The sequence below is a fragment of the Lampris incognitus genome, chromosome 19 (genome assembly GCF_029633865.1).
Source record: "Lampris incognitus isolate fLamInc1 chromosome 19, fLamInc1.hap2, whole genome shotgun sequence".
NCBI lineage: Eukaryota > Metazoa > Chordata > Actinopteri > Lampriformes > Lampridae > Lampris > Lampris incognitus.
The window spans coordinates 24,026,444-24,170,622 of NC_079229.1; the positions used below are offsets into that span (position 1 = coordinate 24,026,444).

The following is a 144,179-nucleotide window of genomic DNA, read 5'->3' on the forward strand; positions in this document are numbered from 1 at the left end:
GTGTGTGTGTGTGCGTGTGCGTGTGTGTGTGAAAACATAGAAATGCACACACAGAACAGGTACGTGTCGAGGCTCACACAGCCTGAGTAGAAGTATTTGCATCGTGCCTATGATGAAGCCTCATCCGGCCACAGGAGGACCGGCTGGCTAGTTTGCAAGGCTCTTTAGAAGGCCGGCGCCACGCGCGGCGCCACGCGAGCTGCTCATCACACACGCCCGCGCCGAGCGCCACACCGCTTTGTCTCCACCGGGCCTTTCAAGTACAAAGCCTGGCCGAGAAGAGACGCTCAAACAGAAACCCTCTCTTCCTCTTTCTCTCCTCGTCCTTCTCCGCCCCATCTGCCTCCTTGAGTTCTCTAAATGCAAATGCAAAGAAAGCTCCTCCTCCTTCTTTTTTTCCCATTTTTTTAAGATGGGGTGGGGGGGCGGGGGTTGTTTTTGTGGCGAAAACATCCCGTACACAGCCTGTTATCAATACAGCTCCTGCTCATTTATTTAAAACAAACAAACCAACAAAAGCTATCTGGTCTCACCTTGATAAGATAATTAAACACCGAAATGCCAGGTTTAGTATTTAGCAGGATTGAAATAAGTCCCTGCAGTCTGTCTTTCGAGGGACTAGATGTCCATTTTATTTTCAGCAAAAAGGATAAAAACATTTGTCGCACAATTGTTGCCTCATCAAAATAAATAGGAATACATATTTTTGATTTACATGTTGACATCTAATTGTAACAGAATTTCTTTGCTCTGAGAAGAAAAGGAGGAAGAAGACGAAAAGAAAAAAAAAAGGAAAAGAGAAAATTTGCACAATATCATTACCATACACTGTGTCCTTCACCACCAGTAAACATAACGGAAGGCGTTGTTGATTCAGCTCTGCCATTTCAATATGCTGGACTCTGCAAACTACAGAAGCAAAATTCATTTACTTACATAACGCCACCGGCTAATGACCGCCACCCCAGTAAATGAAACAAACTCTTTTCTAGAGTCTACACGGCACGAGTCGCGCAATCGAGCGCAACAAGCACTGATGGCTGGGCGAAGCTTCCTCTAAGAGTCGATGTTTCCGGCCGCTTTCATTAGACGGCGGGAATGTCACCGTCTCCGGCAAGGCCGAACGTTACACATCATACAAAATCATACAGTGGACTTGGCAACGGAAAAGCCGAAGGAAAACAGACCGAGACAAACACCACACCGTAACATCTGCAAAATGTATTGTTAGGAGAATAGAAGAAACCGTTCCTGTATCATCCAGAGGAGACATCAAACTATCAAGTGTAATTTTTTCAACATTTTGTTTTTTTGTTTGTTTTTTTTGTTTTTGTTTGCCGCACCTCATATCTATAAACCAGTGATTTACTGTACCACTTGCAGCAACTACATCTCTTGTCCGTACTCGTGTGTGCAGCTGCACTTGCCATCAGTTGTTAAGAGGTACAGCGGAGTCCATGAATACATGTGCGGCTTTAATAAATGTCTGTGGAAAAAACAAAAAAACACCCCAGTGCCGCCTCCACCCTACCGAATCCCGCCGGAAAACATAGAAACGCTTGTCAGTTTTCAAATGAATAGTCGCTCGACCGCTGATTAACCGCCGGGGATAGAGCACTTCAGGAGAAACTCGTGTGTCGTGTTTTTGTTTTGTTCTTTTGAGCACAGAGATAGCAAAGGAATGCATCAAAGCGAGAGTGCTGGGTTGGCGCCCGTTGCTGGAATGAGAGAACAGGTGCCCCCCCCCTCCCCACCCCCGCCTCCCCTCCATACAAACAGCCCAACATGTATGCAATCTTCAGTCAATGGCTGGAACTGAGCCCAAATCTGAAACCTTTAATGTCTTTTCGCGCCCAAGGTTTCCTCCTCAGTCTAGCCACTTTTGAAGTCTCTGTCAAAACCCACCGTGTCACGCTTCTGAAAATCCATACAAGGGAGTAAACAAACCAAAACCTTTTGAAGTCAAAGTGTTTCCCCCCCCCCCCGACCCCCAAAAATCTCGCTTCTGTTGTCATTGAATCTTGCTGCCACCTTGCTGCAACAGAAAAGCTCGTCTTCTCGGTTTCGCAATAATTTACTGTCGTCGATTGTTTACCGAAGTCCGAGAACTGCGTGAGAGACATTCACGGGCTATGAGAAGACACTGGTCCCCTCGGTGTTCCCGTACAGGTCGGCCAGCTTTTTGAAGCGTGGTCCCCAATTGCTGAGATAGTCGTAGTTCTGCTCGGAGTCTGTACTTAGCGACTCCAGCGAGCTTAGTGACTCTGCTACCGAGCCGCTCCCTTCAAATGCGTACGTCTGCAACGAGTCATACGGGGGCGCTGACGGGTCAATGTCAGCGTCCTTCAGCCGGTCCCAGATAAACTCTCTGAACACCACGTTGTCTGGGAGGGACTTGTAGGCCGGGCGTGAGGACGACGGGTAGTGAAAGAAGGTGGGCGTGTCTGGGGTGACGTCTCGCCGGACCTTGGGGTCTCTGATGACGTTGAGGTTGCGGAGGGTCACCATGTCGAAGGCCTCCGTGTCCTCCTCTCCTCCGCCCTCGTCGTCGTAGCGGACAATGTTCTCCCTGATGTCCCTCTCCTCCTCGAGGATCAGAGGCTCCTTCTTCCTCCGTCGCATTGTCACAATTAGCAGCACCATCACTGCAGAAAAGCAGAGAGATGTATGGGTCAGTATGGCAACTCAGATATTACCCCCCGCCCCCCCCCCCCCCCGTCACTTTGATCCCTTCAAAAAGATGGCAGGGAATTGAAAAAGGCACAGAGCCCTGAGAATACATATAACAGATAACCCAAATATGACTTCTTCAATGTTGGCGCTTGGCAAATTGTATTAAACAAACCGTATAGCTTGACTGTAATATGATATCGTCCTTCACGGTTTCTGCCGCCGCCATTTTGCATATCACTTCGGCAAACATAGAAAACTTCACCAGACTGGAATCTGTGGCCCTTCAAAGAACTTACTAGAACCCCTTCCTCCAATCCCTGTTTCGTCCCCCATACATTACTGCTGAAAATAACTCTCCGCCCAAGCAAACTGGCAAATGTCTAATGATCCTCTATCCATCAATGTCACGCCGGTGCCAATGAAATATTGTTCCGTAGGCTCATATTTCTTTTCCCTCGCAACATCTAGCCACTGCAGGCTAGATAGAAAGAGGCCCAGGAACCGAAGGCAAATACCACTTCACACCCCATAATAAGGGAGCAAATGGAGGAGGTGGAAGGGAGGCAGTGTCATATGAGAGGCTGCAGGACACACTGATGAATGGGTACCCCTGTGTCAGGTATCTGCTGCTACTCTGCTGCAGTGACACTCGGGGTATTACCGGTAAACAGTTATTCTGTAAAATGCTAGGTTGCTCATTCCATTCTAATAGCAACGGCTGCTATTTAGGAAATAACCAATTTCTGTTGATTTGGTTTGGTTTTTTGGCTTTTGTCACTTTGAGATGGGATGCTGAAAATTGTCATGCAAGACCTTCTGACCAGACAAGCTCGAGTCGCTTTTCAATTCAGTGGGGCATCTTCAATGTGAAGATACAAAGTGGCACATTGAAATTTAATATTCCAGCGAGGCCATTTAGGATTTAATGCCCGGACAGCAGGCATGATGCATCACATGCTGCACGCTGGCCAGTGGCCAAGCACACTCTATGGGCTGCACATGGCTGGCCAGCCCGCTTGCGTCATGTACCAATTCACTGGTATGAAATAATCTCTACCTGGGACAGTTAAGCAAATACATAAATAAGATACAGGGCTAAACAAATTGCTGCAACTGCAGAAATGTAAACAGAAGAAAGGAGATCAACTCAGCATTATAATGCCATTTTAGTTGTAATTAGCTTGGTGTAACTTAAATAGTTTAGAAGAGCCGTGAAGCATAGGCAAAGGTGAATGCGGGCTGCCCTTTCTTTGCTGGTGTGCATTGATGTGATGCACTCCCTCATTAGAGTAATCTCTCTCTGGTTCTTCGGGTTTTGACAAACTGCTAATTCAGAGCCATTTTATCATTTGTAACACCCCCGGTGTCCCTGTGCACCGGGGCAATGACAGAAAAGTTGTCAAAAACCCACACTTTGATTGAAATATTACACCTTTCTCTCCAAACCTTGCCAAAAAGATGTGGCTAGAGAGGACATTTGCGGGGCGGGGTGGGTATGATACAGATGAAATGAAACAAGTGGACAGAGACAAACTGACGAGTAGATCTTTCCACACAATGGTGCATGCAGGGGTACAAATTGGGAGACAGACTGGAAAACAAACAGAGAGATGAATGAACAGAAAGTCATATAGAATGAGTCTGGAAAGCAGCAGCAGTTGGACAAATAACCGTCTGGAGCTTTGGAAATCTCCACTATGTCCTAATTGGCCCTCTGGAGGAATAAGCCATACCTGACCTGTACTAGCAAATAAAGGACACTGAATCTTAACTGAATAATGGTGTGTCTCCGTAGTTTCAATATATCACTGAAACAACTGAATCCATCTTTTAAGGTATGGATGATATTCACAAGAAAAAAAATATAAATAGTCTAAACTGATATACAATTTGTTGTATCGTAATACATATACTGCACAGTTACAGGTGGGTGACTAACTGTGCTGTCTTGCAGTCACTGAACTGTATGGTATGCACATTAGCAGTTGCTCTATGCATTACTATATATTTACTCTTATCTATCTATCTATCTATCTATCTATCTATCCATCCATCCATCCATCCATCTATCTAGTCACACAGTTGGGGAGTAGGTGGCAGAGCAGGCAGTTGGAGAAGTGATCATGAGTTGTAGCTTGCATAATTTAAGATCTGAGTCCATGAGAACAACAGATGAATAACAAGACATGGCAGAGGAGTGGTACTCTGAAGAGCTCCATATATGAAACATGTCCAGTGATGCTGTTATACTCAGTGATGACAACTGATGATTAATGTACAATGATTTATGCTGGGGAAAATGTTTGCCTTACCCTTATGAGAGAAAGAGAGAGGGGGGGGGGGGAAAGAGAGAGCGAGAGAGAGATGGGAAAACAGAGACATGCTTGACAGATCTAAATCTGGAGGAGACGTCGGTGCTGACAGCACGTGCAGATGACAGCAGTTGGAAGCAACACAACTAGTCTTTTTCTGGCCCTACTCACACCCAGAACGACACAATCAAACCCAATCACAGCCTGAAATGCCACTCCACAAATTGAGCAGAGGCGAAGAGGTCTTGATGGAGGCACAGAAGATCAGAAGAATAAAGGACTGAGTGAAATGGTTGCACATGGCTGTGAATGTGGGGATGGAGGGAGGGGCTCCTTGAGAGGACGAGGGAATTTACAGACAGACACAATAAAAGGAGGCAGAAAGGGAAGAAAGGAAAGGGGCTGGGCCAGTTGAACTAAACAGACCGAAGGGGACAAGTAAGGACACGTGCACACGTGTGCTCGCACGCACACAAGGAGAGGTGGAGGTATATTAAACTGGAGGCCATTAGTGGCGAGCCTGTGGCCTGAGGCCATGCCGTGTAGAATAGAGCCAGCTTTCATTGGCAGTGCCGGGTTCACACCTGCACAGCCACTTTTCCCCCCTGTTGCACTTCTGAAGTTTTCATTCATCACAAGAAAGTATTCTCTATTACAAAAAGAGGGAGCCAAACTTCAAGGGGACTCGGCAGATTTGACCCCATCAGAAACTCATTTTGGGTATCGTGTAAACTATTTAGGTTTCTTCTCAGTTCACCAAAGCGTGAAACAATTGATGCCATAATGCTTTGTCTGTTGGAGCAATAGATCACACTGCCCGTTGTGGTGGAGGACTGCATCTTCATCAGGCTATGTTAATGCAGTCTCATTTGGCATGCCCACACCTAGAAAAGGGAAATAATTGGGAGAACTACAGCAATTTTGGCTTTTGTCATGCTACGACCTTCACATAATTCACTCTGATGTAATTAATTCCACTGAATACATTTGGTATCAAGGGGGAGGCTATTAAAGATATACCCTTTAGAAGGAAAAATGATCTATATCTAAGACCTCATCATGTGTAGGCTGGATATCGTCTCAAACAGCCCCAAGGTGTTGTTTGCTTTCCACAATATAACACTGATGTTGTTAGTGCCGTGTGCTTCAATTAAGGGCCAGCTGTCCATAAGAGAAAAAAACCACAACTCCAGATACCCATAAACAAAGATGTAACACATAAACAGGATGGTGGGCGGGCCTACATGGTTGAACTTCTATCCCCGAAGGGGGGCACCATTCTCTTCTCCTTTTTTTTTTTGGGATTTTTTTCCTGCCACTTTTTTCATCCCAATTGTGCCCAACCAATTACCCCATTCTTCCGAGCCGTCCTGGTCGCTGCTGCACCCCCTCTACTGATCCGGGGAGGGCTGCAGACTACCACATGCCTCCTCCTATACATGTGGAGTTGCCAGCCGCTTCTTTTCACCTGACAGTGAGGAGTTTCACCTGACAGTGAGGAGTTTCACCAGGGGGATGTAGCATGTGGGAGGATCACGCTATTCCCCCCAGTTCTCCCTCCCCACCAAACAGGCACCCCGACCAACCAGAGGAGGCACTAGTGCAGCGACCAGGACACATACCCACATCCGGCTTCCCACCCGCAGACACAGCCAATTGTGTCTGTAGGGACGCCCGACCAAGCCGGAGGAAACACGGGGATTCGAACTGGGATCCCCGTGTTGGTAGGCAACGGAATAGACCGCTACGCCACCCGGACGCCCTCATCCTCTTCTTCTACCACCACATCAAAGGCTCCTGTAAGAGCTCACAGACCACTGACACTGAGGTCATCACGGAGCTTACCGAGGAGGGTGAGGATGCAGCCCAGAATGGCCAGCAGGGCGCCGGTGCTCAGTCCAGTCGCTGTGTACGCCACCGCGCCGCACGACAGTGCCACGCCGTCCGAGTCACAGTCACAGACGCGCACCGACAGCGTGTTCGTGCTGCTGAGGGCCGGACTCCCGCTGTCCACGATCAACACGGGGAGTCGATATACGGGCTGCTCCCGCCGCTGGAAACCGCCCCGTTTTGTCAATATGGACGCCGTGTTGTCTGGAAAAGTGATGATGGTGGGAACGCAGATAAGACACGGGGAGCAAGAGGCTCTGCAGTCGTCCCCACAGAGCTGTTAAATGGTTTACTAGAGCACCGAGCTGACTGACATCAAATAAACAACAACAGGCATTGCATGAACATCAGTTTCAGGTGGATTGCGTCTGTTCGGTGAGGATGTGTGTACTTTGTTTGTGCAAATGAAAGATCATTTGCGGTAGTAAAAAAAGCTGAGAACGTCAACAGATGGTATAATTAACACAATTCAATATATCACACACAGTGGTATTGCTGTCTGTTCAAGACCACCTGTTGAATAATAACATCTTTGTTTTGGTGTTAAAAAATAATATGAATTGTCACCAGAGTCAGACAAGAAGAGAAAGTGAGTGAAATAGAAATAGAAGAAGGTTTTGTGAGACCGTTCAAAAATCAACATTTTGCGACAAATTTATCAGTGAATCCAACGGTTCTTTCAAACTCAGCAATCACATGTACTCCTTGCCTTGTAGGAGAAGCCACACCTTTTTTTCCCCGCCCCCCCTTTTTTTGTTGTTGTTGGATTTTCTCCCTTTTTATCCCCAATTGTATCCAGCCAATTACCCCACTCTTCCGAGCTGTCCTGGTCGCTGCTCCACCCCCTCTGCCGAACCGGGGAGGGCTGCAGACTACCACATGCCTCCTACGATACATGTGGAGTCATGGGAGGATCACGCTATTCCCCCCCGAACAGGCGCCCCGACCGACCAGAGGAGGCGCTAGTACAGCGACCAGGACACATACTCATACCCGTCTTCCCATCCGCATACATGGCCAATTGTGTCTGTAGGGATGCCCAACCAAGCCGGAGGCAACACAGGGATTTGAACCGGTGATCCCCGTGCTAGCAGGCAACGGAATAGACCGCCACGCCACCCGGACGCCCTACTTTGTTCTGCCCTTTTGCGAGGGAAATTGCAGGTTTTATAAATTTTAGGCCAATAAAATGTCCTCCGTGAAGAAATTTAGCGTTGTCAGTAATATGGTGAGTCATATTATGACGTTGCGAGTCAAGTTCACAAACTTCAGCTGTCCCACACAGGACGCTTGGAAGCAGAAAGGCAAAATGACCAGATGAAAGTGAAAGATGTTAAAGAAAATGACAGAAAGATGATGCAAGACATTTTAACCAAACTGATGATTATGCATCAAATGAATTATGCAGGGTGCAGAGGATGACCGGTAAAAGGGGTCACAGGGTGGAGAGTTTGTCTTTTTCCCACCGGGTGGATCTGCAGCACATGAAATAAATGAAAACCTCAGTCTGGTTAACGTGACATCAGCGACTGAATGTTTTGCATGCTCCAATCTCCCAACTATTTATAATAAAAAGGGTTATTGCGAGAGCAGAGGTTAACCAGGTTCCCATAGAAGGAACGGCCTAAATATTGTGTTTAAACACCGTGCTGAAGCAAAATCATCAAGTACGACAAAATTCTACATTCACGAGCATCTTTGCATTTGAAACACGCCATCATCTAAGAAGGTAATTTCAGAGTCCAGACGTTATCAGTTCTGCTTTAACTGGCACAAAACAACGAAGTCCCTCTTTCCCATTCTCTTTCATAGCCACACAGAACGTCTGAGCTGCTTTGCAGGACAAACTGTTTTCTCCGGTCGCCCCGCACTGCGTTCAGGTGTGCAAATCATCAAGGTGAAAAGTCAATTTTTGGCTTGTGTTTTGAGATCAAATCTACTGAGTAAACTTCAATAAAATCTTGCGAACCCACCTCCATGCTAACCAGAAGTAGACTAAAATTCATTGTTTGATTCTGGCATGCTACCAATTATACAAGATGAGCTCAATTTGCAAGAGGAAAGCCAGAGGGTTGTTTTTTTTTGTGTGTGTCTATAACAGTGATGGACAATCACAAATTAGTGTTATACAATTATGTGCCGTGTCAACTAACCACGCGCTAGACTTCAGTGTCATAAACTGCAAAAAAGGTAAACCCTGCATTGTCATCATGGATTTGTAGAGTCCTTCAGCTTGGCTGGGCTAAATGGGGTGGGATGTGTGAGGTGGGGGGGCATATATCCAGTGTTTTCTGAGTCAGGTTGATGTGCAGGTTGTCTCAAGATACAGGGCAGATGGAGCGAGTCAGAACGAGCACTGGGGAGGTAAAAATGTCCATTACGTTGCCGCTGGGTTCAAATCAGTCGGGGGCTCGTGCGTGGCATACTGACGGGTTGCTTTGTGCTTTGCAAATCAAAGCTAAAAACAAACTTAAAGAGAAAGATAAATTTGTGCTTATTTTGCCTAAGCTACTCGACATGGTGTAGTGGTCACACATAATAAAACGCAGCCTCAGATGCCAGGTACGTTCAGATGCTCAACACTTTGCGTGCTATTCAAAATACGCCTCAGGTCCGACCCAATCCTGAATAAATTTCACACAGATCAAAAAAATATGTTCAGCTACGTGTGAATACGAAGAATGCAAGGATAAGCTTTTTTTTTTTAACTCCAATTTGGGCCTCTTTCAAGTGTGTTCTGAGATCAGATACAGATTACAGGTGGCCATTTGGCTCGGGCCCGAGCGGTAGAGTCTGAATTCAAGTGCATCACGTGTCAGTCTGCGTGACACAGATTGGTGGGCTCGGCTGGCTGGTATCGACAGTACAACTGCATCTTTCACTGACCAGTCACTGGTACTGCCACGGCAAAACTATGGTCGAATGAGATTAGGGAAAATGCCCGTGACACACGCTGGGTACTAATGAGGTTGTGGTTTTGTTTTGTTTTTTTTTGGGGGGGGGGGTGACACTAGAAGTCAGTGGAAAGAAAGCAGTCACTGACTTAAGATCAATTTGGGGTGCTGTTCCTCTTCAATCTCAACTCAAGGGCATAGTGTTTGAAAAAATTGCATGTGAAAAGGCTGAGCATGGGGCATCTGGGTAGCGTAGCGGTCTATTCCATTGCCTACCAACATGGGGATCACCAGTTCGAATCCCCGTGTTGCCTCCGGCTTGGTCCGACGTCCCTACAGAGACAATTGGCCGTGTCTGCGGGTGGGGAGCCGGATGTGGGTATGTGTCCTGGTTGCTGCAGTAGCGCCTCCTCTGGTCAGTCAGGGCGTCTGTTCAGGGGGAAGGGGGAACTGAGGGGAATAGCATGATTCTCCCACGCGCTACGTCCCCCTGGTGAAACTCCTCACTGTCAGGTGAAAAGAAGCAGCTGGCGACTCCACATGTATCGGAGGAGGCATGTGGTAGTCTGCAGCCCTCCCCGGATCGGCAGAGGGGGTGGAGCAGTGACCGGGACGGCTCGGAAGAGTGGGGTAATTGGCCAAGTACAATTGGGGAGAAAAGGGGGGGGGGGCGCTGAGCGTAAACAAGGTCAATTGTTGTTCATTTACATGTGAGTCATATAAGGATGTACGTTCATTTGCAGTGATCTTAATGAAAAACAAAATAAAAACAAACAAATGATCTCGGCAAAAAATTGGAATTGAGCATTAAGGCCTGCAGTGTGAATATAAGCCCATGTTAATTAGGTGACAAACAGGAGCAGTTTAGACCACGTCAGAGTTACTACCAGCACCGCTAAGCTTCTTAAACCAACCAACAGGGTTTAAAGAAATCCTAAATTTTTAAGAGCTGCTGAAATCAACCAGCTTGACCCAACACGAAGCGCTGAGTCGCCTGCTGACATTTAGATCCATAATGAAGTAGCAGATGATTGACTGATGGGCCTCGCCTGCTGTGGGAACCTCCCTGAAAATACCACCGAATGGATTTTGCCTGTTGAATAAAATCAATAAATTGGCCGTGACCTTGACATGACCTTGACAAATGAACGGCTGATTGTCTGAATGAATGTGGATGAGAAAATAATGGAGCATCTTTCGGTAACTTTACTTATTAAAATCTAAAGCCACACCAATGGCAGAAAACCTTTTTTTTTTTTCCCCTCCCCAATTGTACCCGGCCAATTAACCCACTCTTCCGAGCCGTCCCGGTTGCTGCTCCACCCCCTCTGCTGATCCGGGGAGGGAAGCAGACTACCACATGCCTCCTCCGGTGCACATGGAGTCACCAGCCGCTTCTTTTCATCTGACAGTGAGGAGTTTCGCCAGGGGGACGTAGCACGTGGGAGGATCACGCCATTCCCCCCAGTTCCCCTTCCCCCCCAAACAGGCGCCCTGACCGACCAGAGGAGGTGCTAGTGCAGAGACCAGGACACATACCCACATCCGGCTTCCCACCCACAGACACAGCTAATCTAATTGTGTCTGTAGGGACTCCTGGCCAAGCCGGAGGTAACACAGGGATTCGAACTGGCGATCCCCATGTTGGTAGGCAACGGAATAGACTGCCACGCCACCTGGACGCCCTCCGAAAAATTATTGATAATCTTCACAGAGCAGACGAAATAAGACAACACGGACAAATTACTGTAAACTGGTAGTTATCCTACGACTGGTGAACAAAATTCAGCCGTAGAAGAAGAGCTTCGCACCCTTGTTATCCCGTAACGTGAAGTTGAGGTTTCCAGCAGCGGGCGCGGCCAGGGCGAAATTGAAGCGATGGCCGCTTGGAGGCTCGTCCCTGTCCACTGCACTGATGGTCTGGATAACCTGCAGACAATGACACACACAAAACAAAATAAAAGGTTAGTTGTGTGTTTTGTTTTTTTCTTTCCCAGTTTTGTTGGTTGAGTGAGGGATGCGTTGCATGTTCATTTTTCCATTGTTCATAAATATAAATAGTACTTTGTTTCATGGTGTTTCCACTTGAAGCAACTTACAGATTAAAACACCCAACGTAAAAAATAGAGAAGATATCAGTCTCGAGCTAAAGGGGGATTTGTTTTCATGGTAGAACAAATCTCACGTTACACTAGACCGGCTTTATTCAGCGAGTCAAATTGAGAGAAACAAATTGAGTCTGATTCATGGGGAAAAATAAGTTTAATAATGTTGGCTATGATTTTACATCAAGTATCGTATCACTTGAAGTAAGTGCTTACTTGGCAAGAGTATAGCGGCATTTCAGGGATGAGATTTTGGTTCAAATATTTAGTACTTAAGAAGGTACAAAGCTGTGCTTTTCACCGCAAAGGACAATATTGTCTTCTCTACCAAGGCAAGGGCACACTCAGGTACAGCCGGTAATACAGTAATAATCCTTATACACAATAAATAGCTCTTAATATACTTCTGTAACAACATTTGATACAGCTACCTGCAAGGACCACCATGTTGCAGACAAATCAATAGACCAAGTGAGGTCCTGGATGAAATATATTGTTACGTCAATGCTTTTTCCAAATCAATGCATGAGCTATACATTCAGCAATTACTATTTCATCATTCAAAGTATGAAACCGAGTCAAGTAAGAATTGCTCAGAGCTCGCTACAGGCAGTGTTCATATTTGTGTTTCCTTTCAACCCGAAGGGGAAAAAAAAACAACCCAAAAAACTTTCTCAATTGTTGACAAGAGTGAGAAAATACAGTAACTCACATTAACAAATTCATTTATCCACGCCTACCAGCTTATGTGTTTTTCTATTCAATTAATATGGGTGCGGGCGGCACAGTGGTGCAGTGGTTAGCGCAGTCGCCTCACAGCAAGAAGGTCCTTGGTTCGAGCCCTGGGGTAATCCAACCTTGGGGGGTCATTCTCTGTGTGGAGTTTGCATGTTCTCCCCGTGTCTGCGTGGGTTTTCTCCAGGTGCTCCGGTTTCCTCCCACAGTCCAAAGACACGTAGGTCAGGTGAATCGGCCATACTAAATTGTCCCTAGGTGTGAATGTATGGGTGTGTGTGGGGGCCCTGTGATAGACTGGCGGCCTGTCCAGGGTGTCTCCCCACCTGCCGACCAATGACTGCCTAGATAGGCTCCAGCATCCCCGCGACCCTGAGTAAGGATAAGCGGTCTGGATAATGGATGGATGAGTAATATGGGTGCGAACATGTGCACATAGAATCTGAGACCACAAACGTGTCTTGTTTGGGTGATACACAAAACAGTATTCAATTTCAGTAGCCTCTGTGCTGCAGAGCCTTAGCTGCAGCAAGCAGGGGGGGGGGGATCAAACTAAAATACACCACGTCTCAATCAGGATTCACTGTACAGAACATGCATATCGCACAACCACATGCCACATGGGTGAGAAAAGATAGCCCCACAATGAGAGCCATCAAAGTGGCTGCTACTGCAGCATTGTCCTTACAAATTTAAATCATGGGCTCTGGATCCTTTGCAAGCAATCTAAAAAAACAAAAACAAACACAAACAGAAAAAAAGCAAACCCACTAAGACTCACACCCATGGATTGGATCCAAGATATTCTTAAAAGCACTTCACACTGAATTATCACACATCCAAACCCCAGCCGGCTCTTCATCTTAGATTGTGATATAAACAAAGTACAAAAAAACCAAACATACGCACATACGCACACACACACACACACACACACACACACACACAAACACACACACACACAAGCATGCACATGCACACACACAAGCATGCACATGCACACACACACAGTGAAAAAGGCAATGATCCATCATTGCTGAGACATGGATTATCATTTGTCAACCATGATTAAATGCTGCTGGTTACAAGCTGTCAGGTATTAGAGTTGGTGTAGGTGGTAAACAACGCCCTGCCAATTATTAAACCTGGCAGAATGAGTGAAAATTCATGAATATGTACTCTGTTTCTCACGAAAATGGAAATAATTGTACTTTCGTCAGCAAAATCAATCATAATGCACGCTTTTTATCTTTTATCTCGGACTGTTTGGTATTCAAAAGTGCTGAGGGATTGGGGTGAGGAGGAGGGATCGGGGTGAGGTGGAGGGATCGGGGTGAGGCTGAGGGATCGGGGTGAGGCGGAGGGATCGGAGTGAGGCGGAGGGATCGGGGTGAGGTGGAGGGATCGGGGTGAGGCTGAGGGATCGGGGTGAGGCGGAGGGATCGGAGTGAGGTGGAGGGATCGGGGTGAGGCTGAGGGATCGGGGTGAGGCGGAGGGATCGGGGTGAGGCGGAGGGGTCAGGGTGAGGCGGAGGGATCGTGGAATCATGCCATGTAAAGGCCATCAGTCTCGGCTCCAGAGTACGTGTTCAGGATATCCACTCTTTACTCAGACCAGAAGTTATGCTTCACACACAACCAGCGCGCTAACCGCTACGGCAACAACGGCGCAGCTCAACACAGACGCCGGCTCCCTCGGCAGAATATGAAAGACGCCGTTAATTCCCTGATCATAATAGCTCGTCTTATCCTTACATGCCTTCCACGCCGGGATGTGAATTTCAGATCTAATGGAGACGTTTCTCCGTGGCTCCTGTGCCGATGATGAATCCGGCGCATTATAGGAGCCCCTTTGATGTCCTGTGAATATGGCGGCTCGGTTCTGTGCTTATCTCGCAGAAGCTTCCCATTCCTAGGTGCTGCAGGAAAGGACTGTAAATCATCCTTAAATCAAACACGCTGTAATGTATAATGCCTTTCATTAGTGCGGCTCTGATGCGTACAGTCCCAGAGAGTCTTCGGCTGGGAATCCTCTAATGGGCTGAGTAGGGGACGGGGTTAGGAAGACAGCGGCGTAGACATAAATTCTCGCCAAAAGACATTAACGACAGCGGCAGAATGATACCTGTCAGGGGCGAGACCGAGGAATCGAATAAATCCCGGGATTGAGGAGTTTTTCAGTTTACTCATGCCTGTGTCAGGTCAAGCAGATGCAAAGAGAGGGATGCGGCCTCATCTGAGGCTTCTGAGATGCGGCGAACCGTGACACACAAGCAGCAATGCAAGTCCATACATGTGTGCACAAACATACATGCGTGCTACACACGGTGTTATTATAATTATGAGGACATTTACTTTTGGGCATCCGGGTAGCGTAGTGGTCTTTTCCGTTGCCTACCAACACGGGGATCGCCAGTTTGAATCACCGTGTTACCTCCGGCTTGGTCAGGCCGCCCTACAGATACAATTGGTCGTGTCTGCATGTGGGAAGCCGAATGTGGATGTCTCGGGTGGACGGGTACAATTGGGGAGAAAAAGGGGGTTAAAAAAAAGGAAGCCAGATGTGGGTATGCGTCAAGTAGACGGGTACAATTGGGGAGAAAATAGGTGGGGGGGGGGGAGACATTTACTTTTATAGTCATTCCTCATTGTTAGCATAGCCATAGCTGACATAGTTGGCATTTACCAGTTCATAACACACTGTGTTTACATTTACATCAGAAGTATGATGAAGATGTGGGTATGTGTCCTGGTCGCTGCAATAGCGCCTCCTCTGGTCAAACGGGGCGCCTGTTAGGGGGCAGGGGGAACTGGGAGGGGGGGACTAGCGTGATCCTCCCATGCGCTACGTCCCTCCGGCGAAACTCCTCACTGTCAGGTGAAAAGAAGCAGCTGGCGACTCCATATGTATCAAGAGGAGGCATGTGATAGTCTGCAGCCCCCCCCTTCCCCGGATCAGCAGAGGGGTTGGAGCAGCGACCGGGACGGCTCGGAAGAGCGGGGCAATTGGACGGGTACAACGGGGAAGAAAAAGGGGGGAAAATCCCCCCACCCAAAAAAAAAAGGCAGCTACACAGGTGAGCCATATGAAGTTGAACATCCATTAGCAGTATATATCGGCTTTCAAAGAGGTCATCGGAAAATCAGCAATTTGACGCGTGAATTTTCCAAGTAAAACAAAGGAAAAGAACAGTTGTAAAGAGGCCAAAAAGTCGGTGTCTGAACTGAAGGTGCTTCGGCCATAGAAACAGTTCTGAAAATCACGGCAACACATGCCAAACGTGGACCAGCTGCATCAGCAAAGATGAAGAGTGGTTGTAAGTTGATGCTCACCAGCAGGATGGTTACTACACACCAGGAAACTGAAGCCTTAAAATGACCACAGAGTTTAATAAGCATCTCTGTGACCACGTCTCAACAAAAACTATGTTCTCCAAGCAACATGAGGCCATATTTGATAACCAGGTGCAGCCTATGGTGTAAACGCCGTTTTCTCGTGATGTTCCCATATTTAAGATGATAATGCTAAAGAAATCCAAGAGGGGCTTCCTGAACACCACAGTGAGGTCAAATGTGTTTAATGGCCTCAGTGACCAAATCTAAACATCACTGAAGCTTTATGGGAGCTTCTGGAGCTCAGAGTAGATTTCCAACTCCTTCACCTTCTTAACGAACCGGAGGCTTCCCCTCTTGCAGAATGGCCCAGTATCCCACCACACACCGAAAAAACTTTTCTGCAGGTAAAGGGTGGCGCTATTCCTTATGCTACTTGACGCTGATTGAGATACTTAACATTATTGTCAGTTGTTAGTTACATAAAACTGTATAATGCTGTGTTGTGTCTTCCTGTCAGCAACACCACCGAGGCAAATTCCAATTTTCTTGTATGTGCACAGTAATAAAATGAAACCGTTTCTGTTTTTTGTTTTATTCTGAGTTTCAAATTCCTCCATTCGCAGTTACTTGCGTCATAAGTCTGAACACGTACTCATGAAAACAATGGGAAATGATGCCCTTGGAAAACTGTCTGTTTGTGCCCCGCTCTCTCTTTTTTTTCTGTATGGCGTGAAATGCAAATTACAAGAGTCTTGGCATGTTTAATACTGTTTAACACCGAAAGAGTTGACAGGACGGACGACCACTCGTCCCACGAGGGCGTTCATGTGGCATGCGGCTCTCTGGCAGTGACGTTAATCTCCGAACACGAGGAAGTAAATCTAGCAGCAGATATGGGATTTTAAATCTGTTAGCAGATCAGTCACATAATAAGATAGTCAGCACTTGAAAGTTTTAACAAGATTATAAATAATCTTTGCACCAAATAAGTGGCACCTCCCGTTTCTATGGTGATATGACAAGTCACTAGGGCTTGTGTTGACAAGGGAAGGTGCAGGATGCGAGTTTTTTTTACACCTCTGCGAACAGCAACGCACATCCATGCTTGTGTGCACAAACACACATGCACACACACACGCACACACACACACACACACACACACACAGTGGTATTTTTTCTTCTTCCCCCTTTTTCTCCCCAATTGTACTTGGCCAATTACCCCACTCTTCTGAGCCGTCCCAGTCGCTGCTCCACCCCCCTCTGCCGATCCGGGGAGGGCTGCAGGCTACCACATGCCTCCTCCCATACATGTGGAGTCGCCAGCTGCTTCTTTTCACCTGACAGTGAGGAGTTTCACCAGGGGGACGTAGCACGTGGGAGGATCATGCTATTCCCCGCAGCTCACCCCTCCCCTCCGGAACAGGTGCCCCGACCGACCAGAGGAGGCGCTAGTGCAGCGACCAGGACACATACCCACATCTGGCTTCCCACCCACAGACACAGCCACTTGTGTTTGCAGAGATGCCCGACCAAGCCATGGGGATTTGAACCGCCAATCCCCCTGTTGGTAGGCACCAGAACAGATCGCCACAATACCCAGATGCCCCACATGTTGGTATTATTATAATTATGATGAGATTCTTTTATAGTCATTCCTCGTTGTTAGTAAAGCCGTAGTTGCCACATTTAACATTTACTGGTTTAAATGACCCTGTGTTTTCACATCTAACCAGTGCTCAATTTGTAAACCCGGAGGTCCCAGAACTCAGAGGGTACTGTTCTAGCGGGTCAGGAGAAGAGAAAAGGTCATGGAACCACAGGACGCGTCACAAAATCTACAGCCTGGAGCGCACCGGACAACACGCTACCTGTTAAAACTAAACAAAACTATCATCACAAACAAAGCACTATTTATTTACATTTATTAATCAGCATTCACAATAATCACTCAACATTTGCGGGGGGGGGTAGAAACAGCTGTTTATGGTTTGCAGCTCTCTCTATCTATCTCTCGTTGACGGTCCCTTCAATTCTCTGTCATTACCGTCTGTCTGTGGATTGCTACAGTGGGGGGGATTCAGGCCCAAAATTCTGTTTACGACCAAGAAAAGCAAGCATGCTAAGAATGCTAAGAAACTGAAATACGTGAAGTGTTCTGCCTAGCTGTCTGTCGATCCCTGCTCCGTTTCAACACTGTCGACAGCACCACTGTCACAGCACTTGTTGATCCTCCAGAACAATGCTGGGCTGTCGGGTCTGAACCTCGTGGTTTGAAGAAATTCAACACATTGATTGTCCTTTTGAAATTTGACCAGTTTCCTCCTAGTTGCTGAGGGTATACCAGTTCAAATCGCAGTAACATTAGTTCACGTGATGTGCACAAAATTCACACTTCAGGCACATAGGTGGATTACGAGACCATAGGCCCCTGGGCACGGACGCACAAAAGGCCCCCCTCCCGGCAGGGCAGGTACACTGACTTACAGCCAACAGCACAATAACTAAATTCACCTGTACCTCAACATGATTCACAGCGCACATACACACAGTTTACGCCAACAACCTTGTCTAGTGTTGCTGGTCTGAGAGTCACCAAATGTAATTTCACTGTGTGCGCACAATGACAATAAAGTATCTTATTTTAGCAACATATTAACTAAGGCAGGGCAAGACAAATGTATTTGTATAGCACGTTTTGGCAACAAGGCAATAAAAAGTGCTTTACATAAAACATAAAAGGCATTAAGACAAATTGTAAACGCAACATAAGGCAATAAAGACATTTAAAAGCAAATAAAAAGATAAAAGTTACAGTGCAGTGTAAGATGATAATCAAAAGCTTCAAATTTTATTTAAGAAAAGGCAGCGACAAACAGGAAAGTCTTCAGCCTTGATTTAAAAGAACCGAGAGTCGCAGCAGAACTGCAGTTTTCTGGGAGTTTGCTCCAGATACATGTGCTGCATAAGAACTGGAAACTGCTTCTCCATGCTTAGTTTTGACCTTGGGGGGGGGGGGGGGGCATCCGGGTAGTGTAGCGGTCTATTCTGTTGCCAGGCGCAGATCTACAGGGTGGCAAGGTGTGGCAGCTGCCACCTCTGGGACAGTCTTGCCACCCCTGTTGCCACCCCATTTATAAATCAGATAATATGTTTTTAAAGTATATTTTATGTACATGCATGGTGAAGGTCAATGAGACCCGCACCAAACTCATCTCAAACAGAAGTCGCCGATTTAGAACCCCCCTCCCCCTCACAGGCGCGGATCTACAGGGTGGCAAGGGGTGGCAGCTGCCACCTCTGGGACACAGTCTTGCCACGCCTTTGCCACCCCAGGAAAAAATCTCTAGATCCACCACTGTCTGTTGCCTACCAACACGGGGATCGCTGGTTCGAATCCCTGTGTTACCTCCGGCTTAGTCGGGCGTCTCTACAGTCACAATTGGCCATGTCTGTGGATGGGAAACCGGATGTGCGTATGTGTCCTGGTCGCTACACTAGCGCCCCCTCTGGTCGGTTGTGGTGCCGGCTCGGGGGGGAGGGGGAACTGTGGGGAATAGCATGATCCTCCCACACGCTATGTCCCCCTGTTGAAACTCCTCACTGTCAGGTGAAAAGAAGCGGCTGGTGACTCCACATGTATTGGAGGAGGCATGTGGTAGTCTGCAGCTCTCCCCGGATCGGCAGAGAGGGTGGAGCAGAGATTAGGATGACTCGGAAGAGTGGGGTAAATGGACGGGTACAATTGGGGAGAAAAAGGGGGAAAAATCCCCCCCCCCCAAAAAAGTTCTGACTTTGGGGACGGAAAGCAGACCTGTCCCAGACGACCTGAGAGGTCTGGATGGTTCATAGTGTAGCAGAAGATCAGAAATGTATTTTAGCCCTAAACCATTCAGTGCTTTATAAACAGAGAGCAGAGATGTTAAATTAATTCACTGATGGACAAGAAGCCAGTGTGAAGACCTCAGAACTGGAGTGATGTGATCCACTTTTTTGGTCTTATTGAGGACTCAGCAGCGTTCCGAATCAGCTGCAGCTGTTTGGTCGATTATTTTTAGAGAGACCAGTAAAGATGCTGCTAAAGTACGCCAGCTGACTGAAGATAAATGCATGGACAAGTTTTTCCAAATCCTGCTGAGACATAAACCCTTTAATTCTTGATATATTCTTCAGGTGATGGTAGGCTGACTTTGTAATTATCTTAATACGGCTGTATAAATTCAGGTCTGAGTCCGTGACTACAAGATTTCAGGCTTGGTTTGTTGTTTTTAAACACTACCGGTTTGTAGCTGAGTGCTGACTTTTAATTGTTCTTCCTTGGTTCCAAAGACAATTACTTCAACTTTATCTTTGTAAAGAAAATTCGGAGACGTCTTTCTTCAACTTGTTTCTGTCCAGTTGTAAAGTTGTTTCTTGAAATTCAACTAACAGTATTAATTATTTCATTTGTCAATGGGTCGTCACCCCTAAGTGAATGTCCCTACCTTCAGACATCTTTCAGTCAGACGTCTTTTGAAGCCTCAGTCTCGTTATTATATTCCAGTCCCTCAAACTTTGATTCATCCACACTAATTACTCACATTCCACGACCGAAAGTGAACACAAAGAAAATCCAGTGTCGTTCCCGAGGGCAGCGGGACTCATTCTGTTTCAGCATCAGAGCCATGGACAGACACGTTCTCTTCTCCTTTTCAAAGTGATGAAATCTGAAAACTGTGAAAACAGTGGTCACTTTTACAAATAATCTAGTTGTCAGAGTTTAGTACTGCTGGGGCATCCGGGTGGCGTGGCAGTCTATTCCGTTGCCTACCGACACGGGGATGGCCAGTTCGAATCCCCGTGTTACCTCTAGCTTGGTCGGGAGTCCCTACAGACACAATTGGCCGTGTCTGTGGGCGGGAAGTCGGATGTGGGTATGTGTTCTGGTCACTGCACTAGCGCCTCCTCTGGTCAGTCGAGGCGCCTGTTCAGGGGGGAGGGGGAACTGGGGGGAATAGCGTGATCCTCCCACGTGCTATGTCCCCCTGGCGAAACTCCTCATTGTCAGGTGAAAAGAAGCGGCTGGTGACTCCACATGTATTGGAGGACGCATGTGGTAGTCTGCAGGGGGTGGAGTAGCGACCGGCACGGCTCGGAAGATAGGGGTAATCGGCGCGGTACAATTGGGTAGAAAATGGGGCGGGGGGGGGGGGGGGTTGAGTACTGCTTGTGCAGAAGTAGCAAAAGTAACAAAAAAAGTAGGAAAACTTGGAAAGTTAAAGAGGAAAGCAGAGAGCAAGAGCAAAAGCGCCTGCATTGTAGCGTGGGCGGGAGCAAAACCAACCAAGACATCCATTCACCTGCAATTTCCTTCAGTTTCTCAGCAGCACTTTGTTGTTGCCATGAATGACTAAGCCCTTTGACTATGCAACAAGAAATGCAAAGTTAATAACAGCAACTTCATCTAGAGACTCTGGCTTAGGCGCCTCCTGAGCCCTTGGGACCCTGCACCTGGGCCCAGTAGGCCCGTTCAGTAATCCACCCATGTTCAGATGTCACATCTCTCTCCCTCGCATTGAAATCCGATTTAAAATGCATCCAAAATGGGCAAAGAAGCGACTTACGGGTAACTTCAATGGGAAATAAAAGAATGACAGAACAGATCATGTTAAATATTACATAAAATTTGTTTACAGACAGCAATAAAGGAGGTGCTGGACCCAATTAAATAGATGTCGATCCCAATCTGGGAGGTCCTGGACCCTGTTCCAGCAGGATCCAGCACAAATCCCACATCTAACTCAGGAGTATGATCCCAGATTGGTGCATAGCAGCCTATCATTCCTTTTTATATTTATATAGTAAGTAAGTAAGTAAGTAAGTGAGTAAGTAAGTAAGTAAGTGTTTATTTATATACAACACCTTTTTAAAACAAAAGTGCTGCACAAGTTACAGATAGAGAAAAAAAAAAAACAAACAACATCTACAAAAGTAAAAATTACAGCCCCATTACAGAGAAGGCAAGTCGGTAGAGATGGGTTTTGAGAAGTTTTTTTTTAAAGCTGTTTACAGACTCAGCTGATCTATAACGTGGAAGGGGGACTGTTCCAGAGGGATGGGGTCCTTACGGCAAAAGCACAGTCACCCTTGGATTTGCAGAGGGAGCAGGGTATAGTGCCTTGCAAAAGTATTCAACCCCCTTGACAGTCATAAGATACTCACAAGTCTGTTCCTGAACAATATTATTTTTGTGAACCTATAAGCTCTAACAGCATGGTCCCTAAAGCCAAAATAAGTTGTGTTTCGCTGAATTTTTCAAAATAAATCAAAAACTAAAATATAGCGCTTGCATAAGTATTCAACCCCCACATACCATTACTTTGTAGAGTACCCTTTTGCTGCAATAACAGCCATGATTCTCTTAGGGTAAGTATGTGCAAGCTTTGCACATTCTTCTGGAGTAATCTTTACCCATTCTTCTTCGCAGAATTTGTACAGGTCTTGCAGGTTGGTGGGATGGTGCCTCTATTTTCCTTCTGGGCCACAGATTTTCAAGGGGGTTTAGGTCTGGACTTTGACTTGGCCACTACAAAACATTCACATTTTTGTTGCTGAGCCATGCCATTGTTGCTTTAGCCTTGTGCTCAGGATCTTTGTCCTGTTGGAAGGTGACCTTCTCCCAAGCTTCAGTTTTATGGCAGACTGCAACAGGTGTTTTTTTTCCAATATTTTCCTGTATTTAGCTCCATCTATTCTTCCCTCAATTTGAACAAGGTTCCCAGTGCCTGCAGATGAAAAGCAACCCCATAGCATTATGCTGCCGCCGCCATGCTTCACTGTAGGGAGGGTATTTTTTAAGGGCATGAACAGTGTTAGGTTTACACCACTCATAACACTGAGTTTTGGCCAAAAAGCTCGATTTTCGTCTCACCCGACCACAAAACCTTTACCCACTTCCTAACTGGGTCTCTCTCATGTCTGGTAGCAAACTCCAAGCGTGCTTTTATATGCATAGTTTTGAGCAACAGCTTCTTTCTTGCTGCCCTCCCATATGGGCCAGATTCATGGAGAGCCCATGATATGGCTGACTCATGCACATTTAGTCCAGTTTCAGCCACTGACCTCTGGAGCTCCTTCAAAGTGATTGAAGGATCATCTGTGGCTTTCCCCACCAGCCCACGTCTTGCTCGGACACTTAGCTTTGAGGGACGGCCTGTCCTACAAAGCGTCTGGGTGGTGTGATACAGCTTCCACTTTCTGACAATGGATCCAACAGTGTTCCGGGGACATCCAAACACTTGGATATTGTTTTATATTCCTTTCATGCCTTCTGCATTTTAATCACTTTGTCTCTTACTTCAGTATTATGCTCCTTTGTCTTCATTTTCTGATGGAGTTCACACCCGGCTAATTAACTTTACACAGAGTGCTTTTTTTAATACCCATAAATGAGACTGTTACTTCAATATCTTACAGGTGCACACTAATTATGTCCAATGGTGTTAACCTGAGTTTGTGTTAGGAATAATTTGTCATTTGTGTAAACTTGGAGCTTTCAGAGCGCAAGGGGTTGAATACTTATGAAGGCACTATATTTTAGTTTTTAATTTATTAATAAAAAGTCAGCAAAACATAACTTATTTTGACTTTGGGACCACGCTGTTAGAGCTTATGGGTTCACAAAAATATTATTGTTCAGGAACAGATGTGTGAGTATTTTTCATAATTCAGAAATGAGTGATGACTGTCAAGGAGGTTGAATACTTTTGCAAGGCACCAGTCGGAAGACCTGAGTGGCCTAGAGGTGGCGTAAGGATGCACAAGTTCGGAAATCTGTAAAGGGGCAAGGCCATGTTGGGCCTTATATGTTTATGAAATCTTATATGTTTATGAAATCTTATACGTTTATGAAACCTTATATGTTTATAAAATCTTATACGTTTATGAAACCTTATATGTTTATAAAATCTTATATGTTTATGAAATCTTATATGTTTATGAACGCTGTGAAACAGACACGGGTCTCTCCCAATACAAGGGGTGGGCAAAGTAATGGAAACACCACATGAAAAAGGACTTTGACTTTGAAGTAACTAAACCACAGTTAGAAAAGCAGGTGAGTCATATGAAGCTGAACATCCATTAGCTGTATGTATCAGCTTTCAAAGAGGCCTGAAAATCAACAATTTGTCGTGTGAATTTTCAAAGTAAAACCAAGTTTGCTGGCATGTTTCTGTTGATGTACCTGGTGTTGCTGAGACTAAAGCAAGTTCCTGCTGGGAACAGAGATTAATTTTGATCCACGAGCCATTTTGTTTTTTTATATGGTGGCAAACTCTCCCACAGTCATCAGTGGTTGGAGGCTGATGGGCTCGACCTGTTCAAAATGTGTTCCCCGGTCCATCGAAGAAGCAAACGAAGACGACGACTATGGAAGCCGAGGACAGCCGTGCTTGCAATTATGTTTTTAAATGTCGTTATCTCACGATCATGAGTAAATATCTTGTCCTCCCGAGATAACAAAGCTCGTTTTCTCAAGATAATGAGATAATTTATCACAAAAAAACAAGTTTTCTCATGATAAATAAAGATCACAGGATAATTATGAAGAACTTGAAAATGAGCGTCTGGTTCAGTTGATCACGGCGGTCACGCCATCGCCACTTAAAAATGGATTGTGCATCTACAATGCTTTGTACGGTATCCCATTCAGTTCTACATAGAAATATTTAAAAAAAAATCAAATCAAATAGTTTTCACATGTCCCGAAGTGCCAATGTGCTGATTTTCATGATGTTTTACTCTTGCTTTACAGCAGCATTTTTTTGTTGTTGGATAATTTGATGCTAAAATCATAACAATATCCCATTCAGTCTCTCTCTCTCGCTCTTCAACAATTTTTGCTTTTCACTCACTTGCTGTCCTTGTTTTCCTCTGTGTGTGTGTGTGTGTGTGTGTGTGTGTGTGTGTGTGTGTGTGTGTGTGTGTGTGTCCAGATCCCATATAATACATCCAGCCCTCCCTGCACCAGCCCAAATCACCTGGTCTCTGTTTTCGGCACACCACATGCCCAGACTCAACTCCACCTTCTCTGCAATTCTCATCAGTCTATCACCCGCCTGCCCGCCAGGCTCGCCCCCAACCAAGTTGATATTTTATATACCTGTATGTTATCAGTCAAGTGTTTGCCAGTTCATCTCAGTGGTTTACGTGTGATTGATTATCTGTTAGTCTGTACCTTTTTCTCACACTTGCCTGCCCCGTTTTGTTTTGGGGTTTTTTGTTTTTGTGTCTTTTTTTGTAATGGAATTTTCAAAATATGCCTACATAGCAATGCATGTATATTGCGTATGACTTTTAACATCTAATTATCAAAAAAAATGCTGCAGTAAAACAACTTAAAAATACTCGCAGATGTACTCGGGGACCTATTTTACAAGATTATGATTGAGTTAGCTGATAATAATTTGATGTAATTTTTTTTATGGAATTTTCGAAATCTGCCCATGTAGAACTGAAAGGGATATTATAATTTTAGCATCCAATTAAAAATAATTCTGCAGGAAAACAAATTATCACAGAGGTACCAGGGGACATGTTGTACAAGAATATTGTGGCGTTTGCTGAAAACAATTTGATCTGATTTTTTATTTTTTTAAATCTACCTTTGTAGAACTGAAGGGGATACCATACAAAGGGATGTGGATGCGTAATTGACTTTTAAGTGGAGATGGCGCAATCGCGCCTCTCCGAAATGTAGATTGCATGACTGCAGTGATCAAACGAACCAGACACTAATTTTTGAGTTCTCCATAATTATCCTATGATGTTGAGAAAACAAGTAATTTTCTCGTGATGAATTATCTCGTTATCTTGAGAAAAACTAGGCTTTATTATCTTGAGATAACGAGGAAAATGCAGAGGACAGGAAGAAATGGAAACGGATGATCCGCTGTGGCAACCCCTAACGGGAGCAGCCGAAAGTAGTAGTAGTAGTAGTAGTAGTAGTATCTTGAGATAATGAGATAATTTACTCATGATCTCGAGATAACGACATTAAAAAAAAAAATGCAAGCACTGCCATAGACTGGGCTCTACTATTAAAAAAAACGTCGGCACATATTATCATCAGATCCAGCAATTTCCATGACTTTGAGAGAACCATCATTAACAAGACATAGTCTCAGAGATAGCCTTGTACATGCTAATGTAAAATTAGTGGAAAAGAGTACACAGGCCTTATTAAAACTACTTCCAAATGGGTGTTACAAATGCAGAGGATGTGCTCCGTGTAATAATATGGTCATATGTAAATACTTTACTCATCCTCGCACTGGAAAAAATTATTTTGTCAGTGATATCATAAAATAGGTTAATAGTTTGCACTCTTGTCAAACAGTCCAAAAAGACTAGGCCTTTAATCTGAATGCATGTGAGATGAGCTACAGAACGATGCTCAGGAAAATCCCTTCAGTCTGCCATCAGACAGACCAAACACGGTATTTCACCACAACTTCTCTCTTTCTTTCCTTTTCTCACGCCACACCTTTTTGGATGGTACTTGTGTTTGTACAGCGCTACCGACCATTAAATACTTGAAGATTTTTGCATCCTTAAACCCTCAGTGTGGACATTCCTTTTACCTGTTATTAGTGTGCGAGCATTTGTCTACATCTCATCAGTGACATCATCACATGCTCCACTTCTCATGTAACTTATCAGGAATCGGGAACATCTGTTCGTTACTTCATTCTGTGCGCCTGCGCACATGAAATGAAACGAAATGTGGTTTCCCTCAGCCCACAGCAGTGCAACACAAAGACAAAAACACATCCGAAATACAAGAACACATATATCCAAACCACAAAAAAACTGCAAAAACTACAAAAAAACACATATCCAATATATATAAAATAAATAAATAAAAATTCACTGTCCAAGCGAGCGAACGCCAGGATGACAGTCGGAACTGCCGGTCTGCATGGGCTAGCAGTTAGCTTAGCCTGCCCCGCTTCTGCGTCCTGTCAGACCGGTTTCCTCCTCAGGCACAGCTCCAGCAGGGCCATGGTCCCTGTGCACACCAGAGGCAGCTGACCAGGCTCCCACAGCCAATCCAACACCAGCTCTCCCAGCCAGACACCTTCGACACACCTCTTCAAACTCCACACAACACCAAAAAAAACACAGTCAATGCTGGCGAGGGTGCCGCCAGACCACCCTCGTTGTTATCAGAACTGCCGGTCTGCATGGGCTAGCAGTTAGCTTAGCCTGCCCTGCTTCCACGTCCTGTCAGACCACCCTCGGTGTTTCCTCCTTGGGCGCAGCTCCAGCAGGGCCGTGGTCCCTGGGCCCACAGGACGCAGCAGACTCAGCTCTCCCAGCCGATCCAGTGCCAGCTCTCCCAGCCATCAAACGAATCCACAAACTTAGACGCAGACGTGGACAAAGACACTGCATGGATGGTACTGGGCGAGGCTGCCGCAAACGCAAGTGCGCACTGCCATCTTCCCACACCGGTACTTGGTGAGGCTGCTGCAAACATCAATTTGTGCAGCCGTCTTCCCACACCGGCAGCAGAAATAATTTATGTGATCAAATGTCCTTGTGGGCTAGCCTATGTTGGTAAGACCTTACGCTCAATAAAACGGAGACTAGGTGAAGATAAGAGTTCCATAAAGAGTAATGATAGAGATTACCCAATAGCAGTGCATTTCAACATCCCATCATTCAGGTTCCAGGGCTTCGAAAAGGTGACTCTAGCACAGAGAGGTAGCAACATTGATGAAATTCTTAATAGAAGAGAAGTGCACTGGCTATTTAATTTACAGACTTTATCCCCCCAAAGTATTGAATGATGAGATTCCATGGCATGTCATGCTCTAAGGAGCTTTGGGGGTAAAATAGACCTCGGAACTCCCTACCTGAGGAAATGAGGCTAGCAAACTCGCTGCCTTCTTTTAAATCACTTCTTAAAACTTACTTTTACAGGAAGGCGTTTTGATAGTAAATCCATTGTTGCCCAATTTTTATTTTTTTATATAGTTTATATATCATACTTTCATAATTTTACATTTCTAAGTCTTTATTTTTTTACACTTTTCTTTCATCACCTTATTTTAATTGTTTTCATCATAATAATTGTTTCATCATAATCATAGACTCAATATCATGGCCCACTGGCATGTGGACATGCCCTGACAACGAGTCAAGGTTACCCCAGTTATGGGTTGGATAACAAAGCTACGGGGATGCAGCGTAGTGAATGTCAGCGGACGAGCCAATCAATGACCAACGGTGAAACTCACAAGATGCTGAGCGGCAGAACCTTTTTGTCATCAACGGTCAAGGTCACCAACTCAGTCCAATCTGATACTGCTCACGTCCATAGTTGTAGCAAAACATGGACGTGTTTTAGTAAGACTCGTCTTACTAAACAAGCTATCAAAAAATGACATCCGAGGATACTCGACCTGAGGATGATGATGATAATCCTTGTTTTATCAGCTCTAATGCACTTCGTTTTAATTATGCTCTTGTGACTTTATCCCAATTGTGTTTTACCTTGTTCTGCTGAACTGGCATTACGTCCTATATTTATATTGTATTTGTTGTTTTATCTTGCCTCTGTGCATTATTTTATCCTGTTGTGTGAGGCACCTTATTACGTTGTTCAGAAAGGTGCGATATAAATAAATTGTATTATTATTATTTATAGTCCACTCAAGATACAAGTCTTTCTTATGATTGTACAACTTTGAAAGGCTCATGAAACCTGCAAGGCCAATGTTTTCATTCATTAGATATGCAATTTTTTTTAAATAGTCTTGTAAATAGACAGAAGTATGAGTCATTTCTCAATTGTTCCTGTTTTTTTCTTTTCATTTTTTGTTTTTATATGTGGACTACAGTGTGAGATTGTACACGTCACTGTCAATTATTGAGGCACTCCCACAGAAGATTAATTATACCACACCTGTGCACACAGAATGGGTAGAGCATGATCTATTTAAGATCACTGTTGTAAGAATTGTTTACAATACTCTTGACGAAGGTCCAGAGGGACCGAAACGTTAGCACGATCAATAAATAGTGACGCTGAGCAAGAGAAATGTGCGGGATCTTCCTTTCTCAATAATTAGATGCTAAAATCATAACAATATTCCCTTCAGTTCTACGTGGGCAGATTTTAAAAATTCCATTAAAAAGGAAAATCAAATTAATTCCAGCAAACTCCACCCACCATATTCTTGTTCAACATGTCCCCAAGTACATACCTCTGTGATGATTTTCAAGTTTTTTTTAACCGCAGCATTTCTACATAGGCAGATTTTAAAAATTATATAAAAAGAATCTAACTAAATAGTTAACACCAAACTCCAAGTACAGTCAATCAGGCTGGAGTCTGGTGAGATCCCTTCCTCTCTCTCTCTCTCTGCAGAATTTGGTTTCATTCATGTTGAACAAGAATATGGTGGCGTTTGCTGATAACAGTTTGATTTGATTCTTCTTCTTTCAGCTTGTTCCCTGTTTCTCAGGGGTCGCCACAGTGGATTGTACATTTTTCATGTACCCTGTGAGGGTACAGCATCAATGGCGGATGTTGTTAACCCGGGTCTCAGCCAATCCTGTATGAAGCCTCGACTGATCCGGTATGGTCTTGTCAATCTGCATACTGATTTTGCAAAATTTTAAGTTGGATACCCTTCCTGACACACCCACTAACCTTACGGACAGGGGCACAGGTAAAGCGCTGGGCCATCCCAGTATTCATGGACTTGCGCCCATGCCTGTCGCTAAAACAACAATTTCATTTGATTATGTTATGACATTTTGAAGACTGGAATCTATAGCACTGAATGGGCAAATGGCTTTGCTTTGCTATGTGTTTATTAAAAAAAATTGTGAAAGAACAAGAAAGTAATGACAGATGTATGTATTTTAATGAAGGAAAATGAAAAAATAGAAACGTTCCCATTTTAAACAACCTTCATGGCCATCCGAGTATAGAGTTCTGAGTTTACGGGGTGCACCTGAATGCACTATGAGGTCCCAGTAGTGCAGCCGCACCTCTCTGAAATGTAGATGGTGTGACCCCGGTGATCAACCGAACCAGACACTCATTTTCGAGTTCTCCATAATTATCTCGTTATCTCGAGAAAACGAGCTTTGTTATCTCGAAATAACGATATCCTGATCTCGCGATAACGGCATTTAAAAGAAAAAAAAGAAAAAAAGAAGAAAATTGCAAGCATGGCTGGTCTAAGCTTCCGTCTTCCGTAGAAGACAGTTTTAACGAAAGGTAGGCAGCTCTGAAATTGGCCACTAGGGGCGCTCAAAGCAAATAAGTGTAAATCGATGGGAACCAATGGGCGAATTTCACAAAAATCACAAACAATTGTAATTTTAGGGAATTATCTTTCTATATTGGCTCATTTCTATAATGTCTGAGTCCATAATAGATGAAAATACATCAAATGCGATTGATGAATGACTTATTTTCAGAAAATGAGGTTTATTCTCTTATTCTAAGAGCGACGTCATCATGTCACACACGTACGTGTTGAATTGTTGATTTTGATTGCATTCTCTTTAACCAACATGGTCAATAAGCATATTCAGGCTTATGGTAGCTGGTTTCTGAAACAAACACACAAACAAACAAACAAACAAACAAACCAACACACACACACACCTCCCAGACCCTGAGAAAAAGAAGATTCACAGTTGTAGTCACAGGAAGTACGTTTTCAGCCATGCCGCCACCTCTCAGCCCTATCTTGCCCATTCATGTTAGATGCAACTTACACGTACTAGTGGTAAAGGGCACTCGCAAATGCAAGAACAATGGAAGAGATTGTGAGTGTCTTATCTTATTCAGCTAAACCATCTTTGCCAAAAGCAAACTTTGTCACATAGCAACTGTACCAAAAATGGATATTTGGAGGTTGTGAGCCTTCTAGGGATACTGGGTGAGGGAAGGGAGGTTCAGGGTGGCATATTGAGGGCAGCAGAATGCCAAGAAAGACCACTCATGTATGTAATAGTTACACTGAATTAATTGTTCAGTGTGACCCCCCCCCCAAGAACCTACCCACCTATACCCCCTCCACCCCATCATAATATCAATTAATATTATGGCAGAAGACAGACGCACCGATGATCCGTAACAAGTGGCGTCTCTGGAGAGAGCCAGTGCCACGAGACGGCCTTAATTAGGCCTGAAAAATGGCAGGTTATTCCAACCCTGTGCTCCCTGTTAATCTATGCAAGAGAGGCCCAGAGTAAACCCTGGCCCCAACTAGCAAATGTTATTATTTTATCTTTGTCGCAGCTGCGAACAAGCCAATGGGTGAAACAACCAGAGGGTGGCAGATTTTAACAAAGCTCACAGGGAAGAGGTTGCTGGAGCAGAAGCGGTTAGTGGAGCTGGTTGTGCGGTGGTGCTCCTCCGGGTGGACACATATATACACAGGAACATTTTAATTAGGTGGAGGGGAGGTGGTGAGCGGTACAGCTGACAGGTTACAACTCCACCCAGTTTGACTGCTAACGGACAGCTGACAGCTAGTTTTAATTCTATCGGTGTTTTCAAATTCAAATGTCAACCTTTCTCCTTTTGCTTTTTCTGCCCTGTATGTGTTTTGTGGTATAAATTTCATCATGAAATTTTCGCTTTGCCTGACTTCATTATTCAGTCTGAAAATTGCAATCCCTGTACTTGTCTTCGGTGATGCCTTAACACAAGGCTACGTCCCATAGAAAACAGAATTAACAAAACATACAAACAGAATGAGCTGCAAAGTACTTTATCTCTAGCAGTCTTCCCCATCAACAATAAGGCAAAGAAGGTGACATTATGTGAAAGCAAATCACTTTCACCATGTCACAAAAAAACCCAAACAGACAAACATTGAATTGGCTACTGTACATGCCTGCACACATCTCTTACATTTGAGGAGACACAATATTGCTCCTTCCTCACAAAGAGATGTTTTCCAAAATGATTTATAAAGAACATTTAATTATGGCAGAATAAAAACGATGTAGTGAAAACATTTACTCCCCCAACTCTCTCTCTCTTTCTCTCTCTCTCTCTCTCTCTCTCTCTCTCTCTCTCTCTCTCTCTCTCTCTCTCTCTCTCTCTCTCACACACACACGCGCGTGAGCACGCCATCTTAAAATGTTGAGCATGTCTTGGATAATAACCAGCAAACATTAGCTCCTAGCTATGCGTTTTATGGTTTCACCTCCCAACGGGCTACGGTTGGAATCTGAATACAATATGCCCGCTCGCTGGGTGGATAGACTGGCAGGCCGAGACAACAGAGGCCACTGTCACCAGCAGCTCTTTACATTATGGCAGAGTAGCTCCCAGCTACACCTCAGGGAGGCTAACAGCCCCGCTATCACTTGCATTGAGTAAGCAATCTGTCTGGCTCGGCTGGGTAATTACAGATTTGCGGTACCTTTTCCTGCTGATAATGCTGTCATGCACTATGGCTGTTGCTTTGGCCTGCAGGCTAGCTGGATGGTAGGGGACGGCTTTGTTTCAGCAACGCCATCATCTCTGTGCCACAACTTATCATGCACAATATGGAGGAAATGTACAAATTATCGGTTGAATTTCACATTCAGGTGATGCTGATGGATGGTAGGCTAGATGCTGAATTCAGTATCACCACATTTCTACACTCAACTTGGGGTTGCTGGTTGTAACCAGTGTCCAAGGTGAAAGGCATTCACTGCATCAGGCAGTATCCAATTCATAAAGGCTGCCCTTAACGGTGAGATTTCTATTAAATCTATAAAACATCTATTCATTCCAGCATGTGATTTATAGAGAGAAGTTTAATTCTTGAGTTTGACTAAAAATTCTTTGCCTTGGTATTTCAGAGTGGCTTTCACGACAATCTCTGCATAGAATTTACATTGGATTTATTCAAACTTTGAAACAAAGGAATATTTGACTTAAGATAAATGAAATGAATCATATGACATTTTATTAAAAAGAAAAAAAAGGTGAAGCAGCAAAGACAGAGCCGACTGAGCCCTGGTTACCATATTGAAAGAATATCTACACTGCGGTTGTGCCTAATGCGGAACAGAGAAAAATGTACATATGAAATATATTCTCTCATTAAAGAAAAATTAATTATTAGCTTTTCCTGCACACTCTCCTGTGAGCACACTGACAAACAAGTGAGAAATATGATTGCAAATAACATATTTAAGAGGGCCTAATAGCCATTTCCAATACAATACATCATTCTGATCAATTGTACTTATTCGTTTCTGCACGCCTGCTTTACGCTTCGCCTCTGATTGTATTTTCCAAATGCCAGGAGTAGACAAATCACCACTGCAGACTCACAAGTCATTTAGGAACAATGAGGCCAAATGCTGAACATGGGGAGAAAGCAATGCACAGCCACAGCCTCTGGCATGACTTTGACCGAAATCAAAATTCCAAGCTCTGAAATCTCTCCTGTTCAGTTTGTGTGATGCATTTTCTGCAACGGTGCCGTGCACAGTGATCGTCTAATTATACAAAGCCTCACAATAAAGAAAGAGACTTAGGCAGACAAGCTCTCCACCTCAGCATGAAATATCATATTAGCCCGTGATATTATTGCAGAGTAAGACCACAGGCAGAGTCAAGCACTGTCATTAATTTAGTTGGCATTGACAGAAATGAATGAGGGTAAAATCTCTAATGAATGGTAACACCTACAATACCACCCATTAAATCTTAAGGATGATACTCATACTAATGAGGCTATCTTCCTGGAATGACGTCAAGCTCTATAGGTACACAGTTAAATTGTTTTGAAGTACAAGAAAGACTTTTTTAATGACTTTGAGAGACAGTGGGTTGCCTCTGCGAGTCAAACTTAGACTGAATACAGAAAGAAAAAAGGAGGGGGAGGGTTTGGACCAACTGAGGAGCAATTTCCAGATCTTACCTGTCCTGGCATGGCATTTTCACAGAGGAGGGTCTCGTAGTCTATAGCAAAGACCGGGGCATTATCATTTATGTCCAGCACAGTGATCACAGTGTTGCCTTTTCCAATTTGGGTAGGGTCACCTGAAAGACAGAGAGAGAGAGAGAGAGAGAGAGAGAGAGAGAGAATGAAAGGGTTCCATGTTGATGTCAAAGCATTCACCAGACTTTCTTTGAAACACTTTCATTATGCCTTAACCTTGCATTTATTCACTCAGCCAATTTATAGAATATTGATCTCTTTCAAGTGTTCTCAATTAATCATGAAGATAGAGCAAAATGCAGTAACCAAGGCCAAAAAAAAACAACCCCACATCGTTAATGAAATATGTAATGCTTTCCTATCAGCTGGCCTCCTTAGCAGTTCTGGTGGGAATATGCCAAAGTGATCAGGCAGCTAATTACACATGGTGTTGGGTTGATGTGGGGGAAGACAATGTGTAGGGGCAGGTCAGCCTGTGCAGTGGGCTCCTCACCTCCATCTGCCTGACATACACTGATGCCTAAACGGCCGCGTCTGAGCGGAGGATGATGATTTAGGCTGGCGTCGCTGCCAAGCTGACGAGAGATGACGTGCTGACATTCAGGGCGGCCAATATGACAGAGATAAAAAGGACACGTGCCGCCTTAGGCCACAGACTTGTTGGCATCAGCGTGGTCTGAGCAGAGCGGATGCAATGTGAATGCAACCCCAATGCACAGCATCCCTCAACCAAAGAGACTCTGCAACCTCTTTAGTCGCAGACTATAAATACTATCATAAGGCATTCGGGGCAGTGAATTCTGTAGCCAGTCTGAGGACGCCAAGGTTTTTTTCGGCCGGAAAAAAAAAAGAGCCCGAGTGACACTTTGCATCAGCAGCCGGTCTCGTGCATGAGGGTCTGTTATGACATTTCGCATGGTTATTATTACGCGTGTTGCCTTCCTTTTGTTGCTCCAGTATAGCAAGTACACACTCTGGAAGCAACAAAATAGTGCGCTGGCATGCTGCTATGTGCAAATAGAAACATTTCTTCAGAAGTGAAAGTGATAAAAAGATTAAAAAAAGAAAAGAAAAAGAAAAGCCCACAATGCACCTATACACACTGGGCTCTTTCTTATGATGTGATAGCAGAGGAACTGCCAGGGTGACATGTAGTCCTTTTGAACTTCCGCTGATGCGATGCGGCTGTCTAGTGAGCGCTCGGCAGGTCCTATGCCAGTGATTGCTGTGCATGTTTGTGTATGGCGGTAGAATGATAAGAAGAAGAAGAGAAAAAGCCCCATTGTCCTTGGAGCTGTTGGGAGATGAACAAAGGCGTGCAGCATCTCTCCGTGTCACATTAGCATAGTTCAGCCGTAGGTGAGAGCGCCTACCCTTAGTCAGCACCTTGCCCCCCCCCGCCCCGCACATGCCACGGCTCAAGGAGACCTGGAGGTCAGTGTGACCGCCCTGCATGTGAATTAACATTCCCCGACAGCCCCGCAGCAACTCCACTGTATTGGAGGCACGATGCAGGCGGCTATGTGGAGGGAGTGGTTGTGCGGTGGTGGTGTTGGATGCTGAAGGTGGTATAATTCATCTAGATGACAGGACAGAGAGGACCACTAAGCTTTACACACGGGTTTCTCCTGACAGTGACACTGATAAGCTCTAACGGATCCGAGCGGGTGCTGTTCCGTACTTACGGTTCTCGATGGCGTAGATAGTGAGGTTGTGGACAGAATTTGCCTCTCTGTCCAGAAGCTTGGCGGTGCTGATGATGCCGCTGAGAGCATCCACGTTAAAGTAGCGCTCCAGGTCTGTGTTTCTGTCTATGGAATACCTGAACACAAGCAACAAACTTTCAAAAACAGGGTTCAACATTGATTTTAACTTTTCTTTCCAGCGCACTTATGCAAAAAGAAAACTGTTTTTCAAACTTAAAACTAGTCACATTATTTTGACTTAATTAGAGATTTAATCAGCCACCGCCATTGGAGATTATTACTGTGTTTATGGTTTCTTAAAATAATTTTCTTGGACGTGTCTAAAAAAGCACTTGTATAATTAACACTATCAAGATCTTTTTTTTGTGTCAGATATGCAGTAAAATTGTGCAACTTCACAGTCTGGTGGAAATAGATCCCTATCAAAATGAGAATACAGGCTGTCCAGCTTTCTCTCAGCACACGACACAGATCAGGCCTTTTTTAATACAGAAAGCAACTCACATTTCTGGAGAAACATTACAAGTTCAATTAGCCTCTCTCCAAAGGGTATTATTGCAACATAATTTGATTCTTGTGGTTGCATTCGTTTCACAATAATTTTAATTCAACAGATGTAGTACAATATATTGCATAGGGCGATAACAGTCACAGAAGCAAAAAAAGGCAATTTACGACCACAATACTGCAATAATTTGATTTTCTGATTAGGCTTACCGACAATCCATACACACCACGTATGAATAAACACAATATTCATCTAATTAATGCATAATGGGTGGGAATCTCAGAGGTGACACCACACAGATTGGCTTCCTGAGTGCTCGTTTCAAGTCATGAATGCCATGGCACCGCTATCGAGCCTTGACCCTCCTGCGGGAGTGCCCTTCTCTTGTTCAAGATGGCATTTCACTTTTGCAAATGTTGCACAACGTAGTACTTCCACCATCTGCCATTGTCCATGCCACAAGCACACGGGGATTGGACATTTCAGTAGTAGTCAACAAATTCTGGGTGTTTGTAGATAACGAGGAGTATTCGAATGTATGAGCCTACTGATAAACAGCTCTTCTGCAAGGTGTTTGGAGTATTTGCCTGTGCTCTTTGCGGGTCTCACTGTACATCTGTGGTGTAATGGTGTCACCGTGTAACAGCCGGTGAGGCATACCTGATGGCACTGTTGGAGTAGTCCGGGTCATGAGCAGAGACTCTCCCGATGGAGGTGCCCACTTTGGCATCCTCAAACACCACCATCTTGCTGAGTGGAGTGGAAAAGATGGGCGGCTCATTCACATCTTCCACTGTCACCTTGACCGACGTGGTGTCGCTAAATGGGCCCATGCCTAAGAAGTTGGAGTCAATATTCCTGTTGGTGGCTTCGATTCTCAGGGAAAAGCTGCTCTGAGTCTCAAAGTCTAAAGGCTATTAGAGGCAGACAGGGAAAAAAAAAAACAACATAATTCTTGTTATTTATTTTGTAGCAATAGTGGTCACGAGAAGGGAGGTAGGTCTTCAGAGGTTGTTCAACATTCAGGAATCTGAGCTTCCTTCTTGACCACCCACAATTAAGATTGCACCTCAGTGGCACTTCTGAACTTGCAGGGCATTGTGAAGGCAAGGCAATGACATTAATATATATATATATATATATATATATATATATATATATATATATATATATATATATATATATATATATATATATATATATATATAAAATATACTACCACTCAAAAGTTTGGACTCACTTGTCATTTAAGTAGTTATCTATATTTTATTCAATAATGTTCTTAAATTATATGAAACAAAAACCAAAATGTATTTATAAGATGTTTTGTTTAGTATATTTCATGTATACGTAGGTGCATAATGCTAACAAAGTAGAATCATTCTGTGTGTACACACACACACACACACACACACACACACACAGGTGCTCAAATTTGTTGGTGCCCCTCCACAAAAAAAAAAAAAAAGGCACGCACAATTTTCCCTGAAATAACTTGAAACTTACAAAAGTAATTGGCATCCACTATAAATCAGAATTTGATTTTGATTTTTTTTATTCAACATAATATTATAAATCATAAAACAAATGAAAATGACGGGACCCTTAATCTAATATTTTGTTGCACAACCCTTAGAGGGAATCACTGCAATCAAACGCTTTCTGTAGATCTCAAAGAGACGTTTGCACCTGTTAGCAGGTATTTTGGCCCACTTTTCCTGAGCAAACTGCTGCAGCAGTCTCAGGTTTGATGCGTGCTTTCTCCAGACTGCAAGTTTCCACTCTTTCCATAGCTGTACAATAGGATTCAGATCAGGACTCATAGAAGGCCACTTCAGAATAGCCCAGTGCTTTGTTCTTACTGGGTGCTTTGCGCTGTGTGTTTTGGGTCATTATCCTGTTGGAGGACCCATGACCTGCAACTGACAACAGATTTCAGATGCTGGGCAGTACGTCTCGCTCCAGAATGCCTTGATTGGGCCCTGCACAGATTCAAGCCACCCTGTGCCAGGCTCAGCAAAGCAGCCCCAAACCATAACCGAGCCTCCTCCATGGTTTCACTGTAGGTATGGGGTTCTTTTCTTTGAAAGCTTCGTTTTTTCATCTGTGAACCTAGAGCTGATGTAACTTGCCAAAAAAGCTCCAGTTTTGACTCATCTGTCCAAAGGAAATTCTCCCAGAAGGATGTGGCTTGTCAAAATGCATTTCAGCAAATTACAGTCTGGCTTTTTTTTAATGTTTTTCTTTCAAAAATGGAGTCCTCCTGGGTCTTCTTCCATGGAGCCCACTTTCACTCAAAAAGTGACAGATGGTGCAATCAGAAACTGACGTACCTTCACGTTGGAATTCAGCTTGTATCTCTTTGGCAGTTATACTTAGTTCTCTTTCTACCATTCGCACCATTCTTCTGTTCAATCTGGGGTCGACTTTCCTCTTGCGGCCGCGCCCAGGGAGATTGGCTACAGTTCCATGGACCTTAAACATCTTAATAACATTTGCAACTGTTGTCACAGGAACATCAAGCTGCTTGGAGATGGTCTTGTAGCCTTCACCTTTCTCATACTTGTCTTATTATTTTCTTTCTGATCCCCTCGGACACCGCTCTCCTTTGTTTTCCCTGGCCCATGTTCAGTGTGGCACACACAATGATGCCAAACAGCACAGTGACGTTTCTCCATTTAAATAGGCTGAATGACTGATTGCTAGATTGGAGACATGTGTGATTTCATTGAAGAAAGAAATTAGTTTGAAATGCTATAATTCAATTATTTATTATCTTTTCTAAGTGGTACCAACAAATGTGTCTGGGCCATTTTAGAATATCTTTGTAGAGTAAGCAATAGTTCATCTCTTTTATCAGGTTCTTTGCTTAATGGTGTTACATACCAAAGGCAAGCAAGAATACATGACATAATAGCTTCTAATTTCATCACTTTTCAGGGGGGATGAAGCGTTATTTGAATGAGCTGTAAGGTACCAACAAATTTGAGCATGTCTGTAAATGAAACATAACTAGTTTTACATCAGAAGCAGAATCATGTTTATTGGCCATGTAGGTTTGCACATACATGGAATTTAACTCCGGTTTGGTGGCTGTCTCAGTGTACTTAACACAGAATAACAACACTACAATCTTCAGATATATACACAAGGATGGACTATGTACAGGAGATATAAGAGGTGATAAACTACAATGGTACAGAGAATATATGTATATAGCGCTGCCAATGCTTTATATATATATATATATATATATATATATATACACACACACACACACACACATACAAATATACACATACATATATATACATACACACATATATATATATATACATACACACACACACACAAATATATATATATATATAAAGCATTGGCAGTGTGATGCACGAAACAAGCTTGTACTGTAATGCATTAAAGTTTTTCCCCCCTACATCTATCTTAATATTGCACTCCTCATTTGTTGAGCATTATTATCAACACTATTGATGGTTTCTGGGGAAATATAGTGAGGGCAAGGCAATGAGATTATATGTATGTATGTATATGTATATCATTATATATACATATACATATACATACACACACACACACACACACACACACACACACACATACATACATACATACATACATACATACATACATACATACATACATACATACATACATACATATATATTAGGGCTGGGACTTTAACGCGTTAATTCGATAATTAATTATAGGAAAAATAACGGCGTCAAAAAAAAAAATTAACGCATTTTATTTTTACACTCCAGTCAACACGGAACGCTTCTCAGTGCACTCGTTTCTGGCACACGGATTATTCCGATGCACCGAGTGACGTCAGTCAAGCGGAAGGCGGAGTAGGTCAGGCTAACATGTTAGTATGCTAACAACAAATGTGATAGACGACAAGGATGACACCGCGTTGCTTAGCTCTGTGGATGGGAAATTTACGTTTAAAAACCGGTCAGATGGAAGCCTAAATAAAAGCACTGTTGTGTGCAGACTCTGCAACAAAGAGTTTGCATTCCACCGCAGTTATTCAAGCCTCCGGTACCACCTAAATGCGAAACACGTTGCAGCTAGTACGAACACCGGAGCTAACGCTAACGCTAGTGCTCCTAGTACAACCAAGCAGAGTCGCCAACCGACTCTCCACCAGATGACGGGTTTCAAAGCCAAGATGAGTAAGTCCACGTCTGATAAATTAACAAACTCACTGGCGAAATGGATTGCTGTGGACTGTAGACCACTTTCAGTGGTAGAAGATCAGGGGTTACAAAAAGTACTGTGTTTACAAAACAAACTTGTTTTGAGCAAAATAAACAGGATTTTGTTGTTTAAACGTATGTATGTGTCTATTCATTGATTTAGTCATCTACCAAGACTTGTTTGAATTGAAAAATGTTGCTTCTGGTGTCAAATATCGATATGCGATTAAAATGTGATTAATTATGATTAATTAATTACAAAGCCCATAATTAATCTTTTTAATCAAGTCCCACCACTAATATATATATATACACACACTCACCGGCCACTTTATTAGGCACACCTGTCCAACTGCTCGTTAACGCAAATTTCTAATCAGCCAATCACATGGCAGCAACTCAATGCATTTAGGCATGTAGACATGGTCAAGACGATCTGCTGCAGTTCAAACCGAGCATCAGAATGGGGAAGAAAGGTGATTTAAGGGACTTTGAACGTGGCATGGTTGTTGGTGCCAGACGGGCTGGTCTTGAGTAGTTCAGAAACTGCTGATCTACTGGGATTTTCACGCACAACCATCTCTAGGGTTTACAGAGAATGGTCCGAAAAAGAGAAAATATCCAGTGAGCGGCAGTTCTGTGGGCGAAAATGCCTTGTTGATGCCAGAGGTCAGAGGAGAATGGCCAGACTGGTTCGAGCTGACAGAAAGGCAACAGTAACTCAAATAACCACTCATTACAACTGAGGTATGCAGAAGAACGCACAGCACGTCGAACCTTGAGGCAGATGGGCTACAGCAGCAGAAGACCACACCGGGTGCCACTCCTGTCAGCTAAGAACAGGAAACTGAGGCTACAATTCGCACAGGCTCACCAAAATTGGACAATAGAAGAATGGAAAAACGTTGCCTGGTCTGATGAGTCTCGATTTCTGCTGCGACATTCGGATGGTAGGGTCAGAATTTGGCGTCAACAACATGAAAGCATGGATCCATCCTGCCTTGTATCAACGGTTCAGGCTGGTGGTGGTGGTGTAATGGTGTGGGGGATATTTTCTTGGCACACTTTGGGCCCCTTAGTACCAATTGAGCATCGTGTCAACGCCACAGCCTACCTGAGTATTGTTGCTGACCATGTCCATCCCTTTATGACCACAGTGTTCCCATCTTCTGATGGCTACTTCCAGCAGGATAACGCGCCATGTCATAAAGCTCGAATCATCTCAGACTGGTTTCTTGAACATGACAATGAGTCCACTGTACTCAAATGGCCTCCACAGTCACCAGATCTCAATCCAATAGAGCACCTTTGGGATGTGGTGAACCGGGAGATTCGCATCATGGATGTGCAGCCGACAAAAATGCAGCAACTGCGTGATGCTATCATGTCAATATGGACCAAACTCTCTGAGGAATGTTTCCAGTACCTTGTTGAATCTATGCCACGAAGGATTAAGGCAGTTCTGAAGGCAAAAGGGGGTCCAACCCGGTACTAGCAAGGTGTACCTAATAAAGTGGCCAGTGAGTGTATATATATATATATATACACACACACACATACATATATGTGTGTGTGTGTGTGTCTGCATGTGATGTGTGATTAATTATAGCCTTTTACAAGGTTAAGAAATTGAAAGCATAGAAACGTGAATTGTAATACAATCTTGACACTGTCTAGCTTAATACGAGGTCTGACTTTAACAAATGTATTTGTAGACAGCTTTTATATTGACTCTGAGCTCTGAAAGCAATGATATTGATTTGAATGAAGACACCCAACACGGTAAAAGGCTTTCTGACATGAATGCTTTGCAAACATGTTGTCATTTCATCTGACTTATGGCATTCCCCATTGTGACCTGCAATATACTGCAGGAGAACACCGATGTGACATTTTTATTGTGGGTGACTCTTCTCCTCTATGTGGTGGTTTTCCGAGTTTGTCGCGAAACAAATAAAAGATCAAATTCCCCTATCAGACATGTATGGTTTGTGCCCAACAATGGCTCTCGTTCCTACAAAAGAACTCCAGGAATGAGCTGTCACATCTCTTTGGCCTTGAGGAGACCATTTCAAACTCTCTAAAAAAAAAGTCTGAAATGTGCAGTGATTGTCCTTAGCCTTGCTGTGTCCACAATCAGAAAATATATACTTTTACAAGAGGGGATTTTTTATAGCAGCCAGATTACAGGTATGTTTGGTATTATTCAGTGCTCGGCTTTTCTTAATGTTTTACCTTTAGAAGTATGATGACCCCCTCCTGTGTGTCCTCATCTGTGGTGATGTTGAACAATCCAAGCCCCTCTCCATCCATGATCCTATAGTCCATCTCTGCATTGGAGCCTATGTCAGCATCATCCGCTTTGATCCTGGCCACCACGGATTGTACAGGCAGTGACTCCAACACATTGTACTGATAGTTTTCTGCAGAGGACAGAGAGGAGAGGACAGGGCGGCGGTAATGGCTGTTCTTATTTACATACTAAATCAGGAACACTTTGTGTTGCACTGCTGTGGGCTGGGGGAAATGATTTTTCGTTTCATTTCAGTTACACAAGTACATGAAGTGAAATGACAAAGACAAAAACACAGCCAAAAACTACAAGAACACATATATCCAAACTAAACACATATATCCAAACTAAGCAACAAAAATTCACTGTCCAAGAAAATGAATGCCAGCCAGGATGACTGTGGGAAATGCCGGTCTGCATGGGCTAGCAGTTAGCTTAGCCTGCCCTGCCTCCATGTCCTGTCAGACCGCCCTTGGTTTTTCCTCTTTGGACCCAGCTCCAGGCATGGCCATGTCCTTTGTCCCACCGGATGCAGCAGACCAGGCTCCCCCAGCCGATCCAATGCCAGATTGCCCAGCCAGACACCTTCGACACACCTCCCTGCACTCCACACGATGACATCAAAAACACAGTCAAGGCTAGGCGAGGCTGCCACAAGACCACCCTTGGTGTTATCGGAACTGCCGGTCTGCATGGGCTAGCAGTTAGCTTAGCCTGCTCCACTTCCGCATCCTGTCAGACCACCCTCAGTGTTTCCTCTTTGGGTGCAGCTCCGGGCAGGCCCGTGGTCCCTGGGCCCACAGGACACGGCAGACCAAGCTCTCCCAGCCATCAAACGAAGACACAAACTTAGATGCAGATGTGGACAAAGACACTGCATGGACGGTACTGGGTGAGGCCGCTGCAAATGTGAGTTCGCGCCGCCTTCTTCCCACACTGGAAGGCAGGTTATACCTCGTTTGCGTTGATTCTAATCTTGACCAGTCACTCAATAACCTCATCTTGCAAAACACAGTCAGCATAAGTGACCCATGTGGAGTAAACGTCTTAGATAATAATGCATACTTCAGGATATGTGACAAACGCATAGACTATTCAACTGATAAAGCACCAAAGAACACACCACATCTCCTTACTTTTACTGGTTGGAGAATATATCTGACATAAAACACATCTGGTAATTTTCTCATTCAAAATTTGATGACATTGGCCTTAAGAGCTTTATGAAAGCATTAAAATGTGCTTCACTTCCTGAACTTTTTTTTTTTTAATATAGTGGGCTATCCCCTTGACCAAAGTGAATGGGAGTCGTTAGATCCCCAAGGAGCGTGCCACGGGTTAGTCCACTCAAACATTCTATTACTCAGAAACTCTCCATTGTGCCTCCTTAGCTTTTGTCTGAACCTTCAGATTTAAAGCACTCTCATAAGAATAAAGAAGGGAATCATATTCATAATCATAATCTTCCCAATCACCATGGCGGAGCTCATTACCAGACCTTTCCGTGTTCCTCACCCTAGTGTCTCCCTCAGCCACTGTCTAAATGCTAATCTGCCTGACATTGTTTGCCGCCGTGTAATCTTTGTAATGGCTTTTTAATTTGCCGTGGAATAGCAGTCCTTTTAAAGACCAAAAAATTGCTTCTCCCCCCCCCTTTTCACCGGGTGCACCTCTTGCTTCTTCACCCCTCCATCCTCCTCCCACCCAGCTAACCTGTTTCCTCATGCATCTAACCTTGGTTTCCCCTCCTTCCTCCCATCTGAGGAGAGGCTTTTCCTTGGGCATGCTATCAGCTCCGATGCTTTGCAATGCGGGGCAAAAACGCCAAAACTCTCCCAAAACCTCTTTATTCCCAGCATGACAGCACTGGGTTAAAACTGCATTGGTGGGACGCCTCTGTAGCTTAATGGTTACAGTGCATAGTACATGGCCACACGGTCGCAACCGTCACTGGTTTGATTCCAGCCGGCGACCTTTGTTGCATATTACGATATGCAACAAAGGTCGCCTCTCCCTCTCTCCCATTTGCTTTCTGCCTCTTCACTGTCGCTGTCTAATAAAGGAAAAAAATAAATTAAAAAAACCTGCGTTGATGACTTGTTTTGGAAACTCGAACCTTTCTCTATCCCCGGGAACCAGCAAATTGACTCGACTTCATGGAGGTCCAGCAGTGAGCGTAGCAGTCAGGCTACAGTTGGGCCATCAGCAGTAAACCGATTTCCCAGCATTTAAGATTATCATGAGAAGTCCTGCATGCCTTTGAATCCCCGAGCCCGGCCTGGAACCCATTAGCAGCCTGCGAAATGGACCTACAAAAAAATAATGGGAGCCCGATTGATCCTGGTATCACCGCCATATTGACCTCAGGTGTAATGAGAAGAAAAGCTGGGCAGGCACAGGAAGGCTGTGTTTTGATTTGGCCATGAAAGTCATAACATTTATTGAAAATACAAATACAAAGAAAGTTGCAATGAAATGGGAATAATAAGGTCAGGGATGAGGCTAACACAACCTTGGTAAATTGAGAAGACAAAGATTATGCTGTCAGGATTATGCTATCTAACTACCTATCTACCTATCTATCTATCTATCTATCTATCTATCTATCTATCTATCTATCCATCATCACATTGTTAATATAATATTGGGTTTTGAAATTATTCTAATGCGAAAGCCCCCAGAGAAGTGAGGGTCAAAGTACAATTGTGCAAATCTGTTTGTCTGTCTATTCATCTGTATATTTAAATACACACACAAACAAACAAACAAACAAACAAATACACACACACACACAAACACTCACACACACACACACACACACACATACTGATGAGCCAAAACATTATGACCAACTGCCTAATATGCTGTTGGTCCTCCATGTGTTGCCAAAACAGCGCCGGCCCACAGAGGCATGGACTCTACAAGACCCTCGAAGGTGTGCTGTGGTATGTGGCACCAAAACATTAGCAGCAGATCCTTCAAGTCCTGTAACTTGTCAGTCTAGCGCATCCCACAGATGTTCAATTGGATTGAGACCTGGAGAATTTGGAGGCCAGGGCAACAGCTTGAACACGTCACCATGTTGCTCAAACCATTCTCAAACAATGTGTGCAGTGTGGCAGGGCACCTTATCCTGCTGCAAGAGGCCACTGCCATCAGGGAATACCATTGCCATGAAGGGGTGTACCTGGTCTGCAACCATGTTTAGGTCAGTGGTACGTGTCACACTGATGTCCACATGAATGGCCAGACCCAGGGTTCCCCAGCAGAACATTACCCAGATCATCACACTCCCTCCACCGGCTTGTCGTCTTCCCACAGTGCATCCTGGTACCATCCGCACTCTCAGATCCTCTTCTGCTCTCCAACTCACCACACAATCAGCCCGCTTGACTACCATGGGGTCTAGAGCCCTCAGTCATTCTGCCCCCCATCGATGGAGCTCTCTCCCACAAGACATTCGCCACATTGACTCTTTCAACCTTCAAATCCCATCTCAAAACACACCTTTTCAAACTGGCATATTCAGTCTGATCCACGCTTCATTGAGTTTTGTGCAGATGATGCTTTTATACTTATCTGTTGTGTTAACTTTTTATTGTCTACCCTTCTTTGTTTTGATTTTATGTTGTCTGATACAGTGCTGCTTGTTTTTTACTGTGTTCTGTAAGGTGTCCTTAAATGCTCTGAAAGGTGCCCACAAATAATGTATTATTATTATTATTATTATTGTCACTTCCTTAAGTAAACAGTGCACATATACACAGCTACCCAAGTGATCAAAAAGAAAACGGGACTCATCGGACCAAGCAACTTTATTCCACCGCTCTAAGGTCCAGTTCTGACGCTCGCTTGCCCATTGTAGGCACTTTCATCGGTGGACAGGGATAATCATGGACCCTCTGACTGGTCTACAGCTACACAACTCCATACACAGCAGGGTGTGATGCACTGTGTGTTGTGACATAATCCTCCCATAACCCATCATTAAAACTTTCATGCCACAATAAACCTTCTCTTGGTTTGGACCAGGCGGGATAGCCTTCGTTGCCCTCATCACCAGTTTGTCCCTCCTCGTACCACTGTCGGTAGGTACGCACCACTACTGACCGGGAGCAGCCCACAAGCCTTGCCATTTCAAAGATGCTCTGACCCAGTCATCCGGCCATAACAATTTGGCCCTTGTCAAAGTCACTCAGGTCTTTAGTCCTGCCCATTTCTCCTGCATCCAACACCATGAATACAAGAACTGATTGTTTGCTTTCCATCTAATCTACCCAGACCTTAACATGTTAGGAGATAATCAATGTTATTCAGTTCACATATGAGTGGTAATAAATTTTGGCTTATCAATGTAAAAAAGAAAAAAAAAGATTCAAGTAAATTCTTTATGAGACAGTGCAAGCCTGTTTCATGCCATAAGCAATCACCAGCTGTCAATCACCACTGATGGTTTCCAAAGGGAAAAAAAGCTATATATATCGATACAGATGCAGGAAAAATCACTTTTCATACATAGCAGTACAAGCTTGTTTTGTGCATCGTGCACTCATCAGCTGCTAATGTGATTCTAATGTTGAATCACATTAGCAGCTGATGAGTGTGCGACGCACGAAACAAGCTTGTACTGCTATGTATGAAAAGTTTTTCCTACACCTATACTGATATTCCGCTCCTCATTTGTTGAGCACTTTTATCAACAGCACTGAAGGTTTCTGAAAACCCCCCCCCCGCTATATATATATATATATATACATCTTGTTTTGTAGAAGCCTATCTTGTGTGTGCTCGTGCAAGTTTACATCGTGTTGATTTGAATAAAAAAGACAAAAAAACAAAAACAAAAAAAAAACAAATGATAGGGTGTCCGGGTGGCATGGTGGTCTACCAACACGGGGATCGCCAGTTCGAATCCCCGTGTTACCTCCGGCTTGGTCGGGCATCCCTGCAGACACAGTTGGCCATGTCTGCGGGTGGGAAGCCGGATGTGGGTATGTGACCTGGTCGTTGCACTAGCGCCTCCTCTGGTCAGTCGGGGCGCCTGTTCGGGAGGGAGAGGGAACTGGGGGGGAATAGCATGATTCTCTCACATGCTACGTCCCCCTGGTGAAACTCCTAACTGTCAGGTGAAAAGAAGCGGCTGGCGACCCCACATGTATCGGAGGAGGCATGTGGTAGTCTGCAGCCCTCCCCGGATCGGCAGAGGGGGTGGAGCAGTGACCGGGGTGGCTTGGAAGAGTGGGGTAATTGGCTGGATACAATTGGGGTGAAAAAAGGGGAAAATTCCTGAAAAAAAAGAAAAGAAAAAAATGAGAACTTGAAAGACAACAAATAAATGAATAAAGAAGTGCCTTTTCCTTGGACGACTATCTGGAAGACGCTTTGGTACATCAGTGTCCAGACATTCCTCAGCAGAATTTCAGCACAGATGAAGCAGAGACCCACCCACATGAAGTCAGCGCCTCCCCAAATACTGACGCCTCTGTCAATACCGTCCCTCCCGTAGACGCCACTGTAAGGGGTTTCCTCCCCGTGTGTGTGTGTGTGTGTGTGTGTGAGCAGCTGCTGTTCCCTCATACTCAACCAGGACAGTTGTGCTACATCATCATTTCAATGCCAAAACAAACATACCATGGGGGCTGGTGTGTGTGTGTGTATATATATATATATATATATATATAGAGCCATTGTCTTTATTACCCCCCCCCCTCCATTGGATGATGTACACGTGATGACCGTTATTGGATGTTGTATTTTTATGTTTTGCCGGTCTGCTCTTTCGGCTGTGCTCTGGACCCACTCCACCAGATGATGTACGTAAAGTACCCTAATGGATGTTATTTTATTTTGTTATATTTTAAAAGTATTCTATTCCAACAGTGCCCCGGCCCTTTAAGCCCTTACTTTTTCAAAACGAGCCCCAGTCACTCCCTCATTGGTTGTAATGTCCCTGATGTTACTTTTCAAATGTTTCCTGTCCTCCCATTGGTTGCTGTGTGCCGTAACTAGGGGCGTGGTGCGAGGCAACATAGCGTTTATTCACTCAGTTTTTTTTCTTTGTTGCTTAGCCAACTTGGCAGCTGATGAAACAGGCTTGTACTGCCATGTATTAAAGGTTTTTCCTACATCTATCCTAATATATATATGTGTGTGTGTGTGTGTGTGTGTGTGTGTGTGTGTGTGTGTGTGTGTGTGTGTGTGTGTGTGTGAATTTTTGTGTGTCTCTGAGCAACCTCTCAAAGTTGAATTGCTGGTAAGTGAAAACTTGGGGGAAAAAAACTGTCGCGCTAACTTGAACACAAAGAAAATAGAATATAATTAATTTTTTTTTTAAATGCAGCCTCTCAGGGGTGGCGCAACAGCACAGCATTATGCGTCATCCTCATTTAGCAGTGAATAGTGCAGGGTGAGGCTTCATTGTCTACTTCTGTATGCCAAGAGTGTTCGAGAGTTCAAGTGGTTCTTCACAGATACGGTTATAAGAAGCTGTGTTTAGTCCACAAAGAAATGCAGAAAAGGCAGTGAATGGCTTTTATTTACAGTCGCTACAGTACCACAGTGCACTGAATGCACAGAACAGACACACAACCTGTTGGATGAAGAAAATAATTAAAAAAAGGCTTACTGTGAGTGAAACGGGGTGGGTTATCATTGACATCGGTCAGTGTCACGGTGACGGAGGTGGTGCCAGACAGGCCCCCCATCTGACCAACCATGTCTTTGGCCTGGATAACCAGCACATACTGGTCCCTCGTCTCCCGATCCATGTTTGGCAGAGCTGTTCTGATAATGCCTGCAGAGATGAGAGAAAGAGAGAGAGAGACAGAGAGAGAGAGAGAGAGAGAGAGAGAGAGAGAGAGAGAGAGAGAGAGAGAGAGAGAGAGAGAGAGAGAGAGAGAGAGAGAGAGAGAGGAAAAGTAAAGAGATGGAGAAAGAGGGAGAGAATTATTCTGGATGACAAGGTACTACTACTACTACTACTACTACTACTACTACTACTTTCGGCTGCCCCCGTTAGAGTTCGCCACAGCGGATCATCCACTTCCATCTCTTCCTGTCCTCTGTATCTTCCTCTGTCACACCAGCCACCTGCAGGTCCTCCCTCACCACAACCATAAACCTCCTCTTTGGCCTTCCTCTTCTCCTCTTCCCTGGCAGCTCCATATTCAGCATCCTTCTCCCAATATACCCAGCATCTCTCCTCAACACATGTCTAAGCCTGAGCGGTCCCTCTAATATACTCGTTCCTAATCCTGTCCTTCTTCGTCACTCCCAATGAAAATCTTAGCATCTTCAACTCTGCCACCTCCAGCTCCGCCTCCTGTCTTCTTGTCAGTGGTACTGTCTCCAAACCATCTAACATAGCTGGTCTCACAACCATCTTGTAAACATTCCCTTTAACTCTTGCTGGTACCCGGTCGCTGCTCCACCCCCTCTGCTGATGCTGCAGACTACCACATGCCTCCTCCGATACATGTGAAGTTGCCAGCCACTTCTTTTCAACTGACAGTGAGGAGTTTCGCCAGGGGGACGTAGCGCGTGGGAGGATCACGCTATTCCCCCCAGTTCCCCTCCCCCCTGAACAGGCGCCCCGACCGACCAGAGGAGGTGCTAGTGCAGCGACCAGGACACATACCCACATCCGGCTTCCCACCCACGGACACGGCCAAGTGTGTCTGTAGGGGACGCCCGGCCAAGCTGGAGGTAACACGGGGATTCGGACTGGCGATCCCCATGTTGGTAAGCAACAGAATAGACCGCTACGCTACCTGGACACCCCTGCTGGTACCCTTCTGTCGCAAATCACTCCCGACACTCTTCTCCACCTACTCCACCCTGCCTGCACTCTCCACTTCACCTCTCTTCTGCACTCCCTGCTTCTTTGGGCAGTTGACCCCAAGTATCTGACCTCGTACTTCTTCGTCACCTGGGATTCTGGATGACGAGGTAAAAACTTTATTTCAAATACATGCCCTTTTATTGTCTGCTTCTCAACAGAAATTGGAGGTGCGTTATCAAATCTTAATCACACCAACAACGACAAGTTTAGCATTTGTCCGAAAGCAGGGGGCCACCTCTGTGCCCGTGCAGCAGACGTGGCGTCAGAGAGGATCCTGCCTGGTCTGAAACACCGCGCTGCCACTAAAAATAGTTCTGATAGTTTGACATATGTTCCAGGTTGAGGTTTAAGCTAAGACACTGTCAGTCAAGAAAAGCTGAGTGCATATAAAGCAACATGTTAGCTGTCAAGGGAAGTATTGCCTGTCTGTCCCGCTGTCATAATTGATCTGCCTCACAGGAGGATAAGAAATGTGACGCTGCCGACATACCAGGGAGCCATACATCTCCCCCAGTCACTTCACAGCAGGCCCACGCACTGGCCACGCTTCTGCACGCGGTCACCAAACAGCCCCGAGAATCTCCCCATTAATGGCGTTTCCACAGTCACAACTTTATCTCTTAACTACAACAGATGATAATCTGAATAATCCCCCAAAAATTAATGCCACACATTTAAATGCAAAGAAAAGGGTCCTAATCCTTCCAAAGCAATCACCACTGCTTTTAAAGTTAATGACTTACCACACAATGTTGCCCGTTTATTAAAAAGCACTTATTATGGATTCCTACAGAACATGGAACGTTCCTCATTAAGCACCTTACAAAACCCCGGCACACACTTACTGAATAAACGGATGACTCTTAGTTGCTTTATCGCATGTACGGCCTGATGCAGCAGATACTCAGCACCTGAAGGAAGGTCTGGTAATCCTTGATGCTTTGTTTTGTTTTCATGGAATTAAGTTACGGCGTTAGGGGGACAAAATAAAACATCACTACACTTATTTGCCCCTTTTATGTACCGCAGAGCTCTAATGCAGCTTTACTCTGATGGGAAATGTGTCATTTTAGACAAATATTGATTACCAGGCGTTTACACTTTCCAGTTTCGTTTGAAAAAGCTGGTTCTTGTGCAACCATCAAAGTCGCATAAAGAAGGGGAGTGAGATGCACTGTACACAGACCACTTCAGATCCTTCATGACTACACTTTCTGGTTTTGCAGCTTGACAATTAAAACATGACTTCCTGCACATCACACGTAATGCTGCTGTGCTGTGGTGCAAAGTACTACTTACCTGCACCACACTTTTATTCACAACCTGCACCACACTTTTATACACAACCTGCACCACACTCTTTTATATAGAACCTGCAAAACGAAGCCCACCAAAGTTCTATGGTTCTGATGCTACACACACACACACACACACACACACACACACACACACACACACACACACACACACACACACACACACACCCACACACACAAAACACACACACACACACATGCCTGCACACCAGTGTTGTAGTACTCGAGTCCAGGACTCGGACTCGAGTACGACTTGAGTCCTGATTTTCAGGACTCGTGACTTGACTTGGACTTGAGCACTGATGACTCGGACTGGGACTTGAACACTGGGGACTCGAGACTCGACCTCGAGGTTTAGTGACTCGACTACAACACTGCTGCACACACACACATCCACACATATGCACACACACACACACACACACACACACATAGTGCTGCAGTTAAACCTGGTGCAGGGCCATGCAGGCAGAGCAGGATAACTGTGCCGAGACTAAAAGGCTTCAATAGAGAAAGAAAGCAGCACGCCAAGACGTCTGCTGACCATCTGCCTTTGCAGTGACTGAAAATGAGCAGTTCCTCTATGTGTTTAATTCTCCCTCCACGTCTTTCTTTATCAATGCCATTCGAGTTCCTCTGGCTGAAAACTGAAGGGGAAAACTGGCGAGTCCTACTAAACAGCTCAGCGAGCGAAATTACCCTGCGCTCCCCATTCCTTTACCCAGTGTCTCGGTAGATGGCTTTATAATTGGATAAGGGTGGTCAATAAGGCAATAATCATTTGTTGTTACTCCACAGAACTCATAATTTTCATCCTCCACCAAATAATGAAGAGCAGGAAGTCGCCGCGTGTCGCTGGGGGAAGGCACACCAGCTCTCTCTCTCTCTCTCTCTCTCTCTCTCTCTCTCTCTCTCTCTCTCTCTCTCTCTCTCTCTCTCTCTCTCTCTCTCTCTCGTGGTTAAGGCTGAACAATAAAAGCCAAACACGTCTTCTTGATTCTGTTTTTTTTTTATTTCTTTTTTTCCAAGTCTGACTCCTTCATGTGGGGAATCTAATAATCTGTCTGTGTACAGTGTACTACTGTACATGTGGCTTCATCCATCTGCACCTCGTGCGTGCCCTCCGTCGTTTCTCCATCCACCCATTCGCCAGCGTTCTGCCGCTTCTCCCGCCGTGTGACCTCGTGGCCAATTAAAGAGCACCGGCGCTGCGCTTGTGTGGGCTGCTGTGACATCTGTGAACCCTGTTTACTGACATGCATCAGAAAGCTCACACCAAGCCACCGGTCCAACAGGGGCCTTTCTCTTAATACCAGCCTGGCACAAGCAGAGTAAAACTCTCCTGCCCCCGTCTCCATCCAGCACCTCCACGGGGAAAGAGCAGGTAAAAGAGCCGTCTTTAAACACTCGGGGTGGACGAAGGCTGTGAATGAAGCAATGGCTAATGGTTGCATTATAATAACAGCACTGACTGAGGGCTCTTAAAAAGCTGAAATAGGGAGTCTGGATGGCGTGGTGGTCTATTCCATTGCCTACCAACACGGAAATTGGCGGTTCGAATCCTCGTGTTACCTCCGGCTTGGTTGGGCGTCTCTACAGACAAAATTGGCAGTGTATCTGCAGGTGGGAAGCCGGATGTGGGTGTGTGTCCTGGTCGCTGCACTAGCGCCTCCTCTGGTCGGTCGGGGTGCCTGTTTGGGGAGGGGGGGACTGGGGGTGAATAGCATGATCCTCCCACATGCTACATACCCCCGGTGAAACTCCTCACTGTCAGGCGAAAAGAAGCGGCTGGCGACTCCACATGTATCGGAGGAGGCATGTGGTAGTCTGCAGCCCTCCCTGGATCGGCAGAGGGGGTGGAGCAGCGACCGGGACCACTCAGAGGAGTGGGGTAATTGGCCGGATATAACTGGGGAGTAAAAAAAAAAAAAAAAAGGGGGGGGGGGATAAAAAAAAAAAGTTGAAATAAGCCCTCTGAAAAAGATGTAAAGTTTGTGCAGCCAGCATTAAGAAAAATGAATACTCTGAGTAAACCACAGATAGGCGTCGCACACAGTTGATATACTTATTTAATATCAGCTCGGTATGTTGGGGCCTGACAGATACTGGGTGCGGTTAATGATGCCATGAATCCTGATTCCGACACACTAAAAAACAGCAGTGCGTTGCTCCTCATGCCCGGCCAGAAGTACACATATTTCTCACTGAGCGACACCGCTAATCCGCGCAGCTATGTTGCAAGGCTGTTGTTTGTCTGCTGGGTGCCAACACCCGCACTCTCTATCTCTGTTACCCCGCGCAGCGCTGGTGTCATTCCTGGGGAGAGGCAATGATTAAAATCCTTCTGTCGCTATCACAGCACGGCCCTGCATCGCGCCGTGACTGCTTGCCTCGGGTGCAAGCCAGACGCATTGTAGCCATGCATTTATCTAGCTGTCTCCTCGCCACCGGCGGCAGACGGGTGGGCCACGCTCCCCGCTAAAGCCCAGATCCTTGACATTTGTCTTGGGAAGAAGAAATAAAAGTGTGGACTTTGAAAGAACCCCTCCGGACCTACACGCAGCTTCGAGAGGTAATGACGAAGGTGAGGAATGCTGAACACGAGTGGTCCGACGTGTGATTCCCTAATCCCCCGGGCTGTTTCCTGTTACAAGGAAAGGATCTGGTGGGATGAAAACAGGCCATAGAAACAAGGAGGACAATGTTTAACATGTGTCATTTAGACTGAGTCAAATTCATCAACCAGGTAAATTCAACTACTGGCTGGACGTGGCAGACACTCCAGCTTCCAACACACAGCAGAGGAATTCAGCTGAATGAATGAATGAGCCGCCTCTTGTCAGTGTGTGCTGCAGGAATAAACCATACACAAATTAAATCATTAAAAAAAAGGAAGTATAGGACATCGGTACACAAAAATTCATGTGTGGTGTTAAGCACAAGGATGTGTGTGTGTGCGCGAGTGACACAGTGGTGCCTCTTATTATAATATCACAGATAAGATAGTCTAGTCACTATTGGCTGTCTGAACCGTACGGAGGCAGACAGATTTATATCCGGCCCTCGGCTGCAACCTTCTCCACTTTGTGGACTCAACACAACAAAAGTCTTGCACAAAGCCACTGTGCACAATCGAGATCGGAGGTAGTTAGAAGGGGGGCAGAAGTCTCTCAAAAAGGCCGTGCCGATTACCTCAAATCAGGAAATTCATCGCGGCAAATCCATCTTTCCCCCGACCTTAGTACCCCCAATCTGCTAAACGCCGCGCATAAAGAGCACCTTAACATTTACACATATGTTGGACTCGGCCTTCTCCTTTGTTTGAACATTTTACCTCTAATTAGATTCCCACTCCTTTTGACCGGCAGAGCAAGACGAGACAAGGTGCAGCCTCTCCGGACTTCTACGCCATAAGCGCCTGTCATGCTCATACTAAGACGTCATACTGAGAAGCATGTGCAACGCCATCCCCCCTCCCCGCATTTAATTAATCTTCATACAGACACCTGGTATTTTTCACTTACTCTTGTCATTCCGACGTTTCGGGGGTTTGTGAGTACGCAGGCATTGTTCGCGCTACTAATGTATGCAAGCAATTGTCTCCGCGAGAACTGCCAAATTCCTCTAAGGTGTATGGCGCTCGGGGCAGCTGTTCATACCTCATTGAGCCTGCCATCAATTAGAGCACCGCCCTTACTGCATTAACATATCAGTTTCACCTTCAAACTAAACTATGAGCTATCAATCAAGATATATTACAGAATGCCGCCCTAACTCAACACCCTTAAGCACAGCAACTTATGTGTTTTGCCGACAGCATGCGTCGCATTTACAGCTCGCAAGTTAGTGGAGCTAGTCAGGATTAGCCACTTCTCCCAAGGGCACCTTGTAGATTCAATTTGGGATTAAGAACTACACTGTAGAGATTTGCCACACCAAAATAAGCCTGGATGCAACATACATATATCCCCCCACCAACACCAGGTCACACACACACACATCCTCCTCCTCCCCCCCCTGACCATTAGACCACCGCCACATAATCGCAAGAGCAGTATTGCAGTGTAGAGCTTAAAGAGTATATTTCCGACCAGGCAATTTGTCAAAGTCATCCTCTGCTACGGCCCAGTTCTTTGCAGCAAATGGTACTAATTAGTAACTTGCAAAGACAGGAATACAACACAAATCTCTGGTTTGTTGTTTAGAGGGAGTGCCTTGCACCCTTGTTGTATTCTTCAAGATGCATGATGTTATTCACAATCAGTGTGGAAAATTGAGCACTTTAAGTGTATCCCAATTATAGCTGTTACATGCCCCTCAAATGGCTCACATGTAGCGCACTGATTGCCCATTGTGCAAATATTGACACACACATTCCTCTCCCACATGATGGAAAAACAGCGCAAGTAAAAAGTGGCGTCAATATGTAAACACATTTCTACATGTGAAAGATTGTCACCTGACAATATTACAGACCTGCATCAAACTTGACTGTTTGATTTTATTCCCTGTGGAACACCATGACATTTCCAGAACCATGCACTATCATATGAGGATACCACAAAAACCATTTTAGCGGGTGTCTGGATGGCATGGTGGTCTATTCCGTTGCCTACCAACATGGGGATCGGCGGTTTGAATCCCCGTGTTACCTCTGCCTTGGTCGAGCGTCCCTACGGACACAATTGGCCGTGTCTGCGGGTTGGAACTTGGATGTGGGTATGTGTCCTGGTTGCTGCACTAGCACCTCCTCTGGTCAGTCGGGGCGCCTGTTCGAGGGGAGGGAGGGGGGGCCTGGGGGGGAATAGTGTGATCCTCCCATGCGCTACGTCCCCCTGGTGAAACTCCTCACTGTCAGGTGAAAAGAAGCGGCTGGCGACTCCACATGTATCGGAGGAGACATGTGGTAGTCTGCGGCCCTCCCCGGATCGGCAGAGGGGTTGGAGCAGCGACCGGGACGGCTCGAAAGAGTGGGGCAATTTGCTGGATACAACTGCAGAGAAAAAGGGGGGACCCCCCCCCCAAAAAAATGAGCATAAGGAAAAAAAAAGGACACAGACAGACTGGTGTTTTTGTAATCGTGAAACTCTGGCGATCACTGTGCTGATAAAGAGCATTTTTCTTAGTGTGTGTGTATATATATATATATATACTCCATATGCAATATAATCAGCATTTAAGAGCACATTGCACTGTGCACTGTATGCCTACACAAGCAAGTTCCAACTTCAGCGATCATAACCCATTAAAGCTTTTGATCAACCTTGGGATTTCAAGAGTCCACTTAGCTAATGAAACATAAGTCATGATTTGATGCTGTGGAAGTATGAGCTCTATTCATTGGGCTGAAGAGTCAAAAAAAAAAAAGCTGTGCTGCGAGAGTAATGGGGCTTTATGGGGAAGACATGCTGGTTAAACATCACTTAAACAAATGTCTCTTCTCGCTCTGACTGGTACTGGTGTCCAGGAGTCTCACATGCGGCATGTTGATGGGCCTTAAAGATAAGGTCAAGCAAAGCATGCAGTTTCTCATTAAGCTGTTTTTTTGCTGATCGTTTGGTGTAAACACCCCTCAGGAAAAAAAAAACATGAGATGACTACTAGAAACTGATGTTCCTACGCTGAGAAAACCTTAATTTGGCGTCTGGGTAGCGTAGCGGTCTATCCCGTTGCCTAACAACACGGGGATCGCCAGTTCGAATCCCCGTGTTCCCTCTGGCTTGGTCGGGCGCCCCTACAGACATAATTGGCCGTGTCTGTGGGTGGGAAGCTGGATGTGGGTATGTATCGCCGCACTAGCGCCTCCTCTGGTCGGTCGGGGCACCTGTTCAGGGGGGAGGGGGAACTGGGGGGAATAGCATGATCCTCCCACGCGCTACGTCCCCCTGGTGAAACTCCTCACTGTCAGGTGAAAAGAAGTAGCTGGCGACCTCACACGTGTCGGAGGAGGCATGTGGTAGTCTGCAGCCCTCCCCGGATCGGCAGAGGGGGTGGAGCAGCGACCGGGACGGCTTGGAAGAGTGAGGTAATTGGCTGGATACAATTGGGGAGAAAAGGGGGGGAAAATGCCCCCAAGAAAAGAAAATTCTATTTTTATATTCCTCTAACTTGACGCGTCTCCTACATTCGACATCCCAGCTGCACTGCTGATGTTTCCAACCAGCAAGCTACTCACTGGTGTCACACGGTCCAACGTGAAAAATGTAAAACTGATTAATCCCCCTGGTCAGACTGCGAGTTTAAATGACACTATTTCCAGGTTTTACAAATGGTGAAGCGGTTTGGATAATGGGCGGATGGCTGGAGGTTACGTCGTCTGTCCCCCGACAACAAGCCGACCGTGTCTGTTGGAAAAAAGACGAGCTGATCTCAATGGTCTCATGGGGGGGAAAAAATGTAGCTTCATTAGTGACGATTTATTTATTTTTTTGCCTTGAGAAATCAAATAAGAAGAGACATAGGTCAGCACGTCTCGCAAGCGAGCTTGATGTCCATTAACACCACCAGCCATTTTTCACCAAACTGTTGATCTTGATGAAAGGTATCTTAGACTTGCACATCACCTTCACTGAATCCCCAACAGCACTAACACACACACACACACACACACACACACACACACGCACACACACACGAAATAGCTATATATTCTGTTAATCACAGTGTAGGATGTAGTCATTACATGCTGTTTTTTTTTAACCTGTAAAATAGTGAAACTGAATTATAACACAAGCATATCAGAAAGTGCAGCAGTCCTTGGCACTAAGAATATCGCCTGTATGCAAAATGCAAGCGGACTGCTATGTCTGGTAATAGAGACAGGGCACAGCTAATATATGTGCTAGTTTTATAATTGTATTTGTACAAATTAATAGCTTAAGTCAAAGGTGATGTGAAGAATATTTTCTCACAGTTTATTAATTCACAAAGGCATTTTCAATGCAGTTGTGCTTATTTCTAGTCGAGGCAATTCTGTCTGCTGTCTTGGCCATATTGGCCCAAGTTGATTGACATATAGGGCATGCCCATTAACTTCGGGCACGGGCCACATCCACCACAGTCCTCTTTGGGGAATGCCATCCTCCAATAACTCCATGTTACTGCAGTTATTCTATTTTCAGAAGGCTCAAAGTTTTGTGGATAATAAATGTAGTGTTCAAGAGTGATCCAAAGTGTCGGCCATGCCTTTAAAGCCTCACTCACTGCTTAAAATCATTGTAAATACACATTCAAGTAATCAAATTTTCATCAGTCCTTTCTTTAACTGATAATTTCAATCAATAATGTTCTCAGCAGTGCACACTTGTTGCCATTGTTCTTTTTAATGTTCTTGCTGCTATTATTGTATTTTCTTAATAATAATAATAATTTTATTCACGTATATAGCACTTTTTAAAACACAGTACAAAGTGTTTCACAAATAGGATAAAACACATACATACAAATACAAGTACACCTACATACATGTACAGACATGAAAGCCACTTTACTTTGTCATTGTATTCTTACAACAAATGGTATTCTTACAATGAAATTTGTTCTCTGCATTTAACCCATCCTGTTGTATAGGAGCAGTGCTTGGGGACCAACTCCAGTTCTTCTTTCCATTGCCTTGCTCAGGGGCACAGACAGGGGTATTAACCCTAACATGCATGTCTTTTCGATACCTACCTACCTACATACATACATACACATATGCATGATACATAAACAAAAAAGAAAGCACATGACCAAATTAAACAAGACTAAAGGCCAACAGAGTATTTATAAAAAGCCTAACCTATAGAAATGAATTTTCCACAGCCGCTTAAAACAAACCACAGATTCAGCGGACCTGATGGAATGAGGAAAGCTGTTCCAAAGTTTAGGAGCTACAACCACAAAAGTACGGTCACCTCTGGATTTAAAATAAGAACGGAGAACAGATAAAAGACCTCATCAGAAGATCTGAGTGGCCGACAGCTTGAATAGGGGCTTAACAACTCTATTATAGATGCAGGGGCCAGGCCGCGCAAGGCCTTGTACAAAATTAGTAAAATTTTAAAATCGATTCTGTGTTTTACTGGAAGCCAAAGAAGGGAGGCAAAAATTGGGGTGATGTGGGACCAACGACTAGTTTTTGTTAACAGCCGCTGCATTTTGTGCCAACTGAAGGCAAGCAAGAGAGGACTGAGTAATGCAAGTAGAGAGGGAGCTACAGTAGTCTAAGCAGGGGAAGATTGAGGTATGCACTCGAAGTTCCAAGGTTTTGGCAGATAGTATAGGTCTGATTTTTTGCAAGATTTCTCAACTGAAAAAAATAAGACTGAAAAAGCTTACTAATATGATGTTCTGAATTCAAATATTTTTCACAAAGAATATCAAGATTCTTAGAGGCAGCCTTGATATTGCTAGCAAGGGGGCCCATAGTGTCTGACCTCTTTAGTAAAATAATCAAGGCTGATCACAACGGCCTCAGTTTTGTCAGAATTGAGAGGGAGGAAATGTTGAGGCATCAAATTTGTAACAGAAGCTAGGCAGTCATGAAGGTTAGTGAGGTTATCAGGTTTAACCAAGAAGTAAATCTGCATGTCATGGGCATAGCAATGGTAAGAGATAACACTGGATGAGTTAAACAGATGGCCCAGCAGTAGCACATAAAGTGAAAACAGAATAGGTAAAAGGATCAACCTCTGTGGGACCCCACATAAGAGAGGAGCAGAGGAAGACACATGATTGTTAATGGGAACATTGAAATGTGTGTCAGAAAAGTAAGAGGAAAACCATTTGAGTGCAATACAAGAGATACCAACCCAATACAGTAGTATATCGATTAGAATGGCATGAGCAATGGTATCAAAAGCAGCAGATAAGCAAAGTAAAACTAAAATAGAGTATTCACCTTTATCTGTGCACATAAGAGTGTCATTAGTTACTTTAAGCAGTGCCGTGATTAATTCAATTATTAATTCAAGAACAAAAACAATGAGGTACTGTATGGATGCCCACTTGGTGGGCAATTTTTAATTTTTCAGGAATGGCTCTCTAGTTAAAAAAAAAATCTTAGTGAAATGAGTTGCCTGTGATACTATTGAGCAAAGTACTTGTGTGGCACACCTAATTATAGAAATACATCTGCAGAGTCTTTCAATCCCACTGAAAACACAAAGGAACAAATACATTTAAAAAGCTGCTCAAGTTAATTACAGCATTTACTGGATAGAAGATTCCAGCCTTACATGAAGTAAGCAGAACACAGTAGTCTTGTTCTTCAGAATGGCCAAGGCTACAAGACTTTTTAGGAGAGAAAAAAATAAATATATATATATAATATGTGTGTGTGTGTGTGTGTGTGTGTGTGTGTGTGTGTGTGTGTGTGTGTGTGTGTGTGTTGAATATGAATGTTTTGCAAAGACAAAAGAAATGACCAAAAAATGAGAGCCTGTGAGAAACTTTTTTCCTCCCAATTCTAATTCAAGAAAGGTAGTAAACCATCAATTTACACAGATTTAGCTGAAGACATGTTGGGTTTTGTCTAGACGTGGTAAAACTGATTGCCCTGGTGATAAATGCAAAAAAAAACCAAAAAACAAAACAAAAAAAAACATAAAACAAGACAGCCACTTTGAGGGGGGACATTAGGCTTTCTCTTTTCTTCCAGGGTAAAACATTATGATCAGTCCACCTGAACTGCCTGTATCAAAGGGGGCATCAAGACACCAAAACCACATATAATGATCACACAGGAGATACATGTGAGGTCCACTGTGTCAGGACAGTAAAATATGAGGGCAATAAAATGGCAACATGCCAACATTAGCCTACCTACCACTGCCAAGCTCCCCCCTCCCGCCATCCCCCCACACACACACACCACCACCACCATCATCACTGTCCTCTTGCTCTACACCCCTTTTTTCACCTATTTCACAATGCGAGGAGACAGCGACAGGTTAAAAACAAGTGTACCTGCTCTTTAATGGCTCTACAAAGACCACATTCTCTGTATAAGTGACATATATCAATTAAAAACTGGTCTTGGTTTCCGTTAGCTATTGTGCTTTTTTAAACCTTTCCACCACACCAAGTAATTAGCCTCCTCATCTCATCATGCTGTGGTAAAGGAACAAACCACTTACGTTCGTTCATATGTGGCATATTTACTAAAACTCATGTTTTATATTTTAAAGTGCCATCACTTCTGATCAAACAGCAAACACTCCTTAACGTGATTAGCTTGTGTCCTCATTAAGTGATAACAGTGTTACCTTTGGGTCTCTGAATACACTGTAATCAGTAAAATGCTACATGGTGCATGTGATTTAGCTCTCCCATGTCACACAATTGTCATTCTGACCTGCAGTCTTTCAGAAAGTTAAAAAAAGAGCCAATACAGACAAACATTACGCAGCTTTAAAACCCTTCCGTAACATCCCATTCTGACACAATATGCCATAACCATCTGGGCAGACGGTGAGGGCCGAGCATATAAGGGTTACGGTTAAACAGATGGGCGTGAGAAACGTGTGATCATGGCGCCGCTAACAAACAGGGCTGCAACAATTGGAGATTGGACTAGGGGGGTGGGGGGTGGGGGGGTCTCAGGGGGACCCAAACCATTAGGGACCAGTATCTTGTTGGAGGATGGGGCAAATTTCCTAGCAGCAATTATGTTGGCAAGGGCTTGGGGGTTACTGTGTGTGTGTGTGTGTGTGTGTGTGTGTGTGTGTGTGTGTGTGTGTGTGTGTGTGTGTGTGTGTGTGTGTGTGTGTGTGTGTATTTGTGTGTGTGTGTGTGTGTGTGTGTGTGTGTTTGCATTCACATGTTGATTTGTTAGGAAGCCAGTACTCTGGGAAGAGATGCACTGATTTCAGATCCCTTTATGTGCTTAAAAATAAAGTTTATTCCCACTGCAATTATTTATTTTTCTTTTGTTTAATAAAATCTGTGCCATTAAGATGTGCACCTGCATGAACACAATTTCAGAAAGAAAAAAATTATACTCACGAAATCAAGTTAAAAGTGGAATAATTACCCCGGCCAATTGCCTCAAAGAGTTGCATACTAACTGCGATGGATCCCTTTTTAAGTAAGGTGGTCTGAGCATTTTAGCATTTTAATGAGCCTCCAGAAGTTTCGGCTTCTGAAGAACCACCAGGAACCCTCCACTCAAATCAAATATTCTCCTGCCTCCAAGTCCCCTCGGACTGTCTGAGAGCCTATGGGGTATCCATGAAGTGGTCGTTCATTTTGAGTACATAAAACATTTAAACAATTACCAAAAACATGTACATGTTCACCAGTGAGAACTTCAGTGAGAGTCGTCGCTGGTATGAACCAGGAGCTCTTTTAAAGAAGAAAAAATACACGGAATAATCACCAATACCTAATACTGACTAACTAATAACGTGCCGGAGTTACAATGTGGCACTGAACGGCATCACATTCTTCAGGTGCCCCTAATTCTCCAACACTGCAGCAACAAAGTCAATGCAAAACAAAGTCATTTCTCTCTCATCATATAGTAGCTTCTCCTCGTTTTTGCAGAGTTCTCAAATTTCCTCTTGTGGCGGGGCTTCTTGAATTATTAATTGTGACTGTTGCCAGGTCATTGTAGTTTTTCTCTCCAATTGTACTTGGCCAACTACCCCACTCTTCCGAGCCATCCCAGTCGCTGCTCCACCCCCTCCACCGATCCGGGAAGGGCTGCAGACTACCACATGCCTCCTCTGATACATGTGGAGTCGCCAGCCGCTTCTTTTCACCTGACTGGAGGAGTTTCACCAGAGGGATGTAGCGCGTGGGAGGATCACGCTATTCCCCCCAGTTCCCCCTTCCCCCGAACAGTCGCCTTGACCGACCAGAGGGGGCGCCAGTGCAGTGAGCAGGACACATACCAACATCTGTCTTACCACCTGCAGACACTGCCAGTTGTGTCTGTAGGGACGCCCAACCAAGCCAGAGGTAACACGGGGATTCGAACCAGAGATCCCCGTGTTGGTAGGCAACGGACTAGACCGCTACGCTACCTGGACGCCCAATGGCATCACATTCTTCAGGCGCCTCTATTTCTCCAACACTGCAGCAACAAAGTCAATGCAAAATGAGTAATTTCTCTCTCATCATGTAGTTTCTCCTCGTTTTTGCAGAGTTCTCAGTTTCCCCTCATGGTGAGGCTTCTTGAATTGTTAATTGTGACCGTTGCCAGATCATTGTAGTTTTAATGTGTTACACCCCTTCCGTTTTTGTATCCAACTGAGTATGCAAACTACAGAATGCGGTGTGGTGCAAGGAAAAGAGAAAACATAAAAGAAACTGAAATGAATTCCTGCACTGCAGCAGTTTTTTCAGCTCAAGAGTCAGAAGTATGTTCATAAAATCCCAGCATGTGAATATGTGTTCCTGGTCATTGTGGATGAATCCCAACGTTATGAAACGCCCCATATTTTCTGCTTTCCTCCGCGAGTGCTTTGCATGAAGTAGCCGAACCTCAGCAGGGCAGTGGCTAATGAGCCGGCTATGAAGCTGTAGCAGGGACACCAGCAGCTCTTCTTGGCACACAACACCCCACGAGTCAACAAACTAACTCGCATCTCGTTTTGCATCTTGTTTTACGCCCTCTTCTCCGGGTGCTTCGCTCCCTTTTCCATCGAGAGAATGTGACAGAATTTGCTTGTAACGGCAAACTGCAGACCGTCTCTCTTTTGTTTACACTGCAGCCGCATGGCAACACGTGACAGATGCTGGCCGTGAGTCGGAATCCGCAGACATCACTTCTTCCAACGCCATGCTTTATTTAGTAGGTTCTGCTTTATTTGGTGATCATGAAAGACTGGCGAGGGTGTTTCACGGTTAGGTGCCACCCGAACCCAAACAGTGTTGAACTCAGGACTGTCGTGAGGGGGGGGGGGGGGGGGGCTGTGCAAACTTGACGTGAGAGGCCCTGTTTATTGACATGCATGCGCATGAATCATGTACACACACACACGAAGCTATTCCAGCTCTTCTGCACGCGTTATCTCGGTGCAATACATTTTTAACAAGCAGGATAATACAGCATCAACACACATATCATCTCAGCTAGGACTATAATAGTCTTTCAACGGAAAAACAATAAAACAACTGGCTTTACATCATCCAGTCAGCTCAGATGTCACGTCATTTTGGCATGCGCAAGACAGTATGTTACAATTCAACGTTTCAAGTCTATAGTCTACATTTCATTCAGATTTTAGCACGATTTTCCAGAACAGTCATCACGACATGCATATAGTCATCACCACACCCAGCGTTGACAAATTTATCCAGCGATCCTTACACTGACTTATAAAATTCTTCCTTCTTTTTGTTATTTTTTTTTCCTTTTCTCACTACCTGAGAGGGGTTTTGAAAATCGGTCGTTCTCTCGTGCAGCCCACATTGTCTCCCCGCTCCTTCTTCCTCTCAGCGAGCAGTGAGATTGAGCAAGCTTTACGCAACGACGCAATATCGAAAACGAAAAAACCTGAATCATTTGTTAGATTTTTTTTTCAGGTGACCTTGACTATGCATATTGGAACTGACACACAGGAGTTTTATTTCAGAAGCATGTTGGGTCAAGAACAGTCATGAGAGAAATGTATATATATATATGTCACCTTGTGTTATACACAATAAGAGAGAGAGAGAGAAAGAGAGAGAGAGAGAGAGAGAGAGAGAGAGAGAGAGAGAGAGAGAGAGAGAGAGAGAGAGAGTTTTTTTCCGAAACCATCAATGGTGTTATAAGTGCTCAACTAATGAGGAGCGGAATACCAACACAGACAGGGGGGGAAAAAAGACGTTTTAACACATTGCAGTATTAAAACTATTTTTTTACTACGTTTTTTTTTTTTACTGCAATGTATTAAAACTTTTTTTCCCCTGTATCTGTGTTGATATGTATATAAACTGCAGGATTGCAGGTCAGGCACAAGGCCCTGTGCGGTCACACACTTTGTACAGCCCATGTGATGGCTCTGGTTGCACTATTCTGATTTTGGGCTGTTTGCCCAGGATAATACACTGATTGCAAGCCATAGCCTATTGTATCTCAGCCTAATAGTGTCTGGGTCTAGGCTACTAAATAAACACAAATTGTTCCAAATGGCGTTCCTTATTGTTGAATAGCTGCAAAACAAGTAACCCTTCATTAAAGACATGAACTCTGTCTCTGTCTCTGTCTCTCTCTCTCTCTCTCTCTCTCACACACACACACACACACACACACACCCAAAGGCTCTTCTTTATGACCACAAGTTTTGAAAAAAAGTTTTGGCGGTATAAACAAAGGCTGTGGATACCACATAGGGAAAAAAACTCGTAGGCGAACCCTCAACACTCTAAACACATGCATCTACCAAAACCACAATCGCTAATTGATGATAAAGCTGCTTGCATGTGTATGCATGTGTGTGTGTGTGTGTGTGTGTGTGTGTGTGTGTGTGTGTGTGTGTGTTTGAAAGAGCGAGAGAGAGTGAAAGAGAAAGAGAAAGAGCAACAGAGAGCGAGAGAGTGAGTGACAAGAGAGAGAGCAAGAGAGTGACAGAGAGTGAGTGAGTGACAGAGAGAGACAGCGACAGAAAGAGTGTGCGAGAGTGACAGAGTGAGTGAGAGAGAGAGTGACACTGACAGAGAGAGAGTTAGTGAGACAGAGCGAGAGTGACAAAGAGCGAGTGAGAGAGCAAGAGAGTGACAGAGTCAGTGAGTGACAGAGAGTGACAGACAGACAGAGAGAGAGAGAGAGAGAGAGAGAGAGAGAGAGAGAGAGAGAGAGAGAGAGAGAGGGGATGACAGACAGAGAGAGAGAGAGAGGAGAGAGTGACAGACAGACAGACAGACAGAGAGAGAGAGAGAGAGAGAGAGAGAGAGAGAGAGAGAGAGAGAGAGAGAGAGAGAGAGAGAGGGGATGACAGACAGAGAGAGAGAGAGGAGAGAGTGACAGAGAGAGAGAGGAGAGAGTGACAGACAGACAGAGAGAGAGAGAGAGAGAGAGAGAGAGGAGAGAGAGAGAGAGAGAGAGGGGATGACAGACAGAGAGAGAGAGAGGAGAGAGTGACAGAGAGAGAGAGGAGAGAGTGACACAGAGAGAGAGACAGCGAGATAGAGGGACAGACACACAGAGAGAGGACAGAGTGACAGAGAGAGAGCGAGAGAGTGAAGAGCAGGCGGACTAGTAATCCACAGCCTAGCCTATTACATGCAATGTTTCTATAAGTTATTTATAACTTACTCAGAACACTGCTTTGTCATTTTTTGACCCGCCCGCCCAAACCCTTGATATTTTCTAGTAAGCTTACCAAAATCTGTCCGACCCGCGGGTTAACCTGCCCGACCCGCGGGTTGTAGCTCGACCTGTGCATCACAAACACACAGCAAATCTACTGCGGCAATATACAGACATTAAACCTGAACCCACAATGGGATGTTGCCACACTCATTGTGGGTGATGGCGATGATCCGCTCACCTGTCTTGGGCTCCACTGAGAAGTAGGGCTGCCCGTGGATGATGCTGTAGACCACCCGCGCACTGTTCCCATATGTGGGGTCATCAGCATCTGTTGCTGCCACTTGCACCACCATTGTGCCTGGAAACAGAGAGCCTCTCATTAGTTCCCATAACAATGTGCAGAATTCAAGGTGACAAGAGCTAATTAACTGTGGAAATAGTTTTGTCATAACAGTAAAAGTTGGGACTGACTCTCACTGAATAATAAAACAACAAAGAAAAGTAATCAGACTTTTGTTTGCTGAACTTTCACTTTGACGTCTTATGGAGCTATGCCCTGGTGTTCCAGTCTGACTTTCATGTAAACACCACTGACGGCACTAAATATATGAAGCAACTCATTGGTTCGTGAGTGTTTCCAGCTGGTTACTGGAGCCCGCAGAAGCACCGGAGGATCTGGCATGGACTTGCACACTGGCGCTCAGCCTCCAATACTCCTGAACAAACAACACTTGTAGCTGTCACCATAATTTGTGGCGATGCTGTAGCAAGATTAAAACACCACGTCTTCCCTTCAGAGATCACTTTGCTTTCATCGTTTTCAATTTCCTGCTACAGATCGGTTTGCCGCATCTTTTTTTCAATCTGTTGATCCTAATTCAGTAGCGAGTCTGACCTGGAACCCATCTATGCATGTAAATTAAGCATCTCACCTGCTACCCCCAAGCAAAACAACATAGCGTAGCAGTCTATTCAGTTGCCTACCAACACAGGGATTGCCAGTTCGAATCCCTGTGTCACCTCCGGCTTGGTCGGGCATCGAAGCCGGATGTGGGTATGTGTCCCGGTCGCTGCACTAGCGCCCCCTCTGGCTGGTCGGGTGCCTGTTTAGGGGGGAGGGACTGGGAGGAATAGCATGATCCTCCCACGCACTACGTTCCCCTGGTGAAACTCCTCACTGTCAAGTGAAAAGAAGTGGCTGGCGACTCCACATGTATCGGAGGAGGCATGTGGTGGTCTGCAGCCCTCTCCGGATCGGCAGAGGGGGTGCAGCAGCAACCAGGACAGCTCGGAAGAGTGGGGTAATTGGCCAGATACGAATCGGGAGAAAAACGGGGGATATATATATATATATATATATATATATATATACAGTGCTGCTTGAAAGTATGTGAACCCCTTGAGCAGTTTAGATTTTTCTGTTGTTTTACCATGATTTTCTCATTCTATCATCACCAGTTTTTATGTATGAAATGTCAAATATATGTTTATCAGTTCCATGTACTTGTTTAGTGGGACTTGTTTAAGTAGCCCAAAAACTACATGAAACATGGAATAGTATATGTGCAAAAGTAAGTGAACCCCCAGCTGCATTGGTTAAGAAAGCAGGTAACAGACTCGGGTGAAACATATTTGGGTGCTTAATTAATCATTTAAGCAGATCAATGAAATGAGACATCCTTGGGAAAGGGTTTGGCCTGCACTAATTAAAAGAGAGAGGAAACCAACCAAACCACTGTGGTCCCATACAAATCAACAATGCCGAGAGCAAAGGAGATATCCGAGGACATGAAGAAGAGGGTAGTGACAGCCCATCAGTCTGGGGAGGGATATAAGACCATCTCCAAAAGATTCCAGCTCCATCCATCCACTGTAAGACAAATACTTTACAAATGGAGGGCCTTCAACATGACAGCAACTCTGCCTAGAAGTGGACGCCCATCAAAACTATCACCCAGAAGCACCAGAAAAATAATAAATCAGGTAAAGGCCAACCCACACATCACCTCTAGAGAGTTGCAGACCTCTCTGGTAGCATCTGGGACAAATGTGCATGCGTCTGCAATCAGACGAAAATTGAACAGCCATGACATTCATGGGAGGGTTGCTAGAAGGAAGCCTCTGCTCTCAAAAAAAAAACAAAGCTGCCCATTTCAACTTTGCCAGAGAGCACTTGGACGAATCAGAGACCTTCTGGAAGTCCATTGTCTGGACAGACGAGTCCAAAATAGAATTATTTGGTCACAATCAAAACCAACATGTTTGGAGAAAAGCCAACACTGCATATGAAGAAAAGAACCTCCTCCCCAACAGTGAAGCATGGTGGTGGAAATGTGAAGGTCTGGGGCTGCTTTTCTGCTTCTGGACCTGGACGACTCCATATTATCCAAGGAACCATGAATTCTCCGGCATATCAACAAATTCTTGACCAGAATCTCCTGCCATCAGTCAGGGAGTTGAAGCTGGGACGAAAATGGATTATGCAACAAGACAATTACCCAAAGCATTCCAGCAAAACTACAAAGGAATGGCTTCAGAGAAAGAGGATTCGTACTCTGGATAGGCCCAGTCAAAGTCCGGATCTTAATCCAATTGAAATGTTGTGGCGAGACCTGAAGAAGTTGGTACAAACCAGATGTCCCTCCAACCTCTCTCAACTGGCTGAGTTCTGCAAGGAGGAGTGGGCAAAAATCCCCACAAGCAGATGCGAGAGACTGGTTAGTGGTTACAGAAGACATTTGGTTGAAGTAATGGCTGCAAAAGGAGGAGCCACAAGCTACTAATACAAGGGTTCACATACTTTTGCACATGTTACATTTTCAGTTTTTGTGAAATAAACCACCTTTGTTGAATTAAATAATGAAAATATATCTATTTTTGTGTGTGTGTCCATTATTTGGAAAGTGTGCTTTACAAATTGGGATTTGGATGTATGTGTAATAAGCTTATTTTAATGTTTTTTACAAAAACAGTGACCATGTCTGGAGGGTTCACAAACTTTCAAGCAGCACTGTATATATATATATATATATATATATATATAATAAATTAGCTAATACATGTATATATCAAGAGTGTGCTTGTTCTCCAGCCATACTGATGCTCTGAATCTTTGAGAGCACAGTAAAATATTCCAGATGAAATGATATAAAGACCAAGGAATATTGAAGGGTATTATTGGGAGAGGCTCTTTCGTTTTAATTTACTCATAGTATCTTCTTTTGTAGAGAAGTGGTTGTTCATCATGCACAGATGGGAACCCATTTGGCAGTTGAATTAGGGTCAACAGATTGAAGTTGCCTGAGAAGATGGTGCCCAGCGATCTGTGAGAGCGAATTTAAATATACACGAAAACTGTGACTAAGGCTGCTTGCCAGGAAACATCTCCCGCTTGGCGTCTGATTTTCAATGAACTGTTAAAACATGGGACTTTCTAACAATAGCGCATTTCGTTTATTAACAACATCATGGATCAATCTGGAAGGAAAAGATGAAGGGTTCAGATACAAGAGGAGTTGAATCCATACGAAGGCGATTCAGTGAATGATCACTCGAGTCTAGTTTGTTCAGGACAAACCAAATCCTCAGAAACATCTGATCCTGAGACTTCCTTTCAGATTCCAAGGGCCTTAATTATTCAAGACGAATTCAAGACTCAATCCAGTGGGTGTCCGAGAATAGCCAACCATACTACAGTCTTTGTCGTTGCCTCCTATTATTTTTTCTTTTTGTTTGCTTCTTGTATTTATACATGGGTAATTTCAGTTAAAAAAAGAATAAACCAAAACTTTAAAGAAGTGTCTTGATGCATGCTCAATAATCCAGGTAAGGAAATCACACAAGGTGGAATCAGTTCATCTGGACACAACGTTTATTGGGATAAACGTGTCATCACTCATCTAAGTGACCTCTTCAGTCTCAACTGACTGCAGGCATCCCCATCCTTACAAACAATACAGTGGCATAACGACCGAAACCAATGACCGGTTTCATATGCAAACTGCCGTGCCAAAACCGATCACTGAGCATGCATAAAGACAAGGGGACAGACATTTTAATTATTAGAGTAAAAAATATTTGACTATGTACACTAGCTTTAGTGTGCAGTGCAATGAAGTACTCAGGCCGGGACGCCCTTGGTTCCTTGTATTCCCGGCGAAATCCGATACTTTCTCTTCTCTCTACTTTTAGCTAGCCACACAAACTAAGCAGCTCTGCATCACCATGCTCTATGTTCAGCCATCCTTCAGGCTATTATTGTAAGGTTAATGTAACGTTACTTAGACTTGCCACCGACAAAGAAAAGCAGGCAGGTGAGAACGGGAACAGGTGAGCGTCACATAGTGCCCCCCAGGGTGATGCAGTTTATTTGGGGCCATTACGAATCACCCAAAGAACCTGCTATGAGGAGGGGAAAAAAAGAGCACCGGTGTTCTGTCGATATGTGCTACCTATCGAGATGTGCTAGCAAGCGGTTCTGCACATGGTTAGGCGAGGTTAGGGTTAGGGTTAGACTGCTATCGATTCGCACTACGGTGGCATTTTTCAACAAGGCAGCATAAAATGTCAGGACCAGCAGCTTGTGAGAAGAAAAAGTCACGGTACACCAAAGAGTAAAATGCAGAAGTGCCGGCACTGCACTTCTACTGCACACTACCGATGAGAGTATCGGCCCACTTCGAGCACTGAATATATATGCGTATATATATATAGAGCACGAATTGAATCTCCAACTCTTCCTCTTGTAATGACAAAAGAGAAGCAGACATCACAGAACCCAGAACTGGGAGCAAAATCCATGCACTGTAGCAGCTTTTATCTATTTTGTATGGAAAAGCCTCATCAGTTATAATTCCTTGTGATGTTGCAGTCCTACACTCCTTTTTTCTCCACTAGCAACCCAATTTACCACCACCTCAGCTCTTGTTTACATCCCACCATGTGATAATGGCTGATGGTACGAACACTGATAGCTGTGTCTTGTGAAGTGAGAGAGCAAAAAATAAAAAAACAAAACACCAAAGATTTCAGTGAGGATATGATGTTTGGTAGTCAATCACACAGTCTTCACTTACAATTTATCATTTTCGACTGGATGAAGCGCTGTATGGCTTTTCCAGACAGGCTCGTTCAAACGGGTACAGTATTCAGTATTTTCTCTAGAGTGAACTGTTTTGGATTTCAGTTGCAATAGAATTGATATAAGTAACTTACTAAGCACATCGCAAGCCCATTTTCAGGACATCAGTGAATATACCTCAACAAAATATTGAGATCAGTGCGGAAATTAGGTTCAGGGATACTTCTGTGTTTTCGTTCAAACTACACATCTATTATACAACTATACATCAGCGGGGTCTTAAAGCTGACACCTTAGGAGGATTTGCGCCTGAAAGTGGTGAAATTATCAAGAGCAGACATCGGCGAAGTAACCTTGGAGTAAAAATGGTGTTTTCCATGAGTGTGCCTTTTTCCAGCAGAGCATGGCCAGATGAATAGCTGGTTTATGCTTGTGTATTTCACTTTAATAGCTAGCCACACAGCTCTCTCTGGCTAGACTTGAGCCCATACTGTAGAGTGTAAAAGTAAGTGCTGTCTTACAAGTAGGTGATATTTTACTTTAAGGCAAACACCCTAATAAAATTCTCACTTTCCAGCACGAGATGCATTTTACAGGCTTTTACAGAATGAAGTGATCATGGAAATTGAAGATTAGAGTCCCCCATTCCAGCCATAAAGAAGAATTAACAGGCTCTGTCTCTGGATATGAACAATGTAATAGAAAATTGCACAGTAGACCTTAGTTATCACCAAGCTGGTACTAGAAGGACTCCAAGATTATATCATCACCTCTTAGTCATGACAGGTTATATTACAAGTGGTTTAAAATGCCAAGGTCAAAGGATGACTCGGTATGAAAGAGAGCTCAAGCAACTACTAAATCTCTGCTACAACCGATATCTAAAATCACAACAAAGACCTCGATAAAGTAGGTTGTAGGTTATCATTCTGATTGGACATGGATGGGCCACAACTCTTCCAAGATTTATCTTCTATTTGTAATCTGCATGCTAGCTGCCAATTTGGTGATGTAACAGCAGTGCAGAAAAACACTTGTTCTTTTGGGGAGGTTTTTTAGATTGCAGGTCATATACAGTATATTACGAGCCAGGCACTGAGATTTGGATGTCAAAAAAACTGATGAATACCCTAAGATTTGAACAGATTGGTTCTGCTTCATGGAGCCGTCACCTGCAACTCAATTTGTCCTGTCTTTGTCACTTCAGTGGTTGTCCGTCTGCATTCCCGCGATGGGGAAAATGTTCACAGTTTTATTTATTTCCAGTGGATGTGGACAAAACAGGCTTTTCCTAATCAATTATGCATCTTGGGTGAGCAACTGTCATCGGGCAGTAATGAAAATAAATACAGCATGTCTAATTTGTATGGGATGCAGGTATTCTTCAGCCACTTATAGACACAAGCTGCATCCAGCTGTCAGCTGCAATATGCATCTCTGATTGCACACTTGAAACTCAGATTTGCTGTTTACTCCTGTCCAAGTTGTTGAAATGCCACGGCTTATTCCTTTTATACTAAGATAAACTGTACTTTCTTTGAAATAAGGAAGCATTCTGCTGTATGCGGTGTTTAAAGGAGTGGTTATGGGTATGGATGTGACCATACTTATGTGGCAAAACCATTACAGGAACGTTGATCTGAACATATGCATTTGGCAACAGAGACTATAACAAATTTCAAATGGACATCCATCCATCCATCCATTATCTGAACCGCTTATCCTGCTCTCAGGGTCGCGGGGATGCTAGAGCCTATCCCAGCAGTCATTGGGCAGCAGGCGGGGAGACACCCTGGACAGGCCGGAGAAACAGATTTGCAGCATGTATGCAAGGCTGATTGTTGCATATATAAAAGAAAAATAAAATCACAATTAAACCTGTCATTTAAGCCCACTGACTCTGAAATGCCTTGATGAGTATTCAACATTGCCACCCGTGATTAACTTGATTATAGTCATGCAGGTTCACACCTGCTCCCCTCTGTTGCAGATAAACTGGGATTATTACTCAGAGTTCAGTTCAAATTCCTTCGTAACTGGCAAGTAAAAATGCATAACAAACCATACAAAGAATGTTCATAATTGCTTGCCGGGTACAATGTGCTTTAAGGAAACTATTCAGTTTTATAATGGTTGAAGCCATCGCGCTCTGAAGCTCCACTTATATCAGCGTCCCGTTATAAACCATTAATTTCGTAACACTGACGGCAAAAAAGAAATATTTGTGATCAATTGTGTCTCGGCAACAGAGCCCTTCCCACTGTCACTTAAAACCAAAGTACCTTTTTCTTTACCAGAATTAAATGACTATTCCATCCTTGATCTCGGCGCTCATAAATTAGACAGGAACAATGACAGCTGGATAAAGCACTGGTGAGTAGTAAATTCAAGAGCAGTGGCCTTGGGTTGACATTACATTCTCTATGGTTGTAATGAGCCCTCAATCTGCTCCTCGGGCTCCTCTCTCCCTCTCTCTCTCCGCGGTGGGAGAGAGCCAAGGCTCCGAGTTGTCACACATCCAACTGTCCTCAAGCTCTCTCGTCTTTTATTTGACATCCCTTCCATGATTAAGACAAAAGCCCTTAGAGATCCTCAGGCCATAAGGTCTCCATGTGTACGAATGAGTCCTGCCTCTAATTACTTTAATTAATTAAATTCATGATTTCCTCTAAATTGAACCCATTCATCAGTGGTGCGGGGCTGTGACCATTAATGATTTAAAGACATCCTATAAAGGAGTTATTGAGGACAAGGGGTTCCTGGCCCTTCACTGTGCTTTACTGCAATGCTAATTGCATTGAGCAGATATTTACAAAGTAGCGATGGCCTTGTGCAACATGTTATTTGAGCAACTAAAGACGAAGACCTTCACAGGAGCCGGTGCAGTATATATAAGTAAGGGTGACCCTCCGCTCATGGCGCAAATGCATCCTCCTCAGCGGTGGATGTGCAGAGCTTCTCTCTTATCTTGGGTTGGACACGGGAATGCATGCCCTTGTACTCTAATCCTCCAGTTCCTTAAGCTTGAGCTCTATACCCCCCCAAGACTGTGGGCTGTATAATCCTTCAGAGATCTCTGTGGCTATGTAGTGGGCAAAGCGCCGCTTGGCCTGGAACTACACGCCTGGTGTGGTTTTCATCTCAACCATGAATGTGCTATGAAAAAAGAAAAAAGGCTGATGGACACCTTTATTTTCTCTTCCAGAATTTGCACCTCCATCGAGTCACCGCAGTGATGCTTAGAAAGAGGTCTGGAATGGATTTTTTTCCCCTTTTATTTTAGGGCGTGATGCTGACATGTGTATCTCTGTTCAATGTGCTCACAGCTATCATGCCGCTTAACCCTGAGGTTGGAAGACAGTTGCAGACTGTTTAAATTCTGGTAAAAATTTTTTTGGGAGGGGGTTACCTCCTTGTCCCCCCATTGTACCCAGCCATTTACCCCACTCTTCCGAGCTGTCCTGGTCACTGCTCCCCCCCCCTCTGCCGATCCGGGTGGGTTGCAGACTACCACATGCCTCCTCCGATACATGTGGAGTTGCCAGCTGCTTCTTTTCACCTGACAGTGGGGAGTTTCACCAGGGGGACGTAGCGCGTGGAAGGATCATGCTATTCCCCCCCAGTTCCCCCTCCCCCCTGAACAGGTGCTCCGACTGATCAGAGAAGGCGCTAGTTTTAAAGTGTCTGTACTTTTATAAAATTTGCCTGCACTTTTATTTTTTGTGTGTGTGTGTGTGTGTGGGCGGGGAGGAATTTTATTGTTTTATTGTGTGAAGCACTTTGTGTTACATTTGTTTGTATGAAAAGTGCTATACAAATAAAATCTGATTGATTGGTAGTGCAGCGACCAGGACACATAGCCACATCCAGCTTCCCACCTGCAGACACGGCCAATTGTGTCTGTAGGGACACCCGACCAAGCCAGAGGTAACACGGGGATTTGAACCGGTGATCCCCATGTTGGTAGGCAACGGAATCGATCGCCACGCTACCCACGCGCCCCTTAAATTCTGCTATGTTTTTACATGCATTTTAAGGTGTTGGGTGTTACTCTACGTCCCCCATTATCATCAGAATCAGAATACTTTATTCATCCCCGAGGGGAAATTGGGTATTATGACAGAATTGGATGCTAGGTCTCAAGGCCCTCCTTCACCCCAGAAATTGGCAGAGCGAGATTTTTCGGACCCTTGCGGAATAGAAATTTGAATGATGTGACTTTACTCCTCCATTTTGGACTCCACAGTGCTAACACCCTGCCCGGTCAATGCAGTCAAAGCAGTTTTGCTGTCAGTCAACTGTGCGAATTCACGTGTCATTCACCAAAGCTGAACTCTACACAAAAACTGCGATTTTACTTCACTACCAGAGCGAATCCACCGATGTTAATGACTCCAATCAAATGATTTGATTTCAGTGCGAAATATCGCTTTTGTAATTGAAGGTGTGACCAGGGCCCAAGGAACCACAACAGTCATATGTACATATACTTATGTCTGTAGATACATACTATATATATTCAGCTCATAGAGATGCAAAGTCTATAAAAATGTGTGATTACAACCTAAACAAATGACGATTCCTCCAGCATATAATCCAACACATCTGCTTTGGCATGCACACATTTACTATATGTAACTGCAAGCACCACTTAGCTAGAAACTCTGAAGTCAACGTGTGCAGCAGTGAAATTAGAAAAATGTGAAATTTATAAAAGAGCTTTGAAACGATCATTTTCCCATACGGTTGGCACTGAACAACCTTGTATAGTGAAGATATCGTACACAAATTGATGTTGCTGAGTTCCCCCATTCCCCCTGTGACCTTAAAAATTGGCATGGTGAAGATGAATCCAGTGAGATGGAAAATTATTAAGTATGGATGTGAGCGAAAAGGGTAAGTGAAAGAGAAAATGAGAGCAAGACAAAGAGGTGGAGCAGGACATAAGAGAGAAAGGGAGATTAAAAAGTCAATATACTTGTTACAAAAGGATAAGAGAGATGTTGTCAGGTTGGACGGGGGGCAAACAAAAAGGCTTACCCAGAGGTGACATCTCCGGTACCCCTGCCAGGTAAGGTCCATCAAGAAACTTGGGCTCGTTGTCATTGATGTCCTGGACTTTGACCACAAACTCAGACTTGGGCTCGACTGGTATGTTGGTCAGGCGGTCGACGGCTTGAGCTTGAAGGGTGTAGTAGGCCTGGGCCTCCCGATCGAGGCGCTTTGTGGCGTGGATGTCCCCCGTGTTTTCATCGATGATGAAGATGGAGGTGGCGCCCTCGCCAGATAACACGTACTTCACCCGGCCATCTCCTTTGTCCACATCTGAGTGCAGCTGTTGGCAGAGGAGAAGAAAAAAAACCCCAAACAAACAATGTTGAAGAGGTCAGAGGTTATACATATCCAGATACTATTTCAACTTTATTTCTATGCAACGACGATGTCAGACCTTACTGAGTTCAGCACATGAAAGATGAAACTTATAAATGATCAAATCTAGTAATGTCGAGGATACTCACTTTTAGTTTTATCTGAATATAGACAAGTGCAGTTTATTACAGGTTAATACAAATAATAACCTAATTTGTGCACCAAAGATTTCAGTCAAGTGTATTGTTAGTTTGCTGACACAAATGTGTATGTACCCTGTCCCGCAAGATTGATATCATGTTGGGTAATATCACACTATCATCCGCCAGACAGTGTTAGTAGCTTACTTTTTTTGGGGGGGGGGGTTCCCCCTTTTTCTCCCCAGTTGTACTTGGCCAGTTACCCCACTCTTCCGAGCCATCCTGGTCGCTGCTCCACCCCCTCTGCCGATCCGGGGAGGGCTGCAGACTACCACATGCCTCCTCCAATACATGTGGAGTCGCCAGCTGCTTCTTTTCCCCTGACAGCGAGGAGTTTCACCAGGAGGACGTAGCATGTGGGAGGATCACGCTATTCCCCCCAGTTCCCCCTCAACCCCCCGAACAAGCACCCTGACCGACCAGAGGTGGCACTAGTGCAGAGACCAGGTCACATACCCACATCCGGCTTCCCACCCGCAGACATGGCCAGTTGTGTCTGTAGGGACACCCGACCAAGCCGGAGGTAACACAGGGATTCGAACCCGCAATCCCCATGTTGGTAGGCAACGGAATAGACCGCCACGCCACCCGGACACCCCAGTAGCTTACTTTTTTAAAGTGTCATTCCCTCTATCGTGACAGAACTAGTACAAATACAGCAAGACAGACAGTTTTCCCTTGTGAAGTCATTAAGGTTACCAAACAAACAGTTTGGAAAAAAAAAAGATCGGGTATGTTTTCTATTTGTTTGTTCCCCTTTTTTCCTTACGTGAGCGCTGTAGAGGTAGGCGGACGTGTCTGCGATAAGGGCACGCCAGTATACATTATTAGAGAATTGATAAGGTCAACCACGCACCTTTTCTTTTTATTTTACAATGTCGCTCCATCAGATTATAATCAAAACTCTTTTATTTCCACACATCTGCAAACGCTAACGATTGATCGTGGTATAAGTACCTGTGCTATTTTTGTTTTCAAGTCAATACAGCTGGACTTCAGAATGATTGGCTAATGGGAGGGACTGCTTCTCTGCAGCAAGTATTAAACAGAGGCTACAACACAAAAGGTCTTTTATTAATGGAATCCATCAGTCTGTTGATGAATGTCAGATGGGAACATAATGATTGTATTGGTTGCATCGTCATGCCTCAGCATGCTTCTGCTGCCACTCTTAAAAGGAGCTTGCCATGTTTATTCACCATCTCCTGCTGTCAGGAGTAAACTTAATGTAAATTTCCAGCCGCGGTGAGAGTCAACATTTAATCTTGAGCAAGCCATCCATGGAAGTTTGTTTCTGGTAAATATCAGGGACAGGATGGACAAGGCTGACAGCCCACTGAGCATACGAGGCAGGGTCAGGGGTCGACCGCTCTATAAAGCCTTTTCACCGAAGTGTTTGGCTTGCTCTTGTTTCCAACCCTCAGCCCGGTCATGGAAAACTACACTTTAACCAAGCAACTGGCTTCACGTGGTTCATTTCCAAGTCCAATCTACACCAAAGACTACGAGAAATATAGCTTGGCAGCTATTATTAGATGTATATTCTGGTGAAATACTTGTTTTTCCTCTCAATAACCTAACCCATTCTTAAATCGTCAGTGCTCATTTTCACTTGTGTTTTTCCCCACTCTTAATTTCACAGATCACCACGGACGCTTATCTTGCAAAAATGTAAATATCCTCCTTAAAGTCTCCTTTGAGGTGGAGCGGAGCATCAGCGCAGCACCTCTCTAACGCAAAAAAACATTCAAGTTTTGTTTTTTTTGTTAGGAAGGGGGAGGAGGTTGGCATCTGGGCAATCACCCTTCTTAAATCAGCACTGACACTTATCATCACTTTGTATCCAGACAGTTCTGCAGGTCTCCAGGGAGCCTCCGTTAGCTTTGCGTTTGCTCGTCTACCATGCAGCAAGGGAGGAAGGCAGGAAAACTACTGTAATACGGGATGAGTCTATCCAAAAGACAACAAAAAAAAGCATTACTTTCCTCTGCTCGTACACGGTTTTCCTATCACAGAAACTACCACACATTTTATTTTACAAGCTTCTATGCCTCTAAGCTTCAGTTGCTTTTTTTTCCGGGATAGGGCACTGTGTACAACATGAAAACAAAAATCATGCTGAGAAGTTATAATTCTATTCTTTACCCCACGTCTGACACAGCTCTGAACAACACCGGAAGCATACAAATACTAGACGCCTTGAAGAAAAAAAATATTACAAATTAAAAAAAAAAAAAAGATGTGAACACCAAGACAAATGTTTGAAGCTTTGTATTTCAATCTCTTTGCAGATTCCCCCCCCCCCATCTTTTCCTGTTCAAGAGAAAGTCCACATCAACATGCTTCCTGTAGGCAACACGGGATCCAGCTCAGCAAAACCCTCTCTGCCGATGCTGAAGAGCCCTTAATCAACAATCAGCCTGAAGATATTTCAGCCCGCGGTTGTAAGTGGTTGAGTGTGACGGGGTTCCGCTAGGACGGCGGCGTGCTTCAAAATCAGCTCACAGCTTAACCTGCAAGAGGAGATCCTGTGTACCCGTGCACTTTCTATTGAACAACACGTGACATACGCACTTTCGAGTCTCCTTCCCATAGTGTGGATGAACCCTATGCATTGTTGGACACATGGTGAGTCCCCTATGGTATGTAAATACATCGGGAAGGTTAGACAGCGCAACGCAAATGGTAAAAAGATACATAAAGCTCAAATGACGGTGCAGGGGTGAAGAGAGAGGTCATATGGCGACACAGAGGGGCTAAAACCATAAACAAGAACCTCACTGCAGCTGTCATAGACATCAGCTTCCCGATATGCTTGGCTTTTCATCCATTTCGCCTGGCCATGTTCTGGTGAGTAACCACAGAGCCGGGCTCTCGGAGAGATTCATTATGTCCGCCTCTCCTCTTGCCGCCTCTTCCTTTTTTCGAATCTGAGGGTGAAAGATTAGCGACCGCTGTCCTGTCTCATTTACAGCACCTGGAAATGTTCACAAACAGGTTTCCGTAGAAACACGAGTGCGAATGAGGCCTACGATTATACACACTCGCTGAAATACAGCTCACCACACACACACAAGGGGAAAAAAACATGGCACGAGTGGAGCTTTCTTTAGATTGAATTAAAATAGTATGAGAAATTACTCGGATTATATATGACCTGGGATTGCTGTGGATGAAGACGCTCCACACAGAGGACCACCGCGTTAACCAGGAAGATTAGGAGATTAGCCGTAACATGGATAATTCCTCTGACGTGCATTTTGCCTGACGCACTGTGACAAAGCCCCGTTCCAACTCCATTTCTTTTTCTTTCCTTTCCTTTTTTTCTTTCTTTTTTTTTTTTTTGGAGCAGCTGCTTTGTTTTCTGAATCATTTAAAGTTAATCTTTCACTATAATGACCGAGAGACGGAAACCACGGTGCAAATTGAAACATCTGGAAAGAGAGCAAGGCTGGTAAAACAGCGGCCGTTTTCTTTGTTAGCCTGGACGGGCTAGCAAAAATTCTGTTAGGCTAGCAAAGAAACAATTTTTTTAAACAGAATTTGCAGACGCCTGCCATCATCGGAGACGCGTGTGGCCACCAGTCGTTTCTATGGTGTGTACACTAACGGGGCTCATTTCCAGTGGGTCCCGTTTTTTTTTTTCAAATTCGACAAGAATCTTGAACATCGGTTTTAATTTACATGGAAACGTGACGTGCGAGGGCTTCGCCATTCACTACAGGTTAAACTCATTCATACGCTCCCACTTCATACCGCACTATGGTGTAAGAATGAGCATGGCCAAGTGAGAATGAAAACATTACTGAAAATCCACACTGCACACTGTGTGTTTTGTGATGTATTTTATAGGATTAAGAAAGGAATTCTACTTTCTGAATGAGTCAGTTCAAATCAGCAAGTTAAAAGGCAGTTTAGTAGACTCACAAATCCATGGGAATTGTGTGCCATGTGTATAAAAGGCCTGACAGTTGCTACAAAGAGTCTGCAGATAGCTCTTTTCATGGGATAAATAGGGAAATGCAGAGACAGCCTCGGTGGGGATAAGGCGAGGCTCACCGCTCTGCCTCTCACGCTGCTGCTGCTGCTCACATGAGCGAATCGGCTTTCAATCAAAGTCAGAAATGATTCCCAGAATTGTGATTGCCATTTATACACTTTGTCTCCATCAGACAGCATCTCGTATCTGCACCTGCTAGCTGTATCGTAATACCCCACGAATAGAGCCTTCATAACTTGTGGAGAATACGGATGAGAGACACAAGTCTAGGTAGTCAAGATTTATAGTATATGTGTGTGCATGCATGGATGCATTGTATGTATTGAGTGTACTGAGTATACAGTAATTTACTATGTGTCATTTACTGTAATTTGAATGTCCTTCCCTGCCCATTTGCAATCTATACAATACATACCTTGTTGGTGGGATAGGATATGTTTATTTCATCACAAAAACTATTGATGGTATCCTTTCCAAATGAAATCCTGTACATTCATGTGGCAGTTGAATTGACACTGTTTTTCTGACTCTGAATTAGTTTTCCAATCCCAAGAATAGTAAGCAAAAACAGTTTGATGCCTCTCCCTTACTTGATCCTTGCACACATCTTGCACAACATACACATATGACCTTGCATAGTAAGTAACTCAATTCAAAAGTTAATGAAGATAAAAAAAAGAAAAGAAACATCCCATAATTGCACATTTTTTTACTTAGTGGTATATTATTTGGATCAAAAAAATTGAACGAGTTATTACATCTTAGATTTTAGTTTTTAAGCGGCTATGTGCCCATTCACAAAAATAATTACATTACTGACAAGGCCATTTGTTATTTAGAGGCATTCAACAATTAACAATACTGAAATATTAAATAAAGCGTGAAAAGAGTGAAAGAGCATGCCGTTTGTAAGCGAATTCCCTCCATGCACGTTTAGTTGCAAAGCAGAGCACTGTTTTTCTCTTTTCACATTTGAATTAATACCTAAATTTTGATAAATTGGGAGCAAGTCTTTGCAAATAAAATGTCACGTGACTTTTTAATATATTCATCCAAATTGTGAATAGATCATCTATTGTAGTTTCATTAAAATGCCAACGCAATAATGTTAGTGAATTGTTTTACATAACGACTTCAATATTGATCACTTAAATAAATAATAATAATAATAATAAAAGTTGCTTCACGCTTAATGGCAAAAAGCAAGCCCTTGGGATTGCTGTGGTTTATGCAGCGAGAGCTACGAGCTGGCATATGTACCAGGTGAAGTGACACTAATACAATCTGGGTTGATTTCTGTGCTGACACATTGACCACACTGCTACTATTTCTGAATGGCTGTGATGTTTGACAGTGACGTGCCGTATTTGATCACTTGTAGTCCGTGACTGAAGTCTGAGAAGGGGAATATAAATGGATTGCATTTATACAGCAATCCATTTATATTCCCCTCGTCAGGAATGCAGGAATACTGCGTTGATGAACAATATCGTTTGACAGGCAATACGAACGCATTGCTCATTCCAATGCACAAAATATTTGGTGGGTCCTGAGGGAAAATGTATCTCACTCTCACAACGTGAAAAAGTTTGGGAACCCCTGGTTTGACCTAACGTTACTGTCAGTAGGTGGAGTTACAAAGCGCAGTGACAAAATTGGAAAAAAATAGAAACGAAAAACTTTTTTCAAAGAAACACATATTTCCATTTTCACCTCTGCGTATTTGTGAATGAGCTGTCAGTCCCGAACTCCGCTTGAATAAAGGTCACAAAGATTGTATCGAAGCAGCAAGCTTGTGAGGAAGAGGGCTTTGGCTCCCTCCTCATTACTAATTACAATGGAAAGAATGCCAATTCATTTCTTCATTTGTCTGCATTTCTAGGGTGAGGCCAGCCTTGCATGCCTCGTAAGCACCCACACACACTCACTCACTCACGCACACACACACTCAAACATGCGCACAAATGTGTGAACGCACAAAACGAAAAAATCGAAAGCTTGCCATGATTCCTAGCTTGATTGTTTTGATTGATATGGATAGCAAATTGGCATGAGAGAAGGCTGGCAAAACAGAAAAAGGAACAGTGGCACCAGACTAAAAGGCCTGGGATCCCCTCCTGCACGTCTTTAATTAACAACCGAATGTCACGGATGAGTCTGGTGGTGCCTCAATGAAAATGAAAAAATGGAGGAACTGTTTATGACAGCTGCTGAGAATATCAAACACATAAGGTATGGATAGTTGACGCTTTCAGTGTGTTTCCGTGTGTGACACGGTGTGAACAAATTCCCTTGTTTGTCTAAAATTGGCTCGTCAATGACACTCGGGGATCTATTTGGGGGTGTATACAGCTTGGTGGAGGCGTGGTGGAAGCAGGTAGATAACGTGATGTTGACACTGAGCGGCGCTGGAGGCTGTCGTCAGCCACACCTCTTCGTAGTTAAATTTCTCTGACTCCAGATTTATACCGTACAATCATGCCTCGGCTCAAGTAACTAACTCATTTAGATGTCGCTATGACATTGCCGTCGTTACATTTCCAGCCCTCCTCCTACACACATGCCACACACACATTTTTTTATTCGTTCTTTGCAGGCGGGGGCGGGGGGTGGGGGGTGCTTCTAAACTACAAAGCATGCAATTTAAGGTAAAACGTTAACCGGTACTGACTTCTAAATGACTGAGGTTTACTAGTATTTTGAAAATTGTTTGATGGAGTGCAACGCCGGAATTAGAGAGAGAGAGAGAAGTCGAATATTTAAGGGAGAATGGGTTGTTGGGCAGGCTCGCACGGTAGGCCAAAGTTTGCTGTCAGCGTGACAAAAGAGGGGAGCAGGTCGCGTTTGATATTTTCCCGTCAGCAGCTCTACGGTCGATGCGGCTGCTGAGGTTTTTAGAAGCAGGGCACCCCTGACTTGCTGGAGCATTTCTGCTTTTCTGCTTTTGCAAAAGGCCAGAGCATTCTGCCCTTTTAGAGGTCTGACACAATCTTCCACAATAGCCACCATCCACGGGATCCAATGATGTCCGTTTGCGAGATCTTTCATCAGATTTGTTGCCGAATTCTCAGCGGAGGCTGGTGTTTTGGGAAATGTTTTGGTCTGGAAATTAAAACCTGATCCAACAGTAATGTATATGTTCAACAATAGATCTTTTTATTTGTGTAAATAATATGAATATATATATGAATTGAATATAAATGAGTTATGCTAATTGTACATGAAGAAAAGCAATATTAGATGGTTTTCGGGTGACAAATTAGCTTTTAGTTTGAACTATTATTTATGAGAACTATTATCTTTCTTTCAATACATACTGACATGAAACATTTGGCTTTGAATATAGGGAAAGTTTGGTCCATTGTTTTCCCCACGCAGTCATGACTACTGGGAGGAGAACCATGTTGTATTGGGAATGATGGGTAAGATCGGCACCATGCAGCCGGTGATGAAGCTGGCTGAAGATAATGTTGCATGGCTACCAGTGAATCTCCTCATAGATGACAATAGATTGACCTAACAGGACAATCCTGATGGGCCTTCTTCACACTACATACTACTCTACTTTATACTGTGCTGTATACTGTACTATATTCAGCATTAACACACTCCTAAAGCTGCACAATGAGTATATTAGGCATTCTGATAATCAGTAATAATACTGTATATCACAAAAATGTTTTCCAGATTTACTAGATTTTTCCATTTGTAACTAAAATTAATTGCAGTTGTGCAACATTTGTGTGTGTGTGTGTGTGTGTGTGTGTGTGTGTGTGTGTGTGTGTATGTAAAGCAATTATAAAATTCATCCTGTAACTGTCCGTAATCTTCGTCTAAATAGTGAATTCCTTATTTTGAGTACAACTAAGGTAATCACCCTCTCATGAGATTATCTAACAGTTAGATGCAATGTACACAATGTCTATCTAAGACCCTTGAATTTTCCCATTTTGACGTCAGTCATCCATCAGCCTGGATGACATTACACTGGCTCTTGCAATGCAGTAATTAAGTTCAACATTTATCAGAGGTTATTCTGCATGTTCCATACGTCGTGCATGCAAAATGACGATGTGATTTCAATCGTGAATTTAATTATTTCATCATGTGCAGAGTAATTGTGCTTTTGTGGCAATACACAACAGCGCGAGACACTTGGAATTCCGTGTGCACTTTATGGACTGTGGACAGTGCATGACTCTTCCTCTCAAGATTAAGTGTTTCTGTGCCTCTGGAGCTGCTTTACAGAAGTAAAACAGGAAGGAAAGTATGAGTCATCAACACCACGGCCAACATTTTACCACCAGATGGCAAAGTGATGAAGTACGAGATATCACTGTGTCTTCTGGCAGCCAAAGCAAGAAATTCAACGTAAACTACTTGAAACTCGAGTCAAGTGGTTAACACACATCGTGTGTCTTAATACAGTAAAACGTTGGTCTCTTTTCTTTCGGATTCCCCACCCCCCTTTTTCTCCCCAATTGTATCCGGCCAATTACCCCATTCTTCCAAGGCATCCCAGTCGCTGCTCCACCCCCTCTGCTGATCCGGGAAGGGCTGCAGACTAGTCCACATGCTTCCTCCGATACATGTGGAGTCACCAGCCGCTTCTCTTCACCTGACAGTGAGGAGTTTCGCCAGGGGGACGTAGCGCGTGCGAGGATCACGCTATTCCCCCGCATACCCCCCTCACCGACTGACCAGAGGAGGCACTAGTGTAGCAACCAGGACACATACCCACATCCGGCTTCCCACCCGCAGACACGGCCAATTGTGTCTGTAGGGATGCCTGACCAAGCAGGGAGGCAACACAGGGATTCAAACTGGCGATCTCTATGTTGGTAGGCAACAGAATAGACCACTACACTACCCGGACGCCCCCACGTTGGTCTTTTTTTTTTTGCACCTTAAAGCTAGAATCTGTGATTTTTCTATATTGATAAGACATTATCTCTATCTTTTGTTGGACAGGCAGTCAATAGTACAATAGAACAGTGTCTGATACAGATCGACGTGGGAGGTAGAGGGAAATAAACCGGTTGACACTCATTTTTTCCCCACACTACAAACAAGTGAAGCACCTATTGTCGCTCATGTGCCATCAGCTCAACAGCAAACAGTTCCAAGTCTCTTAAAAATGGGAACCTCGTTGGACCAAAGCGACTGCGGGCAGTCCAACTTCATCAAAATATTTCACAACACAGTTCAATTGTCTGTCCAACAGAAGCATTGCCACATTGGCATCACGTCTCAACCTTCTGCTGGAGTTGTTTCTGACATGTACGTGTTTGCCGCTGCAGCGCTGTTTGTGCGATCCCGGTCAAAAAATGTTCAACAGCGGTACATGGAGACTAGAGCGTCTCCAACCATGATATAAAGATACCAGTTCGTATTATGTAACCTGACTCCATAGTCCAGATGAATAAAAAATGATTTGTTAGTGGAGAACAATCACAGATCTCAGCTATTGGGCAAGATCAGTGGCTCTCAACTTTGGTCCTCGGCTCCCCAGTACAGCTGGATTACTATTTCTGCCACGTATTTCATCCATCTAATCAGCTGGTTTGTAGACCTGGCACAACAATGAACCGAATGAACTTACCGGCAGAATAGAAAACCAGCAGATCTGGGGGGTCCCAAGGACCGGTGTTGAGAAGTGCTGGGCTGATGAGAGGCTATAGCTTAGCAAATACAAAACACACAGCATCCTAGTGGGTGCCAGTTACCTCTACAGCTGGCTCGATGCTGTTTCAAGGTGGATAGCTCATCTAGATGACTGACAAGTATTAACCTGTGAACTTACCCGGCTGAGAGGAGGGAGGGCAGGACTTGCAATACAATTTGCTGCCTAACGTTGCATAATTTATCTTCAAGTGTGAAGTAAAATCATATTGATGAGACGAATAGGTGAAAGATTCAAGTCTTGCTGTTAAGGAAATACAGCCATTTGCCATGGTTTCATACAATTTGTGTGTGTGTGTGTGTGTGTGTGTGTGTGTGTGTGTGTGTGTGTGTGTGTGTGTGTGTGTGTGTGTGTTGTTTACTACTTAATTTACTCTCAGTGACAAAGATAATTTCAAAGTTAACAATTTGGCCATAAATATGATACCAGCCACTTAAAATGTGCAATTTTCTTACAAACATAAAGCAATTTTTATAACCGCGAAGAACAGGAAGTATCTTGTCCCATGAATGACAACCACATGACAACATGTGCACACAACAGCTTGTGTCAATTATATTCAGACTGACTAATTAATTTAGGGAAATTGTGATTTACAAAATGGAGAAAAAAATATTTATTTTCGAAATAAGCCCTTTTGTTTGGGCTGAAACCCAACAGTGGACAAAAATGGAAATTTGGCACCAAAGGTCAGAAATTATTAAGCATGATTTATGAGCATAGGTATCCATAAGAACACTCAAGAGTTTTAATGCAAATATATGCAATTTTAGGTCCATTCAGTGAACAACAGGTCTGTATCTTTTTTTACAAACTTATTAAACTTTGAAAATCCAAAACGCTCAAAATGACCAGCTTGGTTGTTTTAAATATCCCAAGTAACGGGCATCCCGATGTCTCAGCGGTCTATTCCGTTGCCTACCATCGCCGGTTTGAATCCCCGTGTTCACTCTGGCTTGTTCGGGCATCCCTACAGACACAATTGGCCGTGTCTGCGGGTGGGAAGCCGGATGTGGGTATGTGTCCTTGTCGCTGCACTAGCGCCTCCTCTGGTCGGTCGGGGCGACGGTTCGGGGGGTGGGAACTATAGCGTGGTCCGCCCACCACCACTACGTCCCCCTGGTGAAACTCCTCACTGTCAGGTGAAAAGAAGCTGCTGGCGACTCCACATGTATCGGAGGAGGCATGTGGTAGTCTGCAGACCTCCCCTAATTGGCAGAGGGGGTGGAGCAACGACCGGGATGGCTCAGAAGAGTGGGGTAATTAATTGGCTGGATACAATTGGGGAGAAAAAGGGAGAAAAAAAATCTCCCAAGTGATATTTAAGTCTCTCTGTTTCTCTTGCATTGACTAAGAAAAACACCTGCAAAGGACTTGTGTGACATGAAACAGCCATTTACTTCTACTTTAGGTATATTTATGCAACGCTCAACTTCATGTCTAACAAACCACCTTCCTCGGTAATCAAGAGGTGGTTTTGCCCAAATAATGATTTTACGGCGTTCTTTTTTCCGAACTACTGTAAAAAGCACATATTGGAAATCTTTTGCAGCAAAGGTGATGTAAACACGTGAAGGTAGTCACTGACGTCTCAACAGGGGTGTAAAATGGGTGGGATATATCATTATTCCCAAAATAGTGTAGTGGGGCGTCTGGGAAACATAGCGGTCTTTTCCATTGCCTACCAACACGGGGATCGCTGGTTCGAATTCCCTGTGTTACCTCGGGCTTGGTTGGGCATCCCTACAGACACAATTGGCCGTGTCTGCGGGTGGGAAGCCAGATGTGGGTATGTTTCCTGGTCGCTACACTAGTGCCTCCTCTGGTCAGTCGGGGCACCTGTTTTTTGTTTTTTTTTGGGGGGGGGGGTTGGGGGGACTAGCATGATCCTGCCATGCGCTATGTCCCCCCTTGTGAAACGCTTCACTGTCAGGTGAAAAGAAGCGGCTGGCGACTCCACATGTATCAGAGGAGGCATGTGGGTCTGCAACCCTACCCGGATCGGCAGAGGGGGTGGAGCAGGGACCAGGACGGTTCGGAAAATAGGGTAATTGGCGAAATACAATTCGGCAGAAAAAAAGGCGAAACCCCCCCACCCCCAAAAAAAGTAGTAGTGTAGTAATGTTAGTCGTTCCTTCAGTTTTGTGGTTTTTACGAGGAAATACAGAAAGCTCTAGACATTTTTCGACTGAAACACATCAGTCTACGATTGTGTTAAGAGGTGAAATGCATTCTTACTGGCAAAGCGAGGTTACTTTCAACAGTCAGTGTACATAAAAAAAAAAAAAAAAAAACGAGGCAATGTTACTTGTAAGAAAAATCAAACCTTGGAGATAAACGGACCATGAGGATCTCGTAGGTGTTTTAGAGCTCCTGCATCACATGGATGATCTCCTCCGACAGAGTGAAAATATTTGGGGCCCTCAACTGTCTTGCTGTTGCATATTCATAAGCACTAAAACAAGTGCAAGACAACAGGCTACAGCTCTTCAAAACCAACACTCGTACGGGGGAACTTGGGCAGAACATCAGAAAGAAAATGAATCTCGATCCATGCAAATAAATAAATAAATCTGGCTTTATTAGCACAGATATCAAAGACATGATATATCTTATTCACATCCACTCATTTCCCTTATTGCCTTCCCTTTGATAAGTGAGTTTGACCATTGACCAATACGGCCACATTCCTCCCCGTGAATTGGATTAAGTGGGTATGGATAATGGATAGAAGTTTGCACTCTTTTTATGTTATTTTTAATTTCTTCCCTTTTTTCCCCTTGCACTCAAGTTCTCTCCACAGATGACGGGTTCAGAAAGCACGGCTTGAAAGGCTTTATTTTGATTAAAAACATGTTTTATTGACAAGTACTCGCGTCTCAAGAGTGCTGTGAAGGGACCACTTGACAAAGATAATATCAATAATTCCTTCTCGCATACGTGAGTGGAGATGGGCAAAAGGAGCACACTGAACAACGCAAATATTGAGGATGGAGAGAGACCTCGAGTGATGATGTTATTATTACCCATCACGCACGGCTCAATTTAGATAAATACAAGCACTTTTAAATCTCACTCCTTAAGCTCGTAAGATGCTAAGGCTGCTTCTCATAACAGGGCAAAGTGCCTGTATGTTTTTAGCTCACCAATGTGTCACGGGAACACGACACGACTAAAAGTCAAGTCTGCATAAAGCTGCCTCTTCTGCACCAAGAACAAGCAACGAGCAGAGAGTACTAATTAAGTACACTACAAGGACTCCAAAATGTCAAAACCTGATGAGGACTATCCTTATGAGTACTTTGTCAGGGCTTTGGTTTTAAATAAGGATCTTTCATTTTTAGGGATCCATTCATGATATGTCCATGATATTCACAACACCACCCTCACAGCTTCTGACCATTTCTTCTGCAACCTGATGTTGGGAAGTACTACATCTAACTTTTCCCATCTCCCCCCCCCCTTTTTTTTAGAGTACAGGACAAAATGGTATTAATTTCCTCATCAATTCGCTCTAATTACTATTTAATATGATGTGATCTGATGTGATATTATTGTTTGTTTCTTTCTTTATTTACACATATGAAAAATAAAAAAAGATGCTATATAATTGGAAAGAAAATGTGAAGGAGAATTGCCTAAAAACCCTCAAGGGGCTTGAAAAGTGGCATTCTCCAGGCAGCATACTACAGCAAACAATTACAGCAATGCGGTATGCACAATTTGTATGTATGTATCAACATTTCCAGACACAGCAAAAGACGGAGACACAGTTCAGCACAGCACCCGGCAACAATGCATCCCAAAACACCCATGTTACAGCAGTGTGATGAATCAGTCATAGTCACAAGACACACACACAGACACACACACACACACACACACACACACACACACACACATACATCAAGAGCACTCATTCATGATACATGCAAGTATACACAAACTATCATTTACAGACTAAGAACACACACTGTGCTATGGTTTAGAGTTTTTATAAGTCAAGAAAGCTAAAGAAGAAATATATATAATTATATAATAAGATATATGATATGATGTGATATGATACATGAAGTATGTGATATATCATATGATGTGATTGATATATTATGATATGTAATGTGATGTGATATATTATCATGATGATAGCTGATGTCATGTATCATATCATCATATGATATGATGTAATGTGATATATATCATGATATGATTTTTTATGTGATATATCATATCATGATGATATAGATCATATAATGATATGATATGATATGCAAGATGATGTGATATATCATATCATGATATGATATGATATAGAAATCGTATTTATGAGCCGCATATTTAAGATTTCTTATGATATAAGATGGAAACGGATGATTCGCTGTGGCGACCCCTAACGGGAGCAGTCAAAAGTAGTAGTAGTAGATATGACATGATATAATGTGATGTGATATATCACCATATGATATGATACGATGTAATGTGATGATATATATCATATGATGATATGATATTATGTAATGTGATGTGATATATATATCATGATATATGATATAAATTGATGTGATATCACCATATGATTTGATATGATGTAATGTGATGTGATATATCATATCATGATATGATATTATATAATGTGATGTGATATATCATATCACCATGTGATATGATACGATGTAATGTGATGTGATATATCATATCATGATATGCTATGATGTAATGTGATGTGATATATCATATCATGATATGATATTATATAATGTGATGTGATATATCATATCACCATGTGATATGATACGATGTAATGTGATGTGATATATCATATCATGATATGCTATGATGTAATGTGATGTGATATATCATATCATGATATGATATGATTGGGATGATATGATATGGTTGTGGTATCACAAAACTACTGCAGACACCAGTATACTTAGTCTCTGCACATTATACTATGTCAGATTATGGAAGTACTAGTAAGTGAGATGCTGAAAGTTTTTGAATGAATGCAAAAATAATGTTTAAATGTTCCTCAATGAAAAATTCGTGCTCAGCGCCCTATCGATGTGAATCTAGTACAGCCAATGTTTGTAATTAACATGAGACAAGCGAGCTCTTTGGCAGAGGGGAAGAAATAGGAAAGACAGGAGTCCTAAACTGCAGGTCTTAAAATGAAATGGTCGGACCATGTCAAAAAAATAAACACAATAAAAACCAAGACAAGATATGACACTAAATGAATTGTAAAGATGTGCATGTTTTACAGTGGCAGGATAAGGAGTGAAAGGGCAGGACTCCCCAGTATTGGGAATAAATACAGTTGCCGCTGGGGGAAAGGCTCCATTTGTTTAATGTGCCATTTTCTGAAGCTGAACTCTTCTAATCCTACGACAATAGTAACCTCAACGTGTACACCAGCCCTGTGGAATTTCATCAGAGCTAAAATTGTTTACCGATGTTTGAAGCCTGACATTTATTGAAAGTGGCCTTTAGTAAAAGTCATAGCTCATGCGTGAAGAGGGTTTATGATGAGCTTGTGAAGTTTCTGCATTTCCTGGCCAATGGCCGACTCAGGTGTGTTAATACAGCGTACAGCCTTCAGTCACATTATCCAAAAGACAAATCTCCACTTGGAATGCAACAGGAAAACAAATATATTATTGTGTAAGCATCTGAAGTCAAACAAATTTGATTCAGAGGTTTAAATTTAACTCTGAAACAAAAGGTTAAGATCTGGTCAAAAATCCACAGTTGGTTTACTAATACCCCATTAGTGTGCCGATGTCAGCTGCCAATCTTTGTGAGATGGGAACTGTTTTTCACGTTAACCAGGGGGCTAAGTTCATGATCTGCTCTGAGTCTGCTCATAATATCTGAGCCTAATTATCGACATACCAGTGTCAGTTCTGCATGTGAAAACACCCTCCGGCATTCGGATCAGTTGGGTGCCTCGGTATGTGTAAAACTGCAAATATGCTAAACTGCTTGAATCACTTGTCAGACAGCTTGATGGCATAAGTTAATGGACCAGTGGCAAGCGGATAGATTCAATGTCACACAAAATCCAATACATAAAGTTATGTGGGGAACAGGTGACGACTAATAAAATGCACAGTTACTGGTACGATTTACAATCGGATGCTGAGGGACTGCAGAGTTGGCTCATATTAAGGCAGTTTCTTTATTTAATTAGTAATAGCTTTCTCTTTTTTTATTTAAAAAAAAGGCTCATTAACATCCTCGGTGACTGTACTTCTGTTGCAGAAACAGAGCTGTGCCTCCAGACATGTCTGCATAATTCCAGGTATTGTCCTGCACAATGCTCAGTGCAGGACCCATATACCGTAACCAACAGGAATGTCTGAATGCCCAGCCGGAGACACCTCGGTATGCGGTACTGCGTGATTCATGGACCCTGAGACTCGAAACGTCCTGTTGGTTCTTGGGGGACATCTAAATAAAAGGCATATTTGGAATACGCAATTGAAAATGACTACATGCAGAAACGGAACTAAAACATAAGGATACAGTAATGCCGTCTCTTTCACACTGGCAACTTTGTAGCTGTGATCCAAAGGGAGCATAAACAACTCCAACACACAGTACTACTTCAAACAATGAAATACCTTATTAAACCCAAACATGAGAGGACCTTTGGGAGGGAACACTTTTGATGTGTATACAATCCCTCCAGTAGTGAATATATATTTAGTCCTGCCCAAGGAAAATAGTACATCACTCTCCTGACTTCATCCTTCGTTCTTAGGGAAATCAAGAGCAAAGCTCAATAAAAACCTTAGATCACAGCCCAATCCATTTCTGAATCAGCTCATAGTCTTTGCATAGCCTTAGCCCCTTTGGCATAATTTAATACTGTCAGACTATGGACTCATCTCCACAGAAAATGAATGGGCCCCTTTCCAAGAATAGGATGACCTCACAGAAATCTCTCCGACGTCTTCAGAGTGCAACTGATTTCAAGCGTCGTCAAACTAATGCCCAGATACAGGAAAAAAATGTGAATTGAAATGGAATGAAACTTGGTTTGAATGCCAAGAAAAATAAACGGTCTCACACTGCTTGTTTACTTTGTACACGGGACATAACCAATCTCCAATCTAAACGCTAAGGTTGTTAATCGAAAGGTGAATCCCTGATGGCTCGACAGAGGTAAGAATAAAATGAGAAATTGGTAGAAAAATTAAGCATGTTTCATTATTTTTTTTGTTCAGGAATAGACAGTATGCCCCCCGTACTTTTATTTATTTATTTGTTTTAGATAAAGTCATCAGTAAAGCAAAAAGTAGGAGAGGGGTTAAGGACAAAGGCTTTACTTTAACATTGACTGCATTTACTTTACTTGCATTGCTTTCACTTGATTTTACTTTAAATGTTTTGTTCAGTTGTAACGATGTAAATGTACATTTCTAAGCGTTATGCAGAGTTAGAAAAGCTGCACATGTGTCTTGATGTGCACATATGGAGAATGGAAATTAGATGGGAAGCATTCAAATGACACAACATATTCATTTTGAGGTTGGTTGTCTTATAGGCACGCTATGCTATAGGGACAAAAGTATTGAGACACACCTCTTAATCATTGAATTCAGGTGTTTCATTCAGACCCATTGCCACGGGTGTATAAAATCAAGCAGCTAGCCATGTAGTCTGCATTTACAAACATTTGTGAAAGAATGGGTCGTTCTGAAGAGCTCAGTGAATTCAAGCGAGGTACTGTCATAAGATAACACCTTTGCAATGAGTCAGTTCATGAAATTTCTTCCCTGCTAGATATTCCACGGTCAACTGTAAGTGGTATTATTGAAAAGTGGAAGTGTTTAGAAACAACAGCAACTCAGCCACGAAGTGGCAGACCACATAAAGTCACACAGAAGGGTCAACGAGTGCTGAGGCGTATCGTGCGTAAAAGTCGCCAACGCTCTGTTAACTCAATAACTGCAGAGTTCTAAACTTCCTCTGGCATTAACATCAGCACAAAAACTGCACGCTGGGAGCTTCATGGAATGGGTTTCCATGGCCGAGCAGCTGCATGCAAGCCTTACATCACCAACCACAATGCCAAGCGTCGGATGGAGTGGTGTAAAGCACGCTGCCACTGGACTCTGGAGCAGTGGAAATGTGTTCTGTGGAGTGACGAATCATGCTTCTCTGTCTGGTAGTCTGATGGACAAGTCTGGGTTTGGCGGATGCCAGGAGAACGTTACCTGCCCGACTGCATTGTGCCAACTGTAAAGTTTGGTGGAAGAGGGATAATGGTAAGGGGTTGTTTTTCAGGGGTTGGGCTACACCCCTTAGTTCCAGTGAAGGGAAATCTTAATGCTGCAGCATACCAAGACATTTTGGACAATTCTATGTTTCCAACTTTATGGGAACAGTTTGGGGAGGGCCCTTTTCTGTTCCGGCATGACTGCCCCAGTGCACAAAGCAAGGTCCATTAAGACATGGTTGGTGAGTTTGGTGTGGAAGAACTTGACCGGCCCACACAAAGCCCTGACCTCAACCCCATCAAACACCTTTGGGATGAACTAGAATGGAGATTGCGAGCCAGGTCTTCTCGTCCAACATCAGTGCCTGACCTCACAAATGCTCTTCTGGATGAATTGGCAAAAATTCCCACAGACACACTCCAAAATCTTGTGGAAAGCCTTCCCAGAAGAGTGGAAGCTGTTATAGCTGCAAAGGGGGGGGGGGACTCCATATTAATGCTTATGGATTTAGAATGGGATGTCATAAAAGCTCCTGTAGGTGTAATAGCCAGGTGTCCCAATACTTTTGTACATATAGTGTATGTGTTTATAACATAAATATGGACTCCCATTTAAAATTTCACACAGCGAATACTCTTGCCAGATTTATGGCCAAAAAGCTTAAAGCAGGTCCACCATACACACAAAAGTAAAGTTACGACCCTACATTTTTGGTCAGAAGCCAGGTTCCACTTTGCTCTCGTGCCCCCAAAGATAAACGAATGCTTCAGGGATGGAAGATGAAAAGAAACGGCGCTGACTCTGCCACAAGCTCTTTACAGCATGGTTATAATGGTATGGTTTAATGAATTCGCCTTGCTTGGGCTCAAAATGCCTGACCAGACCAAAAGTTCTTTTTTTTTCTGGTTTTGCTCTCATCGTAATATTCTATTGGTAAGAAATGAATTCACCGTTGCTCAACATTGTTTATTGGTCTGATAAGGACACAGAGCGCTACAAGACCCTGTTTGCATTAGAATTATTCACCCCACCAGTTGGTTATTAAGCTTAGACACTGAGTGAAATACAATTACACAAAATGATATACCCACGCTTGTTTGGCAAGCGTTCAAATTGGCTATAGAGATTATCAAATATAGGCTGAACAGTTTCTTTGTAGGGCCCACAGTTAATTATCCTAGATGCAGACTTACACGTTAATCTAAATCATTGAGGGAAGATGCTTTATAGTGCCAAAGAAATACTATGCAAATTCTGCTATTGTCCCAAAACAAAATTAGTGTTTTCCAATATCAAATGACTCATTATTAACAGCCCAAATTAAAATAGCTGGTATTTTGCATTGAATCATACAACTAGACTGAGGCTGTCTGGTGAAATGAAAACCAAGACTACCAGTAAGGAATTCAATGTAATGTTACAAACATGGGGGGGGGGGTAATTGAATTAGTGAACTCTTTCAGGCATTTCAAAATTCAGTGTGGGAAATATGTCACATCAGAATGGCCACATATCCCAAGTGTTCCTCTCAACCTGTCACCTTTTAGAACAGAAAACAAAGTGGATATACTCTAAATGTTCTTCTGCTGGCAAGTATTTCTTCCCCAGGAAACTAAGTGACAAACTCTTTAAAGTTTATAGCTTATAGGGTAAACAAAATGTGCCAGCCAATGTGGGTTGAAACTGATAAACACACCTTAGAGAGCAAAGAAAAGGAAATAATATGATGGATCATGAACAACAGTACGGTAGCTTTGTGCGGCAACGCCCTAATTGCCTCGCATTGCCAACCGTGCTATTCTCTCCATTTTCCACAATGGAGGAACAAGGAGCTGTTTCACATCTAATTTACTATTCAAGTAACTAACAAACTGAAAATGGGGAGGGGAAAACAACGTGATTAAGTTTTAGCACTGGGCCAATTAGGTTGTGGTGACTCTTCCAACATGAAACACGAATGATGATAAAAGCAAGCTCTGACCGACAAAGTGATTGTTTTAGAAAGGGTGCGATGGGCTTTCTAAATGACCGCTTAACAATGTTATGATCTTTACAGTACACATATACACTCACTGGCCACTTTATTAGGTACACGTTGCTAGTACCGGGTTGGACCCCCCTTTGCCTTCAGAACTGCCTTAATCCTTCGTGGCATAGATTCAACAAGGTACTGGAAACATTCCTCAGAGAGTTTGGTCCATATTGACATGATAGCATCACGCAGTTGCTGCAGATTTGTCGGCTGCACATCCATGATGTGAATCTCCCGGTCCACCACATCCCAAAGGTGCTCTATTGGATTGAGATCTGGTGACTGTGGAGGCCATTTGAGTACAGTGAACTCATTGTCATGTTCAAGAAACCAGTCTGAGATGATTCGAGCTTTATGACATGGCGCGTTATCCTGCTGGAAGTAGCCATCAGAAGATGGGAACACTGTGGTCATAAAGGGATGGACATGGTCAGCAACAATACTCAGGTAGGCTGTGGCGTTGACACGATGCTCAATTGGTACTAAGGGGCCCAAAGTGTGCCAAGAAAATATCCCCCACACCATTACACCACCACCACCAGCCTGAACCGTTGATACAAGGCAGGATGGATCCATGCTTTCATGTTGTTGACGCCAAATTCTGACCCTACCATCCAAATGTCGCAGTAGAAATCAGACCAGGCAACGTTTTTCCAATCTTCTATTGTCCAATTTTGGTGAGCCTGTGCGAATTGTAGCCTCAGTTTCCTGTTCTTAGCTGACGGGAGTGGCACCCGGTGTGGTCTTCTGCTGCTGTAGCCCATCTGCCTCAAGGTTCGACGTGTTGTGCATTTAGAGATGCTCTTCTGCATACCTCAGTTGTAATGAGTGGTTATTTGAGTTACTGTTGCCTTTCTATCAGCTCGAACCAGTCTGGCCATTCTCCTCTGACATCAACAAGGCATTTTCGCCCACAGAACTGCCGCTCACTGGATATTTTCTCTTTTTCGGGCCATTCTCTGTAAACCCTAGAGATGGTTGTGCGTGAAAATCCCAGTAGATCAGCAGTTTCTGAAATACTCATACCAGCCCGTCTGGCACCAACAACCATGCCACGTTCAAAGTCACTTAAATCACCTTTCTTCCCCATTCTGATGCTCGGTTTGAACTGCAGCAGATCGTCTTGACCATGTCTACATGCCTAAATGCATTGAGTTGCTGCCATGTGATTGGCTGATTAGAAATTTGCGTTAACGAGCAGTTGGACAGGTGTGCCTAATAAAGTGGCCGGTGAGTGTACATATTGTAGCGACCCTGTACTGTTGGGAGTCGTCCCCCTGCTCTCTGCCAATCACGGGAACGCATGTTATGTCGCTCAGTATGCGTGCCTGTGGTTGGTGGGGCAGAGGGGAAGGGGGCTGGGGGGGAGGCTGATTACTTAATGTTTTAATTTTGCGTGAGTGGGAAGAGACGACCTGTGGGTTGTCAGGTATGTAATCCTATGGTTTGACACTCTAAATTTTCCCCTTCAGAGTCTCCGGGGTGAAGGTAAACCACTCGGATTACAATCGGGTTCCGTTGAATTCTTTTTATTTGTCCGGCCAAATGGCAAACATTCACACTTTTATATAACTCGCTTATTATTACGCCCACTCTCACTGGCTCGCGTGTCCCTCACTAAAAGTGCTCGCACCAGGAACACTCCTCGGAACTAAAACAAACCTGTAAAAACCCGTATAATCACTAAACATTGACTAACAACACATGTGATATTACCCATGTATTCTCCATTTGTAAAATAACTAACGGCTCAATCTTAACCTTACAGGTTAATGGTGGTCTGTACGGTGTGGCTGTGGCCGACAACAGCCGATAATAAAGACGTTGTTCGGTTGTAGTTCTGTGTGACCTGTATAGCGGTGAACGCTACAGTATGAATAAAAACAACAGGAAAAATATCTATACCGTAACGAGCGACTGCTCTTCACACTGCTAAAAAAGGAGGCTATTGGTATTTTTTTTTTACATTATATTGCTGAGAAAGGTGCTAGGACTACATATTGAATGTAACATATATACAGAAATATGTTTGTTTGGTTTTGGTTTTTTTTAGAATACATGGCTCATTATTATAGAAATAAAGCGACCACTGCACCACTAGTTTTGGTAGATTATGGCACCCCTCAGTCACTGGATGTTAACTGTCTGGTTTAAAGTGGGGAGCTGGTATCTGCATGCATGTTAGTTCATATTTGATGGGAGATTTAATGACTTTGAAACCAAATGAGGTCCGACGAGCAGCAGAGGGCTACACAGTTTGAATTATATATCTCCCCCATCACATGATAGGCTACAGTACACAACACTCTGGGTAGCTACATTTGAAGTAGCGCAGCAATAACTGAGAGGAAAAACTCAATAACAATAGAATGTTCCTTTAAGGGAACATTTGTAATGCCTCATGGCACCGGTCTGGCAGTGTACCAAAGCACTATGAAAACTAATATCTGATACAGCGAGATCCAACTCTTTTCATTGCAGTTCGATATTATATGAAACCTAATTAATCACTCTATGAAAAATGAGTACAGTTTTATAGTGTCTCGTTATATTTTGAAAGGATCAGATGTCAGGGATCAACCAGTTGGTTTTTTGGGGGTTTTTTTTCGCTGATTGATACATGCACTACGCAGGTTATCTGTGGAAAGCTCGTATTATTCATTAAAATTGAGGGCGGATACTTACTATGAGGTTCATCACAGAAAGTTGAATCAGTTCATCTGGACACAACGTTTATTGACAGAAACGTTTCATCACTCATCTAAGTGACCTCTTCAGTCTAAACTAACTGCAGGTATCCCCACCCTTATGAACAATACAGTGGCATAACGGCGGAAAACAACAATTGGTTTCATATGCAAATTGCCGTGACCAGTAGTCTCGGAAAACTGCTGTTCATCTTGCAAAGGAACAATTGAGAAATCTGAAAGTTTAACTTCTGTTTTTTTAGGATTTTTTTCTTATCCATGCCTGTCGCAGAGACTAAAGACACCTCTTGAATTATTCACATTCTGACCTGTTGGGGATGTGTAAAAGCCAAGATATCAGCACTTCAGGAAACTTCCACACACCCCATACACACACATGATAACACATAAACAAGGATACAAGCCAAACGAAACCTCTAACAATTCCACAATGTCTCGTGCCTACAACAGAGCTCAATACTTCAGTAAATCAAAGTATGACTGGATGGGCACATCATTTGAAAAAGAACACTGCAGAAGAACATTGCATACCCAAACACTAAACTTTTCTGCAGTACCTCTATTTCTTTGCAACCTGCCATCAAAGTGCGGGAAATTTCACTTTCAAGTGCTTAGTCAAGAGGTTAGTGGCAATGGCAACGGTGGCCATGAGCAAGAAACCCTTAAGCGCTAAACAAGAACTTTTGGGGGACAAAGACAAACAGCTCTGTCTGTAACTGTATAACAGCGTTTTGTTACATTTAGTACCAATGTAGCAAGTGGTTGGGATCAGCATGCGGCACTGCCGCATGTACACCGTGGCTTCGTGTGAGCGAGAGAGACGACACCAGTGAAGAATGTTTTCTCTCTGTCTTTTCTCCCAGAACCCTAATAACTAACCCTTGGTCTAGTTTTTGCGGCTTTATTCATCCACTTTGATTCCCTGGATCAAATAAAGGCTTTCTCACCACCCCAGAGACTGCCGGGATGCCTGATGAGCGCCCCCCCCCCCCCATCCCCAGTGTGCATATTGCCCCCCCCACCCCACACCACCCCCGTCAGCTTGCATCATCCTCCTCCCGGCAAGTCGTGCAGCTCTCACCACTCCCCAGCTGCACAGTTCTGTCTGCAGCACAAATAAGTGAGTAGGAGCTAGTGAGACTGACCTTTATGCTAGCTCACCATGCACCATGATGCTAACCCACTTGACAGTCAACACAAACAGAATGCAAACAAAGTAGCCCGCATGGTAACTTGTTCCGTCTGCCCCAGAATAATCCTCTTTGGTATCACGCCTGATATCCATAACACAAGTTGTTTAATGATTTTTTTCCCTAAAGTCAGCCAATTGATATACCTGTATCAAGCATTTGCCTGTACTGTATGCTGGCCAGGTGGCAGTGGCTATTCTAATTCTGGCGATTACTGCAATAAACCTACAGTGTTTGTGTGGTCAAGCAAAGATACGGAACTTTATGTAAAGCAAGTTTTCTTTCATAGTATATATGAGATATACTAAATATATTTCATAGGATATTGTAGAACCATTATTGGGGACAATGACATTTTTTCAGTGACACCCAAAGTTTGGAAAGCAAGCTTAGTGGCTTCCTTTCTCATCAAGATGTTTTCCACTGCCACGGATCTCCTCGAGGGCCTTTATCTGTGCTGGTAGAAATCCCTTACCGAGTTAAGCGACAGATCTGTGGGTAATGCAGTCAGAAGGCTGCCTGAATTATAAGGTGAAATAAGTCCATCCATTAATTGGATGTTTAGTCAGACTGCCAATTTCGGAGACATCTCTATAAATAAAGAGAGCTTCAGCACAAGGGTCCTGTCTGTTGTGTGCCTTGAACTCCTATAATATGAAGCAGCACTATGCCCTGGAGGCGGATGGGTGAATCTCGAGACTCAGTGAAAACATAAACAACCTACGAAAAAAGAAGACTTGGCCCTAGTAGACTATCAGCAGTCCTAAAAAAATATATGATGTGGCCTATAAAAGGGATCATAAACAAGGATAAATATCCCTTCCAAGTACAAAGTGAAGAAAGGTATACAAAAACAGATTTAAACATGATTTATAAACAGATTTGAACATATACAAAAACAGATTTAAACATGATTTAAAAACAGATTTAAACATATATACAAAAACAGATTTAAACATGACAGCTGAATTGTCCTTAAAAGTGATACAAATTTGTACGCCTACTTACATCACTAATTTAGTACAAACTACAGACTGGTATTTTTTTAAACACTTCCAAAATATTCTTTCACATGAATGCCCTGCAGAAAATGTTAATCACATCATGTTTACCAGTAAGTAAGTGTTTGTTAAGTGGATGACTTGCTCCGCACTTTGCTTGTTTAAATATGCGCGTCACCAATTTGTGGTGGAGGCTGTGTAGTTTGAGAATCTTTAATGTATGTTTCCACTGGCTTGATGTGACTGCAGCTGATTTTGGGCCAGTACACTTACCCGAGGCTGAGTGCCAAGGCATAATGAGACATTTGGTTGTGAAATTCAGAATCTGACAGAATGCATTAATGGCAAGCAGACTGCAGATGCAAAGGGAGCAGCCAGGCCAAAATGATGACTTCCCGTTTCCTCATGTTTCTCCCTCTTTGAATGACCAAATACGTGCAGTGACTGTGCCATTGTCTATACATGTTTTAGACTCACTGTTATTATCAACTGCACATTTTGGCTTGGCGTTCTTTGCTACAACCTGCTGGAGGATGTGTGTGGATGACTAGGTATCCACCGTCTCTGGTAGATTGCGTATAAAGCTGTTCATTTCCAGTAAGGTTATCCTCATGGTGTGATAATGTCCAGCATGTCACTCTCACTACACTGTAAGTCATAAGGCTAGGGTGTCTCACCCGCCCCCCCCCCCGCCCCCCGCAACACCATTCAAAACCACACAGCAGCATATGACAACTACGATATCAGAGAACAAATAATGTGACAGCTCCGCAAGCCACTAGGCAACAGGCATGGCCCCCTTGGGAACAGATGAATCTGATTTTTGTCACATTTTGAAAAAGGATAGGCTGAACTTGCACACAAGGTCATATGTAAAGAAGTTGCCATCACAGAAGTCCATTTTTTCCTTGCACGTCTCCTGCACTGTTGCCCTCTGCACGAGAAGTGTGCTGGAAAAATCACACACCACTAATGCAGGATATGTTTCAGTAATCACTGCTAAAAATCTGTGAGGAATTTGCAAGAGGCATTTGTGATGGGAATTTGGGAGAACTTCCCGCTCAAAAGGCCGCTGATTAAAACAGCCAAACTGACCTTTTGTCTTTTATCAATGTGAAATGTCGACGCATGACAAAAACAAAACTTTTAAGTCTGGCTGTGGAATGAGAAACTTTAAGCAGAATATTGTTCTCCCGAGTAGTTAAATGCAGCACAAAGGATATCTGATGCGTAGAAAGATGAACAAAAAGCATTATTTTGAGGTATCGCGCATGCCTGGACAAGAGATGACCCTCGGTTCAACTCTGAATGTGTCATGAAGCTGCTCATTCTCATTTAGATCCTTTCCCCCAGTACACCTCCTACGCAAAGAGATAGTAGAACAAAAGGACAACCGAATATCCTAATTCCAGCTGGAGAAACTAATCCAGTTCAGAGACAGCGAGGAAATGGGCTTGTGTGAGCAGACCCGGCAAATACATGCAGACCAGAGTGATTATCCTGCAGATGAGCGGAAAGATGAGACTTTATTTAATAAAACCAGAAAAGGGCCAGAATTCTTTCCATGATAACAGGGGTCCAGAGACTCGTTCAAGACACATCTGGCTTGTACAGAATTCACCAGGACCAATCACTAAGACGGAGCTCACCACTTACGCATAGCGCTGGAACTTGGGATGTCCAATTAGCCTCATTAGATTCTGTGATGAAATATTACCCATGCGAGGGGGAAGTAAGTTGAACTGAGGTGAGCTGAGTTTATCTAAATTTGCCGTAACAATCAGCTATAGTAAACGCACGCTGATCACTGCGTTGCAAAAACTAACAATTTCACAGCAGGGAGAGTCGCAATATCTGCACACAATCTAATTTTGAGGCCAGAAACCACCAAGTCCTCTACACCGATGCGTGATGAGGTGGATGCAAAGTGTTTCTGAGGCGGGGAGAAAAAAATTTTTGCTCGCAATTTCAATTGGTATGGCTTTCTGATCTTTAATGATAATGCAAAAGATCTGGCATGTGGTTCTGAAGAATTGAAGCCCATTTTGCCCATGTTTGCCTGCCTAAATTTGGAGTTAATGTAGCAGTGATTTTGATTTATCAGCTTCCACCAGGGCAAAAAAAAAAAACTAAAAATATACAGTTGAGCAAATGTATTCTACTGTAGGGCAGGGATGCAATTTAAATAACCTTTGCATACGCCACATGCATGTCAGCCAATATCTTGACAAAATAACTAAAAATGCATTGTTTTGTCTGCATGCACTCTGGGATAAAAATGGGAAACACATTGTACCACTCACTATATCCCTTACCTGAATTTGTTTGTAAATCTTGCATGTATGGTTTCGAAAGGCATACATATTCAATAGTCACAGTGCTGACTGTGTAAAAAAAAAAAAAAACAGCTCTCCGGATCTTTGGAAATTGAGAGGGTTTTCCTTGCAGTACCTATTGTTTAGGCATTATTAATGTTTGTGACTGTACAGGTGTAATAAACTCAGTGCAAGAAATGCAAATATAGGTTTAGCTGTGGCGGCAGTGTGAATATGATTATCACAGCATATTTTTTATCTTTTACTAGAAACAAGGTAAAATGAAGCTTAAAAATTTCTTTGTTTCAACGTCATTGTTCAAATTCATTGAACGATGTTGTTTTTGTAATGAAATCTTCTTGTTAACCCCCCCACCATCCCCATAGCAGCAACACATTAACGGTTACATATCACTTACCTTGCCAACATAGAGTGGTTCATTGCCTGTGTACTCTTCCAGCACGAAGAACTGGTTCCATACCCAGCTGCGTTTGTGCCTTTGTAGGACCTCCCAGGGGCCGGGATCAGAGCGTGGGGACCTCTCCAGATCCCCAGAGCCGGGATCCAACCCCCAGCAGCCCCTCTCCCACAGGGAACACAGAAGCGCCAGGATGGTCACGGCTCTGCACATGCCTGAACAACACCACCCCATCATCTGGGCACCCCCCCCCCAAAAAAAACAAAAAAGAGCACTGAGGCCAGGAGAGGAGCAAAAAAACAATAAATAAAATTAATAAATAAATAAAATGTAGACGGGGGGAAATGTCAAAACCCTCAGGGTTTTATCCAAACAGGCCTGACCCTGTGTTTTGCCAGAAAACAAGAGCAGACGGACCCCGAAGAGAGGGCCCAGCGCTGAAAAAGAATCAAGCTCTGTGTGTTTTTGGTCCTCTTTTTCTTGACTGGAGACTCAAAGGGGGGTAATTCCCTCTTCTTCCGAGCCTGAAAGTTGACATTAAAGCTCACTAACAGGGTCAGTGGTGACACAGGAGCCTCCAACACACAGCCTTTATGACTGGCACCTATCAGGGAAAAAAAAGAGAAGGGGAGAAAGGGAGGAGAAGAGAGAAACTGCTGTCAGCAAAATTGCCTCGGTGACCGCTGTCACTTTAGACAGCAAGTAATGTGTTTGCTGATGCAATGATAATGACATTTTTCACCAGTGATGAAGAAATTGGTCAAAAATGAGTAGACAGTAAATATGTAAATACAATCAACATAATGTCCTTCAGGTCCTCCAGGTGTACATATACACACGCGCACACGCACGCACACACACACACACACACACACACACACACACACGCTCCAACCTACACTTCACAGCAAGGGAAAACTGGATAAGGTCAAAATGTTAATAAGAGCAAGAGTGAGGAGAAAATGACCTGGCTTTTCAATGCACATAAGCAAAGAGATTTCACACGGAGCAAAACAATGGTGGGCGCACGGAATAACAATCAAACATCATTCGGCCGACTTCCAATTATCCAGGCTTTACCTCACCAAGGTCATTATTTTGTCACATTTTCTTTGTATAAGCGCGCGGGGCAATGGCGGTATGACTCGCCACTCAAGACTAACAAGCCACATGATCTGTGTGGCAAGCTCTCATCACTGAGATTAAAAATAAATCTGGGCTGTCAGCAGCATGATGGCCCTTGCGTTGCTGACCTCTACTCCCGAGCAGTCTGTTGCAAAAGGCTGAAGTGCATGCAAGGGGGATCTGACTCCCCTGCCATCGCTGTGCTGTATGACAGATTCCACCGAGTCGCCAGAACATGGGGACTCGTCGGAGAAGGGAAAAAAAGAAAAGCATCAGCTTATGACAGATAATGCTCTTCGTGTCACAACACATTCTGCCAGCCTTGAGGAGTCGAGCTATTACTATAAACTTCCTTACATCATTGGCATCATGTGTCTAATTTGACTGATGCTGCAGGCACAATAAATTACCCCCAGTGTGTGTGTGTGTGTGTGTGTGTGTGTGTGTGTGTGTGTGTGTGTGTGTGTGTGTGTGTGTGTGTGAACCTTCTGTGTCTGTTCATTTATGCTTTGCGGTAAAACAGGCGCCAATTCACCGGCAAGTCTACACCTTTTTTTTCTTCTTTTTTTATAGTACAATACTAACTCGGAAACTACCAAACCCCTGGAGTCCTGCTGAAAACAAGGACTTTCAAAATTGCGAGTTTGACCAACCGTGCACATATATTTAGTCCCTTGCTGGCCTCTCCTCCTCTTTCCTTTACATAGAGTATTGGCAGGGCCTTGGACTAGGAAGATAATTGCTTTGGCACAGAGTGACCTCTTTCTTCCCACACAGACTCCATTTTTTTTCTCCTTCCTCTGACTCCACCCCAGACCCCCCCAAGCAAAAGACGAGCCAACCTCACATCCCGTGGAAGGGGTTCGGCGTGCTTTTCCTGGACAAAGTCATTATCAAGGGCTCATAATGAACAGAGAATCACATCACAACAGCACAAGTGTCAACTCAAAAGTTCTCACTCACGCCTCTTTGTTTGTAAAGATAAGCTAACAACATGCATATTTACAGCAAGAGAAAATAATTAACATTGCAGTATTTCAAGTCTTGACGGGAGCGCTTGATTTTTTTTTTTTCCTTCTTCTTCTCTGCTTTCACTCAAGGTGCAGAGAGCACTTAAACCACCGGCAGGCAGATTGTTATACAGGAGACCATGCGGCTATGGCGAACGTTTTAGTTTCGAGTATGACCTCCAGTACACAGGGGCTGGAACATACGCACACACACACACGCACACACACACACACATGGACCAACACATTGACTCCCTCACACTAAACCACGCACATACTCACACAGAGAAACTAAAAAGTCGCTGCCTCTGCATGACAATTTAATGGTAGTGGTGGAAAGTGGAGCAGATATGGCTGCGGGGCAGCACGAGTGGTGGAGGCAGGTTGCAACGGTGGTATTGTGGGAGAGAGGATTGGCACAGGGTCAGATTGAGCCAAGCAACCAAATTAATGTTTCTCATTTTGCTTAACCCGAAGCTCTGGTGAGGAGATGGGGGGGGGGGGGCAGATGTAGCCAGAGTGAAGGGAACACCAATGTGGCTGGTATCATTTAAAAAAATATGGGTGTTCACAATTATGTTGTGCCGTGGCGCTCCATGGTACCTTGTTCCACCTCGCATTACGTTATAATTTGTTAAATTGGAATGACTATTCAGGCCATGGAGGGAGAGGGCAATGATGACATAGCACCGACTTACAATGGAACCAACGACATCAAAGCATCAAAGAGCAAAGATCTCTCTCTTTCTCTCTCTCTTCTTTCTTTTTCATTTTTTCTATTCCCCTCTCTCCTTTTCTTTCAGTTACACACAGAGGTTTCTAATCCCATTTGCCAGTCTCACAACAGGATTACCAGTGCTTAGTATAACTAATCATACACTTCCTCTCTTTTTTTCCAGACTCTCTTCAGTCACTTGTACGTTCACTGTGGCTTCCCGTGGCAGAATACAGTATCAACAAAAACTAACTTAGAAACTATCTTAATACAAGAATATTTAGAGATTTTAGGCTTTCACTCGCCATATATAACAAAATATGGGATAGAAAAAAAATGCTTGCTCCTGCAAAGCCCCTTTCCTGTGGCATGGTTCATGGATGCGAGCCGACTCGTTCTGTATTCACCGTACATGACGAACACACATGTTGAATCGTCAACGCTCTTTCCAATCTGCTTCTGATTCCGACTGGGAGTACGCACGCTGGATTTCGTCCCAAATTATGATTGAAATTAACGCTTCTCCCCTACAATGATAGACTGCACTAAATTAAAACAAAAGGATAGCGCTGCAGAAATTGTCACCTGGTTTATGCATCCTTGGCAAACAGCCTGGGAAATTTCTTTTTATTTTTTTTTTAGTTTTATTCTTCTGTCAAAGAATAGTGATGGGGATTCTGTGTTGCTCAACAACACTTGAGCAAGGCAGATGCTTGCTGACACCATAGGGGCTTGGACCTGGGTCCTCCGGTTGAAGAGCTGTCTCCCCACACATTAATACGACCCGGCCAGCCCGACATGCACATCTGCTGAGAAGTAGATTTATGACACTTCACCTTCAAGTCATTTGAATTCACGTCACATCCTTAGCTATAGCACATCTTGGGCAGGCTGTATTATTGTATTGCACTGTACAGTTTTATCAAGCACCATCTAAAAGGCAGCGTAAAACATCTGTAAAGAGGACATTAGCTTGCACCAAGTGTTTGATAACAGACTGAGACTCTATGCATTCAAAAAAAACCAAGAATTTGGCTTGTTTATCAACTCATTTTTGAAAACATATGCTAGTTAAGGCATAATAAAGCCTTATCCACCCCACCCACCAAGAAAAAAATAAGAAGAATGCACATTTTGCAGATTCAAATCCGAAACAGCTGATTCACGCCTCTTAAAACAATCATGTCCTCCATTCCCACTTCCGTAAAGAGCTAAGGTCATTAATTCTCCGGGAGATCATTAATTATGGTTTGATTATGATCGCCCTGTAAGACCGTGCGTTATTTCATGTGGAGTACACCCGTCCAGCCCCTGCAGCGGAGCAGCGGTCTTAAAGGATTTTACATCCAAGTCTGACAAGAGACCTTTGGTGGGTCGTGCACAGTCTTCGGTCATAAGACGCACTTCTAACTTCCTGGCTACTCAAACGCATGGACGTGGTTTTCATTTCAGTCTCACTTTGCCTTTCAGCATACCCAGAAACTGGTCTAGCTGACGAATGCATTGCTTTTTTTCTTTTTCTTTTTTTTTTGAAAGGGTAGCCATCCTGTTAAGATGCACGCAGTGCAGAAACAAAGTTAAGGCAGCTCACCTATAGTGGTCAGCCTTTAGTCTACCTCCCTCCTGGTCGTCTCATTGCCGTCGTTACCGTTAACGGTGCGTTATCCTCAAGCGTGGCGCCCGGTAGAGATGCGGAACGCTTACAAAAGTTAGCGGGGCGCACCTGTTCCCGACCCGCCTCTCTGTGCACTTTCAGCAGAAGGACGAATACGAAACAACAAGATATTATCGACGCTGATCGATCTGACGGTAACTTTCGGGTGTGATGGGGAGGGGGGGGACATTAGATCAGCGACGTGGTGCCGTTCCCAAGCGCGTACACGGCGACAACCGTGCGCATAAGGCGACGGTGAACGGGGGCTGCGAGCGAGCGAGCGAGCGAGCGCCGCAGGAAACCCGTGCCCGTTGAATACTAATGACGGACTCAAACAAGCGAGACTTAGATACAGAACAGCGGTGTGAACCCCCCCCCCCAAACAAAACGACCCGCGATTTTTACTACGAGGGTACAAATCTTCCGCTCAATCGCAACTGTGACCCGCGGAAACTCGGCGCACGGCGGAATCCATTTGGAATTACTATACTCACCGAAAACCATACAGAGGATGAAACAACTTCACCGTTTCGCGGCGCAGGGATCGTCGGTGAAAAGTTTCCCCGCGCGGCGCATGGCACCGATTCACAGTGCGTCGAATCTCTCTTTCAGGGCGCAGAGCCGAAAGTTTTCATACCGAAAAAAAAATAGTCCTGGTCACAGACAGGTTGGCTGGAAGATTGGCTCCCGAACCGCGCGTAAATGTTGCGGCGGGAGCGCTCTCTCTCTCTCTCTCTCTCTCTCTCTCTCTCTCTCTCTCTCTCTCTCTCTCTCTCTCTCTTCCTCTTGCTCTCCCTCTCTCTCTCTCTCTCTCTCTCTCTCTCTCTCTCTCTCTCTCAGAGGAATAATTCTGATGCTTCCTCTCCGGCTACGCAGTGCCGTCTCTGTGTAGGGAACCCCAGCTGCAGGTTTGGGTATATGCTCTCCACATAGACACACACACACACACACACACACACACACACACACACACACACACACACACACACACACACACACAGAGCACAACGGAATAAGGAAAACAGGACGAGAGTGCTCGTCGGCCAAAACGTTATCAGCTCGAGTGAGGAGAGCTTTTTTTCCCTCCCCTCTCGAAATAATAAGACAAATATAAGTTGGTGAAGATGATTCAGCCAAACGTGCAGTAGGCTATTTGGCAGGAGGGAATGGAGAACCGAAATGTCCAACTTGCCAACTTCGTGGCGGCAGATGGCACTTTCACTGCGAATTATTGCCAGTCTGCAGAAATATATAAAAAAAATAGAGAAATTCATTATGCATTATTGGCGTGACAATAAATTTAAGGATTCCTTGTCACTTGTTGAGATGACAGAATTTGGACAAAAGAACTATTGTGACACAGTTTATCCCCACAAGTTTTCAGTTAGCCTGCTGAGAAATCTTTTGTGATCTGAAAGAATTGTACTTCAGGGTGATTTTGCAGTTTTTTTATTATCATTATTAGATTAACTGCAGATAGAAAGTGCTGGTTGAATTTTTGATTGTACAGCACCATCATGTTCCTCCATTTTCTGAAAAAGTAACCTACAATTACTTTGTTGGCCCTATTCAAAGTTTGTTTGTTTGTTTTCACTCTAATTGGCTGGAAACCGTGTTCCTTAAGGCTGCACCGTGTGGCTGACCCATCCAAAATACTGTGTCTGCTTACAGACCTTTGGAACAAAACAATGCTGCACTCCTAATTAGTGACAGTAAACGTATCCTGAAACCCATATCCAATTAAAACACTGTTTGATAACATATTTGCACAGAATAGAAAAATGACTCTCCCAAAGCCCAACAAATGTATTCATAAACTCATAGTTGGGTGTTGATTAAAAGAACACTTATAGATGAACAAGGGGAAGTGGTGCGAGCTCAATGTAGGTGAACTATGGGTGAACTATCACGGCTGGGCGAACCACATGGACATGTATATATGCAATTTCCTCTCAACGTAAATCAGATGGCGTCAGACGGTGCTGTAACATCTTCCCTGTATTTTTTTACACCACACCATTAGCATTTTAAGGGCAGTTAGAATTCATTATAACTGTAAGGCTCCCTGTCTTCTCTGGACTGCCATATATACATAAAGATTGAAGCACTGACCCAAACTAATAGAAAGAGCAGCCTCTGTCTGTCAGCCCTGGAAAAGCAGCTATGTATGCAGGGAGACTGAAATTTGAGGAACAGGGACAATGTGCAGGGCAGATGTGAAGGAAACTTGGCATGGAAGCAGTTGTCATTTATTCCTGTTGGTCAAATCTGCTTCAATGAAGGCTCTTGTGAATGAATACTCCAGGGTGGAGTAAGCGATATTTGTAATGGGGGATGAGAGTTATCCCCCCCCCCATATTAGCCTGCTTAACTGTTACTATGGTGAAAGGGAAGGTAGTGAGACCAGCTATGTTGTATGGTTTGGAGATAGTGGCACTGACGAAAAGACAGGAGGCGGAGCTGGAGGTGGCGAAGATGCTAAGATTTTCGTTGGGAGTGACGGAGGACGACAGGATTAGGAACGACTATATTAGAGGGACCGCTCAGGTTGGACGGTTTGGAGACAAAGCAAGAAAGGCGAGATTGAGATGGCTTGGACACGTGCGGAGGAGAGATGCTGGGTATATTAGGAGAAGGATGCTGAATATGGAGCTGCCAGGGAAGAGGAGAAGAGGAAGGCCAAAGAGGAGGTTTATGGATGTGATGAGAGAGGACATGCAGGTGGCTGGCGTGACAGAGGAAGATGCAGAGGACAGGAAGAGATGGAAACGGATGATCCGCTGTGGCGACCCCAAACGGGGGCAGCCGAGAGCAGAAGAACCATGTTACTATGGCACCCGGGACTGTCATGAGATAAATCATAGGGGACCCCTCTGAAGGGCTCCGAGTCTCGGGTTACTGTTTGCTTGTGTTCTGCTAAACTCACGGTGCCTTGTGATTCTATATGCCTCCTTAAGGCTCCTTTATAAGGGATTCATTTCAAACGAGTTAACAGTCACTGCCCACGTCTACTTCCATCCGTCCTTTACATTGGCATGGATCTTAAACAACAATCCACTAGTAGGCAGCTCAGAGTCTAAAGTTTCTGACAACAACAAACATGGCGACGGCGGAGGAGGTCGTTGTTTGTCCCTGTGCCCGGGCGAGGTAAAATCATAGATATGTTTAAAATGTCTTACCAACGGCCTCTCCTTCAAATAGTTCCGCCATTTTTAAAATGTCTTTATCGCGTGTCGCTGGTCTCTCTTGAAGTATTGGCTACACTGCCCCCACGATTTCCGGTGGTACTGCGCCATTGCGACTGTATCCGCAAACCTTCGGAAAACGTGCCCAAACACAGACAAAATAAACGCGGAGTGCGGACAGAGGCCGCCGTCCGTGTCTGTATGCGTATTTAACGTTGAGCGTAAATGAGGCCTTGACGATGACCAGGGGCCTCATGTATGAATCGCTACTATGGGCAAATTTGTTCGCACACACCCATGGGATTGTTTTAGCCCTGACGTTCATCCCAGAGACCAGTGTACAGGGGGTGAAAATCTGATATCAGCTTTGGAGGGAACAATTACATGAAATGTTCTCAAGCGCAATTCCTGAGGGGGACACCAAAAGTAGTGCTGTAACCAGGGGCGAAATATGGGGGGGGGGTATATCATATTTTTCCCCAGGATTGATGGCGGGGGGGGTGTCATGTCCCCCCCGGGATTTCCGCCTATGCCAGTGTAGAACCTGGGTAACCCCTGAATTTAGACACCGATGGGTTAACACTGATGTCTTTGCACTGGTGATTGCTCGTTGGAAGGGGTAGACAATAGATGGTAGGAGGAAGGAATTACAAGTACCCATCATGCTTTGCTGTTGGCTGTCAGACAACCTTTAGGGCTAAAAAACTCCATGTGTATGTACGAACAAATTTGTCAATGGTAACGATAACATGAGGCCCCTGATATTTAAACCAACCTATGGTGGGAGGTCTAAGGAAATTGTATGCCTGTGGTTGACCAATGAATAAGTCTTTCCTTGTCTTGGAGGGGTATATATGGAATACGTCTTAGTTCAGTGAGAATCCATGGAGGTGTTTTCTGTATGGTACAATGAGATAATACAGGGACGCGGGGTGGCCTGCTTGAGTTTCTCCATATGGTACAATACTGTTTGTCTTGTCTTCATATTGCACAATACTAAATGTCTTTTATCATCGACCATGAGATTTGTGTAATTATTTCTGAGTGCTGAGTGTTTACAGGAAAATGTCCATTACACTGACGAAACAAGATCACAGTAAACCCAAGACTTGTAAAGAGAAAACAAAAAGAGAGAGAAAGAAAAAAAACCCATCAACAATGTGACAGAGAGAGCTTGAGACAGGGGGATTAAAGGTGTATTTTACCAATAAGCACGAAGATAAGCAAAAGGAGTGCAAAGAGAACGTATATGTTAGAAGAAAGAGAAAGAAGCGGGGGTGGGGGCGGGATGAAAAAGAGGAGGCTGCGGTCCAACAGAGAGAGTTTATTTAATTGGAGAGTGACATTGGGAGCCCGCGCTCGTCAGCCCTCCTCCATCAATCAAGTGCGGTCAGGAGATGCCTTGGGCGATGGGGCCCACATCCTCCTCCCTCTGGATCCCCACAGTCGACCTGCAGTTGGCTGGCCAGCCTCCATTACATCTCCTCCAACAGTTCGCTGCCCCCTACGCAGACGTGCCGACCCCCCCCCTCACCTGAGCCACCGTTATCTGCTCTCCCATGACACACCGGTTCATGTGTCTCTCTGCAGCCCTAACAAGAGCAACAGTGGACTACTATTGAAGTAACCCAAAGGACAGTGAAACAAGGACCTCCAGCACTATGTGGATTTTAGATTGAGTGATCCACCAAATGTATTCCGCTGATCCATTTATCTCCCTAATGTAATACTCTGTAGATGAGTAGACCAATAATACTAACACCTGACAATGCACAAATGAATCATTATTTGTCTCATTATTTTTTCATTTATTTGATAGCGACAGAGCAATTTAGCATAGTCGCAATTCATAACTCATGTGCTGCACATAGAATTTATAGCAACTACTAATTTCCAACGCTTGTCCCCAGTTTGACTTTTAAAACAGAATTAATTGACAGTGCACTGATATGAAAAATAAATAAAGATAGATTATATTCCTAATATCTACAATGTAGCCCGATAGAAGAAAAAGGTTGATATTATTAAATATTAAACCAATGCTTATTGTTATTGGAAACAGAATAGCAGAGCACCGACTGGCCAAATTCAGCTCCAAACAAAGCACTTTATGTGTTCAACCGACAACAGTGGCTGTGCACGCAGCTAAAGAGCTGTCGTTTTCTACTTTGTGTTTTAAAAACATCACTGTAAAAGGTCTAACAGCACTTTCTGGAATAAATGACTATGGTCCGGCACTTAGCATTCTGCAGCATGATTTGAAGCGGATATGGCAGTCCACTGGGGGGGGGGGGTGTCATTACTCTGGCAGTTTAATTTTTATTCAAGTTTTGGAGTATTTGAATGTAGAATTAAGTGGACTGCATTGGCTTTCACCTTCTATATTGCCCACAAAGCAGTAATTCAACAAGAGCTGACCTTTTTCACCCATGATCTTGACACCACCATCTTGATTTATCATCCAGCTGAATTCCATTTGCCAGTTATTCTAATTCGCCGCTGTCTCCTATGCTGCTCCCCTAATTGCACAGAGACATTTGCACAAAAGTTAAGAAAAAAAAGGAAACTAATTGTTTTCATTTTTAATCTTTTACTTTTTTTTCCTTTTTTTTCGCTGACCATATACACACCAGAGTAGAGTTTGTGTTTAGCTAATAAGGGAGCACAGTGAGGTTCACTCATCGTGGTTTGGCACAGCTCAGTATGTGAACATGCATCTCCCTACATGGAGTTCACAGGCACTGGGGAGCCGGGGATCAGAGGGAGCAGAGGGCCTTGATGTTCAAGGGACAAGGCTGGGGAGCCGCCGTCCCTCAGAAGACTGCACCATGACCAAAATACAAAAGCCGTCCTATTTGCATAAGCTGCATCAAAACATTCCCACTCCTTCTCCCCTGGAAACGGGGATTTAGACTAATCATTCAGCAAGCATTGAGCGATTACATTTTCATCAGATGCAATGTAAGAGGGTTGAAAGATCAAGTGAACTAATGGTTGACCTAATCACGCGGGATTGGCTGTATCGATTCTGATGGTCGTATCCTCATTGTCTTGTCGGGCCGCAGAAGCTGGCGGCGGATACAATCCCTCACTGGCTGGAATACCATAGTCAAGCAACCCTCATTCAGATTACGCTAATTTAGCCTGTACCTCTCCTGTTCACCCGAGGGTTAAATAGATTACTGGGAAGAAATGGAAATCCTGCTGAATTGCAGCTTAGGACTTGATTTCCAGACGGTTAGGTTTGGAATAACTTACTGCAACAGGGGTTTCTAAACCACTGTCATTTTAGATATTTTATATTTATCGTATAAGATATGTTGTCATTGTGTGACAGTACGGTATTTTCACATCCTCCACACACAAATTGCCTTTGGTTTTTTGGTAACATGCTATGTTTTTAAAGTTTCGATATGCTTGCATATGCAATATTTGCACGGAAACCGCGTTATGACCAAGCTATTAGTGACACTAGCTGCTGACAAGGCAGAACTTGTTGTTCTTCAAGGACAACCTCCCACATCTTTGTATAATCAACATAACGGGATATTTAACGTGAATACAAGACAACCTTTATGTAAAACAGGAGACAATAAACCAGCAATTTGATGTACATTCCTCCTTTTAATGGGAATAGCAAGACAGGAGACACTTTAGCAGAAATAAAAACGCTATAAGTAGTGGAGATTGAGAGGGGATGTAGATGACGTACAGGTGCAAGAGGTCATTCTCAGCAAGATATATATCACAGCGAGTCCTGAGTGAGAAATGTCTAACTGCAGACAGACATGTTCATTCACCTCAGTTTGTGTCGACTGCTACAGGATCCTGATCCGAATCCTAATGACGCAACAACTTGCTAGCACCGCTGGCCAGTGAGTCACAAGACTGGCAGAGCCATGGCAGTTTAAGCTATGTGCTCAACACACACTCTGGGTCCATTGAATCTGTGCAATGGGAAATAAGAGAGAGAGAGAGAGAGAAAAGATCCTTTCACTTGGTAACATGGTATGAGCTATTGGGGTAATCGCTTTTACAGACCCAATGTTTATATCTACTATGTCTGCAGGAAGAACAAGCTTTATACGTTTCATACAACTGGCATTCTGCATGTAGGCTGTTATTACTGGTGTGTGCGGGCCACCAATATATATATTAAAAGATACTAGTACCCGCGTAGCATAGCGGTCTATTCCGTTGCCTACCAACATGGGTATCGCCGGTTCGAATCCCTGTGTTACCTCCGGCTTGGTCAGGCATCCCTACGGACACAATTGGCCGTGCCTGCGGGTGGGAAGCCAGATGTGGGTATGTGTCCTAGTCGCTGCACTAGCGCCTCCTCTGGTCGGTCGAGGCGCCTGTTCAGGGGGGAGCAGCTGGCGACTCCACATGTATCGGAGGAGGCATGTGGTAGTCTGCAGCGCCTCCCCGGATCGGCAGAGGGGGTGGAGCAGCGACCAGGACGGCTCGGAAGAGTGGGGTAATTGGCCAGATACAACTGGGGAGAAAAAGGGGGGAAAGTTAAAAAAACAAAAACAAAAACATACTGGTACCTGCAAAACGTACAAGTAGTATAGACAAGGCACAGCCATAATTTACCAGCATTCCTGTGGTGGGGGGTATTTATTGCTCATCTAGCCACATCATGTAAAACTGTCTCATTTCAACATTGCAACACGTCATACTACTACTACTACTTCCGGCTGTTCCCGTTAGTGGTCGCCACAGCGGATCATCCGTTCCCATCTCTTCCTGTCCTCTGCATCTTCCTCTGTCACACCAGCCACCTGCATGTCCTCCCTCACCACATCCATAAACTTCCTCTTTGGCCTTCCTCTTCTCCTCTTCCCTGGCAGCTCCACATTATAACATTACCAAAATGTGCCAAGGAGTACAAGTGAAAAGTGCTTTTAAACCCTAAAGCACGCTGCGCCCGAAATTGGTTCACCCCAAGGATCAGGTCCCCCGGCACAAACAGAGCAATATAGTATACGCTGTTAAGTGCCCGGAGGATTGCTGTGACTTCCACGTAGGGGAAATGAGAAGATGCTGGGGCCAAGAGAATGGCACAACACAGAAGAGCTAACACATCAGGCCAGGACTCCGCAGTCTACATCCATCTACAGGCCAGCGGCCACTCTTTCAAGGATGAGGATGTGCACATCCTTCATCAAGGGTGGGGGATACCTGCAGTCAGTTTAGACTGAAGCGGTCACTTAGATGAGTGACGAAACGTGTCTGTCAATAAACATGTCCAGATGAACTGATTCAACTCTCCCACATCTGTCAAATTATTGAGTGAAAAATGCTAGAAGAAAAAAAAAATATTTCAGGATAACTTAAGCCTTTAGCGTTTATGTATCGGTCACAGGGTGAGTAATTGGTAGACCAGCCTGTGGACAGGCTCAGCTGTTGCCCATATGCTCATTGGCATGGCAGGTTAGGGGGTAGGCTGAGTCCCCTTTTTAAGCTCTGTGTTTTGTGTGTGTAGGAGGTCGAGTTGAGTCCAGGACGGCGCTCCGCCTGATTTTTCTGTTTTTCTTATTCTCCGCTGGTGCCAAGCGAGAGTTGATTTTATTATGCCCTGCCTGTCTGTGTTTACCGGCTTCATTGGGGAGAGCAGCAGCTGTGTTTCCTGTTTGGGAATCCTGATGAAGAGGTGGAGACAGCGAGGGAGACGGAAGATACAAGGCTTTACATTACGCAACTGGAGCTCAGCTCCAACCGGCAAGGACTGTGCCTTATTTCTAACCTTGCGGTGTGTCTTGTCACATTATTTGTCTCTGTCAGCACTGAAAGCCCCAAGCTCCTCAGGTTCTCCTGCTGTGCCGTGTACTGAACACCCGGGTCCTTCACTGCCTGCCGATGCAGAGCAGTAGATGACTTCGCCAGGGGCTTGCCTAGCAGAAGAGAGGTGGGATCCCAAGGGCCCATACTGGACAGTTGTTTGTTGTTGGGGTTTTTTTGGGGCGGGGGGATTGGAGGGCTAATCCCCACTCTTTAAATTTCCCTGTTGTCCATCTTGTATGTTTGTTCCCTTCCCCCTCCCCTATCCCATAGCCATCAGAAGTCCTAATTTAAGGGGGGTTGATAATTGGGATAAGTCCCAGGGTGAATCCTATTTAGTTGATGTGCCTTAAATTACATGGTTGTAGTGTCCTCAAACCTTTCCTGTCGCAGTGCTGAGTACAAATTGCTTGCAGTGCCCGACCATTTTAGATTGCAGTGTTGTGACGCTCACCTTTGTCAATCATTTCTAATACATAGCTGAGCCCATAGAATAAGGGAGGGAATCCCACTGACCCCAAGAGATCTGTGGTTGGGAAGAGAGGGATGGCTGGGGGGAGGGGGGGGAGACCATGTTGCCCCTCATTTAATAAATAAACACTATTTTGCTAATAACCTATCTTGGTGTCCTGCGTGGAGTAGGGTGCTGACGGTGCATGACCCCTGAGTTGGGTGGAGTTATAGGGGGTGTCAGCTAAAACTGTGACACCTATAAGTGGTGCTGTCAGCAGGATCACTCTCGGCACATTGCTTGTACACAGGAGGGGGGATCATGGACAGTCAGGGAGACGAGGGGCTCAGACCCTAGTTTGCCAGGGGCATTCAGGTCAGGCGAAGCACCCCAATGTACCCCATTAGCGATGCCCCGGTTCCTATGGTGTAGGCAGAAATCACAGTGTGGGTGAGCACAGAGAAAATCAGGTGGGCCTACCCTTTCCAAGACCACTCACGCTTAATAGGTTCTGAAACAAATATGTTACCCAAAATAGGCCATTACAACTATACTTGCCACAGTTTAATCATACAAGGCTTATACATCATCAGAGGTAATGTTACACGCACCAAGATGAACACTAACAGCATCGCATAGCCTGACACAGTAGCCACATATTCATACACACACACACACACAGCTGACAGATGCAAAGGCATTATTAATCAAGCATATGGATAGAGGTACACACAGGGCCGCTGACACCGGGGGAAAACCTGGTCAGTTGTCCTGGGCTCTGGGTCAAGGGAGGGTCCAACTCCGACGGCTCCTGCAGATGTCATCGCGCCGTCAACCCTGGGAGCGCATGACGCCCGACGCTGTATTGCACCGCTGGAGCAGGAGGACCCACGCGAGCCCCGTCAGAATTGAGGTCCAGACTAGAAAAGAGATTTACATGCACACCGCCTAAGTCTGGGCTGTTTAAGGTCCCAGTATGTATTTTTTTCCCATTAGATCTGATGTATGGCTGTATCGTATGTTCAGAGCATTAAATAGGTTTGTTATCAATTTTCCATGGACAACTTAAAAGCATTAAAGTTGGGATTTGGGAATGATAGCATGTCTCTAATATGATTGAATTTTGGTGGTGGGGCTACCCTTTTAATTAGCCTATATTTGAATTACATAGTGTGTGGGAGAGGAGAGCTCTTTTGGCGTATGCAAATGGAACAAATGTTGTGCGTGCGTTATGGTGTTATGGAGATCATCTTGACCTGGGCACGAGCAAGACACACTTGAGCATAGCCATATAAACCAAACACACACACAGTGTTGTGCATGAACACATTGAACGTGCTCATGTTTTTGGTGAACGGTGAACTGAACCTACCGATTTGCAACTAATGAACGTGAACGTGGCGCAGAGGCACAGTGGTTAGCGCAGTCGCCTCACAGCGAGAAGGTCCTAGGTTCGAACCCCGGGGTTGTCCAACCTTGGGGGTCATCCCAGGTTATCCTGTGTGGAGTTTGCATGTTTTCTCCATGTCTGCGTGGGTTTCCTCTGGGTGCTCCGGTTACCTCCCACAGTCCAAAGACATGTAGGACAGGTGAATCGACCATGCTAAATTGTCCCTTGGTGTGAATGTGTCAGCCCTGTAATGGACTGACGGCCTGTCTCCCCACCTGCTGCCCGCGACCCCAACTGGGATAAGCGGCTTGGATAATGGAATGGAATGGGATGGAACGTGAACGTGAGTATCGTTCACTCCCATAAGAGTGAACGATACTCACACATTGGCAACTGAAAATTCAGACACAGCTACCGGTACTGCTGAAGCCAGTTCATAGGAATATTTGAAGGAGTTTCATGAACAAATCACTACAGATTCCAATGGGAAAAAAATGTCACATTTTTATGCAAATTGTGCCCGCCAGGTCTGAAAAAGAAAAGTCTGAACGTCAGCCACATTGGCAACATATTTGAAATGACACAATGAGTTGAAGCATCCCATCACTGGAGTAGCTGATTTAAAAAAGAAAATGGAAGAAATGAACCACTAGTTCATTTTTTGGGACTGTAAACTTACTTCAGAATTTCAAATTGTGACCTATGAACGTGAACTACTTCATTTTGATCTGTGTGAATTGAACTTTGAGCTAGCTCTTGTGAAGTGTAAACTTGCACCACACACACACGCACACACACGCACACACACGCACACACACACACACAGCAACATCAACATAAAATCCAACTGTACACCCAACAAAAACTATACCCAATAAACAATAATACCGAAACAGGCAATAGGCTACTACAGTCTGAAATTGTAAATTAGCTTACTTTTGATGATTACAGCAGGAGATGGATGGGCTTGGTGTGGGTAGTGAGTTGAGAATGATGCATGAATTTGAGCTGAATTGTCTTCTTCCTGCTCCTGTCTTTTTGTGACTACTACTACTACTACTTTCGGCTGCTCCGGTTAGGGTTCACCACAGCGGATCATCCGTTTCCATTTCTTCCTGTCCTCTGCATCTTCCTCTGTCACACCAGCCACCTGCACGTCCTTCCTCACCACATCCATAAACCTCCTCTTTGACCTTCCTCTTTTGCTCTTCCCTGGCAGCTCCATATTCAGCATCCCTCTCCCAATATGCTCAGCATCTCCCCTCCACACATGTCCAAGCCATCTCAATCTTGCCTCTCTTGCTTTGTCTCCAAACCATCCAACCTGAGCGGCCCCTCTGATATAATTGTTCCTAATCCTGTCATTCTTTGTCACTCCCAATGAAAATCTCTTTTTGTGACTAACTTAACCAAACTGTTTAGCCATGATTTTTATCCATCCATCCATCCATCCATCCATTATCTGAACCACTTATCCTGCTCTCAGGGTCATGGGGATGCTGGAGCCTATTCCAGCAGTCATTGGGTGGCAGGCGGGGAGACACCCTGGACAGGCCACCCTGTGATGGCCACGATTTTAATCTTAACCTACAATACAAGCAGTTAGCTAGTGGAAAGTAGGCTTCTGTTCCTCTTTGCAATGTAGGCTGTACACTGAGTTAAAGAGGAGGGGCTGCTCGCAATCTGGCATTTGCCGTATGCACTCCCACTCCAAAAATCCTACCTATCATCATCATAAGGTAAACAAGAAGCAAGGAACAAGAATTGTTTTATTTTTATTGGTCACATGGTCAGATAATTGAAACGGTATTCACTGACGGCTATTTACTGGATGATCCAGCAAAAAATGAAGCTTTCTGATTGGGTGGGTCTGTGTGCCAAGTGGGCAGCAGCCCAGTTCATGTGTTTGCCCTGGGTCCCAAGATTCAGTGGTGAGGGTAGTGGCGGGCACAAATAGAGGCCATAGATAGAGGCCATATTGAGAGCGTAAGCACTGATGGTACATCAACAGATTGTTCTCATCATGGGGGCATTAGATGGGTGCGCAAAGAGGGAACCTACGCTCTTTAGCCCAGAACACTCACATGTTTCCTTGTGGAATGTTTTACAGGACTGATTTGGCAGCCTCACTCTTTTCCATACCCTCCACTTCCGTTTCTTCGATTGCAAGCAGAATGGAGAAGAATCCCTCCAGAATTACTTCTTGCACACAAGACAGCTGTTCAGTCGGTTGTTCAAGTCGGTTGTTCAAGCTAACTCCTAGCCCATGCAGACTGGCAGTTCCGATAACACAGAGGGTGGTCTGGCAGCAGCCTCGCCTAGCGTTGATTGTGTTTTTAGTGTCATCGTGTGGAGTGTGGGGAGGTGTATTGAAGGTGTCTGGCTGGGAGAGCTGGCGTTGGATTGGCTAGGAGAGCCTGGTCTGCTGCATCCAGTGGGTCCAGGGACCATGGCCCTGCCGGAGTTGCACCCGAGGAAACACCAAGGGCAGTCTGACAGGATGCGGAAGTGGGGCAGACTAAGCTAACTGCTAGCCCATGTAAACCAGCAGTTCCGACAGTCATCCTGCCTTCGTTCTCTTGGACAGTGATTTTTTTCTTTTTTTGTAGTTTGATGTATATGTTCTTGTAATTTTTGGATATGTGTTTTTGTCTTTGTGTTGCACTGCTGTGGGCTGGGGAAAATTATATTTTGTTTCATTTCATGTACACAAGTACATGAACCACCACAAATAAATTGACAAATAAATTGTTCCCGGTCCCTGATAGCGCACCTTTTAATTTCCAATGTTGGCAAAATCGCTTGCTGCGCCTATGGCTTGGCATTTCATTACCAATATCTACTACTACTATCGGCTGCTCCCATTAGGGGTCACCACAGCGGATCATCCGTTTCCATTTCTCCCTGTCCTCTGCATCTTCCTCTGTCACATGTCTTCCCTCACCACATCCATAAACCTCCTCTTTGGCCTTCCTCTTTTCCTCTTCCCTGGCAGCTCCATATTCAGCATCTTTCTCCTAATATACCCAGCATCTCTCCTCCACACTTGTCCAAGCCATCTCAATCTTGCCTCTCTTGCTTTGGGACCATTATAAAATATCATATTATCTAATGTTAGCTAACACTGGTGCTCAGTCATGAGCAGTGAGACAATGTAGGATTAGTTGTTGTAGAACTGCATTTTGAATTCAGTATAGATTTCATTATTTAATTTTAATGCAGGTGGCTGGTGTGACAGAGGAAGATGCAGAGGACAGGAAAAAATTAAAACGGATGATCCGCTGTGGTGACCCCTAACGGGAGCAGCCGAAAGTAGTAGTAGTAGTTTCTTGTGGCTGTGGTGGTTCACTTAGCCTTTTGCCTTTCTGATATTAGCTTTTATAATAGGCACTCCTTCATTTTCACTCAGAAATACAGGAGTTTTACCTGGTTGGGTAATTGAACAATATTAAAATCCATGTGTGCTGAAGGCTGAATAATTGTATTAGTTCAAATGTATCACTACTTTATTGAACTCAGATTAGATTTCATTCACAGAGTCAACATGAGCAAGAGGAGAGGAGAATCCCGGCACTTTTTTGTGCTTAAAAAAGAGTAAGTTGAAACTTGTAAGAATTAGGATTTAGACATGATTATGTAGCCTGTATTTTTTGTGGTTGTCATGCAGGCTAAATACTGAGCAGGATAGTATGAGTGATGGTGAGTTTTACATTTATGTATGTTGTATTAAAGAAGCAGAGGGAGGTCAGAATGACAGTCAGCAGGCAAGAGGAGGTCAAGAGGATGGTGAGCAGGCAGGACCTAGTAGCACAGAGGTGAGTTACAAAGAAGACTGCACTTTTAGGTGTATGCCATCATACCAGACATCTAGGCATATAGTACTTTCAGAAACTGATGGAATGCACAACAATCACACTCTACTGTTCTCAACTAATATACTAGGAGTTTTAATAAAATGTTGGCAACTGATAGTAAAGAGAGTTCTGGTACGGCATTGTATGGGTCTGTAATTGAGTGGAAATGATGGTCTACTGCTGTGTGTGCGTGGGTGGGGGTGGGGGGGGGGTCTGACTTGCTGGTAGTTTTGCTCTAGAATACTTTGTTGGTGACCACTGACTACAGAAGTTGTTGTGTGGTACGTGCCCCATGAGCTGGTGTAAGTAATGGATTTGATTTATCATCATCTACAGACTGCAGACGTTACATTAAACAAGGAAGATACTGTAAGGATTGTATGAGTTCGGCTCACTGACACATGTGCTTGCACTGTACTGGGTTCCCTTTACGCCCTGGAGGAAAACTTGACACCCCCCCCCCCAATTGTCATCGTATAATTTGCACTCTGTCTGTTGGCCCTATCAAATTCAAAATCACAATTTGTTTTTCATAGTTAAATTGAAGTGTGCCTGAATTCAATTGTTTTCTCATAGGACTGAGCATGGATTTCCGATGTCATCGAAACACATCACAGCTGCTTGAACCAGCACGGGCGGTATTGCTAGCCTTTCCTTGAAGCCTGAAGCTGCAAACCGGTTACAACTTTGACTCTTTGAGTGACCGTATCATCGGCCAATCAAATGTTGGTGTGTAGTGACAGAATGCCCCAGGGGCCCTGTGACGTATTGGTGCCATCATCAACTTTGAGCTTGAGCCTTTAGTGGGTTGTGAGCAAACCATGCACAATGGCTGCAGCATTCACAGCTACTGGCAATCTTGTTGCTGATCTAAGTGTTTTTTTGTGAATCTGAGAGGATTGTTTGCATTTTTTTACATGTTCTCCCGATCAGACTAAATTACTGGGTGAATTTTGTGAGAGAACACTGCCATAAGTCTCTCAACTGAGGTGAAACTTCAACTCAACATGTTGGTGTGCACATTTTTCTTATTGAACTGTAGCACTGAACTCATAGTTTTGTGGCTATACTTTATCGAATTTGTTGAAGTTGCACGAGTGACTGGTGAACACTACATCAGCTGTGGAAACAGGGGCGTCCGGGTGGCGTAGTGATCTATTCTGTTGCCTTCCAACATGGGGATTACCGTTTGAATCCCCGTGTTACCTCCGGCTTGGTCGGGTGTCCCCTCAGACACAATTGGCCATGTATGCGGGTGGGAAGCCAGATGTGGGTATGTGTCCTGGTCGCTGCACTAGCGCCTCCTCTGGTCAGTCAGGGCACCTGTTCGGGGAGAACTGGGGGGAGTAGTGTGAGCCTCCCACGCACTACGTCCCCCTGGCGAAACTCCTCACTGTCAGGTGGAAAGAAGCGGATGGCGACTCCACATGTATCGGAGGAGGCATGTGTTAGTCTGCAGCCCTCTTGTTGATGTTGATGCAGTAGAACATAAAAGTGCATGATAGTGTATTTTGTATGTGGCTGTATTGCACCCATATGAGATATTTGTGTGTGTGTGTGGGGGGGGGTGCAGTTCATTACTGAAGGCCCTGTCTGAAACTCCATAGTATGCTACTGGCTTTCTCTCAAGGTGCTGAAGGCTGTCTAGTGACAAATGTTAACTGAATTAACGAAATAACTCACTGAACAAGTTTTCGCGGAAAAAGTCAACTGGAGTTCCAAACACAAATATAAATCAATGTCATCGTACAGGTCCAGTGGATTTAACCTGTCGCGACGAACTCGTTGCCAACGCAAACTGCATCCTCCTTCATTCTTTTCATTTTACACTAGGTTTTCCACTTCCTCAAACCAAAAAAGCCATATTAATGCTTTTTTTATGGTGGATGTTGCACCTACTTAGTGTTAGGTGTAAGTTTTAAGATATAACTTAAGTACAATTTGGTGCAATGGTATAGCTTTTAGTTGTTTGTAAACTCAAACGTAGTGCTGATTTAAGCTCTGCTGGTTCTGCTGGTGAGCGTCATGTAGTGCCCCCCTAGGTAATGCAGTTTATTTAGATTAATTAAGAATTGCCCAGACACAACCTGACATGGAGGGGGCAGAAAAGAGTGCTGGCAGCTTGTGAGAAGTGCTGGTGCACAAGAAAAAGTCACGGTAAACCAAAGAGTAAAATGTAGAAGTGCTGGTACTGCACACCGGTGAGTACCAGCCCACTTCAATCACTGACTGATAGATTTTATTTTATTTTTTTATTTAAGAAAGACAGAGCCATAGTTTGTTCAGTAATCCACTCTATAATAAAAAAAAGAAAAAAACAATTTTATCTTTTGTTTTTCTTCCCCCTGCTGTACCAAAAATGTACCAAATCGTGACTTCAGAGCCAAGGTACGAACCAAACCATGGTTTTTGTGTACCGTTCCGTCTCTAGCAGGCTGAACTACATCAGGAGATGAATTGCAGCCGAGTGCCTTGAGAGAAACCATGGTCAAAGAGGTCTGGCAACACGCTGCTCCGCTGCTGTTGCCCCTCCCCGAGGTAGAGCTGAGCCATGGGGAAGCATAGAAGGTTTTTTTTGTTTAATCTTTTTATTATGGACACAAGAATAAATAAAGTATAAAATTATAAGAATTTCCCATTTTTGCTACGACAGGACCGTCCCAATAACAAGAACACCAAAACATTGTCTCCATTAAAATGGCAATACTGCTAGTAATTATAGTGTGCATGAATATTTCAAATATATAAAACATACAAATAATGATTAAATAAACAGATTAAAAAAAAGAAAAATTAAATAACATTAAGAATACTAAAAAAGGAAGGAAGGGAGCAGATGGAAAGGGGGATTAGTCAGGGGGAAAGGTTTGTAAGGAGTTGAAGTAATCCATGAAAGAATTCAATTTACACTACCGTTCAAAAGTTTGGGATCACCCAAACAATTTTGTGTTTTCCATGAAAAGTCACACTTATTCACCACCATATGTTGTGAAATGAATAGAAAATAGAGTCAAGACATTGACAAGGTTAGAAATAATGATTTGTATTTGAAATAAGATTTTTTTTACATCAAACTTTGCTTTCGTCAAAGAATCCTCCATTTGCAGCAATTACAGCATTGCAGACCTTTGGCATTCTAGCTGTTAATTTGTTGAGGTAATCTGGAGAAATTGCACCCCACGCTTCCAGAAGCAGCTCCCACAAGTTGGATTGGTTGGATGGGCACTTCTTTGAGCAGATTGAGTTTCTGGAGCATCACATTTGTGGGGTCAATTAAACGCTCAAAATGGCCAGAAAAAGAGAACTTTCATCTGAAACTCGACAGTCTATTCTTGTTCTTAGAAATGAAGGCTATTCCATGCGAGAAATTGCTAAGAAATTGAAGATTTCCTACACCGGTGTGTACTACTCCCTTCAGAGGACAGCACAAACAGGCTCTAACCAGAGTAGAAAAAGAAGTGGGAGGCCGCGTTGCACAACTGAGCAAGAAGATAAGTACATTAGAGTCTCTAGTTTGAGAAACAGACGCCTCACAGGTCCCCAACTGGCATCTTCATTAAATAGTACCTGTTAGAGCCTGTTTGTGCTGTCCTCTGAAGGGAGTAGTACACACCGGTGTAGGAAATCTTCAATTTCTTAGCAATTTCTCGCATGGAATAGCCTTCATTTCTAAGAACAAGAATAGACTGTCGAGTTTCAGATGAAAGTTCTCTTTTTCTGGCCATTTTGAGCGTTTAATTGACCCCACAAATGTGATGCTCCAGAAACTCAATCTGCTCAAAGAAGTGCCCATCCAACCAATCCAACCTGTGGGAGCTGCTTCTGGAAGCGTGGGGGGCAATTTCTCCAGATTACCTCAACAAATTAACAGCTAGAATGCCAAAGGTCTGCTATGCTGTAATTGCTGCAAATGGAGGATTCTTTGACGAAAGCAAAGTTTGATGTAAAAAAAATCTTATTTCAAATACAAATCATTATTTCTAACCTTGTCAATGTCTTGACTCTATTTTCTATTCATTTCACAACATATGGTGGTGAATAAGTGTGACTTTTCATGGAAAACACGAAATTGTTTGGGTGATCCCAAACTTTTGAACGGTAGTGTATGAACAAAAAATTAGCAGAGCTGCCTTTCACTGAGAATCTTATCTTTTCTAACTTAAGAAAAGACAATATCCTTAAGCCACAGAGAAACAGATGGAGCCTTAGGAGATTTCCGTCGAAGTAAAATATGGCATTTTGCCAGAAGAGAGGTAAAGGCTAACATGTCTGACTGCGAAGAATTAATATGGGAACAATCAACTGAGACCCCAAATATCACGATATAGGGGCCCATCTTTATATCAATCCCAGAACCTTTGTCAAGATCATAAAACAATCACTCCAGAATTGATGTAGTCTAGGACAAAAGAAAAACATGGCTCAGGTTACAAGAGGGAGCGTGACATGTGTCACATTGGTCTGTAATATTTGGATAGATTTCAGACAGTTGAGAGTTTGAAAAGTGAACTCTGTGTAATACCTTGAACTGAATAAGTTCTAGCCTTGCACAAAGTGTACTTGAATGTATTCTGTACACAACTTCATCCCACCAGTGATCTGGAAAATCTAGCCCCAGCTCCTGTTCCCAAGCAATTCTGGTTTTGGCAACAGAATGACCATCAAAAGCCATGAGCTGTTCATATATCTTGGATATGAATGATTTCTGGTGGGATTTGAGGGTCAGAAGGTCATCCCATGGCTGGTTAGCGGGGAGGGAAGGATAGCATGGAAAAAGAGAGGAGGCACGGTGTTTAACTTGAAAGTAATTAAACTAGTGGGACGCAGACAAATTAAAATTTGAGGATAGATCTGAGAAGCTAGAAAAAGTGCCTTCTTTGTAGAGGTCTCTGAAAAGCTTAATGCCTCAACTCTGCCACAACATATAAGTTACATCAATGAGAGATGGCCGAAACAGGTGATTCTTCACTAAATGCATCAGGGTAGAGGCTGCCATAAACTTAAAATAATGTCTGAATTGAAACCAAATCCTTAGAGTAGACAGCACCACAGGGCTACTTGTACTTGTAGAAGAGCCAGAATCATTTTTATTGATAGCAATAAAGTCATTGATTGCGGATGAGATAAAGGCGTTGAGTGCATCATCAGACAAAAGCAGGGAATTAAACCTCCAGGGTGATGAAAAGTGGGGCCGGTCCAAAATTTTTACATTTACAGGGGAGCATGATCCGAAATGACAATTGAATGATATTCAAAGGAGGTCACTTTAGGGGAAAGAGAACTGTTGCCAAAAAAATAAAAAAGTCAACGCAGGAATATGACTGGTGTACATGTGGGGGGGAAAAGAATTCCTTAGCTTGAGGGTTACAAAATCTCCAGGGATCAACAAAACCTTCTTGAACATAAATTCTGAAATTGATTTGGATATGGAGGACTGGGTTAGAGTTCGGGGGTTCGATCAGTGTAAAGCAGAATCAATGACACAGTTCAGCTCACTGCCCAAAATCAAATGGCAAGTGTTTAATAAAGGGAGGTTACCAAACAATCTATCTGGGTCGTCAAAATTTGGAGCGTAAGGTCGCTCCGATGGCTGAGCGGAATGAACCGCCGTTCTTGCAGTCCGCTCGTCATGTGGCTGAGAGGTTCGTACCCCAGACTCGCCGTAACCGGTCACGGCCAGAGCGTCCACGGGGTAGGGCATTCATTAGGCCACCCTTACCCGAGGGATAGTAGGTGTAGATCGGTGTAGTGTTCGGGGACTCGCCGTTCTCCAGCGACCCCTCTGGCCCATCCGGGCACCTGCAGCCAAGCAACCGAAAGCATTCTCCCTACGTCCCCTTCACGGCCTGGAGGTAGTGCAATCCATGCGAGGCTTCAGCGTGTAAAATAGTGAGAGCAGCCGACACGAGGTTGAAGGAAGCTGGTGTTACAACTATCTCCTTCCTGTCGAAACGTGAGCCAGAGGAGTTATTCGACAAGAGTTCCGGCCATATGCCATTGGGTTAATCGGGTGGGATACGGGGAAAAACTAGAAATGAATTTAAAAGCTAAAAAATAAATAAATAATTTTTGGAGCATATATATTCACCAGCTATAGATGGTTTTGGCATAGAATAATCAAATATCTGCCATTCTTATTGGCTGTCATCTTAAGAGTCGGTAAACTGCACTCTTCTATTAACCATAATTGCCACCCCTCTCCCTTTAGAATTAAAAGCTGAGTGAAAAACAGCACCTGCTCATGGATACCTGAGTCGGGTTTGATCTCTATCACATAAATGTGTTTCCTGTAAGACTACTTTGTCAGTATTTAAATGTTTTAGATGAGAGAATATCTTTGACTGCTTAACCGGACCGTTCAAATATTTAACACTCCAGCTCAAGAACCTGATACAAGGAGCCAGTGTCTGAATTTTGTGAATTAGTGTTGGTCATCTAAGGTGTCACTGAACAGAAAATGAAAGAAGGGAAAAGCATGCAACTGTGTCACCCCAAAAAAGGGAAAGAAGGCAAGGGAAAATGTGGGATAGTAAGGGGGGCAAAGGGAGAAGATGGAAACAAAGGAAAAAAAAAAATACAGTTACATAACCCAACACCAACAGCCTGCCCAAACCCTCCCCCCACCCACACATGAAGTGTCCCCATCCCCAAATAATAGGAACAGCAGTGCAGACTCTGACAGGGGGGGGCCTCCTAAAAGTGGTGGTTTCGACTATGTAGCTAAGTCTAACAGGTAAATCCCTGCAGAGTAGTGAACTTTAAATGTTAAGTGTAAGGCACATGAAACCAACAGTGTGAATCAGTGCAGCAACTACTGGGAAGACAGGAGATATAATATAGTAACCTAAAGGCCACCATGACCTATAGATCAGCAATAAGACAAGAAAAAAAATTTTGAAATGGTGTTTCACATACCAAAGAATGGTCTATTTCACATTAAAGAATCAAGTTTTTGTTATCCTAAATAAAATATTAGCTTAATGGAACTGTGTAAAAAATGAAACATTTTGGCATTAGTAGCCTATAATAAAAGGGGTTTAAGCTAATGCAATATGTGAAAATAACTCACCATAATGCCAAATATGATAAAAAAAAAGATAATAGTAAAAATAATGTTGAATAATAGAGGGAAAATATCGCATGTGGTAGCTTAACATGAGTTATAGCAAAACTCAGTATTAACACAAGCAAAATGTTAGGTACAACAGAAACGTTAACAAAAACAATGTAAAGCCCTGGTCCATGTGTAGCCAGGTACATGTAATAAATTACATCAATCACCAATCAATCACCCAGATATGTGGGGAACAGGATCTAGTGCTGCACCCTCAAGAACCAGGGGAAGTTGAGGTGTTCGTACAGTCTGTCCAAACACTTCTGGGAAAGGATCACAAGATCAGCCCAGAGCTAGACTCACAAGTCAGTCTCCAAACGTTTTGCTCAACTAGAGACTGAGGACAATCTCCCAGCTTTCATTGCTAAAACTGGGTAGAAAAAAAACTGCATTGCAGAACCAATCCAAAGTCTTTAGGTCAGCCCTTCATATTTGGGCAGTGACATGCAGAAGTTGTACCAGTAGCATGTGCATTATAGGATGGCTCAGCCGCAGTCACTGAAAGAAACCTCCTTTAAAATTCTTTGTTGCATTTGCAGCTAAATATAGTCATCAGTTAAAAACACACAATAATCTAACATTGCCTGGGACATCAATTTTCAATGTTTTAAAAAGCTCTTTCCATGTTACAAAGTGATTACTGTATCTCCTGTTTGTTTCACTACAGAGGAGGACGGGGGGAGGCATCATTTCTAGTAAAGCATGTCCTAGTTGTAGGTTTGTTAGCATACATTCTTGCTGCATTGTAGCAACTGTGTTGCATTTAGAAGTCCCCAGACATTTGTAGGCGAAGATCTCTGATTGTCTGGTATCACAACACTGGCCCACAGCCTGTGGAAGGCCTGGATCCAACACAGCAGCAGAGGTTTGATGCCCTCCTCTCTCACTGATCAGGTGTATTCTCTGCAGATGAAGAGGATTTCGGCCATACTGATGCTGTCTTGCACCACATTCCAACTGGTATGGCTCATCCCAGTTGTAAACGTCACCGACCCATTCCCCCTAGTTTATATCTAGAGCTACGACAACTGTTGGAGGAAATGCTGCAATCTGGGTTCATCACAGAAAGTTACAGTCCCTGGCCTGTTCCTGTCGTGCTGGTAAAGAAGAATGATGGGAGTTGGAGATTCTGTGTCAACCAGTGCCGCGACTCACAAAGATGCCTACCCTCTCCCACATACTGAGGAGTCACTGACCTCTTTAAAGAAGGCTGCCTTGTACTCGACCCCTGACTTGGCCAGTGGATACTGGCAAGCGGAAATCAACCCCCTTGGCCAGTGGCTACTGACAAGTGGAAGTCAACTCCCTGGACAGGGAGAAGACAGTGTTCACCACCCCCTTTGGGCTCTTTGAGTTCACCTGCATGCCGTTTGGTCTCTGCAATGCCCCCACCACCATTCAGAGGTTGATACAGAAGTGCTTAGGGGATAAAGTAAATGACTTCCTTCTGATTTATTTAGATTATATCATTGTCTACTCAACCCAGCCACTGAGGATGCACAAGCCAGTGCATCCTTAGTGCCGGTCCCAAGCCCGGACAAATGGGGAGGGTTGCGTCAGGAAGGGCATCCGGCGTAAAATCTTTGCCAAATCAAATGTGCGGATCATAAATAAGACTTACATACCGGATCGGTCGAGGCCCGGGTTACCAATGACCGCCACCGGTACTGTTAACCAGCAGGGTGTCGGTGGAAACTATGCTACTGTTGGGTGAAGGAGAAGGAGAGGGGGAAAGCATGTCCAGAGGCAGCTCGAGAGGAGGAAGGGTAGGCATGTGGAGGTGAGAGTTGGAACTTTGAATGTTGGCACTATGACTGGTAAAGGGAGAGAGCTGGCTGACATGATGGAAAGAAGAAAGGTAGGCATACTGTGTGTGCAAGAGACCAGGTGGAAGGGGAGTAAGGCCAGGAGTATCGGAGGTGGGTTCAAACTCTTCTACCATGGTGTGAATGGGAGGAGTAATGGGGTAGGGGTAATTCTGAAGGAAGAGTATGTCAAGAGTGTGCTGGAGGTGAAGAGAGTGTCAGACAGAGTGATGAGTATGAAGCTGGAAATTGAAGGTTTATTGCTGAATGTTATCAGCGCATATGCCCCGCAAGTTGGGTGTGAGATGGATGAAAAAGAAGAATTCTGGAGTGAGTTGGACGACATGGTGGAGAGGGTACCCAAGGAGGAGAGAGTGGTGATTGGAGCGGACTTCAATGGACATGTTGGTGAAGGGAACAGAGGTGATGAAGAGGTGATGGGAAGGTATGGAGTCAAGAAGAGAAATGTGGAAGGACAGATGGTGGTCGATTTTGCGAAAAGGATGGAAATGGCTGTGGTGAATACATATTTCAAGAAGAGGGAGGAACACAGGGTGACGTACAAGAGTGGAGGAAAGTGCACACAGGTGGACTATATCTTATGTAGAAGGCGCCATCTAAAAGGGATTGGAGACTGCAAGGTGGTGACAGGGGAGAACATAGCTAGGCAGCATCGGATGGTGGTCTGTAGGATGACTTTGGAGACCAAGAAGAGGAAGCGAGTGAAGACACAGCCGAAGATCAAATGGTGGAAGTTGAAGAAGGAAGACTGTTGTGTGGAGTTCAGGGAGGAGTTAAGACAAGCACTGGGTGGTAGTGAAGAGTTGCCAGATGGCTGGAAAACCACTGCAGAAATAGTGAGGGAGACAGCTAGGAAGGTACTTGGTGTGTCATCAGGACTGAGGGTGGAAGACAAGGAGACTTGGTGGTGGAATGAGGAAGTACAGCAAATTATACAGAGGAAAAGGTTGGCAAAGAAGAAGTGGGATAGTAAGAGAGATGAAGAAAGTAGACAGGAGTACAAGGAGATGCAGCGTAAAGCAAAGAGAGAGGTGGCAAAGGCAAAGGAAAAGGCGTATGGTGAGTTGTATGACAGATTAGACACTAAGGAAGGAGAAAAGGACTTGTACCGATTGGCTAGACAGAGGGACCAAGCTGCAAAGGATGTGCAGCAAGTTAGGGCGATCAAGGATAGAGATGGAAATGTGCTGACAAGCGAGGAGAGTGTGCTAAGAAGGTGGAAGGAATACTTTGAGGGGCTAATGAATGAAGAAAATGAGAGAGAGAGAAGGTTGGATGATGTAGGGACAGTGAATCAGGAAGTTCAGCGGATTAGCAAGGAGGAAGTGAGGGCAGCTATGAAGAGGATGAAGAGTGGAAAGGCAGTTGGTCCTGATGGCATACCTGTGGAGGCATGGAGATGTTTAGGAGAGATGGCAGTGGAGTGTTTAACTAGATTGTTTAACACAATCCTGGAAAGTGAGAGGATGCCTGAGGAGTGGAGAAGAAGCATACTGGTACTGATTTTCAAGAACAAGGGCGATGTGCAGAACTGTAACAACTACAGAGGTATAAAGTTGATCAGCCACAGCATGAAGATTTGGAAAGAGTAATAGAAGCTAGGTTAAGAGGAGAGGTGACGATCAGCGAGCAGCAGTATGGTTTCATGCCACGAAAGAGCACCACAGATGCGATGTTTGCTTTGAGAATGTTGATTGAGAAGTATAGAGAAGGCCAGAAAGAGTTGCATTGTGTCTTTGTAGATTTAGAGAAAGCTTATGACAGAGTGCCGAGAGAGGAGGTGTGGTATTGTATGAGGAAGTCAGGAGTTGCAGAGAAGTATGTAGGAGTGGTGCAGGATACGTATGAGGGAAGTGTGACAATGGTGAGCTGTGCGGTTGGAATGACAGATGGGTTCAAGGTGGAGGTGGGATTACATCAAGGATCGGCTCTTAGCCCTTTCTTGTTTGCAATGGTGATGGACAGGTTGACGGACAAGATCAGGCAGGAGTCTCCATGGATGATGATGTTCGCGGATGACATTGTGATCTGTAGCGAGAGTAGGGGGCAGGTTGAGGAGAGCCTGGAGAGGTGGAGGTATGCACTGCATACCTCCACCTCTCCAGGCAAGACAGAATACCTATGCGTGAATGAGAGAGAGGACAGTGGAATGGTCAGGATGCAAGGAGTGGAGGTGACAAAGGCATTTGAGTTTAAATACTTGGGGTCAACCATCCAAAGTAACGGGGAGTGCAGTAGAGAGGGGAAAAAGAGAGTGCAGGCAGGTTGGAGTGGGTGGAGAAGTGTGTCAGGAGTGATTTGTGACAGAAGGGTATCAGCAAGAGTTAAAGGGAAAGTTTACAAGATGGTTGTGAGACCAGCTATGTTATATGGTTTGGAGACAGTGGCACTGACGAAAAGACAGGAGGTGGAGCTGGAGGTGGCAGAGTTGAAGATGCTAAGATTTTCACTGGGAGTAACGAAGAAGGACAGGATTAGGAACGATTATATTAGAGGGACCGCTCAGGTTGGACGGTTTGGAGACAAAGCAAGAGAGGCAAGATTGAGATGGCTTGGACATGTGTAGAGGAGAGATGCTGAGTATATTGGGAGAAGGATGCTGAATATGGAGCTGCCAGGGAAGAGGAGAAGAGGAAGGCCAAAGAGGAGGTTTATGGATGTGGTGAGGGAAGACATGCAGGTGGCTGGTGTGACAGAGGAAGACGCAGAAGACAGGAAGAAATGGAAACGGATGATCCGCTGTGGCGACCCCTAACGGGAGCAGCCGAAAGTAGTAGTAGATATCATTGTCTACTCACCTGACTTATGACACCCACTTAGATCATTTGGACGAGGTGTTTCAGCAAATTGCTCACCATGGACTGATTAGCTACCACCTCAGAAGTGTTAAGTTCCTGCAGAAAGAGGTAGTCTACCTTTAACATCTGGTGAGCAACAGACCATGACTGGCCCCAGCCCAAGACAGTTTCCCGGGTATGCTCCTTTCTAGGATTTGTGGGCCATTACAGACATTGTGTTCCCTCTTTCTCTTGGGTTGCTGGCCCTCTGCATAGCCTAAGGCTGGCATGGCATCCTAAGGAAGAAGAGCCACCCTGTGAACTAGACCCTAGAGTGTAAACAGGCTTTTGACCAACTTAAATCTGCCCTGCTCAGAGTACCTGTTCTGGTCTACGCAATTTTTGTCAAGCCCTTCGTCCTCTACACTGATGCCAGCTTTGACAGTTTGGGAGCAGTCCTGTCTCAAATCCAGGATTGTAAAGTGAGGATCATTGCATACAACAGTAGGAGTTTGTCTCCAGCAGAGAGAAATGTTCAAAAGTACAACTCCTTCAAATTCAAGCTATTGGCCCTGAAATGGGTGACTGCCAAGTTCAAGGATTACTTGTGGGGAAAAAATTCACAATCTATACCATTGGTGGCTAACCATGTTCTATGGAGAGCCATGTGTATGCAGGTTTTCATCCCAACTCGACTCCACACCAGGGGATTTCACTGATACATTCTTCCTCTTTGGTTGAAGGGTTGCTAATCAGTGAAATCACCTGGTGTGGAGTCCGGCTGGAATGCAAACCTGCATACACATGGCTCTCCGTGGCATATGGTTAGCCACCCCTGATCTATACTGACAATAATCCATTGGTCCACTTGGACACAGCCAAATTGGGGGCAATTGCACAACACTGGTTGGCACAGCTGGCCAGTTTCCAGTTCCAAATAAAGTACCACCCTGGCTGTGTTAATCAAAATGCTGATTTCCTTTCTAGGATACCCAGGACTGAGGGGGAGGTGTGTCTAAGTCTGGAGGCATCAGGACTGGGTCCACCACTGGATTTAGCAGTTGAGGGTGGACTTGACTGGAGGAAAGTCTAGGAAGTGACCAAACTCTCTATAAGGTTGCTGAAAGGGTTAGCCAAGGCAGATCACCTGACGGGACAAAAAGAAATGAGGCCCAACCAGAAGAAAGGTGATGGTGGAGAGAGTGGGGGTGGTTAAGTTTGCAGGAAGGGGTCCTTGCCCGCAAAGTGTGGGATACTGTTGGGTGTACTTGGAGGTGGCAGTTTGTAGTGCCCAGGGCCACCGTTAAGTGCCTATTTCAAAGGTACCACAGTGCCCGAGGGCATATGAGTGCCTGTTGGACCAAAGCCACCCTGAGGCAAGGGTTCTACTGGCCTAAGCTAAGAGAAGATGTCAGGCGTTGGCTTGCAGTGTGCCCTCAATGTGTACAGAAGAAGCCTGGACCTGAGGTAAGGGCACCTTTATGACCAATCACCACAAGTCTAACCCCATTCTTTGTAATGTGTGGCAGACATATCAGGCCTCCAGTTGATGTAATTTCAGGTGTAGAGTTGCCAAGGCCCAGATGGACTTGGATGGGTGGGTTCAGTATAACCACGGCCAGCTCAGATGGGCCTACAGCCAGGTGGAGGCAAGAGCTTGGCACCAGCAAGAGCAGGACACGCAGCAGCACGATCGCAGAGTAAAGGACCTTCAATTGATGCCTGGGAAACGAGTGCCGTTATAGAACTTCAGATGTCATGGCCAAGGTAAATTGGCTCACTGATGGCAGCCCCTGACCTTTGCAGTTGCAGGGCACCTCAGGCCCAGGATGTCTGTCATGCAGATTTGGCCAGAGGGAGGAGGAACAGAACGGACCACCATAATAATGTGCAGCCTTGCCCCTATGCCATACCACCTCTACCCCCGGAGACTGACTCATCAGGCCAAAGACCAGGTGACTCCCTGGTGTACCAGCTGCCAAATCCTGACTGGTGTAACTACAACTGGTACCCAGTCCAATTCCTATTTGTGCCACCAACCCGCAGAGGCCCCGTTACTTCTCCAGAGTCTCAGCCAAATAGAAGTGAGCAGGGGAATGGGTCTGTTTGTAGATCTCAGAGGGAGAATCGGAGACCCCCAATCAGGTATCGGTCTCAATGAAGTTGGATAGTCGGGAAGACTATTGAAAAAGATGGAGGGAGTTTCACAGGGTGACTAATTGGTAGATTGGCCTGTGGTCAGGCTCAGGTTTGCCCATTCTGCTGACTGGCATGTGGGGTTATGGATCAGCTGATACCCTTTTTTAAGCCCTGTGTTTTGTGTGTGTCGGAGGGCGAGTCTAGTGCAGGACGGCACTCTTCCCGATTTTTCTATTTTTCTCATTCTCTGCTGGTGCCAAGCGAGAGTTGATTTTATTATGTCCTGCCTGTCCGTGTTTACTGGCTTCATTGGGTAGAGCGGCAGCTCTGTTTCCTATTTTAGGATCCTAATGAAGAGGCAGAGATGGTGGGGAGATGGATGATACAAGGCTTTACATTGTGTAAGTGGAACTAAGATCCAACCAGTAAGAAATGTGTCGTATTTCTAACCTTGCTGTGTGTCTCATCGCATTATTAGTCTCTGTCAGCACTGAAAGCCCCATGCTCCTCAGGTTTTTCTGCTGTGCTTTCTGCCGAACGCCCGGGTCTTTCACTGCCTGCCGATGTAGAGCAGTAGATGAATTCACCAGTGGCTTGCCAAGCGGAGGAGAGGTAGCATCCCGGGGGCCCCATATTGGACAGTTTTTTTTCTTTTATGGGGATGGGAGGGCCAATCCCCATTCTTTAAATTTCCCTGTTGTCTGTCTTGTATGTTTGTTCCCTTTCCCCACCCCTATCCCATAGCCATCAGAGGTGTTAAGTTAAGGAGGGCTGGTAATTGGGATAGGTCCTAGGATGAGTCCAATTTAATTGATGTGCCTTGAATTACATGGTTGTAGTGTCCTCCCATTTTTCCTGTTGCAGTGCCTAGTACAAATTGCTTGCAGTGCCTGACCATTTTAGAGTGCAGTGTTGTGTCAAGTGTGTTGTGTGGCTCACCATTGTCAATTGTTTCCAATATATAGCTAAGCCCATAGAATAAGGGAGGGAATCCCACTGACTCCAACAGATCTGTGGTTGGGAAGAGAGGGGTGGTCGGTGGGAGCCAGTACATGTTGCCCCTCCTTTAATAAATAAACACTATTTTGTTAATAACCTGTCTTGGCCTCCTGTGTGGAGTGGGGTGCTGACGATGCATAATGCCTGAGTTGGGTGGAGTTATAGGATGTGTCCTCCTATAAAACTGTGACATATCCAGCCATATCACATATGAAAAGTATAAATCCACCATATAATCTATAACAACTACATCAACTGTTTTAATACTAATTTCCTGTGATCGTGCTTGAGACCGCATAATCATACAATGTGTGTCAACATATTTGTTCTTGGTGTAGAGCCATGGCTTTCAGCTAGGATTTGTCTGAAAGTTGACACATATACCGAGTTTTCGACAGTGAGCCTTGACTGCATTTCACCCAGATGCTTTTTCTCCCATTTTAACATGGAGGAAAATAATGTCACCTTGTGTTATACACAATAAGAGAGAGAGAGAGAGAGAGAGAGAGAGAGAGAGAGAGAGAGAGAGAGAGAGAGAGAGAGAGAGAGAGAGAGAGAGAGAGAGAGAGAGAGAGAGAGAGAGAGAGAGTGAGAGAGAGGCCAGATAGAAATGACAGAAGGAGAGAAATGAAGATTAGGAAGAGTAGGTGCAGAAAGCTGGATAGAGGGACATTGATGGGGACCAAGGAGGGACAGTGAAAGAGATTAAAAAAAAAGAAGCATTTTCTTGGCTTTGTCATGACAGCCTCCTCTCCCATGGGGCGGGGGAGATGTGTGTTTGCATGCTCCAGTAGTTAGGCTCAAAAACAAACCGGCCTGTTGAATTCACTCCTACAGAGCAACAGCTCTCATGGTTGCTTGGTTGGCAAAGAGCTTGTTATTTCACATCCCCTCATCTGCAAGCTCCTCTACCTTCCACCTTCTGCTTCGTCCCACACTTCCAGGATCTGCATTCTGTTTTGCCTGAAAAAACCTTTGTTTTCGGCCCACCGTGTTAGAAGGAAACAAGCAGCACCTTTCATTCATTTTGCGAGATGGGTGAAAACAATACAGCCCGGCCAAAAGCCCAGGTGGCGTTTCTGCCACAAAAAGTCTCCAGAAAAATCGAAGGCAGTGCTGTCAAAATGGGTCCTATCCAGTTCAGCCACAATGCTTGGACCGAATCTGGGTTACATGACATGAGTTACCCCATCTGAACCAAAAAGGGATGTGAATGGGTGTTGAGCGATCACTTTAATAGACTCACTTTAATAAACTCAATCAGCCAGCAAGTGTCGGACAGGAACGTATATGCCGAAATTAGAAGGGACAGCTGTCTATACTGGATAATGAGCTGCAAATGAAAAGTGAGAAAAGCACAACTACTGCTGTATGGCCCTCAACCCATATCAGGCATATTTCAAATGCTTCTCATTAACTCCAGGAGTTTCTATTTCCATCCTCTGAAAAATCACCTCTCTTTTTATAAGGATGGGATTGTGTGAGCCCAGAAGATTTGCTGAGTCAGTGTGTGGCGGGGCAAAAGATGCATTATTATTCTAAAAGTACTTCTTGAAAAGCAAAAGAGAATATAAAGTAATGAAAAGTATAACAAGGGAAAGTAAAACATAGGCAAAGAACATACAACAGAAGGTACCGGAGTGTCTCAATATGGGAAAGAACAAAGACGTTGTTTCTCTTTCAGTTATGACATACTTCCATTTATTAAATGACTTTGTTTCTTAATTCTGCCGCTTGATAGGATGCACATTCAGTCGTAACGGCATAACAAAGTTACCTTTTTCTTTGTAAAATAACCCCTGCAGAGAAATGCCAAGCAAATGTACGAAAGCGGTGCAAGAGAAAGGCAAATAGGGCCAATCAAATCAGCTGCGTAATAAATTCGATTTTACATAATAGCATTACCATTAGAGTACTTTTTAAAGACCTGTTTTCAGGGAAAGTCAGCGAAGCGTACGTGCACTTCCCCACTCCTGTCCTGCCTCAGCGTTCACACTCAGCAGCTGCTCTGTGTAAACCACAAACCTGTTTCTTTTTGGGTTTACTAACTATCCTTGCATTAAACCAGTTGGCAGATTAAAACATGTCCGAACTTCAGCTGCTACAGCCCTCATACACGCCAAACACTCGGCTCAAATCACTCCCATCCTTTCTTCTCTCCGATGGCTACCAGTTTCATACATCGAAATTCTCCTCCTGACCTACAAAGCTCTCCGTGGTCTCGCCCCATAATATTTGTCTGACCTTCTCCATCCATACACTCGTCCCCATACACCAATGTTCTCCAGTGCCGGTTTGCTCTCTGTCCCTACATTCAGACTCTCTTCTATGGGTGGCAGGTCAGTTAATGTTATGGCCACTAAACTTTGAAATTCAAACCCACAAATCATCCTTGACATTTCCGCCATTACATCTTTCAAATCTCTTTAAAGACTCGTCTGTTCTACAGTGTCGCCTCTCTCCTTCCATCTCGAGAGCTTCTGACTGATTTATGTCTTATTGTTTTGTTGTCATGTTCTGATTGTTGTTGCATGTTATGGCGAAACATATCATTGTTAAGCAACCTTGACTTCTAGAAAGGTGCTATATAAATTATAATTATTATTACTATTATTTATTAATATCAAGTTAAAGAGTTATCTTCATGTTTTATGGCAGCAGCCTTGACAGACAAGGTCACTGACTTGGGGAAATGTATGCGGGCCTATGAGGTATTCATGTATAATGGTTCCACTTATGTTTATGTTGGGGCTGACCCATAAAGAAAGACTACATCCATACTAATCCAGTGAGATTGTATGACGCATATCACTGCCAAAATCCACGAGCTCAAATGAGAGTCACACCCGTGGATGTAGACGAGCTGTGCACGCAATTCAAACAGCCATGCACGCATATTATTTTTGCAAGCGCTTTCACGGCACTCATGCACAGAATATCTCTGCTCATGACAGCAATATTGTCCTGCTTGCGAGTGGATTTTCTTTTTGGCAGTAAGTGGCTGGACCCAGTCACCATTGTATCCCTAAATATAATTGGTTACAGTCCTCATCTTTTATGATTGGCCCGTGTCTTTGTATCGGCTCAAGTAAACCAAGAAAGGACGAAGAAACGCTACCCTGTCACTACATGATCTGACTCAACTGTGGATGTGAGTCATGCACACACGAGCGGGTCCACCATTTTAGACAGCTAGGTATGGCAACATCACTTGGACAAATCACATAGACCACTTCTATATGAAAAGTGCCCTGAGATAACTTCTGTTGTGATTTGGTGCTATGTAAATAAAATTGACTTGACTTGAATGTATGGAAAATTTTACACACAGCAATGTACTTGAATGCATTTATTTTTTTAAATTATATTTTCATTCAAATTTTGCAGTAGTCGCGGGCCATAATAAACAGCAATAACCCCACCCAACCAACTCCCACAACCTGTAACAACATGAGAGAGAATGGTAAAAGTAACAATGACAAGAATTTGAATTTTTCCATCAATTTTCTGAACCGCTTACCCTGCTGTCAGGGTCGTGGGGGTGCTGGAGCCTAACCCAGCAGTCATCAGGGGGCAGGCGAGGAGACACCCTGGACAGGCCGCCAGACTGTCACACAGGGCCGACATACACACACATTCATACCTAGGGAAAATTTAATATGGCCGATTCACCTGACCTACATGTCTTTGGACTGTGGGAGGAAACCGGAGCCCCCGGAGGAAACCCACGCAGACATGGGGAGAACATGCAAACTCCACACAGGATGACCCGGGATGACCCCCAAGGTTGGACTACCCTGGGGCTCGAACCCAGGACCTTCTTACTGTGAGGCAACCGCGCTAACTACTGCGCCAGAATGAGAATTCTTTTTAAAAATAAATAGTTATAAAATATAAAATATAAAATTTAATTAGGGCTGCAACGATTAATCGATTAGTTGGTCGACAGGAAATTAATCAACTGACTGGTAATCCCTTATTCTATTTTCTCTCATTGCCTGCCTCACCCACCCTGTGCTACAAAAGACTTCCCTGTCATTACAGGTTATAAAAAAAAATCGCATCTGTCGCAGACAATGCAACCCCGATAACCTCTATTCACCCAGGAAAGACTCCTCTACTCACTCCTCCCTTTACTTTTGGCTTATGGCATTGCCAGTCGGCTGTAAATAAAACAGAATTTATCCAAGCACTTGCTAATCTGTCAGACATTCAGGTACTAGCCTTGACCAAAACCTGGATACATCCAGAAAACACCGCCACACCAGCTGCACTCTCTGTTGATTCTGCTTTCTCACACACACCCCATTATGTTGGGCATGGAGGTGGTACGGATGTCCTCATTTCTAAAGACTGGAAATTCACTAAGCTTTCTCCATTAAGTACTAACTCCTCCTTTGAATACCATGCAATCATGGTTACTGCTCCTGTTAAGCTATTTGTGGTTGTCATATACCGCCCACCAGTGTGTCAACTGGGGAATTTTGTAGTTGAACTAGACATGTTACTCTAAGCCATTCCTGATGATGACACACCACTGATTATCATGGGAGACATGAATATTGTAACGTGCATGGATAAGAAGACACGCTGGCCGCTGGCTCGCGGGTCTGACCCTTTAGTCGAGCAGTTAGCGATGTCTCCTGCGGTGCGGGCGATACGGGTTCGCTTCCCGGCCGCGGCAGTTCCTGTGGTTGCGTTGTCCCACGAATTCGCTACAATATTCATACTGACAAAACCAAAGCGACTGACTTCCTGTCCTCTTTTGACCTCAAACCCTCCCACGCACAAAGCAGGCAATACTCGATCTGATTTTGACCTGGGAACTGCTCCACAGCAAATCTGACTGTCACCCCCCTACACCTGTCAGACCACTTCTTAATTCAATTCATGGCCTCCTTACTGGAACATCCTCA

At 44.2% G+C, this 144,179-nt stretch overlaps 1 protein-coding gene across 1 annotated transcript; it reads right to left on the reverse strand.

Annotated features, from left to right (window-relative positions):
* Positions 1 to 2,130: 2,130 nt before the first annotated feature.
* cdh7a (cadherin 7a) lies at positions 2,131 to 105,474 on the reverse strand. The gene is made up of 11 exons (XM_056299051.1): positions 105,238 to 105,474; positions 77,133 to 77,427; positions 67,251 to 67,370; positions 49,259 to 49,426; positions 42,576 to 42,763; positions 36,781 to 37,034; positions 35,592 to 35,728; positions 33,886 to 34,007; positions 11,581 to 11,698; positions 6,831 to 7,079; positions 2,131 to 2,645 (listed from the first exon to the last, which is right to left on the reverse strand). The coding sequence occupies exons 1-11, from the start codon at positions 105,472 to 105,474 to the stop codon at positions 2,131 to 2,133; spliced, it is 2,403 nt and encodes an 800-aa protein (XP_056155026.1).
* Positions 105,475 to 144,179: the final 38,705 nt, after the last annotated feature.

Coding starts and splice junctions, on each gene's coding strand:
- cdh7a (XM_056299051.1), bottom strand. CDS start 105,474: ATGATGGGGTGGTGTTGTTCAGGCATGTGCAGAGCCGTGACCATCCTG. Junction 67,371..77,132: donor ACCGGAGATGTCACCTCTGG/GTAAGCCTTTTT, acceptor CTCTGTTTCCAG/GCACAATGGTGGTGCAAGTG. Junction 11,699..33,885: donor AAAATGCCATGCCAGGACAG/GTAAGATCTGGA, acceptor CATTGTCTGCAG/GTTATCCAGACCATCAGTGC.